Below are 111,491 nucleotides of genomic sequence, written 5' to 3'. Positions count from 1 at the left end.
AATAGTCATTAGCACACATTTAAAATATTTCATTTAATTTCAGTAAAGAAGGGTAAAAAAATAAATCTAAACAATTACTCTATTTGAAAATAATTTAAATATTTCTTTATTAATTTTTGTAATAAAGAAATAAAGAAATAAGAATTTTTATGTAAAACACATTAGTTAATTTTTCATATTATAAAATGCATAGTGATTTATAATAAAAATTAAATATGCATGTTTACCCTTACAATATATATATGCCTCCTGATTACATTCTTGTTGGATTAATGGCTAAGTGCTGGAAAACAGAACCACGGTCATGACTAATTTTTTATTTTTTAGTTTGGTAGTGAAATGGATTTTTTTTTTCCTTCAATTCTAACAATTTATGCATTCTCTTCTCTACATATATTGCAATTTACAATAAAAAAAGAAAAAAAACTTATATTGTCCAAATTGACAAGTTTATGATGTCAGAGTATTGTATTCATGTCGGCATCTTTGAAAAGTGCTTCTGAAATAGATTGTGGCTTCCAAAAACATCATTATAATTGAAAATTTTTAGGTACAGGACTAACGTGTGAAACATAAAAGTCTTTAGTTTTTTTGTTCTTTAAACAAATAAATGGACTCTATTGCAATTAACCTTGAAAAAGACAAAAAAAAAAGGGGGTACGAAACCCATGTGGCAACGTAGTTTTGGCCTTATTCTTAGGCCAAGCGATTAATTTCATTTCACACTACTGCTACTTTATAAGCTTATCAGAATCATATTCAATCTGCACAAAATTTTAGGTGAGCTCAATTTTACGTATAGACATCATTTCTATCTCTTTTTAACATTAATTTGTAGTAACTTAAACATTTAGTACTGAAGTCTCAACTCCGGAGCATAATATTGTGAACAAATTCAGTTCTTTTTTTGTCAAAATTTTGTAACATTTTTTTTTTGGGTCGAAGTAATATTTTGTTGATTGATAAATGCATTAAGGACCTGTACATTTATCCACAATACATATAAAAGTAACTAAAAAAAAAGGTAAAAAAAGATAGTTGGCCCCCGTAAGATTTGAGGAAACAGTGCAGACCACTTTATTTTCAATAAAAGGCACCAAAACTCTTTTTGATTATGATAGCCTTTGCCTCTATTAACTAACAAAAAATTAACTCTGATATTTCTAAAAATAGAAATATTCTGTTAAAATAAACGTAATAATATATATTTTAAAATAATTTCAATATTAGAAGAATATTTCAATATTCTACAATCTATTAGACATATTTTATTATATTAAAGTAAATTTTATAATGAGTAGAAACATAATATTAAAATAAATATATAAAATTAAATTATTTTGAATATTACATAAAATAATTTTAATGTTATTAACAATTTAGATATATTTTATTAATTGTAAAAGCTATTTAACCAAAAGATTTATTTAAAATCTTTATAACAAATACAAGTATATTACTAAAATAACTAAAATAATTATATTTTTTAAATTATTTTAAATATTAAAGTATTTTAATATCATTGGTCTACTAAACATATAAAATTATAAAATAATTAATTATTTTAATTATTAAAAATTTTAAAGTTAGTTTTTTTTAATTACTATATTCAAATGGTATTCTATTGAAAAAATGAGAGTCTTAGTGTCTTTTATTAAAAATTTATAGTTCTCTATAACTATTTCTTCAAACCGTAGGGGATGTAGCTATCATTTCCTTTAAAAAATTGTAAAAGATCATGGTCTGGCATCTAAGAGCAGTAATATCCTTATGTTTTTCTTTTCCTCTCACGCTTTGTAATTAATAAACATGATGCGCCTAATTTCACTAGAAAAAATTAACATCATGAATGCTTATGAATAATCAATTTGCAGTAACCTAAATCAGAGATATTGAACCTAGCTACTTAAATTATTATTACTTTTTTAAATGCACTTAGATTTTTAGATAGAATTAAAACGTAGTAAAAAGACAGTGAACCCCCTAACGTTTGGAAAAAAATGACATAAAATTCTTTAATGTTTCAAAAAAGACATATAACCCCCAAATGTAATTTAATAGTAAATTTATTTTTAATTTACAATTACTATTATATCCCTATAATAAATAATTCAATATATTAGTTTAAAACATATCATTGATAACGTGTATAATGAAATTAATAACTTTTTATTTAAAACTTAAAATTGAGTTGTAATTACCTTTTGTCCAAATTATCCACTCTAAATTATGACTATACCCTTCCCAATGATAGGATGATTAAAAATGATAAACAATAGGTGAAATTAAAATTAAATTTATCAATCGCATGGACCAAATTATAAATTATTACATCAATATTTTCAATATGAAAAAAAATTACACAATAATTTTTTATGAAATCCGAATAGTTTTTAATTCAATTAAAATTGAATAGATATAAAAAAAAATATTGCTTTCTTTTAAGGGACAGTGCCACTTGAATTTCATTTTTTGCCCATATTATTATTATTTTTTTTTTTGTCATTGATTCTCTTACAATCATCATAATATTTGGTTATCTCTTCTTTTTCAAGTGAAGGGTTCCTTCACTTTAAAAAAATGCGGACTAAATTATAATAGAAAAACAAGACAAATTTCAATATGCTAAATGACCAAAAAAAAAAAACATGATATTGACGTGTGTATTTTTATTACTTTTAGTTATATCTTGAATATAATAAAAGCTTCCTCATTAGAGAATTGCTCAATATCAATTTATTAAAAATATTCATAACTAAAATTATGAAAACCAACTTTTTCCATTACAAAATAAGAATATTCCACTTTCTTTTATTCAGAAAATTTACCTTGCAATTAAAATGGGTGGAGAGAGGGGAATTAATAACTTCACCTGTTAATTCTCAAATAAAGATAAGGCATTGGTTAAGTTGGATGGCTCTACGGTAGAGCACTGATGAGGACTATCAGATCATAACAATAAGTACATATTTAATTTTTAGCTCTATGATTGTGCAGTCATCATCAATACTTCACCGTGTAGCCGCTCCAACTTATCTGAACCCTAAATATAAACTTGTTATCTCCTTTGAATTAACTTAATGTAATTTGTTCGGATCATTCTTAATATAAAACTCGTAAATTTAATACAAAATTTGTAAATTGGCATTCACCATATAAAACATAAGTCTCAAAAATGAAATATACGACTTGTAAATAGAAGGTAAAATAAGTAAATTAATGTAAAATTGATAAATTAATGTATTTCTGGTAAATAAAAAAACTTACAAATATAATATAAAACTAGTAAATTAATATTTAGTGCAAAATAAAATATAAAATATAGAAATAAAACATAAGATTTGTAAATGTAAGATAAAATAAATAAATTAACATAAAATCGATAAATTGATGTATTGCTGGTAAGCAAACAAAATTTACAAATAAAACATAAAAATAGTGAATCACCAATAAGCGCAAAATAAAACATAAATTTTAGAAACGGAACATAAGAGTTGTAAATAAAAGTTAAAACAAGTAAATTAATGTAAAACAAGTAAATTGATGTATTACATGTAAACAGACAAAAACTTACAAATAGTAGGTGTAAAATAAACACAAAATTTAGAAATGGAATATCAGACTTACAAATAAAAGGTAAAACAAATAAATTAATATGAAAGTTATAGAAGAAATTAAAACAAATTAGAAATTTAAAATAAAACTCATTATAATATTGATTATCTTTATATATTTACTGATTTTTGTATTGAAATTGAATAATCTTAGTTTTGAGTTATGTAATACATTTATAGGGATGGCAAAATCCTTTGCAGTTTGGAGCCCTATAAGGCTCCACCCAAATGAGGTGAATTTTGAAAAATTTTTAGGGAATAGAATGGAAAATGGGGGAAAAATATTTCCCAAATCCTTAATGGGGTGGGGTTTGATTTTGCATTCCTCACCTAACCACATTCCAATCCCCATTATGCATGAATTTTTTTTAAATTTTTATTCAATAATTTTTGTTTTATCAATTACATTATTGGTTAATAAGTTTTCTTTTTATTTTTACCTAATATAAATAAATATAACTAAAAGAAAACCCTACATTATAATTTTTATTCAACTCTAAAACATTGTTATATTTTCTTTTCTCTCTTAAGATGTTGCTCTCTTCAAACATTTTTTATCTTTAATATCATTTCAAGATATTTTGTCAACCTTTTAGAGATTTTTTTAAAATAATTTAAATACTTTATAATATGATAATGATTTTATTTAAATCTCTAGTTTTTAACTTATTGAAATCATTTATCCATACTTACTATAAAATAAGTAAATAGGAAATGAGGTAGGGATGGAGAAATCATTCTCCACATAGGGATTCCCCATCTCCACCACACTAAAGTTTTGGAGATGATGTGGGAAATGGAGATGAAATTTTTAATGGGGTGGGGAATGTGGTAGGCCTTCCTACCCCTACCTCACCTCATTGCCATCTCTATACATTTGATGTTTTATAAAGAACAAAATTTATTTTTAAAATCAGATTTTAAAAGTTATTCTCTTAATGTTTTTTTTTTTTTGAGACTGATTAATCATCAGATTACTGCATTACACAGATATTTACAACAACTGCTTATTGTAGCAGAGGTATTACACTGATATTTACAATCAGATATACATGATTGGGACTTACATTATTACAATGAATTCTATGAAGTACATGCCAAATACAAATAACCCCTCACAGGAGAGGATGTCCATACTCCACTTGCATTTTGCAAGGGAGAATGATATAAAGAACATTTAGCCCCCACAATGCTTTTGTGGGGGCTAGAACCGCTGCCCTCACAATGTTTGTGAGGGCAGCAGCCCACCACTTCGGCCAAGGCCGAAGTGGCCTCTTAATGTTTTTTAAAGTTGTTGTAAGGTGTGTGGTTTTGTATACATCTCCTCAACAACTACCCTTAATAGTCTCCAAGTATAAATAAGGAGCAAAATTTAAAACTATATGGAATATGTATAAAACTCAAAATTAGATATAATTTCATTGATATATCATATGTGTATCTAGTAATGTAAGAATATCTTTTTATTTTGTCTTGGCTTAATCCACATCAAAATAAATAATTTCGCTTAATTAACTTCTGTAGTAAACAAAAGATAAATAATTTCACTTAATTAACTTGTATAGAAAAAAAATACTATTATAGAAAATGAAAAAAAAATTATAAATGTCCTAAAATGAATGTAGAAAAATTTATGGTTAAATCAATTCAATGAAACTTATTACACTTGTTTTCAGTGCATTTTTTTCTGTTTTCAATTGATGAGTGATTTTTTTTCTTTGTTTAATTAAAGTAAATGAATAAACTATTTTTCATTAAAATTATGTAAGAACCATGCTAATTGCTTTGATAATTAATTTACTTGTTTGACCTTTTATTTACTAGTTGCAAGTTTAATTTATAAAATATATGTTTATCATGTTATTAGTACCATAATTTTAATTACAACATTATAGAATTTTTGAATTCATATTAATTCACTTTGAAATATTCAAATAAATTTATTTAGATTTTATCAAAAAGGTAAATGTTCGTTTAGTTCTTATATTTTAACTTCAATGCCTATTTAGTCTCTATATTTAAAAAAATATCTCAAGATACCCCTAATATTTAATACGTTGCACTACTCTTACTCTTATGTTTTCTTTGCTTTTATAATAATACCCTTCCAACAGTATTTTTTTACATTAATTTTTTAATTTATAAAAAAATGAATTAGCAAATCAAATCAACTAGTAATTATTTATTAGCAATTTAAGAAATAAATATTGGTATGAAACAACTAGTCTTTTCCATACCCTTATGACAATCTTGCTAATTATTATTTATAAATTAATTAATACAAGCCAATTTAAAGCAATGTTTAATACCCTCACAACAATCTTAATAATATTTTTTTTGTAAAAAAATAATTTACCAAATTAATCATAAAAGTAAAATAATAACAACTAATTTTTATTTTACTTTTAAGGCTAATTTGATAAATTCACATTTTTTTTTCATTAATACATTCAAGAATATTTTTTGCAATGATATTATTGTAAAAGCAAAGATAAAGTAAGGGTAAAATTATAATATAATTACTAACAAAGATGTTTTAATGTATTTTTCAAAATATAAGAACTAAATATGTACGGGCTACACAAACTTTTACTTTTATCAAAATATTGAACTTGTAAAATCTTATAATATATTTAGATGACTTTAGGGAATCGGTTTAGTAAAAATACTAATTTTCAAGCGTTTTGACTTACAAAAACAAACAGCTCAGTGCTAATAATCAGAAGTAAATATAAATTGATTAAATTTCCCAAGTGGGTAGCAAGAGTAACGGCGCGTTGGTTCATGAAACTTTGGTACGTAGGAGGTAGGACCTCATCATATTTATCACCACCGATAAGTAATGACCAATCAAAATAAATCTTGCTCTATATATAGCTAGGGCTACTCTCTCGTTTAATTATTAAAAAGTCGTCGTTCTGATCTTACTTCTTTAATTCCAGTGCTCTCTCTAGAACCATTCGTTGCATAATTTTTACATATTTTGACTCGGGAAAAATGGGGAGGTCTCCATGTTGTGAGAAGGTGGGTTTGAAGAAAGGGCCATGGACTCCTGAAGAGGACCAGAAACTCTTGGCTTTCATTGAACAACATGGCCATGGAAGCTGGCGAGCCTTGCCTGCAAAAGCTGGTGATATGATTAGCTTTCATAACGAAGAATATTTGTCATTATACCTTGCGATTATTTTTACTCATTTTTTTTTTCCTTTGGGGGGTGGTGTTGGGGGTGTTTGCACTTGCAGGGCTTCAGAGATGGGGAAAGAGCTGTAGATTGAGGTGGATAAATTACCTAAGACCTGATATCAAGAGAGGAAAGTTCAGTTTGCAGGAAGAACAAACCATAATTCAACTTCACGCTCTTCTCGGAAACAGGTCAACTTAATTTTTGATCTCTTTTAATTAACATATAAGAATTGTAAATGTTGCTTTTTTCTTGCTTTCTAGAGCTAGCTTCTTAACAAATGAAAAATAATTAAAGAAATATTAATGCTAAGCAAGTGATAGAGCTAATGACTAGGGGTACATGTCCGAAGGGTGCTTCAAGTACGTACACTTTAATTAATTTCTGGTTTTGCTAGCTCGGTTATTCCTAGCTAGACTGATTTGATTTGTCATTATATTATTTTTGCACTTATAATTTAGCAGCATTATGGACATTAATTTAAATTGCTAATATATAATCAAATGAATGTCATTGATCAGGTGGTCGGCAATAGCAGCTCACTTGCCAAAACGAACTGATAATGAGATCAAGAACTACTGGAACACACATCTTAAGAAAAGACTGACAAAGATGGGTATTGATCCTGTGACCCATAAGCCCAAAACCAACCCTCTTGGCCAGCCTAAGGACACCGCTAATCTTAGCCACATGGCTCAGTGGGAGAGCGCTCGGCTCGAAGCTGAAGCAAGACTTGTCAGAGAATCAAAACTAGTTTCTAAACCTCCTCCTGCTAATCATCCTCACGATCATCAGCTTGGCCTTGGCTCCAGCAAAGCCGCCGCTCCGGCGGGTAGACCCCAGTGCCTTGACGTGCTGAAAGCTTGGCAAGGGGTAGTTTCCGGGATGTTTGGGGCAGCCTGCAGGGACAATAATCTTGAGTCTCCAACATCAACTTTGAACTTCAACGAACATGTATTACTAAGTGGACCACCAGCCGTTGGATTATTTAGTGACAACTTAGTGGGAAATTCAATTCCATGCTTTGAGAAATCGGGCCAAATAATTGAAGGAACGAAGGACAATTTGGACAATTCATCAATGCCGATAGGGTTGCATGAAATGACTTACGCTACGGATGGTTCTGTTGCCACATGGTTTCAAGATTCGTTTAGGACAGCTGAGAATATTATGGAGGGCTTATCATCGGATCTGATGATTTGTGATTCTGTTGATAACGATCACAATTCGTCAATAATTATTAATGCAGCAGAGAGCTCTACTGGAAATGTTGGCGGCAACTTTGATCAAGAGAACAAGAATTTTTGGAACGGTCTGATGAATCTGGTTAGCGCTTCAACGACTTGGTCGCCAGTGTTTTAGAAGTACCGTTGAAAAATCGTTCAAGAGTAGGTAGGTATTGTCAGTTAGTAGACTAATTATAAGAATCTTCGTTCATGCTGGTGTAACGGGCAACTTTGGAATAAAAAATTTTCCCAATTTTTAAGCATCAACCAATCACCAAAAGTTGTTGGTATCCGTTTTAGGGATTTAGATTTGTGCTTACCTTTTTATAGGATTGTGACTGAGAAATTTTCTAAAATTACACGTACTTGTCCATTCATTTTAAGTCTTTAGGTTAAAAGCTTATCAACGGTCAAGATCTATTAATGGATTAAATGATATTAATCTTTAAATAATAATATAGCTACAAACTCTTATACAAATTTATTTTGTACAAACTGATATGACATGATAAAATTAAATTTTTTTCTCTTTCAATTTTTTTTAATTCTTTCTTGCCCCATCAAATTTATCTTTCTCTTAGTTTTTACTATGATACCATCAATTTTGCCTAATATTATCATTTAGAATTTATACTATTGAGATTTGACTAAAAAAATTCTAATACATTTAAAGTGGCACAGAAACTTTTATTTTTTATTTTTACATGATGGGTATTGACACTTTTATTTTGTTTAGATTACAATAGGGCTCAATTTGTTAATTTTTAAACAATTTTATTTGTTAAATGCAATATTTAATTCATGTATCATGATAAATTTTGATAATGGAAGGAGATGAGGGAGAGAGAGTAAGGTCAATAATATTATATTTTTACAATAAAATTTTTAATTCAAAAAATTGTGTAGTGTAAAATTTAGTAGGTTCAAATAACCTCACCCTTAAATTAATTATCAGACTTATGTAGAAATAAATAAAATTAGTTAATTTAATTTGTGTATTAAAATTTTTTATATCTTTACTTTTCAACCCTTTTTTTTTTGGTCGATATTTCAATACTAGGAATTGATTGTGGCATTAAAAATTTACAAGAAACTTAAATGGTAAAAACACCTTTTACTAGCAAGAGACTAAAAGTATCGCTCTCCCTGTGATTATAAAGAAAATTTAGCGATGATATGGTCAATTAATGTAAGCCTACAAAAATAAGACCAATGACATGCATATACAATTTTCAACAAATAAGGTAAAAGATAAATATTATAACTATTCTTTTTTCTTTTTTTTTTTTTTTGGATGTAGAAAGTCTAATTTAATGGCAATCAAAGAGCATACTTATAAGAATAGTTTTATTAAAAAAAAAAAGATAAAATAAAAAAGTATATAAAAAAAAATAGCATACCTTCTATACGAAGTGAAGTTGTGTTCTCACGTATCGTGGATCCAATCGGAAAGTATCCAAAATATGCATGCAAAAAATATAAAGAATTGAAGGTGAAGGGACATCTATGAAAAATGATATTTGACCAGCAATAAAATATTATTATGATAAAGAAGATAGTTCTGTAACATAAATAATGCTGTATTTTGTGTGCTATAATGATAATGAAGTTATAAACAGTATCGCATTTTTTTTTATTTTGATGGTGTTAAAATATTAATATTCTACACACACACACACAACCACGTTACAATCAGGAGCATTCTGCTGGTGCTGGAGGCTGTAAAATAAAACGGCAACGTCAAATAATTAGTGAAAACAACAGTTGCTGCCATCCTCTGTGGTCCTCTGATGGAAACATCAATCATCCAATTGAACGACTAAAAGCGGCACCACGGCTGTGCACCCAGCCATTCGATCTTTCATTATAATTAAATCTAATGATTAGATACAATTATAATATGATACTGTAGTTGCACCATAATTGAATTCCCAATTAAATGATTAATTGATAAAGCCTGTCCGGTCTAGAAGTTCAATTAATTGATATGGACCTCATCGTGTCAGTTGCTTCTCTCTCATCTGTCTGTTCCCATTCAATGCAAGCTCCGGGCCTCCGGCCGAATCAAAGAAACCCAACGACCCAGCTAGCTAGCTGGAAGAATGCTGGATTGTGCTGCCGCCACAAATATTGAAGCTAACACACGGTATATTTACATATATTTTTGCTAGGCAAATTCTAAGTTATAATAATTGTAATATATATTTTTTACGTGAATTACATAAATTATAGATCTTATAATTTTATGTGGTTTACATGAGGGATGTATGTTATAATTATTATAATTTAGAGGCTCTTTTTTTGCTAACCTATTACCTATTGTGAATTGTAAATATATGTATATATTGATTTTGGGTCATTCTATCTTATATGCATGTAAGATACATTTCTCTCATATAAATAGTGAACTTGAAGGACCCTTGTAATTATTATATATTATTATTATAGGGTGATGTGGAGTGGAATTGAAACTCTAGTTCTCAAATAAAGTGAGTTAGGTTTGTTTGTTTTTGTCTTGAGAGTTCATTTTTCCTTGGTTTCTTTTTTTTTTCTTTTCTTTTCCCTGATCTTGTTTCAGGAATCAGTATCAGATCTATCTGTTGTTTCGCTGTAACTATTTTAGAATTAAAAGTAAATCTTTGCTTAATATAATTTTAAAACTCAAACAAATCTAAAAAAAAACAGATAAAAAAAGAGAGAGAGAATAATTAATTAAATTTAAATTTCAACGCAAATAGATATAGATCAAGGACTTTATGAGTAATTTTTTTGAAAAAAAAAATATGGGAATTAATTGAATAGGGGTGGGGCTATTTTACATCCACTAAATTCATTTCTACATGGCTCTTTTAAAAAATTTAATAATTATTAAATTAAAATTTTAAAATCTCAAAATTGCTTGTTAGTTTGTTTCCTTCTGTATCTCACAGTGTTTATTCTCTCTTTACATCACTTCTTGCAAATTAAAAACTCGCAGTTTCACTCTCTTTGGTCATGGATTCTTTTTCTTCTTAAATTCCACAACATCTTCTTTGTGGCATTTGTTCATTTCATTTTCAAATTGGTACAAATATTTTATAAATTTACACAAATTTATAGGAAAATAAAAAAACTTTTACTTTCATGGTTACTTAAAAAGTTTTTTTATAATCGTTTTGAATGTGTTTCGTTTCTCAAAATTGAAGAAAGAGTAGTCATTAGTATCAATAATGATAAAGCTACAAATAATTTTATACAAACCGATATGGTATAAAGAGATTAGCTTAAAAGTGATAATAATTATGCTGAGTAATGATACAACCACAAATTCTTGTACAAACTTATCTTGTACAAACTGATGTGGCATTAATTCATTGGTTGAATGGAAATATAAAATAATAAAAACAAATCATGTGGGCCAAGAGATATTTAATTCAATCAATGAATTAACGCCACATCAGTTTGTACAAAATAAGTTTGTACAAGAGTTTGTGGCTATATCATTACTCAATTATGCTTTCCAATTATGTGTACCTATGGTGATTTTACTTTTATGCAATCAATTTTTTATGTCACATTAATTTATACACATTTTTTGTACAAGGTGATTATTCCTCTATTATTATTAAGCCCCTGGACCCTGGTTGAAGAGCTTTTGCATGCAGCAGTGAGGCAGATGATTTGTTGGGTCTGACAAATCATGATCTTAAATTTCTAACCGAAGCTTGCAAACCCCTTCGACCCAAAGAGCCCTAGTTCTGAAGCTGCCGGTGAGCCACTAAACCTTGATCTGATGTCAATTGTAGCTTATAGCAAAATTGATTTTGATTATTTTAAAAATAAAAATTAATAGTATAATAAATATGATTTTTAAATAATAATTTTGATAAAAGAATACATATATTATAAATTCTTCATTATATGAGCACGAGATAAAATTCATCAAGCATTTATACCACAAAGTCACAAACAAGTGTTTATCAAACATCTAATGTTGTTGCTTATATTATCAGATATGGTCTAACTGTTTCTATTATAGTAGCGGTATACATCTCACATTTTTTTAAAAAAAAATTATCTAAAATAATGTAACATTCATCAATTAAATGATAAAATAATATAATTAATTCATTTAAATTTTATAAAAAAAATTACTTACTATTCAATAAATGACATACCTTCTAAGATTATATTTGTAATAAAAAAATTTAAAATATTTATCATTACTCTTCTACTTGCGTCTCCAACTAGAATCTAGATCCAGAATGAATGCCATGAGAATGCAACTATTAAAAAAAAAAAAAATCAAAGATCGTACTTGAATCAGTTTACAAATTGGAGTGGTCTTAAATGTTAGTGAAATCTAGACTACTTATATGATATACTCTATTGTTCGAAAAATTCAACAAAACTAGAGCCTACTTTACTGGCTGGCTAACTAACCAAGTGAGGTTACAGCTGCCCCCAAGAGTGTGGTCGGGTTGGTTGCAGTGCACCTGTATCCTCTACAAAAATTTGGGTTTGATTCTTGGAAGTGGTAAGGGGGGTAAAAATTGTATTTGGGCTTACCCAACCCCCTTACCTTTAAAAAAAAAGTGAGGGTATAGTTTACTTAATATGTAGAATTAATCACTCTCCCCTGTATTGGAAAATTGTTTGCTCAACTGTTGACTTTAGTTCTCTGAACAAAATTTATAACATATACTGATATACTTGTCCGGCTAAAGATTATGAATTACTACAATGCATATATGGTGCATTTATCTATTATTAATCAGAATTTACTAGAATTGAAACGCACTAGAATAAAAATAAGTTAGAATCGAAATTGGGAATGAAAATTAGAATTATTTATTTATTTTAACTATAGGAATCGGAATCACAATGAACTGTATTGCCATTGATGTATTTACTTTATCTTAAAATTAGAATAGATTGTTGCAAGTTATTAAATTGACCTTAGTTGACTATTGTCATTATTTATTATAATAATTGTGATTATTATTATTATTATAGTAAATTGATAATTATTTTTAATAATAATAATAATTTGGTAATAGTAATAATAAGGGAGCTGCTAAGGTACAACCCTCTCACAAAATTAAGAAGTGGGTTATACTAAGACCCACTGCTGGAGAGATGATTGTACCTTACGCTTAACGTAAGGTAGGCAAACCCTAATAATAATACTTATATGAAAGTCGGACCATAAATTTTTCTTACAGATTTTCACGGAACTTATTTGCTGAAAAGTTGTCAGACACGGGGTCGTGGGGTTACCCAAAGTAGCTAAGTTACAAACTATATACAGGGTAGTACTCTAAAGTAGAGGGTATGCAATTATGGCAAAGCTCACGTTACATATAATGTAACAAACAACCAATGAATATAGGTTATTGATTTTGATATTCCTTAAATTCAATGGATAAAAATAATTTTAACATAAAATAAAGTACATGTGAAATAGATATTTACAGAAAATTTTATTTCTAATTATATGTTTACTTATTTTTTCAAATAAGTCCTCATTGATTTTTTATAATTAAATGATTTTTTCATCCGTCTTTTCTACATTTATTTTTAAAACTTTATAAAGTTTTTACAACATTTTTGTAAAGATTTAAATGATTATTATATTCATAAAGATCCACAAATTTTGAATATATTTTTGCACTTACATTTATAATTTCTTGTCTCTCTTGAGACATAAACTAAATTTTTTTCGAACACACACACACACACACATTCAATCTATTTTCCTTCTTAAATACATATCATCAATGCCATCACACAGATTTTGTAATCTAAATTTAGTATGATGAATTATAAGAGATATTATATGTAGTATCATGAATTATAAGAGATATTATATGTAATAAATATCTTATAAATCTAATGAATTATTAGAAAGATGGTACAATGAATAAATTACCAAAACCTCTAATAAAAATATTCCAATTCTTTGATCTTATCAATAATTCAAACATGTGGAGAAATAATCAATTAAATTGAATGTCACTATATTTATTAAATAAATTAGAAAATCTAAATTTATCTATAAATGATATAGAAATGGTAAACAAAATATTAGAAATTAATAATTTCAATGAAGGAATACAAAATAAATTAAAAAGTTAAGAGATCAAGTGATCAACTAAGTAAAGAATTTAATAAAGTTAAACAATTCATAAAAGACTTCAACATTAAAAATCATGATATATTAAACCAAGAGATTATTAATATAATGAATAAAAACTCAATAGATATTAAATTAAACAAGTTAAAGGTTCAATTAAATAAAATAGAAAAAATTGTTGAGCAGTTTGATACTAACTTTGCTATAAATATAAATGAAGAACTTCAAAAAAATTGAAATATTGCAGCTTGGGTGTAAACAACCTGGGGTATAATGTAAAACATTAAAACTTATTGACCTTTTTAATAATTATTATATTTTCTGAGGGTTTAAAAATTTATAACTGTACCATACAGCTAATGTAACATAAGCTTTGCCTGCAATTATAGGTGAGCTTTCTAATTATATTAAAATCAAGAATGAGATAAAAAAATAAAAAAAATTAGATTTCATCATGTGCTGTATTAAAATTTATGTTTTTTTTAATTATTTCTTAAATTAGGAGTTCACTTAATATATATATATATATATATATATATATATATATATATAATTTATTGTGATTTATATATCTATATATTGTTTAATTTGCTTTATTAAATTTCTCTCTAGAACTTTAGATGAACTTCATAAATGAGGTAAAAAAATACATGATATATCACCAATTTGTAATTTAGGAGAGAGAAACCTTCTCTATAATTCATTTCAATCACCACTGAATGATTATCAGTTTTAAAAATTGATAATTGATTTGGGTACGATTTTTCATTCACATGGCATCCAATTCAACACGAAGAGAGAAAAAAAGTGGGTTTGGGGGGGGGGGGGGGGGGGGGAATTAAGTGGAAGCAAATTTAATTTCAAACTGATTTAAGATATGTTTAATATTAATGTTAGATAGTTATAATTTAAAAGATACAGTACTAAAATATTTAATAAATATTAACTATTGTAACTTATAAAATAAGTTGAGTTGATCTATATTTGTGTGATAAAAAATCTATAATATTTTTATTATTTTTGTCAAAATTATAATTTAAAAATCTGATTTATTATACACTATCAACTTTTATTTTATAATTAATAATTTTTTATAACACCTTAATACCAAATATGATCTGAGTCGCATGAAAATGGACAATTAAAATTCCTGCTCTATAGTAATTTTCATATGGCCCTTGCCTGCTGTGGTGGCCTGGTGGGTGCTGGCGCTGGGCTCGTTGCTCTCATGAACACTTTCCTGTTGAATCAAATAGACTTCTTAAAGGGAAATTTACAAAAATAGATTCTTAACTAACCATATTGAAAATGCTACATTTTATTTCTCATTTCTACTATGGTTGTTTGTCACATGTGATATAAATTAATAAGATGCATTTGGTATATTGATATCAAAAGGATTGATCATTATGAGTGAAGATAGCTACCATATTACATGTACAGCTCAATTATAGTACTCAATTGTACTTATTTATGTGAATCATTGACAAGAAATTGATATTTCAATAATATTTCTTTTTAATACTTGCTTTGCTTTTCTGATGGTAGCATCATTCAGAAACTCAAAAGGCCATTCTCCTTCAAACTTTCAAGAGTGCCTTTAAGACTCACCTCACATGGTATTAAGTTGAACATGCCCGAACTTTTTCTTTTTCTTTAGAAACCTGGTATATTTGCTCGTCCTTGGCATCTCAGGAATCTGCTAACAGCAAATTTACCCAGAAAAAAAAAAAAAAAAAAAAAAAAAAAAAAACTTCAAAATATTCTTTTATGATTTGATGCAGCATGCATAAGTTGATCCCAAGTTCCTAATTATACTAGAACAAATTGTGAGAGCCATCGGGTATATTTTTGAGATTGGACTTTTCTGTCTTTTAATTTGCGAGTATTGTGAGACGAAATCATAACTGTCAGGTATAAGTGGGCGCGTGATTGACGAACTGTCAAATAAAAAAAAGTGTTTACCAAAAACGTTTTGGACAGAATGCTAATAGAAGTCCCATCAGTGACTCGTTTCTGTATTATACAGTTTTCATTTCCAGCTTCAGAAGTCAATATGGCAGTGGCATCAGCTCTTTCAATGTTCCTACCAATTAGAGAATCACTTCTATTACTTAAGATTTCTTGGGATATTTCTTATTTGGACAGAATTAGCTTGCCATGTTAACATTGAGATCAAAGAACTTGCAAAATTTACATCAAAGGGAAGTTCAGTGAAATGAAAATGCTACTGAAACATACTTCTCTAGAAGGTGCAAAGCAGGGTAATGTTGGTGCAAAAATCTTCAAAACCTGAGAAAGGTGTATAACTTTTCCAGCTACCAAGTATCTACCATTAGCTGTTGAAACCTCGAGAGCTTGATTATGCGTATGCTATATCTCTAACATCAACAAATCTACAAAGGCCGGCATACTTTAGATTTCCCGCATTTCCAATACCTCCAAAACTTAATTAGCATTATTTGTCAGAAGTTAGACATTGATTCTTGTTATTCTCAACATATGGTTGCTAGTTATTACTGTTTATGAGATTCAGTATCAGCTTCACATATAAGTTAAGGTTTGGCTGTAGAAAAGTACCAAATGTAAATCCTAGATGTATCTTAACCAAGTCAATGCCACTCTCTTTTGCAAACCTCCAAGCTTCCTGTTCAGCTAAGGCCTTCGAAAGTGTGTACCAGTTCTGGAAGGAAATCAGAGAAATTATAATATATATTGTAGAAGACAATAATTTTATGAAATTAGAAGATTTACAACTTCGACCCCCTACATATGTCTGGATTTGAAACCCAAGTCGCATTGAATACCACGTGAGGGGTTAGAGGAGTTCCATTGTATGCGATTGCAACCATTGAAGAGGTTACAACTACTCTCTTGATAGAAAGATCTTTTGCGCACGATCTAAGAACATTAACTGTTCCCATCACTGCAGGATCAATTACTTCTGCCTAAAAAGATTATGGGGAAAGAATGTAGAAACAGATGATTTCAAGCCGGTTCTATCAAGCTATGCTACAAAAATTGTCATCACATTGCACGCACACACATACAAATGGCTTATGTAAGATTCTTGAAGTAATGAAAAAGATTGGCTGAATCTGCTGAATCAGAATCATGCAATGCATCAAAATCAAAACAGATCAACCTGTGGATCATTTGGATGAAAAAATAACAGCAGATGCTGTAAGGAAAACACCTTCACATCCATCAACTTAAAAATCAAAAGATCATTCTTCCAATAAGTTTGTCGCCTTGAGTATATGAATCCTTTCTTTAGCTCCGGCAAGTGCTTGTAAATGTTCTATCATTGAAGGATCGTCTGCAGAGTACAGTAAATTGAATAACGGTTCAACAATTGCAATGCCTAAAATTTTTTAAGATTAAAGAGCCTGAATGCTGAAAGATCTAATTCTGCTGGCACTTTCATATTCAAAACCACAGCTTCTCTTGATTTTGCTTACTGTTGGTTCAATTTTTCTATCCAAAGATTCAATTTTGGCCAGGAATTAAAGTGATACACTAATTATTATTACTACACAAGTGGAGGAAAAAGCAACAAAATCATATGTAGCGATAAAATAATCAAAACAACTACTAAACCCAGAACTAAATCATGAAGAAGATACAACTTTTTAACACCATAACAGTTATCAAAATTAGGAAAAACTGAAGCGAGAGAGAGAGAGGCACTAACTTGGGTAAAGAATAACAGCCTTAACAGTATAACCTCTTCGCAGTAACAGCTTCACCAGTCATTAATCTATGAAACTTGAAGCTCCTGTTTCACACAGCATCTTCCCTTCTCCAATCTCCAGTATTCATTCTCTCTTTGCTAATGATTTGTGCTGGGTCAGGTTTTGAGCTTGAGCTCTCAATTGTTGATCCATTTTGTCGCTTACTATTTTACTAAAAGAAACTACGTACGTCCATGTGTATGATGCCGAGGGAATATTTATTTTTCTCTCACAAATAGCATTTTTCATTGTTTATCACCAATAGGGTGCAACAACGATGTTCACAATAATTTCATTGTTTGATTGATGCATATTTAGGCTTATTGGGTGTAATTCTTAGGTTGAATATCAATTACTCCTGAGAACGAAAATATGCTTCAGTTATATATTATCTTTTCAATAAGTTCAGAAATGACTATAACAGTCCTACTGTTCTAGGAATTAGGGAGTAATAAAAAGTATCGATTTAAATATTTGTATCAGTCTAAATCTCATCAACCAATAATTCCACTCCGCATGCAGTGGAGGATATTTGATTCTAACCCAATAGTAGGAAAAAATCGTCCACAAAATTGTAGAAGCGACATTTATTTTAAAACCTATTTTTATGTGAGAGACTTTGATATATAACATGACAGGCTACAGTCTTGAAGTTAAAAAATTGTTCCTTTTTTTTGGGAAAATATCCTAGTCCTTTTTCGATCAACAAATATTTGAACTTCCATCCTGAGATAACATTTCACATTCATAATTAATAGTCATGTATCAACAAGTTAGTGGAGACGGCGGAATGAACCAGGACTAAGTAAAGCCATATCTAAGTAAAGCTTCGTCTGTTGTTTTTCCGGCCCCAGCGGAGATTACACGGTCGATTTCCCAGTCTCCCGCACTGCTCAAGTCGACCAGATCATTAAAAAAAGTTGTAGAAGCGACATTTTCTTTTCATTCATAAATGAAATCCACACCAAAGATTATTTATCACATAATTCTTGCATTGCTCTATTTCACGATAACTTGATCATCACCAAAGGTTACATAAATTTTGAATCAGTCCAACAAAAGTATGAAACTGGTGGAGATGACCTTAAAACCTGTGTGAAGACTAGAAAAGGCCTGTCGACTATTTTTTGAAGGGAACAGGCATTGTGAACAAGAAGCAGAATATTCAGAAGGAAGAGAGCTCTGCAATTTGCCGAAACTTTTCATACGAGACCCAGAAGACGAATTGCCACGGACCAAGTCTTGCCCAGGTCGGAAAGAAACCCTTCCACAGTGCTTTCAACCCTTCAGTTCTAACGGTCTTCACCAGACAATCATATGAATTTATATACGTTATCTTGTCTTCCTTGCCAGCGCTCATCATTCTAGTCTTCACCACATCGGCTGGACAGCTCAAAGCAGTTGCAGAGAGACCTGACATAATAGATGCTAAAGTGTGGGCAAAAATGTTGTCACCAGCTATCTGATTTTGGATAACAAAACATTTTGCATGATCATAACAAGCCAACTCTCCCATGTTCACTAAAAATGCTCTTTGGACATTTGGGAAAACTCCTTTCCAAAGTCCCCCAATGCCTTCTGTCTGAATGATCTTTTTGAAAGCATCAAATGGCCCTGAGTATCTCGGTTGGAGACCCTTGCTCGCCATACGACCATCCGCTTGCATTCTCACCTTAACAAGATCAGCAGGGCTTGCCACTACCTGTGCCACTAAGATCGAAAGAAATACTGTTTGTTACAAATATACAGTACTAGATAGTGAAAGGAAAGATAACTAGCACAACAACCAGCACATTTATTAGAATACTATGCACAATTCAAATTACCCAACAAGTCATGGATTACTAAATGATAAGAGTAATCGGCAGATTCTCAAAGGCATCTAAATTTCAGGGTCATCCTAATATTAAAACTACTGGATTTCAGCAACCACTATATATCCTCGACGAAACCAACACAGAACATTAGGAATCAATTTATACTTGCCAAAGCAAACATAGAGCAAACATTAGGAATCAATTTATACTTGCCAGAGCAAACAAAGTGGTGAGTCAGTGTGTTGGGGTGGAATTCATGAAGAGTTAAAACAAGAAAACAAACCCAAGCATACAACAAGGCCATACAAGACAACAGGTAAAACAAAGGCACTACAACCAACAATCTTTGTTCCAACGGATCAATTCATCTAATTCCTTTTGAATGACAAGAATTAGAAACAAAGTATATGTTATATTAACCCGCCATTTAAACCTGAGCCGGCCTATCACTTGTAAATTGTAGACATCATATGTCCCTAAATGATACTACATTTACACAATAAAACAATTTGTGCGATAAAGAAGAATAGTTCATGCTGAAGCAAATCAAAATCAGCTTGAAATTGAATGCATAATACAAATTTAATTGATAAACCCAAAAGAAAAGAAATTGATAGTACCTGGGCAATGACGCCAGAGATTCCACCAACAAGGGCTTTAGTAGGGAGGGAAAAGGAGCCACCAGTAATGTTATCGCCAACTAAAAGATTTCTCAAATTCTCGTAACCAACGATTCTAATGGGAGTGTAAAGGAGGTGTCTTATAATGGCAGGAGAAAGGCCTTTATAGAGGCTGAGAGGACCCTGATGGCGTACGATTTCCGATGCGACCCGCAACGCGTTGGTGGGTCGAGCCAGTGAGTCCGACTCGCCGTGCAACTGCAGCCTCGTCTTGGTTAAGTCTATTGGGAATGTTGTAGTCTCCGCAATCATAGCAGAAATCGAACTCAGTAAGATCTTCGTCTCAGTTTGCTCCCCTCCATCTCCAGGCCTTTCCCCTTGCTTCATCCTTCACGGGCACACCCGTCTACCGAGAACGTTGCCGGTCAAAGTGAAACTGAAACGAACCGGAAGAGAGGGGGGGAAACGAAAAAGCAAATTTTATATGCCGTCGTTTGCCTCGTCAATATACCTGCCTATCGGACCGAACTTGGATGATAACGGGTCAGTCTTTGAAGCCCACTTTTAAATCAATTTAATACTTTCTATCTTATAAAATTGTGAAAATTAAAAGAAAAAATTTGTTACTTTTTGTTAATGTATTTTGATCATTCAAAAGAAAAAAAAATCATTTTAAACATTTTATTTCCTGAAAAAAAAAAAGTTCTGTTTTGAGATATATCTATCCACTCTTTGATAAAAAAAAAAAATGTACGTTTCATATTATGAAATTTAAGAAGTGATTTGCAACACGCAAACAATAATGTAAACTGTAAAGTACGTAAAATGCGGTGGAATTGAAAGGAGAATAGCATCAGCGACCCCGCAAGCTAATAACCTTCATTTACAATAAATTGGGGGCACTTAGTTCGTAATCAATAACTTTCAGAATTTGTTCTTCGATCAATCAGAAATGAGCCGCGTACCAAAAGAAGCAAATCATGCACATTCTCTCACATTTTTTTACGTCAATTTTCGACAAGCCCCTTTACCTTCAATTCTTTATATTATTTGCATGCTTTCTTTGGATACTTTCCAATTGGATCCACAACACGTTCGTGACACGACTTTTACTCTGTATACTGTATAGGACGTTTCTTATTCCTTCATACTCTTTATTTTATCTGTTTATTAAATAAAAATTATCCTTATAAATATGCTTTGTGGTTATCATTAAATTGGACCTTCTGCATTAGAAAATAAGTAATAGTTATAATATTTATCTCTCAGCTTACTTGTTGAAAAGATATGAATCTTGAAAGCAAATCACTTGGTGAGGATATTGTTTGGCTGATAGTGTAAAATACACATACAATCCATGATGCTTTGAAAGAGCTGTATTGATATTAGTTAGTGGTACATAATTTTGTATCTATGATACTCTATATTCACCCAAGAGTATAAGAAATCTACTTAATTTAAAAGATATTCGTTGTAATGATTTTTATATTGAGATAATAAATAAGAATAATGTAGAATATCTTTGCACTACATCTTATGTCTTTGGTCAGAAATTAATATTAGAAAAGCTTACAACTTTCTTATCTAACTTGTATTATATAACAATTAAATCAAGAAACAGGTATACAATCATAAAACAAATGTTATGTGATTCAAAAGCTTTTATACTTCCGCATGACTAACTTGTAATGCTGGATCAATAATGATGTGTAGGATTGTTGAAAATTCTCATGGATACCTATTGAAGAGTTTAAAAATTCTATTATTCAATGAGAATAATTACTTGTTCACAAAGTAAATTGGGGGTTAGACCATTACCTAATAAGTTCAGTTTTGAATCACCGTCATTCTTGCAAAGAATTCAAGGAGATATTTGTGGACCTATTCACCCACAAAGTAGTCGATTTCGTTATTTTATAGTTTTGATTGATGTATCTGCTCGATGGCCTCATGTTTCCTTATTATATACATGTAATGTTGCATTTGCTAGATTGATTATTTAATTACCAAGTTACGTGTATAATTTGTAAATTATCTAATCAAAACCGTACAACTAGATAATACTAATGAGTTTGTTTATAAAACTTTAGATGACTATTGTATGTTGGTTGGGACCGATATAGAGCATTTAGTACGTACGTTTATATTTAGAATGGATTAGTAAAATTACTCATTAGACATCTGTAGATAATTTCTTTATTATTACACTATCAATTACCTATTGCTACCCAAGACATGTAATTCTGCATTAATCCTCCTTATGCATACCTATTGCAATTGGTATTGGGACATCAACCTAATATATCACATTAACACACCTTTGGTTGTTGTGTATAAGTGTTGGTTGTACCACCGCAGTGTACTAAGATGGGACCCTAATGTCATTTGAAAATTTATATAAGTTTGACTTACCATCAATTATCAAATATCTGAGTCAGTGACTGATGATTTGTTTATTGCATTTTTTATGGGTTATTATTTTGATGAGACAAGTTTTCCTTTATTGAGAGAAAGAAAAATGCTCTAAGTTTCGATATGATCCTTAATAAAAAGTGGTTGATATGTCTCATCTAAATCCATGCACCTCTTATAATGAAAACGAAGTACAAAGGGTAGTTCATTTGAAGCATATAACAACCCAATTGCTGAATGAATTTACAAATATGACAAAAATAACCAATTCATCTATATCGATTATTAATATCCCTTGGCCGGACCACTTTCCTAAAGAATAAGTTATTGAAAGTGCAGTTGAAGAATTGTCCATTACACACCTGAAGCATGGTAGACCGCTTGGTTGAAAAGATATTATTCCACAAAAAAGAAAAATAAAAGACCAAGTTCTTGTTGTATATGATCAAAATGAAAATGAACAAATCACTATAAAATAGCCAATGATTTGTGAAGAGACAAAAGACCTTGATAAATTATAACATCAAGATGAGCTACAAACTTTAAAGAGGCAAATGAATCCATAAATAATGAAGTTTCTGTTGATTTTAATTAAAGTAATATTTTGAAACGGTGCCTAGTCTTTAGTTGAAGCACAGAGCATGAAAATCATCTTGAAGAGGTATATGCCTAAGAAATGGCTCAAAGTAGGGAGAAAAAAAATTCTATAAACTTTGTGCACAAAACATAGATGTGGAATTGTAAAGAGATTTCATCAATGATTTGTTTACATACACAGTAACTACTGATATTATAAATGGTTAAAATATGCAATATATCAATAAATGTATATTGAGACTCGATTAAGTTGAAAGAAGCAATCAAGGCATACTTGACTTCTTTAGCCAAACATAATATATTTGGACCTGTAGCCCAAACACTAGAGGGTGTTAAACCTATTAAGTACAAATGGATATTTTTATAAAAACAAAATAAAAAGAGGTCTATAAGATATAAAGCACGACCAATAGCACAATAGTTCTCGCATAGACTTAGTATTGATTACTAGGAGACATATACTCTTTTTATCTGTGCAGTTACATTTTAATTTTTAATTAATTTAGTAGTATTTAAAGGCTTGAAATGTACCTCATGGATGTGGTTGCAACTTATTTATATGGGTCACTTGATATTAATATCTATATGAAAAATCTTAAAGGATTTAAAATGCAAAAGCTTGTTAATCACCACATCATACTTTATATCCGATAAAGCTATAGAGATCCTTGTAAAGATTAAACAATCTAGACGTATGTGGTATAATTGTCTTAGTGAATACTTGATAAAGGAACACTATGTTAATGATCCTATCTATTCATGTGTTTTTATAAAGCAAATAGAATTTGGCCTTGCTATGTTAATGTTGATGATATAAAGTTGATTTGAACTTTAAAAGAGCTCCAAAAGACTGGTATCTACTTGAAAAAAAAATGAAATAAATGCAGAAAACTAGGTATTGTCTCAAGTAGCAGATCGAGCACAAATCTAATGGGATCTTTATCCATGAATCACTTTATACTGAGAAAAATTTGAAATGTTACCATATGGACAAATATTATCCATTAAATACCTAATAGTAGTCTAGTCTTTTGATCCTAAAAAATATTCATTCCATCCTAAGGAGGTTGATGAATAAATACTTGGTCTTGAGATACTATATATAAATACAATTGGCACTCTGACATATTTAGCTTAAGACACTAGACTGAATATAGTATTGAACCAACCAAAAGATATTGGAATGATATTAAACATATTTTTCGTCATCTTCGAAGAACAATTGATTTGAGATTATTTTATTATAATGAACTAACAAAAATTCCAAAGTCTTATTGGTTAGGCTGATGCAAGTTGTTTTGTCTAATCCCCATAATGTGTCTTTGCATACAAGATATCTTTTTACGTTCATTAGTAAAATTATTTTTTGGAAATCTACAAAACAAACTCTCGTTGCTAGATCCTCTAATCATTCTGAATTCCTTACATTATATGAGGTAAGTCAAGAATGTATAGTTACAATCTGTCATACATTGTATTCAAAGTGTCTGTAAATTATCTTTAGGTATAGACGATCTAACAATAATCTACAAAGATAACATTACTTGCAAAGCTCAACTCTAAAGAGGATATGTCAATAGGGATAGAATAAAATATATATCACCAAAGTTCTTCTACACTCATGAGTTCCAACATAATAAAAAGATTGACATTAAGCAAATATAATCCATTGATAATTTTGCCGATATATTATCTAAAGCTCTACCTATATTAACATTTGGGAAGATAGTACATGAGATCACCATGTGTCGCGTACATAGACTATCAAGTTGTTATCATTAGGAAGAGCGCTCATCATAAGGAGCGCCCATCAGAGGGAGCGTATTTTTTATTAGGAAGAATTTCAATGAGTAAAGTGAATATATGTGCACTTTATTCTTTTCTCATTGTCTAGATTTTATCTCACTAGGTTTTTCCGACAAAGATTTTTAAGAAGGTAGTTTTAAGGTATGTCTTGCACCACTTTATAATTCATTGAATGTATTTCTTTCGCTTGGAGTTTTTATCCAATGAGATTTTTCCTTAGTGAGAGTTAAGTACAATTATCATCAAATAGTGAATATCTAATAGAGTATATTATGGGATATATCTATCCACCCCTTAATAATAATAATAATATTTGTTTCACATTATAAAATTCAGGAAGTGTATTACAGCAAGCATTCATGATTTTAGGAGGTTTGCTGTTAATAATACAAACAATAATACTCATGATTTTAGGATGTTTGTTGTTAATAATACAAGCAGTAATGTAAGGCGTAGATGAGATTAGATTGGTAGCATCGATACCGTGAGCTAATATCCTTCATTTAATATTGTTGTTTGTAATCAACAACAACCAGAATTCGTTCGTTCTGATTAATGAGAAATGAGCCGGATATCACGCGAAGAAAACCAGGCACATTCTTTTCTTTAAATGTCAATTTCAGTAAACCCCTGTAGCCGCAATTCTTTATATTGTTTGCATGCGTACTTTGAATACTTCACAATTAGACCCCCAACTGTCTGAAATAACATGTACAAGAAAAACGTCCTTTTGAAAAAATAAAATTAAAATAATAGGCAAAAAGCAGTGTCGTTTAATCCGAAGACAAACACAGGGGTTGTTCAAATACCCAGCGCCAGCCAGGGCGCAATTTTTCTCGAGTGTAGTGGCGGCAAAATCAATACTTCATCTCTTCCACGTCTGATACTCGCTCAGTTACACTACATATGTGTACTCACATTTAGATAGTGAGCGAGCCTATTATATTTTTCTTATTGCTTCACATTAATCGAAATGGAAGAATCAACTTCAATGTACTGTAATCTAGGGATTTTAGAAAAACTTAACGACGAATCAGTCCAAGAAATTATCGAAAGCTACAACGGTTTCTGTGCCACCACAAACTCTCTTCTAAATGGCGGCCGCGATATCGCCGTCGGAAAGGAGTTCGTCACTCACGTGCGCTCTCTCTGTAAACACGGCCTCCAATCTCTCGCTCATGACCACTTTCTCCGCTCCCTTGAGGTATTCAATTCAACTCACGACTTTCGCCGCTATATTTCTTCTTATCATTTAATTAAAAAAAAATGTTTTAGCTTAACAAGCTAGTTGAACGGAACCTTTTAGCTGAAATTAATGATTTTCTTGTTAATAAATAGGTTCATTGAAGACGGATACTGTTGATTCTTGGGTTTCGGGGTTTTTTAAAGTTAATTGATATGATATGTGTTGAATTCCTGACAGGAAACTTTTGAGAGAACTTTTGTGTCAAAATTTTGGCGGCATTTTGATGTCTACAGCAAAGTTGCAGTACTGGAGAAGAATAAACCGCTTGTATGTAACTGTTATCTGTTTAAAGATTGTAATTTTTTTTAAATTTTATTTTAGTTAGTAGTTAATTGTCATATGCTGTTCTTGTTAATTACAGATTTATGATGATGAGGTTCATGAGGTTTTATGTAAAGCTTTAGAAGAGATATGTATGGAGATACAATATCAGGAAAAGTGCTTGTTTATGCTTGTTCATGCTATAGAGTCTCCTAGGGACTGTTCACCAGAAGGGAAACCCATTTTGGATTCCGAAGTACATCTTTTTGCTAAATACCAACTAATGGTATCTTCGGTTCTTATGGCTAGTCTTCCTCCACATTTTCCTGGTACGTCTATCTCAAATTGTTAGTTATGTTGTGTAATTGTGCTTGATTGTTATAATGGCAATTTTTCTGGATTGTTATTAAATATTTTTGCTGCCATGTTTTGGTAATGATACATACCTTACAATGTTCTCAGAAATGCTGTACTGGTATTTCAAGGGAAGGCTGGAGGAGTTAAGTACAATCATGGATGGTGAGTTAGAGGACGAAAATGATTCTCAAGATAAAGATGACATGGATTTAGATGAAAAGGGAAAACAAAGAACTGGTGAAATGGATATTGATCAGTCCAATAACCATGGGAAATTTTCAGAGAAGGGCAAACTGGTGAAACACATTGGGAAGGTTGTCCATGATCTTCGAACTCTTGGATTTACATCTATGACTGAAAATGCCTATGCTTCTGCCATCTTTTCGCTTTTGAAGGTGGGTATATGTTTTATTATGCAGTAGCTGTTCAATGAATTCCGTTCCTTTGGTCAAATTTTCTTCTCCTATTTTTACTAATGTTGTTTTTTCATTTGATGGTGATCTACTGTAATTACTAAAACTATTTATTGCTGTTTAGCGTCGAAGTTATCTGCCTCCTTTTTGCTTTCATTTACAGTTTATTTTGCTAACAGCACATTTTCCTGTTTGAATGGCAGGCTAAAGTTCATAATCTGGCTGGCGAGGATTACAGGAGTTCTGTTTTGGAGCCCATTAAAGCATGGATACAGGTTGTTTTTTGCTTTAAATAGCTTTCCCTTTCTTGTAACTGTATAGTTTGTGAATATTAACCATGCCACCTTTACAGTAATGCTGACTCTGTATATTTGATAAAAAATATGGGCGACTTTTCAAATAATTGGTTTTAACATTTTGTTAGTGTTGCACCTTCTTTGATAAACATTTGCCATATTGCTTCAATTTCTTCTTGTTACTTTTCTAATCTTGTTCATACTTTATATAAAGCCCTAGTAAAACAGTTGTTTATTCCGATGTTCTGCCTACTTTTTTAATATTGCCTGTGGCATCTACTTTAGTTAAGTTTGTAAAATTATGTTATGGTAGGTGATTTCTTATACTTAACAGTTTGTTTAACAGGCTGTACCTCTTCAGTTCTTGAATGCACTTCTTGCTTATCTTGGTGAATCTGAGAGTTATGATAGTCCTACAGCTGGCCTTAAATCACCTCTAGCCTCACGCCCTTTGTGCTGTCCTGGAACACACAATCCCTCAGAAGGACTTGTTAGATGGCGATTGCGGCTAGAGTATTTTGCCTATGAAACATTGCAAGACTTGAGGATAGCTAAGCTATTTGAGATTATTGTGGACTACCCTGAAAGGTAAATGTAAATATTTGTGATATCTATAAATCACTGGTCAAAATTATAAGTCTTGTATCAAAATTATCCTTTGAATCACTGCTTTAAGTCTTCGAACTGGGGAAGGGTTTGTATGTTGGGCATTGCATGTGTGAATCTTTATCTTGTGCTATTATTGAGGTTATTTATGTTTGTGGGGAGCATATCTCCATCGTTTTTCCAAGGCACGGCAGAAATTATTTGCTTTTTTTTTCCCACCTGAATACTAGTTGTAGCAGGTTTGGCGAGTGAAAATCAAACTGGAACATGATGAATGAGTTTGTATATTCTTCAATCTTGATAGCAACTATTCCGTACAACAAAAATCAATTTTCTAGAGGAAATGTAATGGGATGCTTGGCAATTTTGTGGACCAAGGACAAACCCTTTTCCCATGCTCTAGTTATGCGAAGAAAAATTCATAAATGCTCTAGTTATGAGAAGAAAAATTCATAAACCTAGGTGGTATAGGAGAATTGATAAAGAGAATAGAGATGATGATAGGGATCATCAAAATGAGATGATATACGGTGATGTCCAACTTTCGCTTAACAGTGAATTTATGGAAGTGAATGATATTAATGGAAAAAGTTTGCATTTCCTAATTTATCAAAATTATCCTTTGAATCTTGTAGCTCTCCCGCAATTGAAGACTTAAAGCAGTGTCTTGAATATACTGGTCAACATTCTAAGTTGGTTGAGTCATTTATATCGGCACTAAAATATCGTTTGCTCACTGCGGGTGCCTCAACCAATGATATATTGCATCAATATGTTTCAACTATTAAAGCACTTCGGACAATCGACCCAACTGGTGTTTTTCTTGAAGCGGTCGGTGAACCAATAAGGGACTATCTAAGGGGAAGGAAGGATACCATAAAATGCATTGTGACCATGCTTACTGACGGAACTGGAGGAAATCCTAATGGATCTGGAAATGCTGGGGATAGTCTTCTTGAAGAATTAAATAGAGATGAAGAAAATCAAGAGAATATTGGTGTTGATGATGGTTTCAATATTGATGACAAGCAAGCGTGGATTAATGCTGTGTGGTACGTGTTTTCCATCATGATTTGTTTTTAAGATATGTGATGACATTTGGATTTCTATGAGTTATCTGGTCAGTTTTGACATTCCCTGCATGAGTTTGGACCTTTCAGCTGGGAGCCTGACCCTGTGGAGGCTGACCCCTTGAAGGGTAGTCGGAATCGGAGGAAGGTGGACATACTTGGCATGATTGTTGGCATAATTGGTTCGAAGGACCAACTTGTCAATGAATATCGTGTTATGCTAGCAGACAAGCTTCTGAATAAGTCTGATTATGAAATTGATTCAGAAATACGCACGTTAGAACTCCTGAAAGTAGGTGTTTTGTATGTAAACATTTCTGCTATTTGAATTTGTGCTCTTTTGGTGTTGTTTTGATCATATCTTCCCTGGACACCTGAAAGTATGTTTGTTGTGCTGTCGCTTTCCAGATACATTTTGGAGAGAGTAGCATGCAAAGATGTGAAATTATGCTTAATGATTTGATTGATTCAAAGAGAACAAATGCGAATATCAAAGCAACCATTGAGAAACAATCTCTAGCTGGTATGCATTGAATATATTAACTTTCTATTGTTTTTTAAAATACCACCATTGTTCTTTAAAAGAACAGTAAAAACTTTTTGGCGAATGTATTCTTAGGTTCTGAGCTGGGGGAAGAAGGGGTATCTCTGGGTTTGCTTGATGCTACAATCATATCATCAAACTTCTGGCCTCCAATGCAGGTATGGAGTACATTTTTTCTTATAATGATATGAATAATATATTCAAAAGATAGGCATAAAATCACCATCGTGAAATTTTTCTTATAATGGCAGCTTATATTATCTTGAAGCCCCTTATCACTCCTTAGCTTATACATGCAAGAACATTAAATTATTTGGTCATGCAACTGGTCGGCAGTTTTTTCATGCCAATCTTCTCCTTTTAACTTGATTTTTTTTCAACACTTAAAAAATCCATAGCTTATACATGCAAGGACATTAAATTATTTGGTCATTCAAGTGGTTGACAATTTTTTTCATGCCAATCTCCCCCTTTTTCCTTGACTTGCTTCAACACTTAAAAATCTATTCCATTTTGGCTCATGTAAGTGCATAGTCGTCCGTGATTTACTTGATATTTCCTGGTTGATATCCTCTCATAGCAATATCTTCTTTTATTTTCTTTGTTTTGCCCTTTAGTACATCAATGTAACTGACCTTGAGGAGAATTCCAGGATGAGGCACTTATTGTACCTGGACATATTGACCAGCTGCTTGCTGATTATGCAAAAAGGTTTAATGAAATAAAAACCCCTCGTAAGCTACTTTGGAAGAAAAATCTTGGCACAGTAAAGGTTGGGTTCATTTTATCACTCGATGTCTAATGGTCCTGATATCTCAATATGAATGCTACTTTATTTGCTTTCTGCTGCATTCAATCTTGGTAGAGAACTCTCTCTTAATTGTTCCCCAGTTTATTTTCTTGCATCATGCAAATAACATCGCTTTATATGGGAATGCTGTTGTAGTTGGAATTGCAGTTTGATGATAGAGCGATGCAGTTCACGGTGGCTCCCATACATGCTGCAATTATTATGCAATTTCAAGACCAAACTAGGTAACTTCAGGAGTTATCTGGATAAATCCTATACTCTTTAATGATGGTATAACAATTTTCATTTTCTAATTTCAGTTGGACCTCCAAGAATCTTGCTGCTGCTGTTGGGGTACCAGTGGATGTACTGAGTCGGAGGATAAACTTTTGGATAAGCAAGGTTTGTGTTAGAAGCTTGTATTATATTTCGTGATTTTAATTTTATCCACGGACAAACTGGACCAAAAATATTTGACTTGACTGAGAAAACTTTACTAGTGGAATGAAAGAACCAGTTTTAGTAATTAGGAAAAATTTTATTTGTTGCCAATGATTTCTGCATTAGTTCATTGGTACCAGTCTTCATCTTTTTATGTTAATCTATGAGATGTTTACGTAATTATCCTCTATCAGACAAGTTCAACTGTCTCTATCTTTATTTGCTATAACTGAATAGGAATGCTCAATGCCAAGCTTGAAATGTTTGGGGCTCAATTATTAATAAGAAAATTTCATGGATTATATGTAAAGCAATTAACTAATAATTCGGTCTGGCGTGCAGGGAATCATTAAAGAATCAGTGGGGACAGGCTCCAATGATCACCTTTATAATCTTGTGGAAAGCATGGTTGACAGTAGTAAAAATGGCGATAATACTGGCAGTTGTGAGGAGCTGCTGGGAGGTGATGAGGATGGAGAGAGATCTGTTGCCTCAGTTGAGGATCAAATACGTAATGAAATGACTGTATACGAGGTATGTAATTTGTGGTAATGTGATGCAATTGTTGTTTGTATTCTGTTATGGTGATAATAGATGGTTGTCTTCTCAATCAGCCCACTCTGTTTCTAGTAAGATATGTTGCAAACATTTTGACTCAGAAGAGTCTTCTGCAACAATAGCTCTTTAATATGTGGGTTTAAGGAGGCATGGCAGGGTATGGATCTTTTTAAAAATGGGTACATATGGATTGATTCGTATCAATATGGAACTATTACCATATACCCATTCTATATTTTCCCCTGGTTCATGATAGTAGGTTCTCCGCAAATAATTTATGCAGCTTCACCATCTCCTGGCCAATGGAATTTACATCAGTCACCATCCCTTTTTTAGCAGTACACTAGTTGTGAGCCTATGGAGCACTTAAGATGTTCATGCTTAGAGAAATTGTTTCCTCCAAGAATGAATAAGAAACATTAAGAACAGAAATGATCATACAGGTGTAATTGTGCATTAAATTTAAATTTTTCTACTTGGCTTGCTATCAAGCTAATTGACATTTGTTTTGTTGTAGAAATTTATCTTGGGAATGCTCACAAATTTTGGTAGCATGGCATTAGATCGAATTCACAACACTCTCAAGGTAAGAATGATTTTAACATGCTCCAACCAAAAATAGCTTGATTTTGTTGATAACTTACTAGATAAAATGCATTTGTGCAGATGTTTTGTGTAGCTGATCCTCCTTACGATAAATCACTCCAACAATTGCAAAGCTTTTTATCTGGACTAGTTTCTGAAGAGAAATTGGAGCTTAGAGATGGAATGTACTTTCTGAAAAAGTAATTAAATAAATGAGTGGTATCACATCCAAAGTCCAAAACTATGAGCAAAGAGAAATGGTGAGTCTCTCTTTAGCTGCTTCGGATGTTGTTTCAAAAATTTTCTCTTGTTTCCCTTTTTGTGCATGATATATCACAGCATTGGTGCTTATATGGAATCTTTTGATTGCATGAAAGTCTTTGAGTGACCATTGGAGTTGCTGTTACTGGAAATATTGATTTTGGTGCATCTTAGATAGCTTTCTGAAGTCAAGAGTGTTCTATCGCAAAAATTGGAACGCTTCTTCCATCTGTATGGGTCGTGTAAATTTGGGAGCATTTTTGGCCCAGCAGCTTAACCTCTACTTTGGCTTCTGGCTATCGTGTCTAGTCTTCTATCAACATTGAACATCCTCCCGCTTGCGTGAGAAGAGTATTTCACTATCGCCATAATGCTCTGTACATTATACCGTCCCTTTCAATGACCGATATGCAAATATAAGCCTAAATTATTTAATCGCAAAAGGATGTTTATGTTTTGTCAGGCAGAATCTTGCATGGATAGATTGAGAAGGGGAAAGAAAAAAAAAATTTCATTTTTGATTATTATGATTTATGTCGTCTTGTCCTTTACTAAGGATTCACAGTTCTTGCACTCCTAAGTCCCAATATTATGTACATGTAACGAATTTTTATTCACAGCAGAGCTTGAGAATTTTCACTTCCCTGTTGTAACCGAAAAAACTATAAAACGCTTCTTCTTCGCTATGTACAATTCAACCATTTCCGCCTTCGCTTCTTGTCTGCTGTAGTGCATATTTAGTTTCAACGGCCAAAGAGGTTGTAATTTGGTCATTCGATTGCTTTATTGGAGTTTCCTCTAAAATTCCCTTCAAATTAAAAGTAGGTCGTTTGGTTTTGAAATTTCTTGAAATCTGGGGGTGGTATCCTCTGTGATAGAACTTAGACGCCATGTTAGAATTGTTGTTCGTTTTGGAGTTGGCCTGAAGAGACTTCACTTGACTGGCTCTTTGTGTACTGCATCACCAAGGATAATCTTAATCTGAAGATCAGTTTAAATTTAATCTTGACTTAAAAAATCACGGTAACCTTTGGACCCAACTTTTAATATGATCTATATCCAATGAGGTGATCCACATTTTTTTTTGCCCTTTTGGTTGAGAAGAAATAGAATGCGTTGGAATCACAATAGACTCTCAATGGTGAATGAGAAATAAAAATTAAAATAAACAATTTACTTCAAAATCAGAATGAACTAAATTAACATCATATATTTACTTTAACTAAGAATATGAATAAATTACTAAAAATAATAATAATAGGAATAAATTGTTTCATATTATTAAAATGTCCTTACTCAATCATTGGTATTACTATTATTTATTTTAATAATAATTATTACATATTAATCTTTCCTGCAAAGTTGTTGTTTTTGTTTTTGGTATAATAATAATAATAATAATAATAATAATAATAATATATTATTATTATTATTATTATTATTATTATTATTATTATTATTATTATTATTATTATTATTATTAATTTTCATGAAACACTTGCCCAAACAAATAACTTTCATAAATATTCGAGAAATTTTTGCTCTACTCGCATTTCGTAAGGGAGAAAAATGGGTAAAAGCTTATTTAGTTCCTATATTTTAATATTAGTGTTCATTTAATCCCTGTATTTTTTAACATGCCTCGAAACATCCCTGTCATTAAAGTATTGATACCCCTACTATTACTTTTTATTTCTTTTGGTTTACTTTTACAATACTACTCTTTTATAATATTTTTTTGTTTGGACATTAATAAAAAGAAAATAATTAAATTATCAATTTAACCTTTAAAAAAATTATATTAATTTTTTTACAAGCACCATTTGCACACTTGGTAGTTTGCATACAATTTTTGACAATTAAAAATTAATATAATTTTTTTAAATTTTTTTAGGGTTAAATTGGTAATTTAATTATTTTCTTTTTATTAATGCCCAAAAAAAATTATATAAAATGGTAATATTGTAAAAGTAAGCCAAAAGAAATGAAAAGTAACAGTATGGGTATCAATACTTTAACGGAAGGTATATTTTGAGGTATTTTAAAAAATACAAGGACTAAATTGACACAAATCTTAAAATACATGAACTAAATGAGCTTTTACCCGAGAAAAATTATAAATTGACTCCATTTAATCATGCTTAATTGAGGGAGAATTTGAATTCATAAAAACTCGAACCACTGCTCTCACATCTCGCAAGCGGTCCACCACTCAACCAAAATCTTTGAAAACCACCTAATTTCAAAATCTTCTTTTAAAATCATCAAATGAATTTTTTTAGCTCCCCTTGCCAGAATTTATGGTGACCTATCGAGGGAAAAAAAAAAAAAAAAAGAACCCCATAATAGAAATAAACTATACGAGTTCTAATATGGACTAAGTTTGCTAAGTGAGTTCTAATTTGCGTGAAAAAAAATTAAATAGACTAACTGTTTCAAAAGTTATGCATCATCTTTCGTTATATAAGAAAAACAATTTTTTGCTATGGGCAAATTCAATCAAAACTAATGTTACGTAGAGAATGAATTTATACTATTAGTCATTAAGGCAATGTTTTGGGAGATAAAAATTAAGAGTTGTTTGTGATTGAAGTGTTGTACTTTTTAAGGTGTGGAAAAAAATTATAATTATGAAATAAAAGTTAATAGTATGTAGTAAATATAATTTGTTAATAATAATTTTAAAGATATAATAGATTTTTCATCATACAAGTGAAAAATTATATCAAGATAGCTTCTAATATACGGCAGTTAGTGTTTATCAAACAATTTAGTGTTGTACCTTTTAAGATACGGCTGCCAACCTCAATCCCAAACGCCTTAAGTGTATGATTAGACTAATTTTTTAAATAAAATATTAATCTCATATTTGGCATGCTCACTTAAATTAGACTAATTAAATAAATTCAAAATTTAATCCTAAATTCATGGGATTAACAACCCTAATTTTCATGTGTGTTTAATTGGGATTAAATAACGAGAAAAAAATATATCCATTATGATATCTTCTATAATTTATTCTACAATTTTTATTTGTTACTCAAAATTATTTATTTATTTATTGTTATTAATTAATTGATTGGTTTTTTCATTCATGAATTACTTAAAATTTATTTATTTATAATAAATATTTTAATTTTCTTAGTAAATGTAAGAATACGAACAGTTGATATTTAAACTAAAAAATACGTAGCCTAAAGGTTATTCATTTTAATATATTATGCATGCTTTAGGTTGGATTCGCGCTTTTCTTATAAATTAAATTAAAATTAGTTATCGCTTAATGAAGCTTGTTTTTTGTTCGAATCAGTTTCTTCTATTTTGGATGTAAGGTATAAATAGTTCTTGAAGAAAAGTAGCTGCTATTTTTGTTTTAACAAGATATCCAATTAAAAAGAAAAAAAATCGTATAATAATTTTTTCATAAATTTGCTCAATGTGGAAGTTCTAAAAATTGACAATATTCTTGAGATAAGCCTGACTGATAACCTTCCATAAAGATTGAGATAAGCCTGAAAATATTGGTTTTTCTTTTCTCATTATTGAGTGGGGATAGATATTTTTTTCTCAATGAAAGACAATAAAATTGATTTAAGTAAATTCTAATAAATTTGGGAATAGACTTTCTCAATATATATATATATATATATATATATATAGTCATTCTCTAGTGCGGGCGTCTTTATTTTTATTTCTCACGCAGACACTTTAAAATAGTAGAATTTAAAAGAGTTAGTTTTTAACTCTCTTAAACCATGTGATTTTATAATTTATTTAATAATTAATTCTTTTAAATCATGTACTTTAAAAATATGTCCGCATTAAAAAAAATACGGGCATCCGTACTTGAAAATAATTATAATTATATATATTGAAAATCCTCATTTAATATTTGTTATCGCTGTAAGAATAAAATAATAAAATAAAAAAATCCCGGCATAGCCGTTGTCGTTAGAGAAGAATACAGTCTAGAAAAGGTATAAAATTAGAAAAGAGAAATATGACCGTTACAAAACCCCCGAATTTAAATCTAAACGCTACACAGAAAGAAAACACCACTACTGAAGTCACAAAGAAACCAAAATCTCCATCTTTCTTGGTCTTACACTCACCCACCATCAAAAAATTCGAACATCAAACATGAGAGAAGATGAACAACAACAGCTTCAAACCGCAGAAGAGCTGATGCAACAGCTGAGATCTAAAGCCACTGAGCTACTCTTGAGAGAAGAATGGAAAGAATCCGTACAAGTCTACACTCAGTTCATCGGTCTTTGCCAAAGCCAAATCACAGAAACGAAGCAGGAAGCAAGCCAACTATCCAAGCTCAAAAAATCCCTCTGCTTAGCCCTGTCAAACAGAGCCGAGGCACGATCAAGGCTTCGAGATTTCGATGATGCATTGCGTGACTGTGAACAAGCACTGAAAATAGAGAGTTCCCATTTCAAGGCTCTTCTTTGCAAAGGTAAAGTTCTGCTTAGTTTGAATAGATATTCAATGGCTTTGGATTGCTTCAAGGAAACTTTAGTTGATGCTCAGGCTAGTGGAAGTCTTGAAACTGTTAATGGGTTTTTGGAGAAAAGCAAGAAACTTGAGTACCAATCAAGAACAGGTGCTTTGGATCTTTCGGATTGGATCCTTAATGGGCTACGTGGCAAGTGTCCAGAATTGGCTGAGTACATTGGTGCTGTGCAGATTAGTAAGTCTGAGATCAGTGGACGAGGCTTATTTGCAACAAAGAATGTTGAGGCTGGGACTTTATTTCTAGTCACAAAAGCAATTGCTACAGAGAGAGGTATATTGTCAGGTGAAAATTCAAATGAGAATGAGCAATTGGTTATGTGGAAGAATTTCATTGATAAAGTTATGGAATCGATTTCAAAATGTCAAAGGACTCGCCACTTGATTAGTATATTATCTAGTGGTGACAATGAGGATGAGGTTGAGGTTCCTGATGTAAGTGCTTTTAGGCCCGAAGCAGAAGAGCGTAGGAGCTCCAATGAGAAGCTTGATATGGGTAAGATTTTGAGTATCTTGGACGTGAATTCCCTTGTTGAGGATGCAATTTCAGCAAAAGTTTTGGGGAAGAATAAAGGTCTTTATGGTCTTGGGCTATGGGCACTTGCTTCATTCATCAACCATTCTTGTAGTCCTAATGCAAGGCGTGTTCATGTAGGAGATTATATCATAGTTCATGCTTCAAGGGATGTGAAGGCTGGTGAGGAGATCACATTTGCCTACTTTGACATGCTTCTGCCATTGGAGAAGCGCAAGGAAATGTCAAAAACGTGGGGGTTTCATTGCAAGTGCAAGAGGTGCAAGTTTGAGGAAGGAATGAGTTCAAAGCAAGAGTTGAGTGAGATAGAGATAGGACTTGAAAGAGGCATAGATGCAGGCAATGCAGTTTTTAGGTTAGAGGAAAACATGAAAAGATGGATTGTGAGGGGAAAAGAGAAGGGCTATTTGAGGGCATCGATTTGGAGTGCATATGCGGAGACTTATGGTTCAGAGAGGCTGATGAAGAGGTGGGGAAAGCGAATTCCTGCAGCAGAAGCTGTGGTGGATAGTGTTGTGGAAGCTGTGGGGTGCGATGAGAGAATGCTCAAGGTTTTGATAGAAGGATTGAAGGGAAGTAGTTGTGGGATGCCGGAGATGGAGAGACCAATTAAGTTAGGAAAAGGTCTCTATGGAAAATTGGTCAAAAAACAAGCTTTGAAATCTCTACTTGAGATCTAATTCATTAAGCTGTACGTTTTTAGTTCGGACTTCCAAGTAGAGTCACGTCTCAAAATTAACCTACAGAATTTATGTCCCAACCAATGTGTGGGTTGAGAAACGATAAAACAAATGGTGAAACAAACTCACCGTTTGAATATTCGCATTATCTTATTCTGTTTGTCACTTTGTAAACGGAAACCATCTGTTTCTTACAAAACCTATTATTACGAGTCACTTGTCTCAGTCCTTAATGATTTCTCTCCTCATTAGGGTTTCCTCTCATGATTTCTATCATTATTGAGGTTCCACATCAAAATGCCACATTGCTCACCTAATATATATCACCACAGCGCCGGTAAAACTCATTATCTGTGACAAAAGAGAGCCACGGCTGATATAAAATTTCTCCTCCAACTCTTCCACTCAATGATGATTATTTGACCAGTGCCATCTTACATCATAAGCTGATTTCAGAAACACTTTTAAATATTTACCCTCCAGAGATAGCAATTTATCCACGACACCAATTGCTTTTCAAACTGTGAGCAGACTCGACGATCACAATTTTATTTTCTTTCATAGTATCAAGACAACCGCAGAAAATTCAAGGTTTATAAAGGAGATATGATAAACATAATTACAACTCGCAAGTTCTCTAAAAGCTGACTACAATGAACCCAAAAATCTCCCAGATCTCAAATGTCGGACATTCTCACCAGCTTATTATAAAGGATTCGGTCATCTCGTCCAGTGTTGCTCTCTAGGAGTGCACTCTGCACAAGTTCCTAATTCAATGACAGGGATGTAAGCTTTTAAGAGTAATTTAATTGAAAAAAAAAAAGAGGAAAATGCTTCAATATCAATTCTCACCTTGACATCCCGGTGGGAGAGAAATTTCCCCAAGTTGTGTATGATCAGCCTCAAATCTTCAACCTGAAAAGGCAACAGAAACTTCTAACAACTCTTTTGAACAAGGTTTTGCAGGACAATATGAACAGAAGATTTCACTCACCCTAATGTAGCCAACTTGATTTCGATCAAAGAATCTGAAAGCCTGCATCGGATGGTAAATGTTATCACGTTAACAAAAATTGATGCATCTTGGATGTTTCATCATAAATAAAGACACATGGAGAGGATTTTTGAAAGTTTTTGGGAACATACCTGTAATAATTCCTTATCAAAAACCTCTTTCTTCCCTGTCTCTACATTTCTCTCCCCTTTTTTGCCCATTTCTACATCAGAGTGTTTTACCTCCGCAGCTTCCATAATAGTTTTCTCCTTATTTGATTCATTTGCTTTGTCCTTTTCATTCCCCGACTCCATTCCAGACTGCGCATTTGCATCAGTTTTACCCTCTTCCTCGTCATTCTGTCATCAAATAGTTTCCCAAAGGCACATAAAAAGTGTTCAAGGATTTCAAAAGTATTGGGCCTATTGGCAATGTACTGGCAAATAAGTATTGATCAACCAAATGGTAATTGATCAAAGTTGCATTTAATTTAAATAACTTCTGCCAAGGTGACAAGATCTTAAAAGGAAATATGGTATAACTAGAAAATCAGCTAATAAATTAGCATTAATTAACAGAGGAGGGATGAAGAGTGAGAGGTCCTACCCCATTAGAAGAGTTTGGTTGAGAACTTGCATCCCCCATTTCTTCATCCTCCTCGGGATATTCCTCAGGATCTTCTTCATCTTCTGTTTCCTCATTTGGCTTTGACTTGAGCTTTTGCTCCTCTACCTTTGCCTCGTTGACATGGTCAACCAAAGTGTCTTCCTTGACAACAGTTGTTTTATCGTCTGGTTGTGCTGAATTCATTGTTTCAGGCGTAGTAGACTTAATTGTTGCAGGAAGCTCATCAATCTTCGAACGCTTTGGCGATTTTTTGTCATTTTCCTTCTCTTGGACTTCACTCCGCTGCCTCTTACGTTCATTCCGTTCAGACAGAAATTTTATGCGAAGTCTCTATGCAGAACAAGCACATTAATGAAAATGCATATCAGAAGGAAATCAAATAATATACAACTTGAGGGACCGCGTCAAAACCAACCTGGAGAAATTCTAAAACACGACATCCCATTTGATATTGAAGCATTTCATAAAGCATTTCCCCAAATAATGAAAGCTGAAAGGGCAATAGGAACATGGTTGGAATTAGAAAACAAGCTTCAAGCACTGGTAGGAACCAGAGTATTATACTGGAGACCTAAATGGGAGTTGCAGGAATTTAGCAAGCATGAAGTTGAAAAGAGTACCTCAAAAGATGATTCTTCAATATCCTTGTCAGTATAGTCCAAAAGTGAATCCAACGAGAGTGACAACGAACGCAGCTATAGGAGTACAATTGCACAATTAGACAAGGAATACCAGAAGATATATAAGATGAAATTAACATGTGAATTTTTTAACTTTCAATGTATGGTGGATGGTTTTTTGGCTACAGTCCACCTACTTTAGAATCCTTGTTCGATTTCATTTGTAGAATCAATCCAGGATGCCGAGGAGGTTCTTCGGGTTTTCTCTTTTCTTTCCCTTCCTTATTTGAATGACTTCTAGATTCACCTTTTCCATCTTTGTCATTCTTTGGCTTTTCATCCTTTGACTTTTCCCCATCTTTAGAATTTCCCCTTATGCCAATAGAAGTATCCTTCAGAGAAACTTTTTCCTTGGCAGTTTTAGACTCTACATCTGCTCCCATCCCTGCTTTCTTACCATCTTTTTCAACCTTGATTTCAGTTTTACTTGAATTAGCCACAACATCTAGCTTCAGCGCTCCTGGTGTTTTAGATTTCATTTCAGGGCTTGTTTTCTTTTCTGCGTCAGCCAATTGTGTCCCTGCATCTTGAGTTTTATTCTCTGACTGAACTAAGCTTTTCTGATCCCCATTGCCATCTATCTTTGTGTCAACAACTGCATTGTTAGTCCTTCCAGCAACCTTTCTTTTCAGTACCCTCTTAATTATTTTCTTTTTTATCGTTGTTCTCACACCGGTATCTTGCACAGCTGCAGTGCCGCTGGGAACTGAATCATCCTTTGGTTTATCATCAGCTTGGTCCTTTTCCTCAGCTGTCACCTCAGGCTGAATGCCTTTGTTGTCATTTTGAAAGGTGTTCTCCTCAGAAGCTTTTTTGGCAACCTTCTTCCTAGTGAAAGTCTTAGCTCCAGCAAGTTCAATTGAAGGTTCTTCCTGATGACCTGAGACCTCTGAGTTTGCGTTCTTCTTCTCTACAGCATCCTTCTCATCCAGCTTGTCATTCTGGTTGCCGACAGTGTTCTCACCACCGGCTGCCTTGTCAACAACCTTCTGCTTCACGATCCTCCTAATAATCTTTCTCTTGCCAGGCTTTGCATTGCCAGCTGTCTGAGCAGCAGTAGTTTCTACCAGATCTTTTTCCTCAACATTTTTTTCTTCCCTGCCTGATTCACTACCATCTATTTTTTCAACTTTCTTGTCACTTCCATTACCCTTCTGGTTGGTTGCCTTCCCTTTCAAATCAGTAAAACTCTTCTCCTTTTCATTAATCTTGACTGCCTCTCCAGAATATGGAGACGCTTTCTTTTTCTCAGATTTGACTGTCCTTTCAACATCTTTTGAGGTGTCCATTTCCTTGTCTAAATTTTTTAATCAATGAAGATGATACACAAAGAGTTAGCATCTGAAATTGATCATTTATGCCAAGGACAGTAAAAATATGCAAAACAATGTATGAAGGATTCTCTTTACTCCACATACCTTTCTGTCCATCCTTCTTCTCTCTAGATCTCTGCAAGATTTATATAAATTACATTAGCGACACACACAATAAATCCATCATCCTTTCTTGTTTTTCCCAAAGGGTTTAAGTAACAAAAAAAAGTTATCAACAATAACCCAACTCCAGGTACTTACAAGGTTCCGACCTTGCTACGATTGATTAGATTTAAATATTCCGAGTTCTAATACATTTATTATCTTTATTCATAAGGTACACACCATGTTGTTAGAACATAGTGTGAATCAATGTTTTCTGGTCTAATTCAATAAGTCCAGTTTAGGATTATGTGCCTACTATTGTCTTGAGGGTAATATCAAATTGCAATATCTTAGAATGCCTATTAGATGTGCTAATATATCTAAATTAGGTTATCTGCTACAAGATATGGTAGAACAATCTATGAACTTGGTTTTACAAAGATGATGAGAACAAAAACTTCCAACCATTTAGGTTGTGGAAAGACAGTTCCTTGGCAGCAGCCCCAGAAAGAACAAAAGCTCCAGGCTGAATAAGTAAGAGTAAATGCAAAACATAATCATTAAGAAACTTATCTTGTGAGAATCATGGAATCTTCTCTTTGTTTTTACCAATAAAAAAACATAAGGTTCACACAAAAGGTTCGTATAAATGAGACAGAATAAGTAGACCACATGTAATTTATTCCAAACTCTAATTCTCACTGCACTCTCGCGGAACATGCATGCAACATATATTTGTTTGTATATGTGGGTTGTTTCTATAATCAGCTGTCTTTAGACCATCAAAATTAGCAAATGAGAAAACCAGCAGAGAATCAAAGTTTAAAAAGGCTAAGAAGACTAACCTCCATTTTCATTGAAAGTTGACGTTCTCTCTCTGCAACAGCCTTCTTGTGAGCAAGCCACTGGGTTCGCCATGTATCCAATGATGGAAGACATTCAGATAAATCCGGAACAAAATATACAGTTACCTCTTTATGGCTAAATAGACCGTCCTTGCCGACTCTATCATAATGTATCTGCAATTTCCAAGTAAAGAACAATAGATCTTAGCTTAGTATCATAAAGAGACAAGTGTAAATATCAATATGATATCAGAAATCACTGAAACAGCAGCCAGTGAGCAATTTTTCAATATTATTGCTCCGTAGTAAAAATTCTAAACTTGTTTAGACAAATAATCACCAACGAGCAAAATGCTACCTCAATAAACCGATTCCAATTGCGACAATCCTGCAAATCAAGTTGAGTTACATCCTTTGCATATCTACAAAGAAACAACACCGTCCACTTGAGAAAAAGAATCACATTCCAAAGAACCAATTCATTCAAGAAAAAAGCATACAGAACAAACCTAATGGCTGTTTGGACCAGAGAGGAACTATCAACTGAAGGGTCACTACCATCAACAGAATTCCATGGTCCACCAATGGCCATGAAAGAATGGTCCTTTTTAAGAACAGCAAATCTAAGGATATTGCAAATATGGGGCACACGATCATCAAAGCTTTTTTCTGATGACAGCTCCTCTAGCGCATTTCTGCTAAGTCCACTCATCAAAATTAGCTGAAATGGAAAACAGAAACACACATTACTCCAAAAAACAAATGGAATAGTTAATTACATTATACCAAAGCAACTAAACTGTTTGAAAATCTCCAATGCATCCATCATACAACAAACTGTTTATAACCAACAACCATCGACATGTTTAAGGGTGCCCCCCCCCCCCCCCCCTCTACCCCTTTTAGGTCAGAAACAAAACAACTATACTAGATCTAGGAAATGTACATGGAGGTGGGACAAGAAGTCCACAAAGAAAAAATCAGTAATCCCCAAGCCCAAAAGCTACAAATCCTATAAGATCATAAATTCTAACTAATGATATTACACCATAGCTTCCTCCCAATTAATCAAAATAAAGAAGAAACTCAAGAAAAACACATCTTAGGAGGGGGGAAAAATGTACAATATTGAGCATTGCGACAAAATGGAACTCGGTCATAGCGAAACAGGAAGACATATAAAGCTTATAGCAATTGCTTAATGCAGGAAATTTCCCACACATACCAAATAAAATAATGAATCGATGTTCTTTAGATGCACTAAGATAAAAGCAAAATTACTTCTGTTAAAGTTATCGCATCTTTTCCACCCCCCAAAAATCCATGTCTGCAAACTTAATAATTGAAAACTCCAAAAGATCAAATAATCTAGATGCAAATACAGAAAGTCCAAAAGATAAAGAATAATGCAATGACCAGAACAGTTTACATCTTCAACAAGGGGGGAAAATATAGAAATATACCTAGTTAAACAAAATACAGTTTAATAAGAAAGGATAAATTATGTTAACCAGCAATGCGAGAATACAAACCAATCAAGTGCAATTACAACAGAATGATTAACAGATAACACACCTTCGCATTCCATACTGTACTTCCTTGTTCTGATTCTGGTGGTTCCCTGGTCAAAAGCTTGGTGGAAGTAACCTTCGGGTCAACCTCACTCTCTTCTTCAACAAAATCATGCTCAAAACTGCTCCATTCAACATGTTTAACAAATCACACAATTACGCCTTAATTAGTGGTTCTCTTCTTTATTCTTTCTTAAGAATAAAAGTTAAAAGACAGTTTTTATTAAGCTGGTTACAGGAAAGTTTTAGAAAAGCCAAAAGACTGATTAGAATCCCACAATAAATAAATTGAAACAATCTTAAACAGCAATCAGACCAAACTATAAGATGAACAATTTATAGAGTGTTCTGTAATTACTATTAGAAATATTCACAAATATGGGGGCAAGCAAAGAACAGTTTGAGTCCCATGACAGCTAAGTCCGAAATACCAAAGCTCTGAATTTAGAAAAATTCATTCAACGATGGTTTAAAGCAAAAGACATTTAGAAAAAAGTAAAAAACAATGAACTCCAAAAATGATTAAAACCAGAAGCACCGTCTAAGATATTAAAATCATTTCATGTCAACAATCTATCAAGAAACCAGACCCAACCATTAAGTGAGGAATTCAAAGATGGTTTCATTATCACAATTAAAACAGATAAGTTGGCGAAGAAAACTCCTTTAACTAGGTGTAAAAAACAAACCAAAAGTGACCATAATAAAAATTATATCCTAGTTGAATGAACATGGAAATCTATGACAACTGTTTAAATATAATACAGTGTCCAATAAAAGATTACCTAACAGGAGTGTGAATAGAAAGTTTGAGCGCGTCCTTTGGCCAGTTCACAACCACCTAAAAAAACATGGAATGACATAGTAAATAAATAATGCACCACCCAAGCTTGATACGCAAAACAATAATAGATTATAAAGTCACACAGACACACCTTGGAAACGTCTGGAGATACAAAGAGTCTAGGATATCGCTTATCTAGTGATAGATAATCCCTCTCTACCTCTACCAAACTAGATGAGTTAACCTGCAAGTGCAAAGTATTATATAGGATTCATCCACATAAACATTCAGGTTGCAAACAACTATAGCAATAAAACATAGTCATCCCCCCCCCCCCCCCCCCAAAAAAAGGAACTTGAAAATCACAAATTTTATTCGGTCATTTTTCTTTCCTTAAATGGAACATTCCTCAGTGATAAGAGTTACAACAGCTCCAACTAATAACTTACCATCTCAGCTTAAGAACATAATACCACACAAAATTTCTACATTGGAGGAAAAAGCTGGAAGCATTAAAACTGTAGCAACTGCCTTCATAAGATGAACATAATCAACAGAGTTCCAATACAAGAAATAAAGAACAAGAATGAAAAAGAAGATGAAGGAAAAACGAAGTCCAAGGAAGATGAAAATAGGACCTAAAAAGGGAAGAAGAAACAGCAGTATAAAAGAGGAAGCTATAAAAGTATATCAAGACAGTTTCAAAAAAAATGAATGTACTTGTATTACAAGTGAAAATGACGAATTGAAGAATGTACTATGAAGTGAGAGCAAGGAAATGCCAAAAACTTGATAATGAGACCTGAAGCAGAAAGATCATCAAGCAGCAATATATACAAGGGAAACCCCGGCTTAAGCAAAGTAATAAGAATTTATCAAGGCTGAGGAAGTTAAATTACTTAGAATTCAAGATAAACAATAAAACCCTTGGCCACAATCCAAAGGTAGCTGTTTTAGAAGGAAAATGCCAAGTAGAGGAACAACAAGAGCAAAAGAGATGGACTGTAAATCCCTCTAGGAGAAGAGAAGATCCTTGAAGAGGAGAAAGTTCTTATTATCATCGCATGACGAAGCTCTTGTGTTGTTTTTTTACCTTGCAGACATATTCCCTCCTTTTTTCTCTAACGGGTGAATGACGCCTTCAGCATAACAGAACACCAAGTTAGTTGTGAGGCTGAAAGATGCACAGGGAGCTACATATTCATAACTACAGCAGGACGTAAAATAAAACATCAAGATACACCTATGTAAAGCTTCATGACGCGGTGAATCTCGTCGAAAGGATCTTCCCTCCTTTGTCAATGAGGGACCACGCGGGTCTTTGGAGACTCTTGGCGAAGTTCGCTCACGCTTAATTTCAATCCCACGTTTGCGCTCTCGTTCTCTTTCCTTCTCCCGCCGTTCTAACATTCGTTCCCTTTCTCGCTCTCGTTCTCTTTGTCGCTGCCTTTCTCTTTCTCTTTCTCGTTCTCGTTCCCGCTCCTTCTCCCTCTCTCTTTCTTTCTCTCTCTCACGCAAATGCTCACGACGACGCTCCTCCTCCCTTAGCTCAAACTCCCGAAGATAACTTGCTCTATCATCCTTGTGCTCATCAATACTTGGATGATTACTACGTGAAAACATACTACCAGGATAATCTGACTCGATAGAAGTTGCATGAAGTCCTTTTCCTGTTGTATAGTTCCTACCAGGAGGCAAACTCACTCCATAACCAGGGTTTGATGAACTCTGTGGATACATGAGATCATCCACATTTCTTCGCGGAGCAGCCCCCAATATTGATGGAGCATGATGTCCACTATACGTAGAAGAACTAAACATGGACATGTTGCGAGGATCTGCTTCCATACGTCCTCCATAAGACATAAGATCTTGTGTGGAATGACGACTAGGAGGACCTCTTGTTGCAAGATAATCAGCTTGTCTGCCAGAAATGTGGTACCACTCAGTGTAGCAAGAAATATATTACCATCTAGCACAAGTGTCAACAAACCTATCACCTTATGATATAGGCCTATCGAATCATTAAGAGGGAAAGGGTGACATTAAACATCCATTTACAACAGAAGGTTATTAACTGCAACTGCAAGTGATGACCAGTAGCTGAGATCAGAAATCAAGCTAAATTAAATTGGTTACATAATGAATAATTATTTACCTGGTACCCCCATCAAGAGAAGAGGATTGCAAAGACTGTGCTTTCAACAATTGCTCTTGTCGAAGCAGTGATGTCTGGTCAAGGCGGTCATAAATCTCAGGCTGATACAAAAGATGATAGAAAAAACTTTAGATTACCATGGAAGTTGTCAGAAAAGGTCAGGCTTCATTGTATTTTATTTGCAAACCAAAAAAAAGAAAGAAAGAAAGAAGAAGAGGCTTCATTTGAAAGAGATTGAAAAAAAAAATGTTACACCTGATTTTGATGACCATAACTGACGGCATCAGCAAAGCGTCCAGTTGATTCACTTTGCAAATCCCTTCCCAAGTAAGTGCTTTGTCGTTCACCATACGGTCTTCTGTCCATTGTAGAATAGTCAGGAATCTTCTCTGCATATATTTGATCACCTTTATGACCATACCCAAGGCTTGATGTTGAAACATAGTCACCAGATGCAAATTTAGGTGAATCAGGTATAGCTGATGCGTAGCCACCACGACCTTCCAAAGCTGATGATGCAGCCCCCTTGATATTTATTGCCGGAACCTGTAAAATAGAAGACTAAACATAAGACGGACAATGAAATTTGTATTGCACCAGACTTAGTTTATCCAACAATAATGTACTTAAAAAATTTTAATAAAAGATATCAACCATATAATTGTAGTACATTGTGTGAGGATTAAAAGGCAATAAAACCAAGAAAGACACAAGGTACGGTCACAGACAGTAGTACCAGAACACTGGTTTTAGAAGCAAATGGTTGGACCAGGCAACCACTCCTATACAAAGCACTTAGTTTATGAATCACAGATCTACTTAGCTTTTGAATCACAGATCCCAAACTTCAGACTGTCTGAGAAATTTAAAGCAACATAGAATTGATCATTCCTTAATTATTCTTAACCATGAATTAAATAAAGGCAACACATGGGCAAAACTTAACGTAACCTTTTACTTATAAATATCTATCTTCTTAAATATTAACCTCTGATATACTATCCGATACACGTAGCCTACAACCACACCAAAAAATAAAGGCAACACATGGGAAATATTTTATGTAACCTTCAATAAATATGTATCTTTCTTACTTTGTTTGATCATTTCTCTCATTTTCTTCAATCACTCGTATATCTCACATAATCATCTCTTTTTCAACATAAATCAAAATTTCAAATTAAGAATCCAGTCATATAAAAGAAAATACTGTAGATTCCTAAACTTTTCACTTCCGATGTACATAAAGTGATAAAGATGTATTTCTAAACAAGTTCTTGAATTTTTCTTAATGAATAACCAAAGCCTTTCCAGATATTCTAATAAGGCTCCACGGAGGAAAAATCTTAGAAATGTAAATAATTAAATTAAAATTACTAACTTGCTGTGCCCCGGTTAGCGCAGTAGAGCCATAGACAGAGGAATACTGTCCTCCGTAATGAGATGCAGCTGATGTATGGCTTCTATACCCACCAACCTCTACTTCCTGAGAAGCTCCCAGCATTGACGAATGCCGAGAAGACAAAGAAATGTGAGAGCTAGTCTCTGGTAATCCAACAGAACTCCCAGAATAGCCAGGTCCCAGCTGCAATATACCAAAAAAGAACAAAGGCCAAACTAGAAATTTAATTAATAGACACAAAAACAGATTTTAAAGGGCAAGTGGTGCTAAAAGCTCAATAGACACTCATCGGACTTCAACAAACATGTGGTGCTTAAAGCTTAATAGATTCTGACAGATTTCAACAGGCGCATGGTGCTAAAAGCTCGCAAAACTATACATACATAGAAGAATTGAAAAACATACAAGTAACAATAACAGTCAGCTGAAAAATAAAATTGAAATAATTACCCTGATTAATACATAAATAACGAAACAAACTTACATTTTGTCCATAAGCAGATTGGCTACCATACGGCTGCTGACCATAGGCATTACTCCCTCTAGAAGAATACATTACTCAATTAACACATAAAATTTAACAGCAAAACCTGCATTAAAGCAACACGTGACTATCAAATAAACAAAATTTGGCCGGAAATTCATAAGTTTTTTATATTTTAAATTGAGATTAAATCGAAAAATGGTTTCTTAACTCAAAGAAATTAAAAGATAACGCTAAATGATGATTGAACTTACGGTGATCAATTTGACCGCGAGAGTTTTCTGTTCCAACGACCAAAACCCTAAGCATAGAACGATATTATAAAATACAACAATAACCACTCCCCTCGTGTTTGCGGAATTAAACGAGGTATTGGGCCTTCAGAATGATTCGGGCCCGTTTAAATTTTTCAGTTGCCCCACGTACTTCTACCATCTCTTTTTAAACTTTTTCTAGTTAGACTATTGTCACCCCCCTAAGCACCTTTTAAAACCACTTATCTTTTTCTACCCAATCAAAATTGTTTAAAAATTAAAAAGTTCTTATGTCACCCATTTTAATTCCAAAAATAATCGTGATTTCTTATTGAATGAATTCCTAAAATATTTACACCCATTTTCTGTCTTTTTCTCTCTTCATAAGTTCATACCTCTTTTTCTCTCCTTTATTCTTTTATTGTGAGTTTTCTTCCCCAACAACTCCCTGATGATGATAATTTTAAAATTTATAACTATTATACTCATAATTCTAAAAATAAAAATTAAGATTTGGTAAGAAATAGGGTTGGCAAACCCGGGCCTTGGCCCCAGCCAGGTTTGGCCTTGCCTAGGACTGGTCTGATCAATAAAACAGCTGCCCAAACCTGAGTTGGTACCCCTTTTTTCCACATCTAGGCCAGGTCAAGCCTACCACCTCTTAGGCACAAATTTTTTATATGGCTTCCCCTACCCATATAAGATGCTGCCATGCTAGTTTTAGATTTTTTTTTGGCCATAAATGGTAAATCATTTGCAGATTCTTTATTTGAAAAAGGACTCATGCTAGAGAAAGCCAAAAGCAAGAAAAAAAAAATCATAAAACTATAAGCCACAAAACGTCAAGTAAGGGCCTATCAAATGGTGGTCAAAGTACTAAAGAGTCAAGACCTTTTGCTTTTTGCAATCAGATGTTGGTTTTTATCGGATTTATAAGATGTTTTTTTGCAATCAATGCTGGCTTGGAGTGTTTGCTTTTTGCATCCGACAACTTGTGTTTGCTTGGAGTGTTAAGAGTAGTGGCTGCTAGCTTGGAGTGTTGAAGAGTTGGAGGCACAGCAGCTAGCAACACTGCTTGTTTTTACTTAACGATAGGATAGAAAATTAGGGTTTTAATTTCGATTTTGGGTGTATTGTATTTATATATATTTTTAACTTATTAATAAACTAGGCACATATCCAGGTTGTTTTTGGTGCCAAGATATCTGAGTATTGAATTTCAATGCCTAGAACCATCTTTTTTGTCTAAATTGATTGGGTTCAAATAGGGTGGGTTTTATTGCCACCCCTAGTAAGAATGACGGAATTACTCGTGATTTCCCCTTCTTTTTTAACACTTACCATAAGAGCAAAATCAAAGACTCTAAAATTGAACATGTTTTGTTGCCATTATATTATATATACTTATTTATAGTTTAGACAGTCTATTTTCATATAAAGTTTTATAGATAGAAACTCTTTTTTTTTTTACATTAAATAACTTTAAAGTCTGTTACAAACTTGTAGATCTTTCAATTGTCAAAGAAGATAATTTAGAATGCTATTATGCAGGGGTTCAATAATAATCAAGGTTGTCCTTTTATGTAATTTTATGTAATCGTAAACGGTTTCGACATGATATTAGAGTTGTGCCAATAGTTCCACTCTCTTTTTTTTGTTTTTTCTTTTTTCGTGTTTTGAATCCAAAATTGAAGAAGTGTACTTAAAAGTTCTAGTGGGTGAGTCAACAATAGCAATGTTTTGTCACAACTGCATACTAAGTCTCAATATAGAAGAGTTGTGATATTTAACCCCTCACATTATTTCACTAGCTTATTTTTTAATTTATATTATTTATTTTAAAATTGCCCTTATTGAAAAATTAAAAAAAAAAAATTGGTTGTATCTCATGCACTCAATAGATCATCTCTCAAATCTCTCCTTTTTTTTTCCAAAATTGATTTATAATTTAAATTGAATATTAACTTCAAATCAAATCCCAAATTGAAGCTAAATAGAATCTTAAATTATCACACAAAAGCAAAACCAATATCATCAATAATAACAAAACTCACAACTTATTCATGAACTTTAAAAAAAAAAAAAACAAAATTGAAAATTATCATATGTTGGTGGAGATAATTGTTGATGGTGAAGAAGATAGCAGTAGTGATGGTGGCAAAGTTCTTGTTGATGAAGTGCTAGAGAAGGGGAGGAGAATATAATAAAGTAAAATAATAAATAATATTTTTTTAATAAGGGCAATTCTGAAAAATAATAAAGTAAAATAATAAATAATATTTTTTTAATAAGGGCAATTCTGAAAAATAATAAGATAAATAAAAAAGTGTGGCTGGTGATATAATAAGAGAGAAACATATATAATTTTTTTTGACATGAAACTTATTTTGTACCTTGGATGGAGGATATTTTTCAAGAGTTAATATTTAATTCAAATTATGAATCAATTTAAAAAAATAAATGACATGGATTCAAATTTGAGTCCTAAAAAATAAATAAATCATATGAATAGAAACTGAATAAAAAAAATAAGTATTAAAAATAAGAAATATATGTTTTGATGTGAACAAAAAAATTAGTAATAAAATGTTTTCTTGTACTTTTTTATTTTGTAAACATTTTATTCTAATAAATATTTTATAATATTTTAAAATTAAATGTAAAAAAATAGAAGAAAAAATATTTTATTATTTATTTTATAATAATTTTTATTTATCATCAATTTTTCTTATAATATTTTTTTATCATTTTATTATAAGAAAATGTTTATAAAATAAAAAAGTACAAGAAATTTTTTTCACATGAAAACATATATTTCTTATTCTTAATACTTAATTTTTTTATTTTAATTTCCATTCATGTGATTTATTTAATCTATAATAAATATGAATAACAGTGTATTTAAAAATAATGGTAATATTATAAATTTATGTTGTCAGGAGGTTATTGATTATTATAAAAATAGTATGAGACAAATAGTATATATTGATTACAGTAGGAAAAAATTGGCAAACTCTCTTATCTTTTTATTAAAATATCAAAGTTATAATAGGAACTTTAGAAATATGTGGTTGCTTATTTAATAAGTTGCCTATAAAAAGTAATCGTTTACTTGCTTTTAAAAGTTGCTGTCAAAATGAAGAAAATCATGGGAAAAAAATAATTTTTACAAAATTTACTGAATACTATTTTGATAAAAAATTATGAAATAAGTAACTTATTAAGTTTCAGTCTAATCCCAAACAGGGGGTCTTAGGATTGGTGATTGTAAAAAAATAAAAAAGTGAAATGAGAAGTTAACCTATTAAGAACTTGAGAGTAAAGAAAATATATTATTTTTAATTAATTTTTATTTTTAATAAGGGCAATTTAAGAATAAATAATATTTATTAAAAAGTATGGGTTAATGAAATAAATTAAGAAGATCAAATATCAACACTCTATTTTTTAATAACATGCTTAGGTTAATTTCAACTTAAAGAATTAATGATTGTCGCATGAAGAGGCAAATTCGGTGAATCTGCCTTTTGATGTGACATGCAGCCTGTCTAAATGCATCCCTCCAATTGCTAAATACATCTATACTTTTCTTCAAATTAGGAAATTAGGTCCAAATGTGCAATTAGGATACGGTAATTTTTTTGTTAATACTTAATACTTTTATACTAAAAGCTATTGTTATCAACGAAGAGATATTTACGAATACCCCAACTAGTTACTTTTATTATTGTATAATTTAGATATTTAGATTCAGAGTAAGTCAGAATTGTATCACATAACTGGGTTAAAAAAAAAAAAAACTTTTTTCATGCACAAAAGAAACCGTTGTTGCTACCTAAAATAATGGAATAATCTCTATAAAAAAAAATAATAATGGAATAATCCATCAGCCCCTATAATATTTAAAATCTAGCACTTCAATCAAAGCTTTGTTTCCCACGATAGCCACACTTGCTGTGATAACACTTGCTACAACTAGTAACTAGATGACTTAATCTTATCTTTCTTGCACCCAGAAGCCTTTTAAAATCACGATCATGCACACGTAATGAGCCACTTAATCCCCAGTTTATCAATGCCCTTTACAGACTACTAATTTTTCTGCTACCTTTGATTCAATATTCTTATCCTTCGTTTGATTCAAAACAAGCAGCCCTCGCACGCCAATCACCAATTAATTAAGCAAGGGTTAAGTTAAAGAAAAGAAAAACAAAAAAAAAAAAAAGCTAGAGCCGACTAGACCCCCGTTAGCGGCTGAGATTCATAGAATATTCTGCCGATCCCTTAAAAATTTTCATGAGATAAACATAATCAGCACGGCACGTGGTGGATCTGTTCTTAATCCGAGGGACTAAACCTTACCGCGTGACATTAAAAAAAATGTTTAAAAATGATTATAATTAAGATATTAACATTAGCGCCAACAAGGAAGCAGCGTTGAGGTGGCTGGATAAGAACCGCAATTAAAATTGGCCTGTATTTCTTACCATGCTTATCCTGGTTTATAGGTGCACGTGTCGATTCCTTCTCAAGAATGATTCGCCAACTGTGATATTGGACTTATAATCGGATTCAATAATTTTTGAAACTCCACTCGCGCGAGTTCAGGAAAAATACCATACTCCCTTTGAACATATTTTTTTATATAACATTAAAAAATTAAATAACATTTCATTCAATTAAAAAAATTAAATAAAATCCCCTAGCGATATCAATTAACTTATTTTTCAAAAGTGATTGGAATGGTGTAAAAAAAAAAGAAGAAGGAAATATGAGTTTGAACATTTTTTTACATAAATAAGATATGATTGAGTCGTTATTAAATAATTTTAAAATTTCTTTGATTTTTATATAAGAGAAATTAAAATTCTAAGACTTTTGATGGTATGTTTCATAATATCTAAATTTTTTATTCATTAATAATGTAAAACTTTCAAACGTAAAGGTTAGATTGATGATTATATTTTTATAAATACTAACTTTCTATTGAGGAAAACCTTTGAATGGTGTCCAAAAGATAAGAACAAAATACCTGCCAAACTTTCTACGGAGGTTGAGGCCCTCTTCATTATATTGCTATTGGATATTCTCATATTCAACCTAATTTTTTTTTTTTTTTTAAAAAAAAAGGTCTTTTTCCAAACCAAAGTGGTTCGTTGAACCAAGCATGAAATTCAAAATTAATCAGCGTGAAACTACATCCGTGTATACGTGTTCAGACCCATCCCGCGAGTATTGCCGACAAGTATTATACGAGGAATAACATTAAAGAGTGAAAAAAAGTCAAGACAGCGACCAATCAAATCCATGCAAATCCCACAAAACGACAGCGCAGGCTCAAAGATAAAAGGCCAAGCCCTCTCCTTGCAAACATTTCAAACACCTTCATTTCTCTTTTCTCTTAGCAAACAATAATAACCCCCTTCAACCTCAAGATTTTATTTTATTTTTTGTACCATTATATTGAGAGCTGATTAAGCTTAACAATGGAAGCACAAGCCAGCACCGAGCTGCCACCCGGATTCAGATTCCACCCAACTGACGAAGAACTAATTGTTCATTACCTTCGTAACCAAGCCACGTCGAGACCCTGCCCCGTGTCAATAATCCCGGAAGTGGATATTTACAAGTTTGACCCCTGGCAACTTCCTGGTTTGTTTTCTACTTACATGCCCGTAATTTTTCGTTTAACTAAATGATTATATGATTTATTATGAACGAGTACTGCCTAATTAAGACAATTTGTTAGTAATGATTGTGTTTGCAAATTATGTATGAAAATGTAGAGAAAGCTGAATTCGGGGAGAAGGAATGGTACTTTTTCAGCCCACGAGACAGGAAGTATCCCAATGGGACGAGGCCTAACAGGGCAACTGTATCGGGATATTGGAAGGCCACGGGGACTGATAAGGCAATATATGGTGGGTCTAAATATCTTGGTGTCAAGAAAGCTCTTGTTTTTTATAAGGGCAGGCCCCCCAAGGGGATCAAGACTGATTGGATCATGCATGAATATCGGCTAAATGACCCAACAAGACAACCCTACAAACATAATGGTTCCATGAAAGTGAGCATAAATTGTGTGCATGTTTTCTCTATGAGCATTAGTTAATTGTATAGTTTAATTTTTTCAATAAAGTACTCATATTAAATCATCAATCATCATGACGATATTATACATATGTGTTTAATTAATTATATGGTGATGTGACAAGCTAATTGGGGTTGTTCTGTGTGTTTCAGCTGGATGATTGGGTACTTTGTAGGATTTACAAAAAGAGGCAAACGGGATCAAGATCAGTTTTGGATGCAAAAGTCGAGGAAGATCAATCATGTGTTGATCAATTAGGCAAAACAGGAGGCTATGTTGAGCATGCTAATGCTAGTGATGAACAGAAATTGATGGTGAAATTTCCAAGGACATGTTCACTTGCTCATCTAGTGGAACTGGAATACTTTGCTCCGATTTCACAACTTCTCAATGACAACACTTACAATTTTAACTATGATTTCCAGAACGGCATTAACAATAATGCTGCCTCCGATGACCAATTCGAGAATAAACTTCAGCCAAGTGACATGCACCAAGTGAACCACAGTGACTCGTTAAACCAGCAGTCATTGTTTGTGAACCCAACGGTGTACGAATTTCAGTGATTTTGGATCTTCGAAAAAACAAAAAAAACAAAAAAGATGATATAAATTGGTTTGTTAGATATATTTTTAACCAAGAATCGTGAAAATTGGTTTTGGGAACATATATATGTTACACTGATTGTGGAGTAAGTTTCAGTAAATTAATGATCCAGATTTCAGAACACCAGCTTCTTTAATTTGTTGCCAGTGAATGGAAGGTCAATTATGCTTAGCTTCTCAGTCGAAGGCCACGTTCGCACGTTCAATACATTGTATAAGGTAGCAGTTGCCAAGCAAGAAAGTCTATAGAAATTGTTTGTCATAGCGCACAAGATAACATAACTAATTGAGATTTTCCAAAAGAAAAGTGGCACGTCGCATGCCACGTAATGTATAAGATAAATTTTGGAATATTATTAATCAAAGATTGGCATGTGTCGCTAATCAAATTTGTAATTCTTGTTGGTAAAGTATTCCTAGTCACAAGAACAAACTTATAAGGCACAGCCAAAATTGTTCCCTGACAACCCGAACGAGGCCTAGAGTGAGTTCACCTTCCGGCCTCGGGTATCATCGTCATGCCATTGTTTTCTCGAGTCATTCATTTCTACAGTCGATAAATGAAAAATTAAAAAAAATAAGGATCACGCTTCAATTCAGATTCAATGTTTTTTTAGCTATTTAATTAATGGTGACTATTATAATTTTCTAATGCAATGGATATATTTGTTTTGTGTTGTTGAAAAAGCTTTTATCTTTTATTTGAATTGTGTTGAGATTTTGATTCAATTCTGTATACCTATGAGAAAATAATCATGGACTTTAGAGTAGGTAAAAAAACTTAAGGTGAGTCATGAACTTTAGGACGGGCCCTTATTATGAGGTTATGCACATAGGTTAGAGATTTTAAAATCCGTTGTGAATAGACCTAATTAAGTGCTTATGGAAAATGTTTGGGTTTATAAAATATAAATTAAAAAATTTTATTTATTTTCTATAATTTATATAAGACTCCGAGACCAATTAACCGTCCAGTCCAACACAATATTTGAGCTACTTGAAAATTGAGGTTGAATTACTAAGCCAACATAATATTATCAATTGCCATATGGTCTACTTTTCTTCGTCGGAGATCAATAAAAAGAAGCCATACAAAGTCAATTTTGCAGGCCGAAGTTCTCATGCATTAGGTGGGATACTGGCAATGCATATTGGAAAAACACATTCACATTTGAAGAATTATGAGCTCAAGTCATTTCATAGTACAATTACATTTCATTTTCTAGCTTGTATGGTGTTATTAGATTTCAGAATTATTAATTAATTAAAATTTTGGAATGCCCTCTTTTGCACAATACAAAAAGGAAAACGAACACTACTATATTGATTTCAAGGAGAAACAAAGGCTTAACTGGAAATTCAGCCTAATTTTACGAATGTGTTGCAGTTTTATGTCATAGCCTTGTCGTTTTGCTGTTTCTCCATTGTGGCGACAGCCCACAACCCTCGTATCAAATTCAGCATAAATTAATTAAAAGTAATAATAACTAATAAGAATGAAGCAATCTATTATATATTACAGTATTACCTTCGAAGCAAGCGAAAAGCCAAGCAAACGCGCAACAAAATTGCTGGCATGCTGGCAAAATCGGAATCCCTGAGAGAATTGAATTACTTACAAGTGTGGCTTGGCATTGTTATGACACCGATGATGGGGAAGGAGTAGGATTGGCTGGTGCAAGGATATGCAATTCTTCATCGGTGGCCCCGATTCAATACTAAATAGAGGATTCAATTGGAGTCATTTTTTTTAATATGTAATTTTTTATTACATGAGATTATTGAATTAGTGAGACTAATTTACATCAAATCAATTAAATTTTCGCAATGCTGTAATCACTGGGCGAAGATCCAGTGGTTATTTGTTGGTGGTTAATATTACTTCTATTAGATGCAAATTTTCGAGCCTAAGGCTAAGAATTGTAAAATACATCGGATGCACAATAGCTTAGCTCCAGAATTCGGTAGATTAATGAGATGATCAAGACAGATTATCCAACGCCTTTAACGACGAAAACAAATAGAATAATCCCAATTAATTTTGAAAAATAATTGAAGGAGGGGTCTTCTTATTTATTTACTTACAATTTATACGCAATAAATAAAATCATTAATGGGCTGTAGGTATTTTTTTTCTCCTACATACAATAAAATTTTGTGTGGTTTTAGAATGGGGCTTATACGGCTTTCCTTAGGCCAGAGCCCAATGGGGCTCGGCAACTTTATGTCTTTACGCCATGTCTCAATTGATCCGATCATGCAAAGGGAGCTCTTTATGGAACCCATGGAAACTTTAAATTTGTGACAACAATACGATGTCGGATTTGCATGTCCGGTATGAAGAAAGAAAATGAGAGGAGAGGAGAGGAGAGGAGAGGAGAGAGGAAAAGAGGAGAGAAAAAAGAAATAAGGGAAAATAATGAATTTTTTATCTAATTAAATAATGGAAAATGAGATTGATTCTTTTTTTTTTCTTTTCACTCATTTTCTCTTTCCTCTCTCCTACTATTTCTTCTAACTAAATATGGGTTAAATTGTGAGTAATTAATTCCTAAACAAGAAAGGCAAATGATATTTAAAATTGTCGGTGATTTTACTATTATACGTACCAATTCATTTAAATAGAAGTTTATTTATAATTTTTAATTTCAATTTTGCACCAAATTTTTCAATGGGGTGGGTATGGATTGGGTTGGGCAGAAGAGATTGGGTTGACATCCAACTCACCCAAATTGCATGTGGCACTAGTTATGAAAAATTCAATCCAATCCATTAAGTGCTTAATCCCAAAAGTTAATTTTCAACAAATTAAACAGTTAGAAATAAATTGATTAATTGTTCAAGTAACAATAAGATACAACTAATGATTATTAAATATTAAGTTATATAAGAAAATAATAGCAGTTATCAGATAAGAATAAATAGATAGTTAAATCTTAACTTTTTAAAAGGATATAATTAGTTGTTATTAGATAATAGTAAATAAGTAACTAAATCTTAACATTATATTACTATAAATGTATCCGCGGTTTAAAAAAAAAAAAACTTAACTTGGATCCAAATTCTTTTGTTTATTATCTTTGTTCGAAAAAAGAAATAGACTATGAAAAATTCAAATCCCATATCCTTCTAATTACAACTGCATATATAATGATATAAACAGTAGATGAAGGAAGGTATATGCACAAACCGGGTGGTGACAAGATAACGAGGGCCACGTGTCGGAAAATTAGCGAAAGTATTACCGAAATAAATTTTTTTTTTTTAAAGGAGAATGCGCTGCCTACACTTGTATATTCCATTAAAGTTTATCCAAAAAGAATCATGAACAGCAGCAGCTTCAGTAAGGCCACAAGCCTCCTCCAAGCTCACAACGTCACCAACAATCACAACCCCAAAACGTCACTCCCAGAAATCAAACCCAAAGCAACTCAAAATCCAATACCCAGCCGAAGAAATTTTGTAACCACATTGATATCCACTTCACTAGCACTGGTAGGGCTGCACGGGGATGGCATTGGCAGCAGTTCTGGTGCTAGTGTAGCCCTAGCCGAGAGTTGGGGCACGCGGTCCTTTTTGAAGGAAAGGTTCTTTGAACCGGGGCTATCACCGGAGGATGCGGTGGCCAGAATCAAGCAGACGGCTGAGGGAATGCATAGCCTCAGGGAAATGGTGGACCGCATGGCCTGGAGGTATGTGATATTTTATATAAGATTAAAGCAAGCTTATCTTTCCCAGGATTTGAAGACCGCTTTCAGTACGTTGCCAGAAGTCCGTAGAAGGGAGTATGTCAATACAGCCAATGATTTGATTGATAACATGGCTGAGGTACGTACGTGAGACGCTGTCTCTCTGTCTATTAACTTAAATTTTAGTTATTTACTTTAATTACTAACCCGACGATGAATTGGGTTAATTTTATTTATTTACAGTTTGACTATTACGTGCGCACGCCAAAGGTATACGAATCGTACTTATACTACGAGAAGGCATTGAAAAATTTAGATGATATTGTGGCGATGTTTGCGTAGTAAGCACAAGACTTCTTGATATTAATGGACCTCCTGCATCTTTGTTCTGAGTGGTATTTATGTACGTGACACTGTCACTGTTTGTGATATATAAACCAGCTTGAGTTAATGTGATGTGAGTAGAATATATTGCAGTAGAAATTTCTTCATTTTAATTCAAACTTGCTGCCAATTATTCATTCTTTTGTGTGTGTGTGTGTGTGTGTGTATAAAGTGAAAAATTCCGAATGTTAAAATTCTTCAATATATATTGAAGCAAAATATTTTGAGAAAAACAAACAATATTCAAATGTCAAAGCGTCAAAAACTTTTTGTGAACAGTCACTAAAGCATTATTGTGCCGATCAAATTATAACCCAACAACACTATGCCACATCCAAATAACATACATAAATATATTAGGATCGAGAGAGAGCTACAGCTGATGTAACGATTACTAGCATAAGCGTAACTGCTGCGGCAAATGAACCGATCAAAGATCCGGATATACGTTCACAGAAGGAATCAAACAGTTGGCAAAAGGCGAACCAATTGGCGCTGGTGTTGCCCTTGTGTGCTAAGTATACAATGGCTGTTGCTGAAGAAGCTCCGGCTGTGACAAGAGTTAGCATTACCTTCACTCACAAGTTTCGAGCATTATATTACAACTCTATGCTTGATCAATTATCTGGTATTGGCAACATGCATGCATATTGGTCAAATTTAAATTGTAGCATGATTAGAGGTACAGAAAGAATTAGCAACTTTACCAAGTCAAAAACGAGCAACAAGATTCTACTTTTTTTAGCAGCTGTCCTGATAATGTGGAAGATAGATAAAGGGACAGAAATAGCAAGATATCCGCACACAATCGAGTTGGCTATCACGAAGAACCTGTATTCATAGTAACTAATGAGTTATTGTACGTACTAAATTAAAATTAAGAGTAGCCCAGTTGGTTTGACTTCGCACAATAGAAGCGACAGGTCAAATTAAGGGATAAACAGAACTCACTTGAACGAGGGATGATCATCGTACTCTGCTCTAACTTGGGTGAATTGTGGGAAAACTGTTAGTGTCTCGTTCGTAGTGGCCATGGCAATGGCACTTCCAAATGTTCCAGCAGCTGCAATAGTCCTTAGAATAAGGTCTAAAATAGAGATCCCTTTGTTCATCTCGTGAGTTGAGATTTCATCCCTTGACGCCTCACCAGCCTCACTAACTGGCTCTGCTTCTGCCTTCACGTTCTTTGATTGATGATTATGGCAGCTGAAAATGCTTGGAAGAATTAAAGGCGAGGCCTACTTTTGTACAAATCATATGTATTGGATTTTCTCGAGGAATCAACCAATAGTGAACAATGGAAGTGGGTATTAGGTATGCTAAGCTCAAGTTGCTGGTGTTTTGCTTCTGTAATTAAGCCACGTGGGCTACCATGATAGGGTCCATGATTCTGCTTAGGGAAGCTCCGATGGAGTTTCTTACCTGCTCAATATATTAATAGCCCTGATCTTATGCATTTATATCCATAAAATGGCCTCAAGTATGCTATGGCCAGTGATATTGCCATTTGCTGTTCTGGTTGTTGCATGTGTGCATTTTCCAAACAGCTGATATTATTTAGTGGCAGGTCCATAGTAGCTTCAATGTGTGGAACCCATCACTATATCAGGGGAAGGAAGATGAAGTAACAGGAGTTGTGCTTTTGGTTAGGCAGCAAAAGAATGTGTGTATTAAGAAAATAAAAGACTGAAATTTTGAGAAACTGATATATCTTACTTACGCAAGGAGACATGATCTGCATACAGCTGCTCAGTATATGATGGCAGTAGTGCTTGGATTTACAAAAAATTTCATATGCAATGAGCCCCACTTCTGTGAGTACCTTGCAAAAAGTTACAATGGAGCGTCCTCCGAGGTCCAAATCTTGGGATGTGCGTCAAATAATCGCTACATAACATTGTAATGAGGAAATATGCATTCTAAGTGAAGATTCATAATTCATTCACCCTTTATTCAACTTTTAACTTCTAAGAGTTGGAATAAAATCTCAAACCCTTTATATAAATCATTGAAATGAAGCTCTCAGTTTCAGAAGCACAATTTGTAGCTTGTCCTTGATATCTTACCTGCGATTTATAAGCACATATATAATAAGGTGAATAAAGTTTGATGATCAAGAGCAAGGTGGAAACAGAGCAGTGCTTCCTGAAGTCACATTTGATGTGAAGGGATTTGGTTAATACCTATCAACTAAACACCAAGCTTTCCTAATCATTCCTGCGATATGGTTTCCAGAGAGTACTTGACTGCAGTTATATCTATGTATTATAAGCAATACATTTTAGTTCCTCAAGGATTGCTTTTGTACCAGAACTTGCTTAATGACAGAAACTAATAAGTCAAAAACCTAACTAAGAGTCTAAGAAAGAACTTACTTTTACAATGTCACTTGTACATGACACTTGGCATCTACACGGTTAGCAATGAATGCTGAGTGAACCGCAAAGCGGGCTTCATCATTGCGAAAATACTAATATCATCACAGGTCTAACATGTGAACATGAGGCAGAGGTGTAGCCAAAGACAACTTGCCGATTAACCCTACAAGTGAAGCTATAAAATCAAACCCCAAGTCAAAAGACTCATAATTGTGAAGCCATCTAAAAATATGATGCTTAGGTTCTAGGAAAGGGGCTTGCCGGCAAGTCATCCTTGGCTGCACCGCATCATTTCATCTCCACATGCAAGAACATAGATGAATAGAAATACCACATGGGATTTTTGTGCACAGGCGAGGTATCTGGTTTTGAATGACGGTGAAACTGTTGAGTTTGATCTTATAAAATGCTTCATTTTTTTAGCATTTCTTCTTATTATGACTTGTGGCTGCAAGTTTTTGCATAGAGAAGTGTAGGTCTATTTCTGTGTATTTCAAGCACTGATATTGAGGTTGATATATAAAGACCTCATTGGATTGAAAGATGTCACAACTGCATGGTACCATAGCCAATCAAAATAAAAACTTGAGGTTATTTCATCACCAAAGGTAAGATTAGCTTATGCCTCGTTTGCCACATGTGATGTTTGTTAGCAAGAAAGCATTCACATTGAAACTAAAATTTACTGCAAAGCCCATTGTATAATTCTAAACTGTTTCGCTAAACAATAAATCTTATCCCTCACCACGTTCAAATTTAAGTTCAGATAACATATCAGTTGCAGAAAATCTAGGCGTTCCTTGGCTACTAGCATCACATTACTGTCCCGGGGTCATGTTTTTGACTTGTTCAAGTAAAATAATCTTTTTATGGGGAAATAAAAGAGAAAATAGAAGAATAACGAAATGAAGATATGAGGTGATAGAATCATGGAATGACAAAAAAGACGGTCCTAGTAAAATGGTGATGTGAAGAATCATGGAATGACAAAAAAGATGGTCCTAGTAAAATGGTGATGTGATGTAATGAAATGGGGGAAGGGAAGCGTGATTCATGAAATAGTTAGGGGGGTGACATGGGCCGCTAACCAACTTCCATTTAAATGGAGCACAATACTTTCTCTGAACTCAGCCGTCCGTCCTATTTTTTCTGCCCCTTTTTTTAGGTACATTTACAACTATACCATACCCACTTGCCTTGTTTGTTTGTTTTTTTTTTTTTTTGAATTTTGTTATACAGAAATTATTACTGATATTACATCAGACATTACACTTACAATATTTACAATCGTACTACATAACTAGAACCTCCGTCATATATTAACCCACTAAAGCACTTGAACAGATACTTTAAACCCTCAAATAGATATTACATCAGACATTACACTTACAATATTTACAATCGTACTAAATAACTAGGATCTCCGTCATACATTAATCCACTAAAGTACTTGACCAGATACTTTAAACCCTCTCTAATATTCGAGGGGTGCCTACTCCACTTACATTATACATTAACCCACTGAAACACTTGTCCAAGTATTTTAAACCCTCTCGGACCACTGTCATACATTAACCCATTAAAGCACTTGACTAGATACTTTAAACCCTCTCTAATATTCGAGGGGTGCATACTCCACGAACATTATACATTAACTCACTGAAACACTTGTCCAAATACTTTAAACCCTCTCTAATATTCGAGAGGTGCATACTCCATTCACATTTCGTAAGGGAGAGATTGTCTCCACTCAATTAGTTGATAAGTAAGGGAGTATTGAAACTAACCTCCATAATACTTTTATGGAGGCTCGAACTCTTACACTCAATATTATAAGTGTAAGACTTTTCCCATTGGACCAAAGGTCTATCGGTCTTGCCTTGTTTGTTAATAAGATGTAATTTTGTATTTTACAAGCCTTATTTAATTTTCACATGTACATATATAAAATAAGTTTCGGGATTTAGAGCCCATACCAAAATTTCAAAGCCCATATGACTAGATGTTTTTCGTGGGCCTATGGATCCATGAACAGACCCGGCCCCACAATTCCCAGAAGAGATGCGGCTGCGCGTTTATTTTAGGCTTCATTTTGATCATAAAAAGGGCAAAACCGGGTGACCCGCTTTTGTAGAGGGGCTCTCCTTCTCTCTGCAACCGGAGCTTCGATCAGGTACGGCGTACTACTCTAGTCCTGACTTTTAGTGCAAAATGACCATATATAAATAAATATAATTACTGAAAATTTAAATAATCTAACAGCGTCAAGTTGTTGTTTATATTACCTTTCTTAATTGTCGGAAGTATTTGTAATTAAACAGTTGAATTTGACATTTCATGTTTGTCTGTAATGCATGATTGTGTTGCTTAAAGTTATTTGAACTTTAAAAAAATGCTTTCAAATTCAAAACAAATAAATATGAAGATTTTGATCTTCTATATCAAGTAGTTGTTACCCGAATAGAGAGCGAGAATGTCAGGCACGATCACAAACGCAGAGAAGGAGAAGGAGAAGGAGCAGGAGCAGGAGCAAGAGATTGCCGGTGGAAAACAAGATGATGCTGAAAGCTGTATGCAAGATCAAGAACCAAATGACTCGGAAAAGAATATCGATGAAAATCTCATGCAGCCCTCATCTCAGCAGGAGGTACCCAGACCAGCTAGCAGCTACCTTATTGTGAATTTACGGCCTTAACAATAATATATTGTGAATAATAATAACTTTGTTGTCTTGAGTTTTGCTGGCAGGAGGAAATTATCAAGAAAAAGTACGCAGGAATTGTTCCGAAGAAACGTCCTTTAATATCCAAGGTATGTATGTAATATGTGTACGTTACTGCAAATTATGATCCCAGCAGAGAACAACTAATTGCATACCAACTTCATCTCTTATGCTACCAGGACCACGAACGTGCGTTTTTTGATTCTGCTGATTGGGCACTGGGAAAGGTAACCCTACTCATTTCCAATTTCCATTTTATTAGATGATCGCATAATTGCAACCCAACAGTGTTTCATCTTTTAATGGACTGGAAGGTCTCACTAAGCTAATAATACCCGCTTTAACAGCAAGGAGGTCAGAGTCAGAAGCCCAAAGGACCGCTTGAACCACTCCGCCCTAAATTGCAGGTATGAGTTATCCTACTCCCGTCATCGTATATATTTTCATTTTCGGCATAATCTTCTCATGCCTTAAAAGGTGATTGTGATTTGTGAATGCCCTATGCTTTAATGATCAACTCGAGTCCAATTATACTTTCAATGATCTTCCATTGCATAACAGCCCACCCCACACCAGCAAGTACGCTCAAGGCGCTCGGCATATGCTCCTTCAGATGACGAAGAGGGTATGTACAGATTGTGGTCAAGAACATACAAATTCTTTAACGCATGCATGTCACACCTAAGCTCCTACTTATTCATTATCTCGGTGGCAGATGGTGGCAGTAACATCACAACTTCTGACGATCAAGGTTTCACACCAGATTGTGGCAACAATAATACTAGCAGCCCAGCTTCAGAAGACCAGAGCTCCCGTGAGTAGCTGGCTGTATAAGAGATGGCAGCTCATTCTGAAATCACAACAAAGTTTGATAACAGTTTCTTCTGTGCTTCCATAAATAAGCAATAGATATGGCTATGTTGTACTACAATGTTGTACTTATTTCTGTAACACTGAACCGTATCACCAGTTTTATTTTACATTAAACCCACAAATTTCTACATTTCATATAGCGTTAATGAATTTAAAATTACTTTTGAGAATACTACACTTGATAAGTCTTGGATTTGATATGAACATTTGTGTTGGGAGTCAATTTATTTCACAACCAATCAACATTTGTGTGTACATTTGCAGATTCACTTCTTCTTAATTGAACCCTCGAGGAGAATACATGTCTGTCTTACTAAAAAGATGATTCAATCATTCAGTAAGTTACCACGCTCATCACGACAAAGAAACCAATGATGCATCACACCAGCCAAAATAATAGCCAAGGGATCCAAAAAAGGAGCACAACACTGGTGCAATAACATGTTAAGCTACAACCATGAAAGTTCCGAAAGATCCAAAGCCAGAATTTCATCATCCACACTTCTTCCCTTAAAAGAACAGAAAAGAAACAGAACAACCACCAGAAGCAATTTCAAGTGTGCAATTAAAAATTTCCTCACGCGTCAAGTAAACAGAAGCCATGGCAATCAATCTACATATTGTTTGCTGTAAACTATATGCCAAATTGCTTACATATAGCACTATTGAGACATGATATACAACCCTGAAATTGTATAAGTCAGGGCCACAAATGATTGTATAATGCATTGCATCATCAGAAAATGTTGGACTTGACGATGCACCGAGGGTGGGCCAAGGTAGAGCATAATTTTGTCAAACCCTGAGAATCTGGTCTTCTGATCTAGGCTGAAGGCTTCATTAAATGGGCAACGGGCTGACTTCAGGATTTGCAGATCATAGCTGATTAGAAGGAAGAGGGAAGGCGACAAATGGAAAATGGAAAATGGTGAATGGATTCTAGTAAGCAGAAAATGGCTGGCTAGGTTAAGATGCCATCAGCTAATTGCAGTGTCTCTTTCAATAACTAAAATATGAAGAGAAAAAAGTTGCAAGTTAAAGTCCAACAAATGAGAACATGAAGGAAGAACAAAGAAAATATTTACCTGCCAGGTCTGGTAATTGGGACTAATATCCATGGTTTTTCCTATGACCAGATAACCTAACAACAAATGATTAAATCAGCCCTGGATTAGGTTATCAATGATAATCAATTGAAATAAAGACTAATAACTTGACCTCTTATTAACAAACAAAATAAAATGAGACAAATGCTATATAAAATGAAGAATTTTGAGAAAGAATATAAATAAGACAAAAAGTAGGTTTTACCCGCGGCCTGAAGAGTGGTCACCATATGCTCCATAAGCATTTCCGCCACCACTCTGAAAAAAGGCAATGAATTGAAATTTAATGAAAAGCTATCACTAAATATTAAACACACCTATTTAATTAAGATATGACACTGGGAAGTTTAACTGTAGCTTGATATGGAAGTGAAGGCATGTCTTACCAGTGAGCCACCGTAGCTTCCATAACTATCGCGTCCCGGCAAATTACCAGTTGCATAAGAGTTACCACGTCCACGTGACTGATTATCTCGATTTCCATATTTTGATCCATCTGTCATGTCTAGAGACATGGGGACATAAGGAAGCACAGGTGGATGAGCAGCTAGTGCTCCCTCCCTTTCAAATGTATTGGCTCTCAATCGCAAAGTTACTTGTGAAAGGGCACTGCTAGCCACATCAAGACTTCCAGTGATCTGGTCAAAATAAAATTACTTTCCATCTTATCAATTAAAATTGGAAAATACAGAGGACATGAACAGGCGTGGGCGTGCAAGAGGGCTCGAATGTGTGTAAACATGAATGTTCATATTTATAAAAGCATTACAATCACCTGCACCATCTCCTCATCTTCATAAGCAACTTTAGGAACATTTTCATTCGTAAGTATGCGGATGCTTGCTCTTGTAGCGCTCCTCATCTCAGATATGATAGCCCCACCTCTACCAATAAGACACCCAATCTGTGCACTTGGCACAAGTATACGGGTAGTGATTACAGGATCACCTGATTCCCTTTCTGTTTTCTCACTGCATCGTGGTTGCAAGCGCAGTGCAGCAGTAATGGTGGGAGATGGATCTTCAAAGAACTGCAAGAGAAAACGTTAATACCAAACATAGTATTATATCTAAAACTCTATAATATCATCAATAATAAAAATTATTAACTTAAAAATTATTAAGGGAAAGAGCATATTCTCACCTCTTTTGTCGATATAAATATAATGCAATCATCTCCTTCAGCTCCTGAACTATCAACTTTAATAGACGCCCCAGATTCCTGTCTGATTTGTTTGATAATACCCCCACCTTTGCCAATTACACCACCAATATTCCCAGCAGGACACACCAAACGAAGAGAAAATTCTCTTGCAGATGCTTCATCTCTTCGTGCAGAGTAATTCCCATAAGAACCCACAAGTGGGGCACTCAAGTACACACCACTCGATTGATATATGTTAGATGAAGAAGACAGAAGCAGGTGCTGAGATCGCGATGGATTCTCATGAAGGCGAGAAGCTATTTGAACAAGAGCTTTTCTCACAACTGCTGGTTCACCAGCTACCTAAAATCCAAAAGCCCACAACACACCAGGAAAGGAAAGTAATTTAGTTGATGAATCACAATCCCCCCCGTCAACAGAACAACGCATAATCGCGTGCACAGGGAAGGATTTCTTCACTATGTTTCAAGAGAGCGGATATTATTAGAAGTTTCACTGAGCTCAACCAAATGATTTTCAAGTGAAGACCCAAAACTTGTAGTTAATTTTATTACTTGATTGAAAGTAAAAGGTTACCTATTCAATTGCCACCATAAACAAACAGAGTACCACTCACAGACCAAAAATATCATGTTCATAAGCCTAATAAAATTCTCTGTCAATTTTATATCTGTAAGGAATAAAATTCAGTGTCCTCTCTAACAAACCATCCTGAACTTATGAAATGATAACATCCAAAAACAACAGCACAGGCACCTGAGTACCAGAGGGACAGGTGGCATCAGGAAACAGACTTGCCAATTGCATGTGGCAAAAGATAGGGCAATGTCTGTGCTATCACTTCACTTTTCCAACAGCATATGGCTGAATAAGATTTTTAGTTTATATATTGTAATCGATAGCACTATCAGTCAGAAAAGTAATAATTAGTACAAGTTATTTCCTCCTATAACAGAACCAACACTGCACAGAAAAAATATGCTACCTGTAGAAGCTCATCAAAACTCAAAGCACAAAGGGGCAAATGTTCATCCTTCAAAATGCGAATCTGAGCACGAGTTTCAGTCCTAATGTTCTGAATCACTTGTCCACCTTTACCAATAACACATCCAATCTGATCAGCGGGCACGAGCATCCTCACAGTAATAAGTGTAAGCTCTCCAAACTCATCATCAGCAAGCGAATCCTCAGCAACAATCCTATCGTGGACCCTGAACAAAGCATCCTGAGCAGGCGAAACAAACTCTCCAGAATCTTCAAACAGATTGGTTCCCTCACTGGAACTATAAATAGTAACAATTCGCTCATCGCACCCGGGTACAGTCTCACTAATCCTAATATTCGACTTAGTTTCAGACCTCAATTGTTTTACAATCTCACCACCTTTACCAATAATACTACCAATCTTTCTCAACGGGCACAAGTAACGGTAAACGGTGTCCTCTGAACCAATGCCACGCTGCTCAGTTTCATCCCCTGGGTTTCTTCTCTTACTCCCCCCATTAGTAGCAGCATCAGATTGAAAATGAGTCCTTTTTCCATAATTAATATTGCTTTGGCCAGCCATTACAACAAAATTACTTACTCCCACACAATATTACTCCAGTATTAATCCTAATTACAAAAATTAAAAAAAAAAAAAAAAGAAGTCAACAAATATAATTCAGATAACACAAAACACAAAAAATGAAAATTGAGCTGCCAGAATTTTCTTTTCTTTTTGTATATAAATTATATGAGGAGAAATTAACGAACAATAATACAATAGCATTAACCAATAAAACTAAAAAGAATAAAATAAAATAAAGATTTACAAAATTAGAAACAGTACATGAAAATGAAATGAAATTTGATTAATTAACAACGGTGTAAGAGAGAGATCTTGAAAATGGATTTAGGTTACAGAGGAGAGAGAAAGAGAGACTAACACGTTAGACGTAGAGGAGGGCCAAACGGCGGGTCGTGTCGTTCGGCTTATCGAGTCGCGCGGAAATGAGAGTGTCTCTTTCTTTATTTCTTTGGTTATCAAAAATGTCAATTAAATTAATAGTAGGTTTAACATATTATTAAGACCAAAAAAAAAAACTAATAATAAAAAATGAATTAATCATGAAGCTTATGACTTGAGAGTTTCGAGCGAATAAAAATATCTTGAGGGACAGAAGGGACAAGTGTGCTTTGCTTTGCTTTGCTCTGCTGTGCTTTGGATTCTATTTCAAGTGTTGGAACCGTCATCCCCTTCGCACGTTCGTTTTGAATGAAAAGTTAGGTTGGTATCTTTGTCATAAATTATTTTTATTTTTGAAAAATTACACGCTAATGACAACTATAATTAATATTTTTTTTTAAAAAAAAAATGAAATTGATGTCAAACTTTGTCTAGCTAGCCAACCCCGCAAAAATAAAATAAAATAACAATTTGTCTAACTAACTACTGTACCGTTCCTACTAAAAAAAAGATGATAATAATAATAATAATAATAATAAATAACCACCGTAGGAAACTTGTCTAGTTACAGCTCGAAGTAGATATTAATTACAAGAGGTAAACTAATTTTTGAAAAGACACGAGAGTAAATTGACTCTCGATAGGTGATAGAACTTGGGCCGCACCGCAAGTTCAGAAGCTGGACTAGAAACTAGAAAGTGCAGAAACAGAATGATTCTGAATTCATCATCTTCATCGGTCTCCTCCGCCATCAACACGACATGCTCTTCCCGTAAAACTCCACCCACATCACGGAACCAGTTGTCGATCAATGAGCAGTTATGTGGGGGCAAATCCTGTTGCTGCGGTTCAAGAAGACATTTCATTCAAGGTGCATCTACAGCTTTGTTTCCACTAGTCTACTCTTCTACCCCCTCCTCTGCTTCATCGCCTTCTGATTCCATGGTATGTTTGTATCCATTTTGCTACAATACTTTTACCTTGTACTTGGCATCACACTACGCTAGTGATTCTGACGTTCCACAGTGGCTTCAAAGCCGCAGCATCTCAATCTCGCATATTCTTTTCATTAATTTTGTGGATCATGAAATTAATTATAGATTTTGGAACATTGAAGTGGGTGACAGTTTGTGTGTGTGTGTGTGTATATATATATATGTAGGCCATGTTGAACAGGCTTCATCCGCCAAGACCCGATTGGTATGAGGAGTTTTATGCTTCGGTTATGAATTCAAGCATGAAGTCTTATGAGGCTGAGGTTAGTGTCCTTTTAAATTGATTAATGAATTTGCTTAATAGTTAATTTCTTCCCGCACGTTAGTGCGCCGTACAGTGTGTATCTTGTAGGTGGTGTAGTTAAACTTCAAAATGACGATGCATATACTTTCTGTTCTCTGGTAAGGTTGCAGGTTACAAGTCACAGCTCTTTGATAATTTGAGGGGAAAGGCAAAGAAAGTGTTGGAGATTGGCATTGGAACCGGCCCTAATCTCAAGTACTATGCTGCTGATACTGATGTGCAAGTTCTTGGTGTGGATCCGAACAGAAAAATGGAAAAGTATGCACAGACAGCTGCGGTGGCCGCCGGTTTGCCTCTCACAAACTTCAAATTTTTACAAGCCGTATGTTTTACTGATAATGCGGCATAATATGACTTATCTTTCATATTGTACCAGTGGTCTTATTTTAGACAGTGTCATATAGTTGAAAGGCCAACCTACTGTATTAAGCATGCATGCATGTCTGCTGGTTGGAGTTTTGATTCCATTGTTTATTGTATGTAGTTGGTCTATGAAACTGGAAATGTTGAGGGTGTTAAATTCATTTCTGTCCAGGTTGGGGAGGCAATTCCAGTAAGGGACGCATCTGTTGATGCTGTTATTGGAACACTTGTATTGTGTTCTGTGAAAGATGTTGACATGACACTACAAGGTAAGTAGCTTGATTGAGTTTCCTGGGTTTATGTTTCTTCTGAGATTTTCCAATTTGAAAGAGTTTGAGATTTGACTGTTTGCTAAACAATCTATTTTTCCTTATTTTTGTTTTTTTGCCGTTGAGTGATTCCTTTTTCTCGGAGTTGACTGTTTGCATATAAAAACATGATTTTGATTGCCAATACTCCATTCGGTAAATTATTAGATTTAATACCTTAAATGGAGGCACCGTACTGATACTATGTATACTCAAATGGTGGTCGATGATTTCAATGATGTCTGTCTTCTGCTTAAATTAATGACAAGTCAATACCCGGACTGACTGTTCTTTTGCTGATACTAACTATATTCAGCCCCGTAAATGAGTGGTAATGAAATCAATTTCATTGCATTAGTTAGCCTTTTCATAAAGACTCTAATAACTACAAGGCTCGGTCTGACGAAATGCAAATTTGCCATTTTTATTTTAGAAGTGCGGAGGGTGCTGAAACCAGGGGGCATTTACTTATTTGTGGAACATGTTGCGGCAAAAGGTATTAACTAATTGTCTGAATGCTTTTAGTGTTGAAATTGGGCTCTAATTGTTGTTTGTTTTTCTGGTGATGCAGATGGAACGTTTCTTAAATTTTGGCAGAATGTCGTCGATCCTTTGCAGCAAGTAGTGTCCGACGGTTGTCACCTTACTAGACAAACAGGGAATAATATATCTGAAGCGGGCTTTTCATCTGTGGAACTTGGCAATGCATTCTTGTCTAATGCATCACTCATAAGTCCTCATGTCTACGGAATTGCTCATAAATAGTAAAGTAATAAATTTTGTTTCTTTTAACTAAATAATAATAATAAAACTCAATGAAGCTATAAATTAATTAAATTCTGCTATCTTAGTACCAAGTTCTATTTAGTATAGTTTTTCAAATAGAATTCTTTAAACAGAAATTTATCTATCTATATATATATATTTGAGTTGTTTGATTGTTAATAGGAGTTTTATTGAAAATTGTAAAATTATTTTAATAAATAAGTTTTATAAAGTTATGCTATAAAAGAAATAAAATAAGATTGTGAGATAAATTAAAGGTATTTTAGATAATTTAATTTTTTTAAAAAAAATCCTATGACCTCTATTTATAAAAATTTAAAATTTAAATTTTTATTAGTAAAAGTAAAATAATTTATTTAATTTCTAAAATTTTTATTCAAAATAATACTAAAATTTTAAAAAATTATAAAATTAAATAAACACTTTATAATCACTAGATAAATAATACTGAACATTCAGCCAACTTTTATTATAGACTGTGGCTCCAAACAATTTTTCGTTACTTAAAATGACAACGCTATGTGTCTATATGTTGTTGGGTGAGTCTTTTATTATATAATAATAATAATAATAATAATAATAATAATAATAATAATAATAATAATAATAATAATAATAATAATAATAATAATAATAATGCTTTATTGACAGCTGGTGATTAAAATCTAAAGAAAGGGATCGATTTAAAAAAGGCAGGGCTTTCTGGTACTCGAGAGAACATTTCAACTAAACTTTTGTCAATAGTCACGGCTGCTTGTTATGAGTCCAGATGAGAGCATATGATATATTTTAAAATTTGATTTTATTATTGTACGAGCATCTTTTGGATACGTCCAAAGAGACTTGTAATGGATTTACGTATGATTAGTGTGAGTCAATTACATGATGTCTTCATCATGATTAGCCAATTTAATACCGTTCAATGATTATATTGCAAATTTAATTTTCTACATCATAAGATACCATAATTTTGCATTTACATCCTTCTGATGCCTTAAAAACCATTAGAAAATACACAAACTCGAATTTAGCAAAATATTAACTAAAGTTAATACAAATAAACTTTTAAATCATACACTATTTTGGTAAAATTTTAGTAATAATTAGTAAAGGACTTTTAGGATTATTTTAAAAGACTTAAAAGTGATTTAAAGAATCTAAAACCTAACTTTAATTTTTAGTTAAAAAAATTAAAATTACTTTTATCAAAATCAATCACTTTTAAGTATATTTTGAAAGTAGAGGAGTAGCTTTTTAAAATCTAATTTGAGAATTAGTTTTATCTTTTAATACAATTCTATAAATATCCTTATAATTATTACCTAAACCGAAAATTGTTCTTATCAAATTGGAAATAAAATCGATACTTGTTTCGTTACCTTTTAACTAAATTCATGTCTAGTCAATGCAATTGATTGGTGAATATTTTATTATAATATTTGTTGTTTATATTTATTTGGGTGGTTTGTTTATTTTGATTATACAATAATGATGTTATTTAATGAAAGTTATAGTCGATTTTTTAATTCTCAATTGTTTTAAGATAGCAAAATAAAAAATAAAATTAATATAGTATAAATTTTATTTTTAGTGAAAATTTGTATAAAACACAATTAAAAATATTGTATGTATATATTTTTATATATGCAAGAAAATTTCATCATATATTATGTCTTTTGCTTTCCTATACCCATACAACTTTCAAAACTCACAGTAATTTTAAAAATAAAATCTACAAAACAATTTACTCATTCTCTTCACAGTTGGTTTTTTTCTACAATACAGCTAATAATAATTATTTTAAAAGTTACAGTATTACCAAACTCTATGGTCCCTAAGTGACAGTAAGGTTTAATTTTCTTCTTGAGAGTTGAGATTACATTGAAGGACGTAATTGAAAGCTGTTCGAAATTTTAGGACCATATTAGAAATTTACAAAACACGAATAACAAAAATGAAACAAAGCGCTTAAATTTATTTTTTTAATTTATTTATTTTTAGATCAAAGCGCTTAAATTAATCTCCCTCGCGCCGATAAATTAGGGTTGCATTTTCATTCTTTAATTCAGTTGTTGCGCACGCATCAGCATTACCTTTAATGGTGCTCTGTTCACTCGTGATTGTAAGCTCTCTCTATTTGACTGTAATCATTCGTTATTTTTTCATACTAATTAGGATTTTGAGCAAATTTCTGTTAAGTAATTTCACCTCGCTAGGGTTTTGGATTTTTGTTGGTTCTGGAACTTGAATAGTTCTGCACTTAGTGCCCTGCCCTGAAGGTGGCTGCACTCATTCTGAGTCATATAGTGTTAAAATTTTAATTTTTTGCTTAAGAATTATGAAAATTTTGCTGCTCTCATGCTGGCGATTATATTTGAGCTGACTTATCATAGGCTTTGCGTTTGCTTTATGGTTTTTTATTATTACTGAATATTTGCTTGATTTTCTTCTTCCTTGTGTGGAATTAAATTACTGGTTTTTCTTTAATTATTAGCATCAACTCTTCTGTATGTCGTCAATTCTGTGGTCTTTTGCATGGTGGGGTTCATGGTGTTTCTTTTTTGATCATTTATTGGAGATTTTGAAGTATAGTTGATTGTTTGTAGTTGTCTTGAATGTTGCGTCTTATTGTATTAATTTTATTTTGTTAACAGGTTGATTGATTTTCAAACACATTCTTTCCTCAGAAGAAATTCTGCAGAGTCCAATGTGGCTGAGACCTATGATAACACGCTGTGTTAAGTTATTCAATTTGTAAAGTTAGCGTTCTGACTCTAATGCCGGTTGTAGTGGATTAATGAGTGATTGGGAAGTGTTATTTAAGTTCCTGATTCATATTCTCTAAATTTTCCGCTCTGGAAAACTTTCTGAGGTTGAGGGAGGTGGGATTTTATCATTTTGAGGTTTATAGAAAATAGCTAAGACGGGGTCACTGTGTTGTGTGGCTGCAAGGCCACATGGCTCAAATGCGACCAGTAGGGACTGGTCTATGGGACCACATGAGCCTTATTGGCAGACTAACACGAGCTTCTCACCACCTCCATCAAGATGGGATTTTCGATTCCAATCCGAAGGGCTTCCGTATGGTTCAAATGATGGTTTTCATTTTTACGGGTCTTCTACATCATCAAACAGTAAAGAAAGCAAGAGCTGGGTGAGAGGCAATCTTCCGTATAATAATCAGAATTCAGCATCTGATAGTGCTGGTCTTTTTTTAAGTAGTTCTTCTGACCTTTCTCAGGGTCCACAGTGGACCCCTCCAGCTATACAGGAAATCACCATTGATGGTTATGAAACTCCAACAAGGAGAGGTAAGATTGTATAACAGTATCTCATTGTTTCATCATGAGCTTTTTTCAAATTGTCGTAAGTGCCTTTCTCTTTGCGACCCTCTTTTTTTCTTTTCTTTTTTTCATCTTTTTGTTTGGGTTGGGTTAGGGGGTGGAGAAAGCGGGGAGAAGGGAGAGACAGAGAGGAGATTCTCCATGCTCAGAACTACTAAGTTTCATTTCTATTACATAAGTTTTGGGGTCAGTGAGAGTTAATGAAAAGCCTGTTAACTAGTGATATGAACCTCACAAAGATAAATGATGTGCTGAATTAATTCATTTAATGCTTCCTTCATTTTCTTGGTTCTCACCCCCTGTCATTTGACCTCCATAGATACTCAATGGATCTTGTGAAGCTTTAACAACCTAGCTCTCATCAACTAGCTCAAATGAAAGTATATCATGGACATTTTAGGAGCCATAACTTTGGAGGTTCATGTAGAAGCAGTGTCACTTCTTTTTTTCGATTGTACTCATTCAAAATTGATCACAATGCCCAGTATTCAGCTATTTAATGTCATGTTTTTTAGCCAAAGATTAACTTGAGAATATCAGTAGTTTCATGTTACCCATCCTGCTGATTTATTTTTTTAATTTTTATTAACATTTTGTTGATATTTTTCGTTGTTAGATCCAGTTTCAACGCAATTTTCTTTTACACCTGCAATTGAGGTATTGCATTCTTGTCTTGCTTTGCACTTTGCTGACCAGTATTTTCCTGGAATCTATTCCTTATTAGCTTTAAATCCTTTCAGGGAACCTCAGCAAATCCATATAGCAGGGGCTCCACATCATCACGCTCAGACAGCAGTGAGTCTGAGCCAAAAGTCAAATCTTGCATCTCCTCCCATTGCAACTTTTCTAGCCGCCTTTCCTTTATGTCCAAACCTATTTACCCCTTGTCCTTTCCTACCCAAACTTCTAACAGAGAGGCTATTGACTCTGCATCTACTGTGTTATCAGAAGATGATACTTCCACTCCACAATGGGAGGCCCATCGTTGGAGCAGTGCCAGCAGCAGCGTCGATTTTGCTGATGTTTCAGAGCCATTTGAGTCTGAAAGTTTTGGTCAATCATATGTACCATCGGATACTTTTAAATGTGGATTGTGTGAAAGATTTCTCTCACAGAGATCACCTTGGAGTTCTCGCCGCATTGTGAGGAGTGGAGACATGCCAGTTGTTGGGGTTCTTTCATGTCGTCATGTCTTCCATGCAGAATGTTTAGAGCAGACAACACCAAAGACACAGAAAAGTGACCCTTCTTGTCCTATTTGTCTCAGATTGCAGGAGGAAAATTCTCCTGATCAGCAAGTGTTTTCCAGGCTGAAGAATAGTTTTCCTAGGCTTAGACAGTCTTGTGACAATGGTCAGTCAAGGCCTTGGGGTTGTCCACTGGCCGGCGGTTGTGTCGAAGGGGCTTCGCATGTACCTCCACGTAATACTGTGTTGTTGCTTAACCGGAATCGTGTGAAGAAAAACCTTTCTTTAAAGGGTAATTCAAGTAAGGAATTTCCTGGAAAGTTGAGGAAAACCGGTGCATGTTCCTCGCAGCTGTTCAATGGAAAGACAATTGATCCAGTAGTAGGTTGCGCAAAGACAACAGCAGGCCCAAGCATGAGAAGATGATGTTGATTCTGTTGATGAATGATGACTGTATTTTCAGTTTCTTGATTGGTTGAAAGTTTCAGGTTTAGCCAAATAGAATTCTGGAGAATGTGATTGGAAATCCACAGTATAGCATCTCTTTTGGTGCTTGATGTTTGATGAAAACACATAAACTGAACCTGTGATTTTTATGTTACCACTATGCTTTATTGAGATTTGAGACTAATGGGCCTGGTTGCTAATAGGATTTGGATATCCGTCGAACTTCCATCAAGTGCTCAAACTGGGAGCCCGTTGGGTCTAAAACCTTATGGGCAAAGTCCATGCAACATGTTTGTAAACTCGCAATGAAAGGTACTAGTATTAATCATTTTTCCATCGTCTTATGGCCAAGCCCTCTCAATTATTTGGGTAGTTGTAAATACCCCACTGGTCCAATCTTTTTCTGTGCACATGAGCAGCAGCCGTTCAGAGTTTTTAGTTTTTAATTTCCACTCCCAACCACGAAAAAAAAAAATGGTGTGCCCACAACATGAAGGCATCCGAGGCAAAAACCAAAAATATCCTGTCAATCTGTGTATTGGTTGTATTTGTGGTGGCTATGGCGTTGGGGTCCGTATGAAGGTTTAAAAGTACTTGATGACAGGTTGCCCTTGATGCTTTTTCCTGAGAATTTAATTGATATGAATATGCAACGGGTTAAAAGTTGGATAATTTTTAAAAACCTCTCCTGAGGTTTGGGCTTGTTGCAAGTAGATGGCGAGAATTTGTTTATTTATAAAAAACTCCCTACCGTCAGTTAATTTTAACATTGACCGTTAGTTGACTATGCAAAGATAATATTACCCTTAACAACAGTTTGTAGACGGAAATAACTAAAAAAAAATTAAAATTGTTGGCTATTTTACCCTCTTTAAATTATTAATATTTTCTTAAAGTTCCTAAAAAAAATAAAATTAAAAATTTGAAAAATCTTCTTTAAATTATTAATATTTTCTTAAAGTTCCTATAAAAAAAATAAAATAAAAAACTTGAAAATGAAATAGTTATAATCTTTATCTATGATATTGTAAATCTTTGGAATTGACAAAGATAAAATTGTCAAAAAATAGGGTTTGTGCTTTTTGCGCCAATAATTTTTATTTATTTTTAGTTATTTCTGTCTACAAACTGTTGTTAAGGGTAATATTGTCTTTGTACAGTCAACTAACGGTTAATGTTAAAGTTTACTGATAGTAGGGAGTTTTTTTACAAATAAATAAATTCTCGCCATCTACTTACAACAAGCCCAAACTTTAGGGGAGGTTTTTAAAAATTACCCGTTAAAAGTTTGTAGTGCAAATATTAAGTGTCCTGCCAAATCTTGCATAATTGTGCCACTAGTGGAAGCCGAAAAGTTTGACTAATTATCAAGATTAAGTCGTTAGTGCGTTTTTGAACGATGAAGGATTAGATATGCGACATGGATTGAAGAGTAGAGAATCCTACAAGTTTAAGGACTAAACGAAAACTCTTTTATAGACCGAAAAAGACTAATCATTCGCAACACCATTTGGGCCTTAAACTCAGCAAGTTGAAAAGTTGATTGTCACATTGGGTCCACTCAATATCTTTGAAGCCCTAGCAAAAATAAAAGAAAGGGCAAAGGCCAAATTTGCAACGAAAGGTAGGCATCAAAGATACTAGCAGTTGTCATTTACCCCAACCGAAATCTTGCACCAACTGGAATCCCTTGAAGTATGAGGCTCACCTTCAACCTTTTAAATGGGAAAAATCTTTTTGTCAATGGGCCAACTTTCATAGCCATTCAGATTTGACTCTGGTTAATCGAATATTTGTTAAAGCTATGCTAGGTGACAATCCTTTCCCCACAATCATGTGCACTGTTGCCGTTACCCAAGACAATTGCACATTGCAAACAGAGACATGAATCAACTTGAAATCCAAGTCCTATTCAAGACACGACCGAATTTTGCAATAGAGGCCTGAGGGGTTGCACTGTTGCCCATTTTCAAGCCATTGTCATTTTCTTATTAATGAGCTAAAAAATTGGAAAAAAAAAAAAAAAAACTCCTAGGAGATAATTTTAGGATTGAGACCCTTCATTCATTCATGCACATATATAGTAAGGATACGAAATTGCTTGAAAGAAATTGAAAACTAAGCTGTTCAGGATATGGGCGGGTGCCGGTGCAAAGTTGCACCACGCATTAGCCAAAACCTTATCACAGGCCATTGACAATAGGAAAGGAGGTGTCACAATTGGACCAATATAGCCTGCAGGTAACTGGACTGGAGGAATAATTAAAACTACCAAATCCTTTTATTGTATCCTTTATTTGTGCTGTTTGTAACAGCTTATATGGCAAACCATCCTGACATAAAATAACAAACGTCATAAATATTGCTTGACACGGTCATTTGATTTCAGTTGCTTGTTGGCCAACCACATTAATTGAGTTTTCTAAAGGAGACAGAAACAGCACAACCAAAGTTTTGCTTTAAATTTACTTGTGCCATGCATACTGAACATTGAAAATGAAATTACTTCATAAGCAAAAGTCCTAATTAGAACCTAAATGTTGGTCCATAAACATCTGAAATTGTTCCCAAGCAAACAATAAAACACATTGATTTAATTTGCCTGTTACCTTTGTGATGTCTCATTCTCCACAGTATACATGTGAAAGCAAAGCATATAGGGCACCGACAAAAGTACTAATTAGGTTTACTATACCATACTGTGCAATTTATGCTCTGCCTTTTAATTGTTGGGGACTTACTATCAACATAAGTTTGTGGGTCAAGTAGTTTTTTTGAATATGATATTAGGGTTAAGGTCTTATGTTTAATTTCCTCCCACCTACAAACTCTGTAATCATAATTATTTCAATTACTCATAATTCGCTTTCGCGTTCTTTATTTACAAATTGGGAACGTCGCCGTTGCAGCAGCATGGACCATATTTGCTTTGGTTGCTGGTGATAAAGAAGTGAAAACCTGCCGTTCTGAAGCTGAATTAACTCAATTTACAGAAAACACCCCAAAAGTAGCTAAACCAAAGGTATATTGCTAAGGGCGGGCCTCGGCACATGGTCAATGAAATCTAAAATTGCAGTAGAATCTGCACATGGCGGGGGGTGGGGTTCTGTTCTCTTTCACTCGATGTACAAATTGGAATTGAATTCTTGATGGGAAATTGGCTTAAAGATTAATTTCATTTGTCACATATGCCATTAGAAGATATACTGTTTAAAACGTCATCGAAATATCTATTTTTCAAATTTGGAAGTTTTCAACTGATGGATACACGGTCATAGTGGTGGTACGTCCAGTGACTAAAACGACATAAAACGTGAAATAATCAATAAAATTCACTTGGATGAGATGATGGACAATTACATGCATTCATGAGTTGTGTGTTCTATTAAAAAAAATCTCCCAATTTAACATTAATTACAGTAAGAAAATTCAATTAAAAGTCATTGGATTCAAATCTAGTCGTTTGTTATTATTGTATTTTAAAATTTACACACGGTAGAGCCCAACATATATAGGTTTTAAAAGTCATTAAATCCAATAAATTCAATTGAGATCCCACATTTAATTAATTAAAGGGCACGATCGGTTAATAGAAACAATTCTTATATTTGTATAATGACACATACAAAACAAATACTTTGAAAATAAAATATTGGTCACTTTCAATTCATTGTCATTGTCATTGTGTGGTCCTCAGCGTTAATGCCATCAACATGGAACAATGTCAAAAACTTTGATGTTACCTTGTTTTATGTGAGTGGCTTATCAAGAATCCTGGACTTAAATTGATTTAATTGAAATCTGGCACGCATTAGTTTTTATAGATCTATATCTATCTAATGTTCTAATCAACCAAATCTTGATTTGCTCCTGATCACACAAAATTAAAAGAAAAAAAAAATCATACTGATAAAAATTCCTAACTTTTATTTCAAATATATAAAAAAAAAAAGTGAGAAAATAAATATAAAGAAAATTTTTCATCCTAAACGTAGATCCGCTGGTCGTGAGTGTGTATTACAGCAGCAATCACCCAAATTCAAATAATAATACGATAAGGGTTGGTGTTCGGTGGGAAAAGTTTCGATTTTTATCTAATTTTTTAAAAGGAAAAAAAAAATTGAAGAGTAAAAATGGTATATTAATTTGCACCGACTCGTGATAAGCTGGAAGGCCAAATTTCCAAACTTAAATTATATATATAAAAAAAAGAGTGGCTATTAGTATATTATAAATTAAAGAAGCATATTTTAAAGAAATAGTAAAAGTCGTAAGTGGGAATTGCGTGTGATTGATTGTTTGTCTCCGAACTTTTTAGCAAGACCAACTTAAAAACGTAAAAAGCGCAGTAAATTCTAAAGCTTCAAAGAATCAAAATTTGAATTTAAAATCAATGGTGCAAGGTGAAAAGAAGCCACACAAGGACGGACGGAAAAAGAATCCATAAAAGAATCAAGAAGCAGTATCTCTCTGTCGGAAACAACAATACAAATGATGATCAAATCGGACGGCTCTCGTTGCGCAGTAGTACAATACAAAATTACCAATTAAGCAATGCAAATAACGCAATGATGGATGAAGCAGAAGCGCGAACCTTTTATTTCTAATAGTTTTAACCCCTCGTTGTAATTAATGAATAAAATCTCAGAAGTCTCCAAAAGTAATTTCACCAAATTATAACCAAACAAGAAGATCTTGAAGTCCTCTTTTTTTTTTCTTTTTCTTTTTTCTCTTTTACACCAAAGATAGAAGGTAGTTTTGTTTTTTAATACTGTTATACAGGACTATTACTGATATTACATCAGGTATTATAATTAATATTTATAAATAGATTCTACAATTGAGACTTTTTTCGTGTCATGTACTTATAAACAGATTCTACAATTGAGACATTCTTCATGTCATGTATTCTTCTGAAGCGCTGTCAAGATTCTTTAAACCCTACTCACATTTCGTGAGGAATAGACTGACTCAATTCAATTATTTGATAATTAAAGAAAGATTATAAATAACTTTTATAAATATTTTTATAGAGGATCGAACCCTCACACTCAATATTATAAATGTAAGGATAGGAGGCAGTTGGAAGCACTTTTTAAAACATTTGGTAAGTGCTTTAACTTTTTAGTCTGCAAAGGACTCAACTGTTCAAGGGGGGTAGTTAATTAGGTTAGCTACTTAATGCGCCCGGTTAAATTAATTAATGAATTAAGATACAGTATATGGGTGCATATCTAGCATCTAAGATACATCTCTGTCTTTTCTGGACAAAACTTCCCTTGATCGCGGGCTTGCTTTATGTAAAATCCCACACGCATCTTAAGCGATTGCCAAATGCCACGCGCAGTTATTTATTTATTTATTAATTTTTTTTTTATGAATTTAGACTGATGAGTTTCCCATAAACTTTGATTCTGGGTTAGTTTATTATTAACTGTTTAATATATTTTTTTCTTAAAAGTAATCTTTATCTTTGGTTTAGATAATGGTAGGTTTTTAGTAGCGTACTTTAAAATACTACTGTTACAGGTAAAAAAAAGGGAAAGGAAAGAGATTAATACTTGATTTATAATTTTAAAATGATAACAATTTAATTTACACGCATGAGAGTAGACCAAACCCAAATAAGGAGCCGGATATGATAATTGTCTTTTGTCGAAATGAACACGAAACACAAAAATCTCGAAGCGCCTTATGATATTAGCATAAGAGTGAAGACGCACGCGCGCAATGATTTGTGGTGGGAGTTGATGTTTTTGCGTGTTATTTGGAATTACAGCTTTTGTGTGACGGTTTAACTTTCTTCTTGTCCGAAAAGAATTCCGAAACTTTATTATGTCTGGGTGAAATTGTGATAGAGACAGCACTCAAGCTAGCATTGGAATCTATCTTTCTTTATCTTTTTGATACACTTTAGTTTGAATTTGTTTAATAAGCAGTAGTCAACATGGCGCAATTCAATTGGACAAAACAGATGTTTAGTGAAGAGTCGTAAAGATATGATTAAGCGTTTGATTTGACGACCACTTTTAACAACATATCACATGGGGGATTAATGCGTGAAGGATACTGACACTCTGTTTAGGAAATTCGATTCCGACTTTGAAGTCATCATAAGATTTGATTAACCACACGATCGAACAAGCAAAGCAAAATAAAGGCAAATTTAAATGGTTGTTGGGCGGGCCCGTGTAATTTAACTGCCTTCCCTTTTTCTTTCCTGATATAACCGTCCAGCTTGCTAGTAGCCGCAAAGGCAAAGCAGTGACTTGCACTAAAGTTAATAGTTCATACAAATTTCTTTTAGTTAAAAATTCAATAAATGATTGATCGAGCCACCTGACCTGATGATAAAGTATAAACAATAAATTAAATAATATTTATTAACCCTTTTTTTGGGGGGGGGGGGGGGGGGGGGGGGGAATGGGGGAGGCGCGCGATACATCAAGTTAAAATTTTGAAATTTGACCCAATACCAATCAGTCAATAGTTAAAAATGTAAATCATTAGACCTTTGGCCTAGTAGTCAGGATTTTGTACTCACAACTGTAAAAGCAGTGGCTCGAGTCCTCGCGACGCATGTAAAAGTTTATTTTCTTTTTTAATTATAGTATATAATTAAGTGAAGATAATTTTTTTCGTTTCGAAATGTGAGTGGATTAAACATTCTCGAATATTTGAGAGAATAAAATTAATTACAGTAATTATATGATTATAAATATTAATTATAAATCTCATATAATATGAATTGTAATCTGAGTATTAGTCTCATGTAATTTAAATTTATGTTTGATTTTTGTGTGAGCTAACAAGTAACATAAAAAATTTTGTGATCCGCGACATACAAGCGAGATACAAACAAAAGTGATGTGGGCAAAGTCTAAAAGAGTGTGTAATATTGAAGGTAAAATTTTCAATTTGTGAAGTTGTATAAGACCAAAAAAAAAAATATTAAAAAAAAAAAGAAGAGTTTATCTCTAAGTAAAAATGACAAATGTGCGTCATGAGATGAAGAAGTCTTGGTCAACAAATTAACCCGAAACTAAAATATATACTGCTAAGTGCTAACACCCATTAAACTACTATAGTTAGCTTTTGTGAAGCTTTACCACAGACCATGGTTAGTTTGTTGGTCAAGTATAGAAATGCATTTTGGAATCGACCAATAGTTGCAGAGAACCGAGAGACTCAGAACAGCGAATCCTTAGTAACAGTGAAAGGTGAGAGCAAACATAAAAGCACTGAAAAATCTGGTACAATAACGTGTGGTCGGTGGTCTCAGAAGATGGACGGCTAAGATTAAATCTGAAGTTCACAGACTGACAAAACACGGGATAGCCACAAAAGGAGGGTCACGTTAAGTTACACATTACATTACATGCTTGTTCTTACTGAGTCACAGTTTCTACGGCTTACACCCTCACGTAACAATTATTTGTTTTTGCTTTTTCCATGTCATTAAATGGGCTGTAACTCTGCAATTGCCACATTACATTGCATCCATCTTGCACTAACTTGTGAGTTATTTTTAATAACCCAAATATTGTTTAATTGAATTTATATTTAAAATTACTGAGCACAGCTCTTAAATTAAATGCAGGTTATATATATAAGACATCTACATAGGCTATAGCTGTAAGCGCGTCTCTCCTTTCCGTTCCGTGAGTGAATTCTGTCCGTCTAAAGCTGATTAATATAATAATATCACCATATGGAATTCACGAACAACAAAGTAGTAAGTTTAGATGTTTGTTTCGGAAGCAGGAGATGTATAGCATAGCCTACCATTTCTGAAGTTACGATTGGATTCAAGCAGTCAATTGAATTCTCATAATAATGTAGTAGATGCCTAGATGGCAGGTAGGTTTTGAATTGCAGGAATGGAGCCAAAGGGGTTGCATGTGCTGCCTAGCTAGTGCCTAGCCTGCAGCTACACTAGCGCCGTTAAGGGCAAAAGCAGATTCATCAAACAAAATTCGCTTTCGAAGGCAAAGCCACTAGTGGTTGGTTGCAATCCTTGAATTGAGATTTTGAAAGGTAAAGGGCCCCCCCCCCCAGTCCCCCACCGCCCCCCCATGCGTCCAATTTGTTGCATGTTCCTTCACTTTTGTAGTTTTTAAACTTTTCCGGAACCAGACAAACATCGCCTTACATTAATCCTATCTGTATCCTTTTTCCAGTTGAGCCAATCTTACTTACTTCAGGAGTCAGCAAAGCAGCAAAGGCAGAGCATCTCGGAAAACAACCCACGTAATGCAAATGGTCAAAAAATAAATAACACCAAATCATTTAGCGTGATTTATTTTACAAATTCTAACCTTTTGCTTTGAAGTTTGAACCAATTAAACAACCCCAGATACAGATACAGACGGGTCTCGGCTCCTGCTGGAATTTGCAGGCTTTAATTGAATCAAAATTTTGCGTGAGTTTTGACTATATGGGGAGTGGTGCTTCATAGTTTATGGTTGGCACGAGCTTCACTTGATATTTGGGGCACAAGTAGGCCCCGCCTAAAATCCTACTCATATCTCCTCTTGTGCCCTCCTTCGCCATGAAACAACCACATTAAAAGATGTGTAATCGATTCTCCCAGTTAATTATTATTTAAAAATTTCTCTTCTCATTCTTTTTTATTTCATTGACTTTGGGGAGTTTGAACCTCAAAACGTTACCCATTGAACTTGCGAATAAGTAAAGTTAGGGTGCGTTTGTAATTGATGTTAAATAGTTATAATTTAAAAAATTATAATAGTAGCTGCTGTAATTTAAAAATTATGTTAATATAATTTTTTATTTATATGATAAAAAATTTATTATATTCTTAATAATTTTATCTAAATTATTATTTAAAATTTATATTTATTACATATTATTAACTTCTATTTCATAGTTACAGCACCTCAATCTCAAATAGGAAGCTAATTTATTTTTATTTTAGTACAATCAAACTTACTAAATTAGTTCAAACTTGTTAAAATTGAAATATCTGAACTCTAAATAAATCTGTCAACTCTCAAATATTAGAAAAAAAAATGCAAAAAAAGTAAACTTTAAAGCAAACTTATTATTTCATAAGTTTGATTCGGCCTAGTACAGTTATGCGGTATTATAATTCTCTATTTATCTTCAGTCTCTACATGTAAAAACAAAGAGAAAGTAATGGTGGAAAACCCAGTTTCCAGAGAAAGACAAGAGTAAAAGAAATAAAATCTTTCTTTTTTTTATTTATTTATAAAGGACTCACGAAGAGCTAATGCAACACTACCCGGGAGTGTGCAATCTCGTAAGCATCATTACAGAGTAAACCGAAAATATCAGGAGGAGAAAAAAGAACATACTAGCCTATGGGGGTATTTAAGCTATAGGAAGTAAGGAAATCCGCTGCATAAAGAAATACAATCTTTAAATAACCCAAATATATATATATATTCGGGTCAAATAACGCTCACAATCTCAAATTTGTACCATAGTTTCAACAGTTGGTTGCTGGGTGGTTTTGATTGGTAGTTTATTTAATACACTAAAATACCGAGAATCGCGGCCCTGTTATTTCGCCAATCAATTCTAAATCCAAGTTATTGCCATCCATGCATATCTTATCTTTCATTAGTTAATCATGATTTATTATTAATAATTTTATGAGTGCTAATTACTTGCAAGACTCTGATTCTGACGATATCGAGAAATTTCCATGAAAGTATAAGAAGAAACGTGAGTCAAAATATATCATTGAGTTCGCTTACCAGAAAAGATTTGCTATTAAATTCAACTTGATCCAATACTAGTCGGTCTAGTCCTGCTAAACGGCTGCATAATCAAAAGCATTAATGTGAAATGTGATTTGCATTTGTTAGAAATTCTTGTCGCCAAAAAACAATGATAAAAATTTCAAAGTTAATAATGAGTACCAATTTTTTGTTATTGTAAAAAAAAAAAAGAAAAAGAAATGGAGCAATTCATTAGCTAGATGGCAAATCTTCTGTTCTATACATATTAAAATTACTCGAGTGCGTAATAGTAAAGTTGATTTTACAGATTCTGCTCGCAATGAAAACTCCAATGGAATTTTAATCGATAATGTCATTAAATGTAATATACGAAGAAAAGAAAAGAAAAGAAAACGGTGCCATTTGTTAGTTACATACATAATAATTGTGCGAGTCTTTGATGTTCCAAAAATAGGTTTATCTTATTAAAAATAGAAAGGTATTTTCATTATTTTAGTAGAATCTTTTAATTAATAAAATATCTTCATTTATAACATTTTTTGGGATTGAAATTTCGTTAGAATTAAAATTTGATATAATCATACTTCGATTAGAGTGTGTTTAATTCGGTTTTAGAATAATATGTAGTGTTTATATACATTATCAATTTACTTATGCTATCCCGTTACGTCAATTGGTATCAGAGCAATTTTGCACCAATTGTATAGCTTTCCCGATTATCCTACACACATCCCTCCAATGTTTCCATCAAAAAAGCCAAAAAAAAAAAAAAAAATCCAAAAAGATAAAAATTCCCAAATCACCAAATGTCACCTTCAACCATTGTAGCCACTAGGGCACCGCATTCACCAGCCATCATCGATGATCAATCATCCTACCATAATCACTATCAGCTAGCAACTAAACCTTACTCATCATTGTTTCCATAAAAAAGAATAAAACTGTCTAAGCTTAGCTAGCATCGAGTCAAAACATTGCCGGAATTGTTGCAGATATTCCAAACCTATAGCCCAATTTTAGTGTTTCGATCCTCTGAGCTATCTCCTTGAGTTGATAGTCATCACCGAATACAGCTTGATCCAACTCTCTCTAGTCCCAATCATGGCCACCAACCACGGACAACACCTTAACCCAAGAGTAATTACAGTTTTTCCATTGGTTGTATTTTGAAATTTGAGGGAAAAAATGATAAAGATAAGAGTATTGAGGTTGTATTATCTCATTGAGTTAAAAGATATCTCAGATTTTGATTATAATACTAACGATATTTTTTTATTAGACTCACATGATGGAAGACTTTCTTAAACTATCTCATCAAAAGTTACCATCTACAAGAGTCAAGGATTTGATGAGGGCAAGGCGAAAAGATAATGATTTAATATGAGGCAACTGATGGAAGTAGAAAAAAATGAGATTGTTCATTTGTCTAAAATTTTTAAAGAAAAATTACAACCTACTCTTGATTTTAATATTAAGGTAGCGTTTGTTTTTTAACTTAATGACTTAAAGTGACTTAACTTAATTAATGAAGTTAATTAGAAGTGTTTGTTTTTATAACTTAATGAGACTTTTTAGATAATTTTGACTTAATAAAATAAGCCAATATTTTTGGCTTTTTACTTAATAGAGACATCTGAATTAAGTCAATTATTTTCTAATGTAAAAAATATCACTGCTTTATGATTTATTTTTCATGTCTATCCGAAAACTCACCCATAGATATTTACCCCACATAATAATCTCATCATTATTTTTTTAGCCGTCATGAAATCCCTCCTCACTTTGGTATCAACTCCTCAAGTATTAAAGATCAAAATTACATGTGACAACTTCGAGATGAAATGACAAATCAATTGTTTCAAGCATCTTATTAGTTTTTTTCTTTCTTATATTATATATGATAAAATTTGAAATTTATGGTATTTTATACATTAAAATTCTAAAATCATTATGTATTCACTTGAATATAGTTTTACTTATAAATGTTAAAATATTGTGGTATTTAATATATTATTTATTTGACATTCAAATTTAATAAGGATACAAATGTAAAAGTACATATTTTCATTTTTTTTAAGTTGAAAAAAAACAAACAACTTAATAATTATTTTTCGAGATTCAGACGAAAAAACAAACATATTATTCATATTCAAACATTCAGATCTATTCAAAATTTAGACTAATTCAGGTCTATTCAGATTTCAAATAAAAAAACAAATGCCAGCTAAATCTAATAATATGATCAAGTTCGTGTACTAAAATCAAGTTGAAGAGACTCTAATAGTAATTGACATTATTATGTTTATCCATATTAAAAATAATAAAGTTATTCTTGGAGAAGATTTGGCTACAAAGATAAGGTTATTTGGAGAGAATATTGAGTGAGATTTGGCAACAGACTTAAAAGTGTTTGTTCTTACAAGACTTCACTTTTTCATAGAATGACTAGTAAGATCAATAATTAGATGAAGTATGGAGAATTCTTTTTCAAGAAAGATTGATGAAAAAAACTATAAGTTCGAGTTACAAGATGCATTGTTTCTTTGCTTAAAGTTTCATCCTTTAGAAAAACTTGAGGACGAGTTTCGTGTAAAAGGGGGAGAAAATTGATGAAATAGGACATCGAAAGTAATTTGATAGGATATATAAATATTAAGTATTTAGGACCAGACTTAATCGACGTGATTAGGTTATAATGAGATTTTGATAATGCTATATAGTGAGATTAAATGACGCTCGAATCTAAACGACTTTACAATAAAAAAATTGATAGATAATCTCTAATAGAATTATAAAAAAGATCTCTTTATTTATAAAAGGGTAAGCATACTTCTCAAATTAATTTGAGAGAAAACTTGATTGCAATTATATTAAAAATAAAAGACTAAACACATGCTATAATTAACTCAAATCAAAATAAAAGATAACAAAAGACCTAAAATCTGCCAAAATCTTCTAAAATCCTCTTGGATCAATCACGCAATTTGATATTTATTAACCACAATGGCAAAATGAAAATTGCTGCGAGTGTGTGACCCACTTCCATTCGGATTTAAGAGCAAAATTCCCACCAAGAAAGCTACGAAACCACGCTTTCTCAGGCCAGAAACTGCTTCACAAAAAAGCCCACATCCGCATGTGCGCTGTTTTCACTATTACCAATGAAAATAATAATAATAATAAATGAATAAATAAAAACTACACAACACTTTGTGTCACAAGCAGTTTTATAATATAATTCAATTTATGGTCCCAACTCGAAACAGAAGCTTAAAAAGTGTTAGTTAAGTGGTGACGGTGAGCTCTTTTAACCGCCCCGAGCCCAAAAATTTCTATAAATTCCCCCCCCGCCCCCCTATTTTCTTCACTCAACTGCCTCGCATTTCCTCTCTCTCTTTCTCTACTCTGCTTCTGGGCTTCCAATTTCTCCAAGTAATTAATCATCTTTCCTTGTTGTGACATTTCTTTTTATGTTAAATGAAAGTACACTTTTGAAGTTGCAATGTCATAAAATGCTTAAGGGTTAATCTTTTTCTTTTTAAAAAATTATTTCAGGAAAATGTATTTTGCTGGGTTTTTCTCGTTGGGTTTCCTTGCATTGGTGTCCTCCGTTCATGCTAATGGAGGCGGTGGGTGGATTAATGCTCGTGCCACTTTCTATGGTGGTGGCGATGCTTCAGGGACTATGGGTGAGTGTTAATGCTGATGTTGTTCGTTCAAAGCTTGTACATTTTGTTGATTTTGGCTATAAACTAAATTTATTAATTAAATGTTGCAGGTGGGGCTTGTGGCTATGGGAATCTGTATAGCCAGGGTTATGGAACGAACACTGCAGCCTTGAGCACGGCTTTGTTCAACAACGGTTTGAGCTGTGGGTCTTGCTATGAGATTAAGTGTGTTAATGACCCCAAATGGTGCCTGCCCGGCACCATTATGGTCACAGCTACCAATTTTTGCCCACCGAACAACGCCCTTCCCAACAATGCAGGCGGTTGGTGCAATCCTCCGCAGCAACATTTTGATCTCTCTCAGCCTGTGTTCCAACACATTGCTCAATACAGAGCTGGAGTTGTCCCTGTAGCTTACAGGAGGTATGCTCTCTTGGTTTTAAGCTCAACAAGTGGTAATTAATGTTCGTTAACTAGAGATTAAAGCCATACTCTTAATATTGTCGCCCACTTTCTATTGCTCTAGTCTAGTGGCCCAATGCTTTTATTGATTGTGATTTGTGGTCTAGCCCAAGATTTTTACTTTATTTCCCATTAATTTATTCATGGTGATTTTTTTCCCACAAAAAAGGAAAAAGAAAAAGAATTAGCTGTAACTTTTTTTTCTTTGTTGGACCATTTGACAGTAACAAGAAAGTGACATTATTAATTATTGTTATTTTGTTGGGGGGGTGTTTTTGTAGGGTACCCTGCGGAAGAAGGGGAGGCATCAGGTTCACAATCAATGGCCATTCCTACTTCAACCTAGTGTTGATCACCAACGTTGGTGGTGCTGGTGATGTTCATGCTGTTTCAATCAAAGGATCTAGAACTGGCTGGCAGCCAATGTCAAGAAACTGGGGCCAAAACTGGCAAAGCAACACTTATCTCAATGGCCAAAGCCTGTCATTTGAGGTCACCACAAGCGATGGCCGTACTGTGACTTCCTACAATGTTGCCCCTGCTGGCTGGTCCTTTGGCCGAACTTACTCCGGTGCTCAATTCCGCTAGAGCCACCAAGACCATTAGAGATTGGGTTTTAACACCTTTTTTAGCTATATATTCGTGTACTAAGTAGTATATTTTAGTATGAAATTTTAGCATACTAGGGTATATATATATATATATAATATAGAAGTAGCTATGTGGCTAGTTTTTGGCTTCCAGGGTCAAAAATGAAAAAAAAGGGCTTATTTTAAAATGGCTTATTTTTTTCATTTTCAATTGATTTTTATGGTTGCGTGGGGTGTCTAATTATGGGATCCTCTTATTATCTTGGGGATCCTTTTTTTACCTTTCTTTTTGGGGGTTTCTGTTGAAGTGCAACAGATGGCTGAGGTGGAAATTTTTCCACCCGCCATTTGTGCTTGAGATAGCTGCTTCTTTTTTTGATGCTTCTTGGAATTGCTTGCCCAGAAGCACTTTTTGGCGTGCAAGTTTAATTGTAATCAGCAGATTTGGCTGAGTATTATTATGTCGTTGGATGTAATGGCTAAATTTGTACGAGATTGGAGGTGTAAATTTCCATTTCATTGTATTAATTAATCAACTTAAGTTGCTACTTTATTAAACATCTTGCGTTATTTATTTTGATCTTAATCCCGTGCCTTATGTATCAGATGAGCTAATGATCTCAAAATATTTGCTGCAACATTATTGTAGCCTCAAACTATAAAATTATTTGTCATATGCTCTCCAGGTTTAATGAGTGAGACAAAGCATTTGAGGTACTGTAAGAATTCAGTTCTCCAACCAAGTTTCAAAAGCGAAAAAAAAAAAAAATGACAAGAATGTAGTTTCTCTTTCTCAACCAAGAAATTACCCACGAACTTGCCGCATTTATTTTTATTTTTCACCATCAATTGCAACCAAAACTGACAAACATGCAGAGGCTTGTTTAGTTGGTAGGTTGAAAACTTGATAACTGAAAATTAAAAAATGGCCAAGCATGCAAAAGGGCAACATAGAATTATTCGTGAACAAAACTTAGTTTGTGGTTGGAACTTGGAAGAAATAAATTATCTCGGTCTGAGTCTGCCGCTGTAGCCAGCTTTGTGTGGCAGCTGTTTCCTCTTCTGAGTCACTGAAAAGGCATTTCATATCAAATCCTGAACTTGTGCTGTTTCTTTCAAAGTAGATTGCATCAAGATTCATTCATTATCTCTTTTATTAACATTTCTCCCGCCAACGACCAAACGTCGCCATAATCCGAATTTCAAAAACCAAAGGTCTCGGCTCCGAAAGATACATCTATTGAATAGATTGATGTTATTTGTTCTTCCGCGCATTTTCGGATTAGACCAAACATCTCAATAAATTTCTATCACTAATACGGGTCCTCTAAGTTTAACATAAGGATTTGCCGAAGGGTCAAAATTTTGGGGGTTAAAAAAACCAAAAAAAAAGGTTAAATTAAATGAAAAATTCTGGTTTATACTTGATTAATGTGATTCTCGTTGTTGGTTGGTCTTGAATTTGGAGGAGATTGATGGGTCAACAACTCTCACCTGGTGTAGAATCTGACATAACATCGAGCCACGTGAGTCTCAATTTCTTCTCACGCCTCGGTCCTATCAACGCTTTTTCTTAGTCCACGACAAAATGATTACGTGTCAAGATCGGACAGCATCGTCGACACGATGCGATACGATCTTTCTGACCATCGACCCCGCCAACGGCGTGCGTGTCCCGCAGCCACACATCACGACAAACGCCCCCATGTGAGTCGCCGCATATTCCGTTGTTTACGCAGCCATTAATTGGCCGTTACAAAATGGACGTACCAGATTAATTCAAAAATATGAATAAATCTAATTATCTATTTTCGTTTTTCTTTTTCGGCGATTTACAATTTTTTTTTTTTTTAAAAAAAACTATTAAACTCCATTAAATTGAAGAAAAAAAAAAAAAAGCTTCAGCCTCAAATATAATGGTTATAACAATAATGTCTAAAACTCAAAGTTCCATTTCGGATAACTGAACTCATTTTGAAAAAACCTACACGTAAAGATTACTAAAGAGAGAAAGAGTTAAAGTACTTGTAAATCCCACGAAGGACGACCTTAATTCAGACATATTGGATAATCACTACTAATGCTCAAACAATGGATGCTCGTCTTTATTTATATTTTATTATAAATATAATGTAGCTGAGCTGTGTGTGAGGATGTGCCCAGTTATGTGTTATCCAATGTCACCTTCAAGGACTGTGACTAAAGGGCTCTCTTCACATGCCAACTTTACTAAAATTCCTTCTTTTGTGCTTAAAAAATTGCGACTCTTTAATTGATTTGATTTTGTGCAAGCCAGGTTGGCCTTGGAAGCTAATGAAAATAATGTTTCCCAGGACAAGTGATGTGAAATCATATTGGTAAGACGAAAAATAATACTCGACCACCCACCAATATAATGTTACTATGACAAAAACGATACTACTATAGTATGAATAATGTTATTGTTTTATGTGTCACGCTATAGCATAAATGATACCCATTACATTTTATTTATTTATTTATTTTTTTGGGGTGGTGGGGGGGGGGGGGGGGGGGGGGGGTGGTTGGTGGTGTCTTGATGATGTATTAATATCAATGCTGTTGTCAAGACATGAAAGGGCAATCGAAATTCTATCGGCCATCAACTTCAGGTTGTTTTGATCTGTCAATAATAGAAGAGCAATGCTCCAATAAAGTCAACAAAATGTAAAGAGGGCAGGGGCAAAATTGGCCTGTTGACAAAGAAACTTTATATTGTAGATACTGTTTTGGAATTACAACCAATTACATATGCATTTAATTTACAGATTAGTAACCTCGGCAAAAACGGAGGAAGCCAAAATAAGCTTTGGAGGAAACCTACTATTAAATATTTTTAAGTCGTATGTGTATGATATATAACAATCACAAATGGTGGTGCCTCATTCAGTGACGTCAGCACCGTTCAATCTTGTCAAGTGATCACAGTCCAGGTAACTTCGTATCTGGTAATCATGCTAGCTATACATATCTCGCTGCCTGATTCTCTGTGTCGGCATGGCGAAAGAGACCATTACAAAATCAGCAGGTGCAGGGCTCTACTATGATGTTCTGAGATTATTTTTCACATATGACCATCTTCTTCGGCAACCTGTTCAGCCATTTGAACTGTAAAATCTCTTTTGTATCTCAATTGAGTTGCTGCAACAAATAATTAAGGATCTCATAAGAAAGCAAAAGATATCATTGACCAACAATACAAGGAACATTAACACAACATTCTATGGCAACGGTGGCAGAGCAAACTATTTAAAAGCTAATTAACTCTGCCGAGATAAAAACACATCACCACGCACAGCAGGAATTTTAACATCTTCCTCCATGATGTTACTGAGGTGCCACTCATTTTTACCATACTTGTAGTTCCCCAATCTCACCAAGCAATGAACAGAAAAACAAGCTAGCTAGAATAGAGATGTACAACTGGCCGCATACAATCACAGTCCAGCTCCTATTATCCACAGATTTCATCGAAAAGTGGCATCATAGTTGTCAATCTTGTAACTTAGACTTCATGATTATTCAATAAATGAGGCATTTGTTACAAATAAATAAAGGAACAGGAAAAGAAAAACTTGAATCTGAAGATTTCAAACATTTTACTGATCTGATTACGAAAGCAAAAAGGTAAAAGTTTCACATCAGAAAATGAAAGGATAATCTTTTAGAAATATAGAGTGCTAAAATATCTTATTAAGACAAAAAATTGCAAATCAACCTGACCAGTAATCAGAAAATTAGTTTCTAAAATGAAAAAACACAATTTAATAATCTAAGAAATTGTAAACCAATTTTCACAGCTAATTTCCTAGCTCTGGCAGATCAGGAATATTAGAATTAACTAGGTCTTTTGTCACACTGAATGATAATACACAAGACAACATTCAGTTTTCTAGAATCCAAGGAGAGAAGGGGAAAATGTGCCACATCTTGAACACTGAAAAAGAAGGGCCTGCTTAGAAGTTCCAGCAAATTGAACAGCCACATGATGATTTGAGCACATACTCATCATTAAAATTGGTCCACAACAGCCTTCACAGTAAAAGTTAGAATGGCAGCATACTCAGAATTCCTAAAATCAATCTTAAAGCATCAATTCAGTGATAGTTTCTGCCTTTTATAACTCCATTGAGTGTGATCAATTTCTTATTTCAATTACAATGCAACAATGGACTATTCACTTAATAGAAAATGCTTATCAACTGGTAGCCTTGGGAACTTTTAATTGTGCAGCTGATTCAGCAATGATCCAAATATTTTCTGCCACTAGGTTACCAAGCAAAAGGGAAAGCAATATGTTGGCAAAAGTATTCTCTCTCTCTCTCTCTCTAACCAGAATCCAAGTGGACATTTAATTTTTCTTTAAAAAATAGTTGAATAGTTAATCAAGCTAAAGGTGGATATGAATTTTTAAGTGATCCACATAAGAGAACATTTACTTAAGAAACACCAGAGTTTAAAGAACTTGCCTGGGAATATAAGCGCTCATCAAACAAGGTAACTTCACAAGGTCCGGACGTGGAGGCCCAACTCCCAGGGGTGGTGTCAAATCCAGGCCTAGGAACTTCCAAGCTTCCAGAGACATGGTAATCCACAGGGTTTTCTTGTATGTTCATCTCCGAAACTGGTTGGAATTTATCGTTCAGCAAACTGACATTATATGGTATGTAAGAGCATTGCCCCCCAAGTTGTAGCCTCAGTGATTGAGTTCCACTTAACTCACTAAGAAGGCTGCTATCCTGCCCAGAATTTGAAATCTCTGAACTTTTTCCAGGGCCAAAGTATCCAGAATAACTCCCAAAGGAAGAGCTTCCTGAACATTCCACATCCCTACAGGAAGAAACAATTCAATGGTTGAGAACAGATGGAAAAAAAGAATCATTAGTCCAACTTGAGCAAGAATTAAATCCAACAATCGGATTTCTCATCTTACATGTTATTCTGATTTCTAGGACACAAACTTTAAAGGTCCCAAAATAGAAGCTTAAACAAAGAAGTCCACTTAGTCACTTACCTATGGGAAAGCAAATTTGGATCCTCTGGTAAAACCATATGCCTATTATCGTTATTTGGAATCCAAGATAGAGTTTGAAGCTGTTCCTCGGATCCCATTCTGAAAGGGATGCATATCCCATTTTGGAACTGCAAGAGATAGAAGGTCAGATAACATATTCCACTAAACATGCATAAGAATGGATCCAGGAAAAGTATTCCCTGATCAATTAAGCATTTCTTTTACCTGAGTAGTGCATTCTAATGACATAAGCTCCTGCTTTCCTAAATTTTCCTGCCAAAAGAATGCAAACAGTTTTAGTGCAACAAATATGACGTCTCACTGACAAGTGTAATTGATATCATCGAAAAACTAATCATCTACTTCAAATAATAACAAATGAGACATCCAAGAACATAAACTAATTGAATCTAATTTCAATCACCTATTGTCTTCATAAGACTAAAAGGTAGATAAAGGACTTCTTTAGATGGCCCTAACCAAAGGAATGATAGAGATACCTTATGCATTCGTAGATGGTTAAGAGAATCCCTCAGTGAATTTTCCATTTGTCCCAAATGTTCCACACTGTTGATCTTATCTGGATTTGTCCAATACCTGCAGAATTCAATGAAATATACAATTAGCAAGAGGACGACTGACCATGGGTGAATTCTGTAAAAGGGCATGCAACAGAATCCAAACAAAAAAAAAAAAAAAAAAAAAGATTTGCAGATAATTCACCTCAGACGCCTGTGCATTTCAGAAAGTTGAGATTGTAGTAACCTTGCTTGGTTGGTCAGGTCCTGCTCAAACAATTTGAGGAATATGGAGCATGTCACGGCAAATGAACATTCTTCGAACAGAAATTTTAAATGATTATTAATAAGATAGAAGGAGCTAATTTACATACCTCAATTGTTTGAGAACTGAAATGAAAAGTCAAAAAGGAAAACATGGAGTTTCATTAGCCATATATTATAAGATGAAATCAAATTCTGCTCCAATATAACAAACTGTGCCGCTGAAATTGAATCATCAAATACCTTGTACCCAAAAATTCTTGTACATTTACATCATGGTCCAACTTCTTAAATGTCTTCTTTAATGCCTACACTTTCAAAGAGAAACCAAAAGATAATCTAGCAAATATGAGTGATGGGATTGCAGACACCAAGATCAATAGCAAAAAAGAGAATGGGTTGCAGAAGAAACTTACTTCAAGACTTTCCAACTTCCTGCAGCAATCAAGAGAAAATTAGTTTAATTCCAATTCGGTCATTATATCCATAGAAATGTAAAATAAATCATATGGTTATTCAAGGGAGATAAACTGATAGTACCTTTTTGCCCGTTCCTGCGGAGTTAGTTGAGCAAACTTCGCAATGACTTCTTCAATGCTACTAAATCCGCAGAGGGAGAAAAAAAAAAGTATTAAACTTAACAGTGACTATTACAATGCTTGAGAACTTGAAGGTTTGTGTGCACATGAAGATCCAACACTCAAAAACATTTCCATTTTGATGCCAACAATCCATAATATGCACACAACTCACTTCACCAATAACTTTGCCATACATGCATAAACGTCATGGTGAAATAGAATCGCATGACAAAATTTTATAAGCCTACAATTGCTGAAACTACTTATAACTAGTATTTTACTTGAAGGCGCAAAAATAATAAACCTTCCAAAGAACTATGATTTCCTCCAATACTTAGGCACAAAGGAAAAAGTACCTTCGCTTTCCATTACATAAGGAAGGCTTGCCGGTGGGTGAGAACATGAGAAGGATAATGTCAATATCACAAAGTATTGATAATTCATTAGCTTTCTTCATGATGCCATGTTTCCTTTTGGCATAGGTCGCTTGACGGCCATTTGTATTCTCCAACTTCTTTATTTTCAGCTTAACCCTTCCCATCCTGCAAATAATTTACAAAATGTCTTGAAATTCCCTCTTTTAAGAATCACGAAACAATTTTTTTAAAAAAAATGTATCTCATAATAATAATCAATTGAAATTTCCAATCCAAGCGTAACACAATATCATAATCAAAGCAATGATTCATAAACTTAAAATTCAGCAGATTTGAAGATCGTAAAAAACAAACAAAAACCCATATGGGTAAAAGGGTGAAAAAATAAACCTTTAATAAGAAAAAAAAAAATGGAAGACAGAAAGAAAGAAAGGGAAAAGCATACATACCCAAATGAGCAAATCAAACGACAGGTTGAAAGAGGATGAAGGGAAAGGCTTAAAAGTTGGGGGGAAGGGGCCAAAGAGAGAAAGAGAAAGCAGAGATGGAGGGAGAGAGGCGTGAGCTTACATATAGGATTGTATTACACGACCGGGTGAGCGGGAAAAGCGGTCATTTGGAACGAGCTATAGAATAGGGATCGCTCAGAAGTTTCCCTCAAAACCGACCGAACCAACTCATTCATTTTACACCCCTTCTTATAATTATTTAACCTCAACTCTCAACCCCCCACCGTCACACTCCCTTGGCCTTTTGCTTCCCATTTCCATTACCCTTACCAACTTCATGAGTTATATAAACCGACAACTACAACTACTCAAGCCCTCCAGTAACATCATCACTCACTCCCACATTTTCTCTCTCTGTTTGGTTTTTGTAAAGCTTTGGGTCACTTTTTCTTGTCTCTGTCATACCATACGCTCCATTTATGTTAAATACTAAATGAAAATTACATGTGCAGGCAGCTGTGTCGGATGAATGCCACTCTCTACATAGCGTCAATACAAAATCCTAGAGCGGTTGTGGAGCTAATATGTTCATTCAACCCCCATCCGTTAATAAAACTTATAATGTTAGTCTTTTTTCTTTTTTCTTTTCTTCTCCTCTCCCCATTTAATTCCCAATTTGCCCCTTCATTTCACTCTTTAATCCCTTCCTAATTCCATTTCAGTTTCACTATCACAAATTCACAACACAATTTCAATGAAAAGACATTGCGGCTGCTTGTTTCTTTAATCATAATCTTTGTTGACTCTTATTACTAGTATTTTGATTTTCACTGAAAATTTATATTTATTCCAAAGCCACTAAATACAACTCAATAATAATGACAAAAGTATATCAATTCTTTCTGAAAACGAAACTTGCAAGTGACAAAGAGATGGTGTTCAAAAATAGCTCTACTCAAATCGTAACGTTATTATTAGGTTTGCATTTGAGCGCACTTTTAACAACTCTTCAATGTACTGATAAAATTCCTTTTCTACTTCAATTATATTTAAGGATGATCACAGATATAATTAAGCCATTTATATTTTGTTTCCCTTCCATCTCTTTTGATTGCATAGTTATGTTTATTTTTTTTTTTTTGCCCCCTCCTATTATAGCAAACTCTTCAGATTTATGATCAATCTATTTTCATTTTTTCAATTTTAGACTCTCATCTATTGTATTCGCTTACAAAAATTTAACACAACGTATTTATCTTTTTCTTTACATTTTTAGATTAATTATATTTATTCTTGTGAAGTTAGTGTTTTTGGTTTTTTGTAGAGAAGAAAATTTGAAGAGAATAATAGAGAATAGAAAACTTCAAAAAATTTATCGACCATAGAGTTATTCAAGTGTAGGGTGAGGGGAAGATTGCATATATATAATGAGAACACCCTCATTTTAATAAAATAAAAATGCCACTAACAGATTTAAAAACACAATCTCTAACGTATTAAATATGTATTTTTTTTAATATTTTAGCATGCATCTTAATTTTATTAAAGTGAAGATGATCTCACTAAAGAATAATAATAATAATAATAATAATTTTCTAGTGAATAAATCCTCATTTTAGCAAGTAAGAGTAACATTGACACAAAACAAAAAAAAATCTAAAAATTTTAATACACTAACAAATAAAAAGAACACAATCTCTAGTGTATTGAAATTTTGTAATTTTTTTTTGTAGTTTAGTGTGCAAAGTGAGGATGTCTTTACTAAAAAAGGACACTCTCTCTCTCTCTCTCTCTCTCTCTCTCTCTCTCTCTCTCTCTCTCTCTCTCTCTCTATGTGTGTGTGTGTGTGTAAGTTTTAAGGTGAGAAAATAGCTAAAAATTAAATACTCAAATAAAAAGATTATTAAATTAGAGAGAGTAATTTTGATATTAATGGTACATTCAGTAATCAAAATGAACTAGAATTGGAATCAGGAATGAGAATCATAATAATTGGTTTATCTGAGCTGTATAAATCAAAATCAGAATGTAACTCATTTCCATTGATATGTTTACTTTGTCCTATAATTAAAATTAACTAATTTAATTTACTAAAATACCATTTGTTGATTATTGTCCTTGATACTATTTCTTAATAATAATAATTTTAATAATATTATTATTATTAGTAATAACAACAACAACAACAATAATAATATGAATAAATAATAATAATCGATATAGTTGAGATGCTGGATGGAGATGTTGGACGGTGATGAGCTGTCAAATCGAGATCGCTGCACGCAACAGAATCAAACGGTAATAGGCTACAATCAGCGACGAATTTGACCGATGATTGATACGAGATCGATGACGAGGGATAGCACTAAGTTATGCGAGAGAAAGTGTAGATTGTTTCTAAGCGAGAGAGAACAGTTGCTAGATTAGGGATTTATTTTTTATTTTTTTAATATATATATTTTTCAATGACAAGAGAGGGTATTTTCAGAAAACAAAGAAAATAATGAGGTTATTTTCGCCATGGCTGAGAATATGATCGTAGTTCCCAACCCCTAACTAGAATCACAAGCCCAGTAGTGATGCCTTGTTTTGTGTGGAACCCATCCATCTCATTCTCATTCCCTTCTGCAATTAAGTAACAACTTCTTCATTTTGATTCCTCCATTCCAATTACAATTGCTATCTAGTAAACACTCCGTAAATGGAGTATAATTCAAATAGGTGTTTTAAAAGAATAATTGTACGGTGCTAGAAGCCTATCTATTGCCCTTCACATCATTGGGTTTGGGCCAAAGCATCATCCCAGTACTAGACCGAGACCAACTTGAACTTAATGCACCCGATTTTTCATTTAAAAATACACCTAGTTGTGTTTATATATCTCTTGAAGTAGTACAATTAACACCCCTTCATTATCTTTATAACACACTCTCCATCGATGCAACATTTAGAGCTCGTTTGAGATTGCTTTTGAAAGACTCAAAAATAATTTTAAAAAATTAAAAATTAATTTTAGTGTTTGATAATTTTTTTTTAAAATCACTTTTAGCAAAATCACCTCATCTTATAGTAGATTTTGAAAAGTGAGGAAAAAGTATTTTGAAAAATCTGATTTTGAAAATCACTTTTCTACTCAATAAAATTCCATATATATCCTTTTATTTATCATTAAAATCCAAAATTATACTTATTAATTAGGAAATAAAATCATTAACTTTAAAGAAATTATTGTCATTACCAATTATATTGGGATAACAAAATAAAAAATAACATTAATAATATAAAATATTTATTATAGTTATCAATTATTATATATACGTAATTAAAAAGATTTTATTTATATGTTCATAAATGTATAAATAAATTTTATTCAACATTATGTCTAATTCAATCATTTATATTCTTATAACAGTTTAATAATGAGATTCATCAAACCCACACGACTATTTTAAAAACAGACATTACTTTTAAAAATAAATTTTACCAAACGTTTGATTGATTCTCTTCGTAGTTAATTATTTATGTTATACAGCAAACAACAATTATTTTAAAAACTACAATATTACCAAAGTGGCCCTTAAGAACAAATATATAATTAAATGTATTTACCATTTTTCTTTTCTTCTAACTCGTAAGTCTTAACACACCCTTCTCTTCAATTTGATGCACTTTAAGCAAAATTTTAACCCATTCAAGCATTTATGATTTAAACTTTAAACCCAAAAGGAAGTAACTTAAAACTAAAAAGACTGATACCATTGCTTTATTTATAACTTATGAGCTCCATTGCATGATTGTATTTTCGCCTAGAAGATGGTGCTTTATAGATGAAACAAGAAGCCGTGACAGAGAGACCGATGGTGGTTAACAAATAGATCCCCACCTTCGACTTTCTCTACTTTGCTTTCGATCTGCGTTTGAATTCGAGGATACTTTTGAACTAAAAAATAGAGTTCATAAACTTAAATTAACGATTGGTTTTATACCCAAAAAATTGTTAAGTGCATGGCAGAGAACAAGATTTTTTTTTTTTCCCATTCGTCTGAAAAAACAAACAAACAAAGATGGGGCTTCCTTAGAAAAGAGTACTTTTGATATTAAAATAAAAATAATTAGAAAAGAGTTTTTTTTAAGAATTTTAGAGGGCTTTACCACTCAAATCTCTTGAGGAACCCGCTGGTTTTACTGTTTTACAGGATGAGAAAAGATCGGGCCGGGTGTGTGGGTTTGCAGGGTGCACTTAGAATCCAGCATCAGGACACTCAGGAAAAATGAAAGTGATAGTGGAACATATATATATGCTACATGATATCCCCCGCCATGCACTCACTCATTCTGTCATTCGCTTGAAATAATAATAATAATAATAATAAAAAAGGAGCAAAAAACTGGAAAAATGATGACAAGACTACAACCCCCCGTACCACTAAACCTGCCCAAAACCTCCGTTCAACCTCCGTCACACATCTCCGCCACTACCAAGGACGCCGGCCTCCTCTTCCGCCAAAAGATCCTCCACCTCCAAGCCCTCAACGTAAATCCCCAAAAAGCCCTTCACCAGAACCCCAATTTCCGCTGCACCCCGCTCTCCTCTCTCCTCTCCCTGGAACACTACTTGCTCTCCCTCGGCCTCTCTCCCCCAGCCGTCGGACGGATTTTGGACATGCACCCGAAACTCCTCACCGCCGACATTCCCCGCGACCTCGAGCCCATCATCGATTTCCTCCTCGAGGAAGTGCTTATTCCGTTCAACGACCTCCCCAAATCTCTCACTCGCTGCCCTAGAATCTTGGTTTCCGATTTGAAAACCCAATTGCGTCCCACTTTTAAGTTCCTTGTAGAATTCGGGTTTAAGGGTAGTCATAAAATTAACTGTCAGACGACTGTGTTGTTGGTCTCGAGCGTGGAGAGGACTTTGAAGCCAAAGATTGATTTTTTGAAGAATTTAAGGTTTTCGGATGAGGAAGTGGAGAGGATGGTGATAAGATCTCCTGGGTTGTTGACTTTTAGCGTGGAGAATAATTTGGTGCCAAAAGTTGATTTTTTCATCCAGGAAATGAAGGGTGATTTGGATGAACTCAAGAAGTTTCCACAATATTTTTCCTTTAGCTTAGAGAGGAAGATTAAGCCTAGGTATAGGATTTTGGTTGACCACGGGTTTAAGCTTCCTTTGGCCCAAATGTTAAGAGTTAGTGATGGAGAGTTCAATGCTAGGTTGATTGAAATGCGCTTGAAGCTGGCCGAGAGAAGCTCATTATTGTAAGTATGTTGCAGAAGTTCAAATGATTTTAATTGTATGTATATTACCTTCTTTTACCCCTTGAAATATTTATTTGGCATTGAGAAGAACTTTCAATCTTCTTCTCTGATGATTGCTTGATCATGTGTTGTAAATCGTGGAGATAAAGGAACCAAGTAGTTTGGTGACTTTATCTTGTTTACCCGTTTTACTTGAAAAATGAATGATTTTTTCTTGCCATTTGTATACTTTTGACCGTGTTTGTTGTTGGTAAATTGTCGTTGTTCCTATACCATAACTTCGTTAGAATTTAATTTAAATCTGCTACGTCCTGTTTTGCATGCCCTATGCAACCTTGTAAATTGGTGATTTTGTGGATGGTTCTTCATGGCCATTGCTACTTTACTAGAGCTCCTTGAGGCTAAAATGATTTGACCATCCATATTATTACACTCCCTCTGATTCAAATTCTAGAGGCCTTTCAATAGTCTTGTCAGTTTTTGGTGTCTTGTTTTCAGGAGGTTAACTTGCTTCCTTTTGAGACTGACTATACTATAATTGATTCTGGTTGATGTCAAAACTAAATGCTGTCGCCACTGGCCAGATTGATAATGTTGAAATGAGTGGAGACTATAGTCTTAAAAAGAATCATCATCTTTTCTTGTGACCAAATGTAAAATTTTTGAAGTTTGTATTCTAGTTCTGATAAGTGGAGCTTGAAGACTGTTGGGGTGTCTGCATCCGGTTAGTAAAGAAACTCTAGGACTTTTATTTATTTTTTCAGAAGCTGGGGTTTGGGTTTTGGGAAAAATAAATAATCAGTGGAACCCTGATTATTTATTTTTCATTTCCTAAAAATCTTGAGTTTCTGAGGGGTTTGGCTACTACTTCCTAGATTGAACTAATCCCAGGCTCGACATTTTGAAAGTCGCATGGTTGTTCCACAGACCTTTTTAATTTGTTATTCTTCTACTTTTATGAACGTATCTTGCCATTGACGGCATTGACAACCGTCCGGCCCACCCCTACTCACTCAAAGGATGCTGCTTCACATTATCATGATTCGTGTACATCATGGCCTTGGCGCTCAGAAAAGTCAAGTTTTGTTGTCCATTCTGTTACTTAGCAAGAAAATCTTGTGTGGTAAAAGCTCGTTTTCATTAGGCTCATACCTGTTGGCAAGCTTTGAAAGAGGAGTAGTGCTATTTTCACCCTCCTGGTTGCAATTACAGTGAAGGACAATGATAAATCTAACTAAATCACAATATTTTCTCTCTGAAAAATCAATGTAAGCTCTTTACTTCTCAAATACTTATTTATTTACCTATGTGATAAATAGAAGAGTGAAAAAATAAATCCTCTATCAAAATTTTTTTTAAATAAAAATAAGTTTTTATTATTTTAGTTAAAATTTTCCCCTCATCAAAATAATAGCAATTACATAATGTTTGTCCGTCTTTGACAATAATGAGATAAAAAATGATATTCAAGACACTCTTCAAATAAGATTTTTCAGATGAGATCATTATTCTCTCTATTCAACGATTTCATTTGAAGAATTTTATATGAAAAGTCTTTTGCAATTTTTATTATTGAATAATAAAATTTCATTTCAAGAATCTTTTGGTGATACTTAACACACGCTCAAATTTTATTTTTATACATTGTTTCTTTTTCTGCAAACTCTTTAAATTCATCATTAGTCTAGTTGGAATGTCATGTTATTCTAAATAGTAAACATTAAAGAATTTGTATCCAGCAAGAATCCATTTGAAGTCAAGTACTCTCTAAAATTGCGCAAAAAGCATACCGTTCTCCCATAAAATCTAGAAAATTAAAAATAAATTCGCTCTTTCATAATTGCTTTTATGTTCTTAAAGATTCCATCCAACTTTATTAATAAAATAAATAAATCACACTGGATGACATGCACAGTAGGATTTGAAAAAAATGGTAGAAAATGTTACTGAGAGCGATATTTTGGGAATTAAAATGAACGCTAATAGTATTAAGGTATGTATTAGTTTTACTTATTGAGGGTTCAATTAGAAAAAGAATTTTAAAATAATGGGTCCTGCTCTTGAAAGGGTTCGATACACCGTTATGAAAAACCCAACTTCTTGGAATGACGTGAAATTGTTTGAGAGGACTTTTTACGACCCAAAGATGAATTTGATGAAAGAAAAGCGAATTAGTTTTAGGAGAAAAACTCAATTTTTTTTTTCTCAGGCCTATTTTGGGACCAAGACTAAAGACCATAGTAAATGGTCTTGGGCTTTTAAATGATGATTTTATAATTTTGAGCTGGTTTTTTACTTGCACGTTAATATTGGCGAAACAATACCATATAAAAAAAAAAAAAAACAGGAGTTGGTTTCGAGCCTCAGAAACAATTTCTATGAAATTTTTGGTCTTTTTTTTATAAAAAAACTAAAGAAAATCTCAAAAAAATTGGTAGAAATATTTAAAATGATGTGAAACTGTTCAAGAGGCTCTTAATAACCAAAAGCAGATTTTGGTGGAAAAAAACCAAATTAGTTTTTAAAGAAAAACTAAACTTTTCTTCTCAGCCCATTTTGTGCCAAAACCCGAAGGCTATAGAACACACAGTATTGAGCTTTTAAAGGAAGATTTTAGATATTTTTAGTTGATTTTTGTATGAAGCTCAATATTGGGGAAACTATACCGTAATTTTTTTTTATAAAAAAAGTGTTGGTTTCGAGCCCCAAAATGATATCTATAAAATTTTCGGTCTTTTGTTTTTGAAAAATCAAAGAAAATCACAAAGAAGTTAGAAAAACTTTTTGGGCTGATGTGAAATTGTTTGAGAGCGTCTAAATGACGCAAAGAGGATTTTGGTGGAAGACAACCGAATTAGATTCTGAAGAAAACAAAACACTTTTTCTTTGGACTTATTTTAGGACTAAAACTAAAGGCTTATAGCACATGATTCAGGCTTTTAAAGGACGATTTTGGAATTTGAGTTGATTTTATGCACGAAGGTCAATATTGGTGAAACAGTACCATTGCAGAGAATGGATATGTATGTTGCAACCGGTCATTAAATTTATAGTTATATAGTTGTATTAGATAGATCCAATGGTTGAGAGCAATAGTAATATCGTACCATTGTTGCAACATAACTGGACCCTAGTTTCGAACCTCGAAATAATTTTTATAGAATTTTCAATTTTTCTTTTTGAAGAATCAAAGAAAATCTCAAAAGAAATTCGGATAACTTTTTGGAATGATGTGAAACTATCTAAGAGGAATCTTTATGAGATCAAAATTCTCTCATGATTTGATCATATTCTGAGTAAATTACTAAATTACTGATTGATTATTAATAAATAAAAAAAGTTAAATTTTACTCATATACTACCAGTAAAAGACACATGACAAAAAATCTTTAAAATATCATGATAACTCATATCAGAAGAGTATCATGTTCCATCTTTATGACCCCGAGAAGAGTTTGGTTGAAGAAAACTGAATTAATTTGAAGAGAAAAACCCAAAATTTTTTTCTCAAGGCTATTTTAGGCCCAAACCTATGGCTATAACATACGGAAAATTTTGAAATTTTGAGCTGATTTTTTTTTTTTTTGCACAAAGGTAAATATTAGCGAAACTATAAAAAAATGAGAGTTGGTTTCGAGTCATGAAATAGGTTTTGAAATTATTTTATGAAAATTTTGAGTTTTTTTCTAAATCAAAGAAAATTGAAAAAAATTAAGAGAACTTTTCAAAATGATGTGAATATTGCCAAAACTATACCATAAGAAAAAAACGAGGGTTGATTTTGAGTTTTAAAATAATTTTTATGGAATTTTTTATTTTCTTAAAAAATTAAAAAATTCCAAAAAAATTAGGAGAACTTTTGGGAATGATGTGAAATTGTCTGAGAAAGCTCCTTTTGATCACAGGAGCATTTTAGTGGAAGAAAATCGAATTAGTTTTTTAAAATCAATTCAAATTTTCAAAATCGTCCTATAAAAGTTCAAAACTGTATGTTATAGCCTATAGTTTTGGGTCAAAAATAAGTTTTCAAAAACTGATTTGGTTTTCTTCCATAAACATCTTATTTGGGTCATAAAAAACCTTCTCAAATAATTTCACATTATTCCAAAAAGTTCTCATAGTTTCTTTTTCTTTTCTTTTTTTTTTTTTTTTGAAAAAAAGAATGAAAATTCCATAGAAATTATTCCGTGGCTCGAAACTGATTTCCTTTTTTTTTTTTCAAATGGTGTAGTTTCATCAATATTGATGTGAGTATAAAAAAAAAAAAAAAAAAAAGCTCATAATTCCAATATCTTCCGTTAAAATCACAAGATCGCCTGCTACAACCTTTCGTTTTGGGTCTAAAATAGGTCTAAGAAAAAAAGTCGGGGTTTTCTCCTAAAACTAATCCGGTTTCTTCCACCAAAATTATGTTTGGGTCATAAAGAACCCTCCCAGCTCATAGTCATCATATTGCTTTATGTGGGTGTAAATTGCTTTTTTAACAAATATAATTTTGTTAAAAAAACCTGGGGTCTAATCAATTTTATACGGACAAGCTTCTTACCATTGGGGATGAGTTGAACTATTGAATATCGAATTGACAGTACATTTCTGCGATATTTTCACATGATCACTGTAAAATCTTACTAACCTTATTTTGATTTTTCTATTTTTTTGAGTCTCTAACCATTTGGTCAAGTCCATTTCCTGCTTAAGCTTGAGAAATTGTATTGGCTCTATGGACAAACTCTTAACTGAAGAGGGCACTGAAAATTTTATTCAGTTGAAATCAGGAACTCATGCACTAAATTGGCTTTGATTGGAGTTTGGTTTTTCAAAAGCTTCTACATATCACGGGATTTGGGATGTTTCAACTTTCAAAGAACTGTTAACAGCGAATAACAGTGCGTGAGATTGGGAAAGAAACAGTGAAAGAGTTGAATGTATATTTGTGTGCGTGTGCAGCGGCAGCAAAATGCGAGGTTGTTTCCTGAAAACCAGTGAAAGCCATGATCGTGTAAATTGTCACAATATGTGTTTCTTTGTGTCAGCGAACAAATATCTTGTCCCATTTTTGGATCAAAGTCCAGAGTGTATTTAATTAACGACGGTTGTTGCTAATGCTATGCAAAAGCTCCCCATGTGAGCGGCATGACTTTTCAGCAAATTATGTTCAACAGTTCCCATCATGAATGCAACGCATTATGTTGCAGATTTTGTGCCTGATTTTTGCAGAGACATGAGAGGAGGATGTTCTTATTTTTATTTTTTTTTCCCCTTAAGTTTCAGTTTCTTGTTTTGTCTTTGTTACCCTTCATCATCATCAATATTATTTTATTTGTCTTTCGCAATAGTTTTCACTTTCACAGTCTAATGATAAAACTTAAACTAAGCACAAATGCAAAATGGACAAAATTATTGGCGACCAAAAAATAAATGATTGTTTATACTCTTGGAAGGGACAAAGTGTAAAAGAGAAAACAAAGGTGGGATACGACTTGTTCAACGGACTTTAAATTACACAAGTGTCAAAAACCAACTGAAACAAAATTCCTTTCTCAGGATCTTCAATTACCTCCCAAGTGGCCTCTCAGCTTTTCTAGCAGCACATCCATATTAGGGGCTCTTTTGATGAATCTTTAAAGTCCTTTTAAGCTTTTTCATCTGGCTCCCACTCCAAGAAAGTCAATGAACCGTGAAGGAATAGTGTCAAAGTGACTGGCAACTTGGTTCCCTGTAACTGATGACGAAGGCTCAGTAGGTGAAACTTGTGTTTTTGATGCCGTGAAATCAAAGAAACTGTCAGGATTATGGATGTTTGAGTTTGACTGTTGCATTGCCATCAAGTATTGAGGGTTGTTGCAGTTGTGGAGGTTGAAACTCGCTGATGATGATGAGATATTACGGGGTACTTCATCCATTGGCCTATCCCAAGATCTGATATGGCTGAACATGCCCATCATGTCATTGCTTTTGGGACCTGCAAATTGAACAAATCAAAATGACTAAGAGAACCAGACAATTTGTAAGGCAAACTGAAACCAAGTGTGATAAGTTAAAATACACACACACAGGAAAAAGTAAAGAGAAAGAATTTAAGGCAGAAAAAGGTTGAGCTTGTTGCATCAGTCAATGAAGGTGAGATTGTTGCGTCAGTCAACGTAATGTATGTGAAACAAAAAGAATGGATAAAGAAGGCACCAACGAGAAGGAAGGAGCACGTAACCCAAATCCACAAACTGGAGGAAGCAAGGAACACAGAAGAGAATGGGGATCAACTAACTGAGCAATATAAGGGATGACGGAGACACACCAGAGAAGAAATCACAAGGTGTCTGCTGCTGTGCCTGTGCACAAAACCCACTGTGATGGACTTGGTTGCTC

The 111,491-nt window shown here is 33.4% G+C and overlaps 16 protein-coding genes, 2 long non-coding RNA genes and 1 other non-coding gene across 36 annotated transcripts in view; 10 read left to right on the top strand and 9 right to left on the bottom strand.

The window, feature by feature from the left end:
• The first annotated feature begins 6,536 nt into the window (after positions 1-6,536).
• On the top strand, positions 6,537-8,244 carry LOC102616032 (transcription factor MYB106-like). Its single transcript, XM_006483630.2, has 3 exons — positions 6,537-6,744; positions 6,857-6,986; positions 7,317-8,244. The coding sequence occupies exons 1-3, from the start codon at positions 6,612-6,614 to the stop codon at positions 8,155-8,157; spliced, it is 1,104 nt and encodes a 367-aa protein (XP_006483693.1). The 5' UTR covers positions 6,537-6,611; the 3' UTR covers positions 8,158-8,244.
• Positions 8,245-15,178: 6,934 nt separating this feature from the next.
• Positions 15,179-16,888, bottom strand: LOC107177598 (uncharacterized). The gene is made up of 3 exons (XR_001508604.3): positions 16,378-16,888; positions 16,102-16,222; positions 15,179-15,376 (listed from the first exon to the last, which is right to left on the bottom strand). It is a non-coding gene; the product is annotated as an uncharacterized LOC107177598 (long non-coding RNA).
• Positions 16,889-17,183: 295 nt separating this feature from the next.
• On the bottom strand, positions 17,184-18,248 carry LOC127901814 (uncharacterized). Its single transcript, XR_008054162.1, has 2 exons — positions 17,831-18,248; positions 17,184-17,455 (listed from the first exon to the last, which is right to left on the bottom strand). It is a non-coding gene; the product is annotated as an uncharacterized LOC127901814 (long non-coding RNA).
• Positions 18,249-18,790: 542 nt separating this feature from the next.
• LOC102607171 (mitochondrial uncoupling protein 3) lies at positions 18,791-20,836 on the bottom strand. Its single transcript, XM_006483056.3, has 2 exons — positions 20,308-20,836; positions 18,791-19,572 (listed from the first exon to the last, which is right to left on the bottom strand). Exons 1-2 carry the CDS (start codon positions 20,692-20,694, stop codon positions 19,036-19,038), a joined length of 924 nt encoding a protein of 307 aa, XP_006483119.1. The 5' UTR covers positions 20,695-20,836; the 3' UTR covers positions 18,791-19,035.
• Positions 20,837-25,885: 5,049 nt separating this feature from the next.
• Positions 25,886-33,262, top strand: LOC102607463 (anaphase-promoting complex subunit 2). 3 transcript variants are annotated; one of them, XR_008054221.1, is made up of 17 exons: positions 25,886-26,326; positions 26,546-26,635; positions 26,730-26,958; positions 27,092-27,381; positions 27,603-27,674; positions 28,042-28,283; positions 28,937-29,353; positions 29,462-29,663; positions 29,780-29,894; positions 29,991-30,073; positions 30,568-30,687; positions 30,862-30,950; positions 31,026-31,107; positions 31,489-31,680; positions 32,222-32,290; positions 32,371-32,549; positions 32,667-33,262. XR_008054221.1 is itself a non-coding variant. In XM_052440069.1 (16 exons), the coding sequence occupies exons 1-16, from the start codon at positions 26,096-26,098 to the stop codon at positions 32,491-32,493; spliced, it is 2,646 nt and encodes an 881-aa protein (XP_052296029.1). In that variant the 5' UTR covers positions 25,886-26,095; the 3' UTR covers positions 32,494-33,262. The 3 variants fall into 3 exon arrangements, 1 of the variants encoding a protein (XP_052296029.1); XR_008054222.1 differs by having other exon boundaries at positions 26,188-26,326; positions 26,461-26,635; XM_052440069.1 differs by having other exon boundaries at positions 32,371-33,262.
• A 3,194-nt stretch (positions 33,263-36,456) lies between these two features.
• On the top strand, positions 36,457-38,498 carry LOC102616313 (methyltransferase FGSG_00040). Its single transcript, XM_006483631.4, has one exon. It carries the CDS (start codon positions 36,691-36,693, stop codon positions 38,284-38,286), a length of 1,596 nt encoding a protein of 531 aa, XP_006483694.1. The 5' UTR covers positions 36,457-36,690; the 3' UTR covers positions 38,287-38,498.
• Positions 38,499-38,799: 301 nt separating this feature from the next.
• LOC102607752 (protein SHORT ROOT IN SALT MEDIUM 1) lies at positions 38,800-49,655 on the bottom strand. Its single transcript, XM_006483058.4, has 22 exons — positions 49,504-49,655; positions 49,250-49,355; positions 48,745-48,948; positions 47,619-47,909; positions 47,364-47,464; positions 46,449-47,129; positions 46,299-46,344; positions 45,357-45,449; positions 45,207-45,262; positions 44,426-44,543; positions 43,360-43,571; positions 43,209-43,272; positions 42,851-43,024; positions 42,006-42,036; positions 40,725-41,884; positions 40,528-40,602; positions 40,323-40,397; positions 39,887-40,237; positions 39,433-39,639; positions 39,281-39,322; positions 39,139-39,201; positions 38,800-39,053 (listed from the first exon to the last, which is right to left on the bottom strand). The coding sequence occupies exons 2-22, from the start codon at positions 49,319-49,321 to the stop codon at positions 38,964-38,966; spliced, it is 4,206 nt and encodes a 1,401-aa protein (XP_006483121.1). The 5' UTR covers positions 49,322-49,355; positions 49,504-49,655; the 3' UTR covers positions 38,800-38,963.
• Positions 49,656-54,876: 5,221 nt separating this feature from the next.
• LOC102608057 (NAC transcription factor 29) lies at positions 54,877-56,321 on the top strand. 2 transcript variants are annotated; one of them, NM_001320059.1, is given in 4 exon segments: positions 54,884-55,155; positions 55,290-55,570; positions 55,747-56,060; positions 56,062-56,179. In NM_001320059.1, coding segments are annotated over 4 exon segments (795 nt in total). In that variant the 5' UTR covers positions 54,884-54,989; the 3' UTR covers positions 56,096-56,179.
• A 3,157-nt stretch (positions 56,322-59,478) lies between these two features.
• Positions 59,479-60,385, top strand: LOC102608346 (photosynthetic NDH subunit of lumenal location 2, chloroplastic). Its single transcript, XM_006483059.4, has 2 exons — positions 59,479-60,027; positions 60,132-60,385. The coding sequence occupies exons 1-2, from the start codon at positions 59,524-59,526 to the stop codon at positions 60,228-60,230; spliced, it is 603 nt and encodes a 200-aa protein (XP_006483122.1). The 5' UTR covers positions 59,479-59,523; the 3' UTR covers positions 60,231-60,385.
• Positions 60,386-60,555: 170 nt separating this feature from the next.
• On the bottom strand, positions 60,556-63,928 carry LOC107177644 (casparian strip membrane protein 3). Of its 3 annotated transcripts, none has more exons than XM_052439550.1 (4): positions 62,456-63,928; positions 61,224-62,338; positions 60,980-61,103; positions 60,556-60,844 (listed from the first exon to the last, which is right to left on the bottom strand). In XM_052439550.1, the coding sequence occupies exons 2-4, from the start codon at positions 61,382-61,384 to the stop codon at positions 60,629-60,631; spliced, it is 501 nt and encodes a 166-aa protein (XP_052295510.1). In that variant the 5' UTR covers positions 61,385-62,338; positions 62,456-63,928; the 3' UTR covers positions 60,556-60,628. The 3 variants fall into 3 exon arrangements, with proteins under 3 accessions (XP_052295510.1, XP_052295509.1, XP_024956611.1); XM_052439549.1 differs by having other exon boundaries at positions 61,224-62,530; positions 62,648-63,928; XM_025100843.2 differs by having other exon boundaries at positions 61,224-63,928.
• On the bottom strand, positions 62,756-62,961 carry MIR169G (microRNA MIR169g). The gene has a single exon (NR_161508.1). It is a non-coding gene; the product is annotated as a microRNA MIR169g (primary transcript).
• Positions 63,929-64,672: 744 nt separating the features above from the next.
• Positions 64,673-66,415, top strand: LOC102608639 (hypothetical protein). Of its 4 annotated transcripts, none has more exons than XM_025100840.2 (7): positions 64,673-64,823; positions 65,100-65,297; positions 65,387-65,461; positions 65,552-65,599; positions 65,720-65,779; positions 65,934-65,997; positions 66,088-66,415. In XM_025100840.2, the coding sequence occupies exons 2-7, from the start codon at positions 65,124-65,126 to the stop codon at positions 66,192-66,194; spliced, it is 528 nt and encodes a 175-aa protein (XP_024956608.1). In that variant the 5' UTR covers positions 64,673-64,823; positions 65,100-65,123; the 3' UTR covers positions 66,195-66,415. The 4 variants fall into 4 exon arrangements, with proteins under 4 accessions (XP_024956608.1, XP_006483126.1, XP_024956609.1 ...); XM_006483063.4 differs by having other exon boundaries at positions 64,675-64,823; positions 65,399-65,461; XM_025100841.2 differs by having other exon boundaries at positions 64,735-64,823; positions 65,097-65,297.
• Positions 66,416-66,603: 188 nt separating this feature from the next.
• LOC102609499 (KH domain-containing protein At4g18375) lies at positions 66,604-70,694 on the bottom strand. 3 transcript variants are annotated; one of them, XM_006483067.4, is made up of 8 exons: positions 70,444-70,694; positions 69,501-70,129; positions 68,495-68,857; positions 68,127-68,381; positions 67,738-67,989; positions 67,557-67,609; positions 67,331-67,386; positions 66,604-67,127 (listed from the first exon to the last, which is right to left on the bottom strand). In XM_006483067.4, exons 2-7 carry the CDS (start codon positions 70,080-70,082, stop codon positions 67,353-67,355), a joined length of 1,539 nt encoding a protein of 512 aa, XP_006483130.1. In that variant the 5' UTR covers positions 70,083-70,129; positions 70,444-70,694; the 3' UTR covers positions 66,604-67,127; positions 67,331-67,352. The 3 variants fall into 3 exon arrangements, with proteins under 3 accessions (XP_006483130.1, XP_006483128.1, XP_006483127.1); XM_006483065.4 differs by having other exon boundaries at positions 66,604-67,251; positions 70,347-70,692; XM_006483064.4 differs by having other exon boundaries at positions 66,604-67,251; positions 70,444-70,691.
• Positions 70,695-71,099: 405 nt separating this feature from the next.
• On the top strand, positions 71,100-73,270 carry LOC102610408 (uncharacterized). 2 transcript variants are annotated; one of them, XM_006483069.4, is made up of 6 exons: positions 71,100-71,408; positions 71,626-71,721; positions 71,866-72,084; positions 72,298-72,394; positions 72,870-72,929; positions 73,005-73,270. In XM_006483069.4, the coding sequence occupies exons 1-6, from the start codon at positions 71,175-71,177 to the stop codon at positions 73,196-73,198; spliced, it is 900 nt and encodes a 299-aa protein (XP_006483132.1). In that variant the 5' UTR covers positions 71,100-71,174; the 3' UTR covers positions 73,199-73,270. The 2 variants fall into 2 exon arrangements, with proteins under 2 accessions (XP_006483132.1, XP_006483131.1); XM_006483068.4 differs by having other exon boundaries at positions 71,102-71,408; positions 72,867-72,929.
• A 1,919-nt stretch (positions 73,271-75,189) lies between these two features.
• Positions 75,190-78,381, top strand: LOC102616602 (uncharacterized). 3 transcript variants are annotated; one of them, XM_015531734.3, is made up of 4 exons: positions 75,190-75,341; positions 75,874-76,530; positions 77,186-77,220; positions 77,304-78,381. In XM_015531734.3, exons 2-4 carry the CDS (start codon positions 76,209-76,211, stop codon positions 78,174-78,176), a joined length of 1,230 nt encoding a protein of 409 aa, XP_015387220.1. In that variant the 5' UTR covers positions 75,190-75,341; positions 75,874-76,208; the 3' UTR covers positions 78,177-78,381. The 3 variants fall into 3 exon arrangements, with proteins under 3 accessions (XP_015387220.1, XP_015387219.1, XP_024956606.1); XM_015531733.3 differs by having other exon boundaries at positions 77,180-77,220; XM_025100838.2 differs by lacking the exon at positions 75,190-75,341 and adding an exon at positions 75,358-75,498 and having other exon boundaries at positions 77,180-77,220.
• A 12,820-nt stretch (positions 78,382-91,201) lies between these two features.
• On the top strand, positions 91,202-93,203 carry LOC102610917 (expansin-A1-like). Its single transcript, XM_006483070.4, has 4 exons — positions 91,202-91,357; positions 91,481-91,614; positions 91,704-92,016; positions 92,337-93,203. Exons 2-4 carry the CDS (start codon positions 91,485-91,487, stop codon positions 92,641-92,643), a joined length of 750 nt encoding a protein of 249 aa, XP_006483133.1. The 5' UTR covers positions 91,202-91,357; positions 91,481-91,484; the 3' UTR covers positions 92,644-93,203.
• A 2,148-nt stretch (positions 93,204-95,351) lies between these two features.
• On the bottom strand, positions 95,352-100,620 carry LOC102611222 (agamous-like MADS-box protein AGL30). 5 transcript variants are annotated; one of them, XM_052439544.1, is made up of 12 exons: positions 99,988-100,620; positions 99,398-99,582; positions 99,000-99,066; positions 98,876-98,894; positions 98,703-98,767; positions 98,570-98,585; positions 98,401-98,462; positions 98,178-98,274; positions 97,903-97,950; positions 97,678-97,805; positions 97,133-97,493; positions 95,352-95,754 (listed from the first exon to the last, which is right to left on the bottom strand). In XM_052439544.1, coding segments are annotated over exons 1-12 (1,077 nt in total). In that variant the 5' UTR covers positions 99,990-100,620; the 3' UTR covers positions 95,352-95,727. The 5 variants fall into 5 exon arrangements, with proteins under 5 accessions (XP_052295504.1, XP_052295505.1, XP_052295506.1 ...); XM_052439545.1 differs by having other exon boundaries at positions 99,867-100,616; XM_052439546.1 differs by having other exon boundaries at positions 99,000-99,059; positions 99,397-99,582; positions 99,988-100,614.
• A 3,567-nt stretch (positions 100,621-104,187) lies between these two features.
• On the top strand, positions 104,188-105,355 carry LOC102611895 (transcription termination factor MTEF1, chloroplastic). Its single transcript, XM_006483074.4, has one exon. It carries the CDS (start codon positions 104,263-104,265, stop codon positions 105,127-105,129), a length of 867 nt encoding a protein of 288 aa, XP_006483137.1. The 5' UTR covers positions 104,188-104,262; the 3' UTR covers positions 105,130-105,355.
• Positions 105,356-110,471: 5,116 nt separating this feature from the next.
• LOC102616906 (transcription factor CSA-like) overlaps positions 110,472-111,491 on the bottom strand; it is a 2,328-nt gene continuing 1,308 nt past the window's right edge. Inside the window, exons 2-3 of the mRNA XM_015531673.3 lie at positions 111,421-111,491; positions 110,472-111,087 (exon numbers count right to left, since the gene is read on the bottom strand). The exon at positions 111,421-111,491 is cut by the window's right edge and continues 469 nt beyond it. Coding sequence (XP_015387159.2) covers positions 110,768-111,087; positions 111,421-111,491 — 391 coding nt within the window. The 3' untranslated portion in view covers positions 110,472-110,767. The remainder of the gene's footprint in view (positions 111,088-111,420) is intronic.

Source organism: Citrus sinensis, chromosome 4, assembly GCF_022201045.2.
Source record: "Citrus sinensis cultivar Valencia sweet orange chromosome 4, DVS_A1.0, whole genome shotgun sequence".
In the NCBI taxonomy this organism is placed as follows: domain Eukaryota; kingdom Viridiplantae; phylum Streptophyta; class Magnoliopsida; order Sapindales; family Rutaceae; genus Citrus; species Citrus sinensis.
The sequence above is the reverse complement of the archived record's forward strand: the minus strand, read 5'-3'. Positions and strand labels throughout refer to the sequence as shown.

What these genes read in the sequence shown, in the direction of transcription:
- LOC102616032 (XM_006483630.2), top strand. Translation starts at nt 6,612, where the DNA reads ATGGGGAGGTCTCCATGTTGTGAGAAGGTGGGTTTGAAGAAAGGGCCA. An exon ending in AGCCTTGCCTGCAAAAGCTG is followed by an intron (nt 6,745 to 6,856) that starts GTGATATGATTA and finishes TTGCACTTGCAG; the next exon opens with GGCTTCAGAGATGGGGAAAG. An exon ending in CACGCTCTTCTCGGAAACAG is followed by an intron (nt 6,987 to 7,316) that starts GTCAACTTAATT and finishes GTCATTGATCAG; the next exon opens with GTGGTCGGCAATAGCAGCTC.
- LOC102607171 (XM_006483056.3), bottom strand. Translation starts at nt 20,694, where the DNA reads ATGAAGCAAGGGGAAAGGCCTGGAGATGGAGGGGAGCAAACTGAGACG. An exon ending in TCTCTGGCGTCATTGCCCAG is followed by an intron (nt 19,573 to 20,307) that starts GTACTATCAATT and finishes TTAGTGGCACAG; the next exon opens with GTAGTGGCAAGCCCTGCTGA.
- LOC102607463 (XM_052440069.1), top strand. Translation starts at nt 26,096, where the DNA reads ATGGAAGAATCAACTTCAATGTACTGTAATCTAGGGATTTTAGAAAAA. An exon ending in TCTTCCTCCACATTTTCCTG is followed by an intron (nt 26,959 to 27,091) that starts GTACGTCTATCT and finishes CAATGTTCTCAG; the next exon opens with AAATGCTGTACTGGTATTTC. An exon ending in TGAGAAACAATCTCTAGCTG is followed by an intron (nt 29,895 to 29,990) that starts GTATGCATTGAA and finishes ATGTATTCTTAG; the next exon opens with GTTCTGAGCTGGGGGAAGAA.
- LOC102616313 (XM_006483631.4), top strand. Translation starts at nt 36,691, where the DNA reads ATGAGAGAAGATGAACAACAACAGCTTCAAACCGCAGAAGAGCTGATG.
- LOC102607752 (XM_006483058.4), bottom strand. Translation starts at nt 49,321, where the DNA reads ATGTATTCTTCTAGAGGGAGTAATGCCTATGGTCAGCAGCCGTATGGT. An exon ending in CGCTAACCGGGGCACAGCAA is followed by an intron (nt 47,910 to 48,744) that starts GTTAGTAATTTT and finishes TCTATTTTACAG; the next exon opens with GTTCCGGCAATAAATATCAA. An exon ending in ATCAAGTTGGCTACATTAGG is followed by an intron (nt 39,202 to 39,280) that starts GTGAGTGAAATC and finishes TTGCCTTTTCAG; the next exon opens with GTTGAAGATTTGAGGCTGAT.
- LOC102608057 (XM_052439092.1), top strand. Translation starts at nt 54,990, where the DNA reads ATGGAAGCACAAGCCAGCACCGAGCTGCCACCCGGATTCAGATTCCAC. An exon ending in TGACCCCTGGCAACTTCCTG is followed by an intron (nt 55,156 to 55,289) that starts GTTTGTTTTCTA and finishes ATGAAAATGTAG; the next exon opens with AGAAAGCTGAATTCGGGGAG. An exon ending in AACATAATGGTTCCATGAAA is followed by an intron (nt 55,571 to 55,746) that starts GTGAGCATAAAT and finishes TGTGTGTTTCAG; the next exon opens with CTGGATGATTGGGTACTTTG.
- LOC102608346 (XM_006483059.4), top strand. Translation starts at nt 59,524, where the DNA reads ATGAACAGCAGCAGCTTCAGTAAGGCCACAAGCCTCCTCCAAGCTCAC. An exon ending in TGATTGATAACATGGCTGAG is followed by an intron (nt 60,028 to 60,131) that starts GTACGTACGTGA and finishes ATTTATTTACAG; the next exon opens with TTTGACTATTACGTGCGCAC.
- LOC107177644 (XM_025100843.2), bottom strand. Translation starts at nt 61,384, where the DNA reads ATGAACAAAGGGATCTCTATTTTAGACCTTATTCTAAGGACTATTGCA. An exon ending in GATGATCATCCCTCGTTCAA is followed by an intron (nt 61,104 to 61,223) that starts GTGAGTTCTGTT and finishes CTATGAATACAG; the next exon opens with GTTCTTCGTGATAGCCAACT. An exon ending in TGTTGCTCGTTTTTGACTTG is followed by an intron (nt 60,845 to 60,979) that starts GTAAAGTTGCTA and finishes TTGTGAGTGAAG; the next exon opens with GTAATGCTAACTCTTGTCAC.
- LOC102608639 (XM_025100840.2), top strand. Translation starts at nt 65,124, where the DNA reads ATGTCAGGCACGATCACAAACGCAGAGAAGGAGAAGGAGAAGGAGCAG. An exon ending in AGCCCTCATCTCAGCAGGAG is followed by an intron (nt 65,298 to 65,386) that starts GTACCCAGACCA and finishes TGTTGTCTTGAG; the next exon opens with TTTTGCTGGCAGGAGGAAAT. An exon ending in TCCTTCAGATGACGAAGAGG is followed by an intron (nt 65,998 to 66,087) that starts GTATGTACAGAT and finishes TCTCGGTGGCAG; the next exon opens with ATGGTGGCAGTAACATCACA.
- LOC102609499 (XM_006483067.4), bottom strand. Translation starts at nt 70,082, where the DNA reads ATGGCTGGCCAAAGCAATATTAATTATGGAAAAAGGACTCATTTTCAA. An exon ending in AAGATGAGGAGATGGTGCAG is followed by an intron (nt 67,990 to 68,126) that starts GTGATTGTAATG and finishes TATTTTGACCAG; the next exon opens with ATCACTGGAAGTCTTGATGT. An exon ending in GAAGCTACGGTGGCTCACTG is followed by an intron (nt 67,610 to 67,737) that starts GTAAGACATGCC and finishes GCCTTTTTTCAG; the next exon opens with AGTGGTGGCGGAAATGCTTA.
- LOC102610408 (XM_006483068.4), top strand. Translation starts at nt 71,175, where the DNA reads ATGATTCTGAATTCATCATCTTCATCGGTCTCCTCCGCCATCAACACG. An exon ending in TGAAGTCTTATGAGGCTGAG is followed by an intron (nt 71,722 to 71,865) that starts GTTAGTGTCCTT and finishes TTCTCTGGTAAG; the next exon opens with GTTGCAGGTTACAAGTCACA. An exon ending in ACTTCAAATTTTTACAAGCC is followed by an intron (nt 72,085 to 72,297) that starts GTATGTTTTACT and finishes ATTTCTGTCCAG; the next exon opens with GTTGGGGAGGCAATTCCAGT.
- LOC102616602 (XM_015531733.3), top strand. Translation starts at nt 76,209, where the DNA reads ATGGGACCACATGAGCCTTATTGGCAGACTAACACGAGCTTCTCACCA. An exon ending in TGAAACTCCAACAAGGAGAG is followed by an intron (nt 76,531 to 77,179) that starts GTAAGATTGTAT and finishes TTTCGTTGTTAG; the next exon opens with ATCCAGTTTCAACGCAATTT. An exon ending in CTTTTACACCTGCAATTGAG is followed by an intron (nt 77,221 to 77,303) that starts GTATTGCATTCT and finishes AAATCCTTTCAG; the next exon opens with GGAACCTCAGCAAATCCATA.
- LOC102610917 (XM_006483070.4), top strand. Translation starts at nt 91,485, where the DNA reads ATGTATTTTGCTGGGTTTTTCTCGTTGGGTTTCCTTGCATTGGTGTCC. An exon ending in CGATGCTTCAGGGACTATGG is followed by an intron (nt 91,615 to 91,703) that starts GTGAGTGTTAAT and finishes TAAATGTTGCAG; the next exon opens with GTGGGGCTTGTGGCTATGGG. An exon ending in GTCCCTGTAGCTTACAGGAG is followed by an intron (nt 92,017 to 92,336) that starts GTATGCTCTCTT and finishes GTGTTTTTGTAG; the next exon opens with GGTACCCTGCGGAAGAAGGG.
- LOC102611222 (XM_052439544.1), bottom strand. An exon ending in CCAAATTTGCTTTCCCATAG is followed by an intron (nt 97,494 to 97,677) that starts GTAAGTGACTAA and finishes TTCTTCCTGTAG; the next exon opens with GGATGTGGAATGTTCAGGAA. An exon ending in ATGAGCGCTTATATTCCCAG is followed by an intron (nt 95,755 to 97,132) that starts GCAAGTTCTTTA and finishes ATGGCTGAACAG; the next exon opens with GTTGCCGAAGAAGATGGTCA.
- LOC102611895 (XM_006483074.4), top strand. Translation starts at nt 104,263, where the DNA reads ATGATGACAAGACTACAACCCCCCGTACCACTAAACCTGCCCAAAACC.